This window comes from Chlorocebus sabaeus, chromosome 14 (genome assembly GCF_047675955.1).
Source record: "Chlorocebus sabaeus isolate Y175 chromosome 14, mChlSab1.0.hap1, whole genome shotgun sequence".
Classification (NCBI taxonomy): domain Eukaryota; kingdom Metazoa; phylum Chordata; class Mammalia; order Primates; family Cercopithecidae; genus Chlorocebus; species Chlorocebus sabaeus.
Window position 1 is genome coordinate 74,667,215 of NC_132917.1, and position 143,760 is coordinate 74,810,974.

General features: G+C 45.1%; 2 protein-coding genes and 1 long non-coding RNA gene across 4 annotated transcripts in view; 2 read left to right on the forward strand and 1 right to left on the reverse strand.

Annotated features, from left to right (window-relative positions):
* The first annotated feature begins 13,023 nt into the window (after nt 1-13,023).
* HK2 (hexokinase 2) lies at nt 13,024-70,448 on the forward strand. Its single transcript, XM_007970099.3, has 18 exons — nt 13,024-13,564; nt 32,517-32,679; nt 44,482-44,630; nt 49,099-49,218; nt 50,073-50,168; nt 50,661-50,760; nt 51,080-51,263; nt 54,062-54,217; nt 55,548-55,781; nt 57,129-57,433; nt 58,565-58,713; nt 58,974-59,093; nt 62,637-62,732; nt 63,396-63,495; nt 63,592-63,775; nt 64,993-65,148; nt 66,340-66,573; nt 67,899-70,448. Exons 1-18 carry the CDS (start codon nt 13,502-13,504, stop codon nt 68,041-68,043), a joined length of 2,754 nt encoding a protein of 917 aa, XP_007968290.1. The 5' UTR covers nt 13,024-13,501; the 3' UTR covers nt 68,044-70,448.
* Nucleotides 70,449-97,997: 27,549 nt separating this feature from the next.
* LOC140713352 (uncharacterized) lies at nt 97,998-137,873 on the reverse strand. Of its 2 annotated transcripts, XR_012095390.1 has the most exons (4): nt 137,726-137,873; nt 112,987-113,206; nt 110,143-110,596; nt 97,998-100,418 (listed from the first exon to the last, which is right to left on the reverse strand). It is a non-coding gene; the product is annotated as an uncharacterized lncRNA (long non-coding RNA). The 2 variants fall into 2 exon arrangements; XR_012095391.1 differs by lacking the exon at nt 112,987-113,206.
* POLE4 (DNA polymerase epsilon 4, accessory subunit) overlaps nt 137,571-143,760 on the forward strand; it is a 7,014-nt gene continuing 824 nt past the window's right edge. Inside the window, exons 1-3 of the mRNA XM_007970098.3 lie at nt 137,571-137,886; nt 138,343-138,427; nt 139,104-139,145. Coding sequence (XP_007968289.1) covers nt 137,674-137,886; nt 138,343-138,427; nt 139,104-139,145 — 340 coding nt within the window. The 5' untranslated portion in view covers nt 137,571-137,673. The remainder of the gene's footprint in view (nt 137,887-138,342; nt 138,428-139,103; nt 139,146-143,760) is intronic.

Below are 143,760 nucleotides of genomic sequence, written 5' to 3' on the forward strand. Positions count from 1 at the left end.
TTTTTTTTTTTTTGAGATGGAGTCTTCCTGTGTCACCCAGGCTGGAGTGCAATGGTGCGATCTTGGCTCACTGCAAGCTCCGCCTCCCTGGTTCACACCATTCTCCTGCCTCAGCCTCCTAAGTAGCTGGGACTACAGGCACCCACCACCACGCCCGGTTAATTTTTTTGTATTTTTAGTAGAGGCAGTGTTTCATCGTGTTAGCCAGGATGGTCTCGATCTCCTGACCTGGTGATCAGCCTGCCTCGGCCTCCAAAGTGCTGGGATTATAGGTGTGAGCCACTGCACCCAGCCTGAATAGATGTCATTTAAAGACCTACTTGAAACATATTAGAATTCTAGCCTATGATAAGGGCTGGGAAGAAAAAAGGTACAGGTATCAGGGTTGAAGGGTAAAAAGAAAAAAAAGAAATGAAATGAACTGCAAATAGAGGGGCCTTCCCTGGGCAGATGAAAATGTGCTATGCCTTAAAGAATAGTGAACCACTTACATCTGAGGTCTTTTAAAAAATTAAAAGTCAAAATGTAAAACTCCAAATGTTGGGGCATGAAAAGAGAAGCAGGAAATTAGATAGAGGAGAGCAAAAATGGGGCAATATAGGGAGGAGATGTAGGAGAAGGCAGATGACTGGAGGAGAACTAGCATTTCAGGTATTGTATCAGTCAGGATAGAATAGGTTGTACTGAGTTAACAAATGACCTCAAATCTCAGTGGCTTAAAATTAAAAGGATTTCTTGTTACTTGTCCATTGCAGGTGGATGGGGACTCTGTTCCATGTTGTCCTCACTTAGGGATCCAGGATGACAAAGGCTCTGTCTTTGTGCTTCCGTGATAGCCAAAGCTCAACTTTTTGCATGCCCTTGCTCAATTTTTCATTGGCCAAAGCAAGTCACATGCCTGTATCTAACTATAAAGGGATTTGATTATGCAATCCTACCATGAACTTAGAGAGAAAATTAGAAATATTTGGTGAATAGAACTAATGATTACGACAAGTAGTGACTATAGCTTTTAGGGATATGAGACATAGGGTGAATTAATCTGACTTTAAATGTTAGGACAGAACTCTGGGATGAAGTCATGTTGGCTCAGAATCAGCTGATGTCCACTGGGGAGTGGTTGAGTCTTGGTGACACCAGCTGTCTGCACCTGTTCTATAGGCATGAGTTAGTCCTCAAGGCCTTGCCAAAGGCTTAACAATCAGTAATATACACATGCATACATAATTCCTAGGATGGCATGTCAACCCTGATCTTTGCCCTAAAAAGCTGGTCTCTATAATTAATGATTTTGTTTTCAGTCTAAAGAGATAGTGGATAAGTAACTGCTGCAGGAAAAAAAAAAAAAAAAGAAAAAAAGGAAAAAAGAACAGGGACATATTGTTCTTTAGGGTGTTTCAGCTGATACTTTAATCTTAACTCCCTGAGCTCCCATGTCCCCGTGGGATACCAAACAATGTTGCAAATGGGAGCAGCCAACCCCACATTTTCCTTGCTGGCTAAATTCTACCAATAGTGATGTCATACTTTGCTCTCTGATAAGATTTAGAGAAGCAATTTTGTAATGTTCTCAGACTGACCAATAAGTAAGTGTCTCAAGGCCATTTTGAGTGCCAGCCTTCTCGTTCTGCAGAAGTATAAATATTAAATAAAGAATGTTAGCCTCACTGGGTTCTGGGATGATAGAGTCATATAATCTATTGTAATGAACCACCAATTTCTAAATTGTCTGTCTGGGTTACCCTGAAGGAGGCAGATGCTGAACCTTAGCACCTGTGAAGCACTGACATGGGGGACATTGCTGGCTGTCTACTACACCCCTTCTTCTCTCTAAAAATCCTAATACTGTTTGGGATCCATCAGTTCACTAAGGGGAAGGTGACCCCATCCTCAGCTCTCGCGGTAGGTCCTGATTAGTCTAAGCCAGGGTGTTTCAGTCTCAGCACCATTGACATTCTGAGCTGGATAATTGTTTGTTGTGGGGGCTAGAGTAGGTATTAGAGGATGTTTAACAGCATCCCTGCCAGGGGCATGCCCCAGCGCAGTTTAACAGCCCAAAATGCCTCCAGATATTGTCAAATGTTTCCTGGGAGTCAAACTCTCACCCAGTTGAGAGCCACTGGTATAAGCCCACCATGGTAATCCTAGTCCTCTTTCCAGGTAACTCGTTTAAGGATGAGCACATGACAATTTGGCTAATGAGGTTAAGGGGAAAGAAAGCTGCTGAGGAGTTTCAGGAAACTTTTTTTTTTTTTTTCTTTATATGAAAGAGACTCAGGAGGAGATAGTGTCCTTCTCTTTTTCTGGATCTTGTTGTTTACATTCGAAACCTGGTCACATTACAGTCGTCTTAGCATTGGTTTGAAGATGAAGCCAACTCAGAGGGAGGCAGAGCCAAGAGATTGTCTGAGAAGCAGGGCCAATGCCCCGATGCACCAGTCTGGAGCCCAGCCTGGAGCCTGGCCCACTGCTGGGCAGCTTTTTATTTGAAACAACAAATATCCTTATTGTTAGAGGCCAAGTGTCCTGTTACTTGCATCAGAAGTGACATTCTAACTGAAGTCATTGAAAAAAAGTGTCACAGAGAGAGGTCCTGCTGGAGCTGCCAGAAATAGGACCCTCGCTCATTCCTACTGGGACAAGTGCCCTCCTAATTAGAAGCAATACATTGCCCATCTCTAAAGTGACAGGAGGTTAGGAAATTAACTTGGGTTTTGGCAAGTTCATAAGAAGGAAACTGAGCTCCCACTGTCTGGAGGGGAGGGATGAGGCAGCTACGAAGATAAGAAGCAGATGCTACTTATGCTGGAAGAGATATGGGCTCAGAGAAATGCAAAGGGATCAAACTAGTGCTTAGTGGGTGGAGAACTCAGATTTAGATGCTAAGACTGACACTAACTCAACAGATCTCCCAAGCTCTGAAACCAAAGCACTCGCAGTCATGCGAGAGTCCTGGTTTTTACCACTGGCTGCACTTTGGAATTGCCTGGGGAGCTTTAAAAATATTGATGCCTGGGTCCCACCCACAGAGTTACTTTATTGGACAGGGGTGTGGCCTGGATATAATCCTTTTTAATTTTCAAATTATAATTTTTTATGGATTCAGATGTCTTTACTGCTCTTGTCCTTTCTACTCAATTGTGCTGCCTTCACACCAGTAGGTCCTTTTCTTAATTTACTTCAATTTTGTGTGTGTGTATGTGAAGAGATAATACTTGCAACTCGTACAAGACTATACAATAAGATCTCTCTCCCATGCCTGTCTCCCAGTCCCCTAATTCTTCCACCTAGAAGATGGTTGATGACTATACACAGGTATATGTTTGTTTTATTTTCAGTTACTTTGTGTATACCAATGGTGACTTCCTTTGCACATTGTTCTACATCCCACTTTTTAAACTTAACTGTACTTTATAGATCATTCCATATTAATATTTTGAGAGCTTCTTTTTCTTTAATATGGTGGCAAGTTAATTGTGTGAGTATGCTGTAAGTTACCTAACCAGTCCCCAAATGATAGCATTTAGCATGGCCTCAGTCTTTCTATGGCAAAGGATGTTGCAATGAATAACCTTACACAGCGTGTATGGGTGTACCTATAAGAAAAATGGGATTGCTGGGTCAAAGGGCAGGTGTTCTTATAATTGATAGAGTCAAACTGACCTCATGGAGGTTGTGTTCTCCCACCTACAATGTATTCTTCCATTATAATAGTGAACAAGACACAATGCTTGGGAACTTAAACTGTACAAGGAACTCAGAAGGCTAGAATAAGTAGAGAAGGTTTAACAGTGCTTCACGAATTTCATTTCCTCTTAGGGAAATCTGTTTACTTTAAAGAGTGCCTCTTTCCCTATGGTAAGGTATGTTGTCATTATTTGATTTTTGTTCAGCTGATGGGCAAAAAATGGTATATCAATATAGTTTAAATTTGCATTCATCATTATTCTGGGTGATGTTAATCATCTTTTCATATATCAAATAGCCATTTGTTCCTTTCCTGTTAACTCTAATGTGTCCCTTACTCAAAGATTGGATTTCTTTTTCTTACTAATTTGAAAAAGCTCTTTTATATAGCAGGAAAATGAGCCTTTTGTTTCTGATATGTATTTTTGTCTAGGTTGTTTTTTGGCTTTGCTTAATAGAGACTCTTTTGTGGGTCTTTTATGACACTTAGGTTTTTAGTCTCAGAAATGGCTTCACCAGTCTAATACTTATTTATTTATTTTTATCACCAGTCTAATATTTAAAAAGCAAATGAACAAGCTTCTTGCCATGGTTTGCAGAAATTCTGGGGGTAGTCCTACTTGTTTACTTTTCCATAGGAACATTATAATCAGCCTGGTTTCTTTTTAAGTTTATTATTTTTATGTGGATTGCATTTAACATTTACAGATTAACCTAAGGTGAAATCATGAAGTACTGTTGGGACTCCCTATTTGTCCTAGTTTTCTTCTGAGTTCCTTGCACAGTTGAAGTCCCCAGGAATTTAATCTTTTTCCCCCCCCTATTATAATAGAAGAAAAGATGCCATTAACATCTTAAAAAATTTTTTTTTTAAAGATAGGGTCTCACTCTATCACCCAGTCTGGTGTGCAGCGGTTCGATCATAGCTCACTGTAGCCTTGAACTCCTGGGCTCAAGCGATCCTCCCAGAGGACTCAGCCTCTAGAGTAGCTGGGACTACAGATGCACACCGCCATGCCTGGCTAAGTTTTAAATTTTGTGTAGAGACGGGAGTATTGCTATGTTGTCCAGGCTGGTCGTGAACAATTGGCCTCGAGTGGTCCTCCCACCTCGACCTTCCAAAATGCTGAGATTATAGGCATGAGCGACTGTACTCAGCCCTCATTAACATCTTTTGATTATTAATTTGGCATCAGGATTATTAAAAGCTCTTCAGGTGATTCTAATACAGTGAGTGGACAAGGAGCAGGAAGGGAGGGATACTCTGGGTCAGCTGGTTGTAATCCAGGAAGAAGTATTTTGTTACTGATATTGTTTAGAATTGCCAGCCTATGGTGATAATTAAAAAAACCAGACAGGGTAAAGCTTTTATTATTGTTTATAGATTCTCTGCAGCAAGGGACCCCTCACTGCCTGTACCCAGGGCCAACCACTCACTCCCCTTGGTACAGCCTGTTCCAAAGAGCAGTCAAGGTTGAAAAGCGTTGTCTTGGAGTCTTTCAACTCTCTCCCACCTCTCTCCACACTGAATCACTTCACATGTTCCGTTCAGGCTGCCAGTTACATTTTCTTCACTTCTTTCCCCTCTTCTCTGTCCTTCTGCCATGAGTCTAGTAGAGGCCTCCAGCATCTTTTCTCAGGACTCTGTTTTCACTCCCTACTAATCTATCTTCCACATTGCTTCCAGCTCAGATGCTGTGTCTTTAAGCACTGATGGGATTCTATTACCTCTCATCCTTTCAGCTGAGCCTTGTCTATTTGCCCAGCATCCTTCCTGCCATTCCCCCCTAAAATCATCTCTCTAGACCAGAGCACTGCATTTCCATTTGGAACAAACCAGTCTCTCCCATGTCCCTGAGACTCCACATTTGCTAGTCTTGACACCTGGACTTTTTTTCTTCTATTTTTTGAGACAGTCTCCCTCTGTTACCCAGGCTGGAATGCAGTGGCATGATCTCAGCTCACTGCAACTTCTGCCTCCTGGGCTCAAGCAATTCTCCTGCCTCAGCCTCCCGAGGAGCTGGGATTACAGGCACCCGCCACCATACCTGGCTAATTTTTGTATTTTTAGTAGAGACGGGGTTTCACCATGTTGGCCAGTCTTAAACTCCTGACCTTAAGTGATCCAGACACCTGGGCTTTTAATCACCGAGTTCTTAGAGAATAGGAGACTTGATATTATAAGCAGTGTGTTTAGAAAACTATATTCTGGATTTACTAGGTATCAGGCTCTGAACTAAAGATTCTGCCCATTCTACATCATGATATCCACTGTGCTGATGAGGAAACTAGGGCTCAGAAAGGCCCAAGATCACAGTGTTTCCAAGCCAGCCTCAGCATGCCACCATGCCCTTCTCATGCGGATTGTTGGAGGGGTATACCTATGGCTTTATGTCCATTAGGATGAGAGGATCAGGCATGACAGCCCTCACATTTGGGATGGCCTTGGATGGAACCCCCTGGCAATATTTCGTAGTGACCTTTTCCTTGTCTTCTGTGACACTGATGGCATCTGTGGACAGATGTGGGGTTATACCTTGTGTGTGGAGAGGATAAATCATCCAGTTCCATGTCAATTCATTTATAGTCAGATTTCCTGGTGCTAATTTGCCTCTTGACAACTTTTCCCCTGAATTTAACTCCAATCAAGAACAGATGTCTTATTTTTTAATCTTTCTGATATATTTTGGATGTCAGAAAGCCAGTTTGTCTAAGGGCATTTTAAACTTAGCACATTCAGTGACTGTTGCGAGTGGTGGAGGTTTGTCAGGCTTTGGGACTTGCCAGCCCCTTTGAACATCTTTCTGACGTTTTGGAACTTTTCTGCATTGTGGCTCCTCACCCTCTGAGCCCACTTTCCCAGATTCTCTTGCAGTGAGGGCATGGGAATGTGATCCAAGTTCTGCCAATCAGCTGTAAAGTGCCAATTTGGAAATAAATACCATAAAAAAGGAGGTACCATGCAGAATTCCTTTTATCGAGGGTGCTGAGAGACAGATATTCAGCTGTCAAAGGTGGCTGTGGCACCTCCAGGCTAAATAGCATCCCATGTTCAGTGTCAGGAATGTGGGCAGAGATGCCAGCCCAGTAGCCATAGCAATAGCATCTCCCCTGGCAGAGTTTAGTGGTATAACTCGAGCATCATTCTTGGCTGGGTTAGCCTCTGAGCCTAATCCTCTGCCCTCCTGAAGAGCCTGCAAGGGACTTAAATATTCTTCAATAAACTCCTTTTCTGTGTAAATTAGCTTGAATGGGTTTTGTTTCCAATTGTGACAGATAAAGTTGGGTGTTGTGTGTCCATGTGGCTTCCACTTTTCTATTTTAACTGCTTTCCAATGCCTTTCTTTCCCAATCCCTCAAATACATACATTATAGTTGAACTATGAAACACAGGGCACAGTATTTTTTTTTTTTTTTTTGAGATGGCATCTCACTCTGTTGCCCAGGCTGGAGTGCAGTGGCCGGATCTCAGCTTACTGCAAGCTCCACCTCCCAGGTTCACGCCCATTCTCCTGCCTCAGCCTCCCAAGTAGCTGGGACTACAGGCGCCTACCACCATGCCCAGCTAATTTTTTGTATTTTTAGTAGAGATTGGGTTTCACTGTGTTAGCCACGATGGTCTCTATCTCCTGACCTTGTGATTCACCTGCCTCGGGGTCCCAAAGTGCTGGGATTACAGGCGTGAGCTACTGCGATAGGGCACAGTATTATAGACTCATGAGTATTTACATGCAGGACAGGCCCACCCTCAGTCTTAAAATTTTCTACTTAATACCATCACTTGTGATATGCTGCAAACTTGATAAATCCTAATTAGAAAAAGGAATATTTGGAAGTTGGAGGTCATTTGGCAAAGTGGTCTCTTCCCAGGACATAGCTCCCTGAAGCCTGATGGCTAGGCTCAGGTCAGTCACATGTGGAACCGGCACCAGCAGTGTCCTTGTGTAAGATCAGGAAGCTGCATTTGCATCTGTCAGACCACCCTTGGACAAATCTAGCCTGTGGCTGTGTGTCTTCCTCCTTCAGAACTCCACTATGTATAAAGACAGACACATATTTGGCTCCTAACGATAGGCTTTTCTATTCTGTAATATTTGTTTCATGTGTTTGTTTATATCTCTGACTTAACAGTTAATCCCTCAGGTGCAAGACCCACATTTTGTGTTTCTTTTTGTATTTCACTTTGAGGAGAGGGTCCTGAACACTGTAAGGGTTTACTAATCTTTGCTGATAGATTTCCTTCCTAGGAAGGAGACCGTCTGTCTCTTCAATTTTCAGCATCTCTGTGTATGCGTGTGTGTACACGTGCATGAATGTATATGAGAGAGACAGAGGGGGAGACAGAGAGAGAGAGAGAGATCTGAGATTCAATAAATAATAAACTTGAGGAATGGAGTTTGGAGGCAGAAGAACCACAGAAACAAGTCAGCCTTATGTGGGTAGTCTCCCCTTAGTTTGTCATGTATCAACTGGAGTTTATAACAATACTTTTTTTTTTTTTTTTTTGGAGACAGAGTCTTGCTCTGTGCCCCAGGCTGGAGTGCAGTGGTGTGATCTCTGCTCACTGCAAGTTCCACCTCCCGGGTTCACACCATTCTCCTGCCTCAGCCTCCCAAGTAGCTGTGACTACAGGTGCCCACCACCATGCCCGGCTAATTTTTTTGAATTTTTAGTAGAGACGGGGTTTCACCGTGTTAGCCAGGGTGGTCCCGATCTCCTGAGCTCATAATCCGCCTTCCTTGGCCTCCCAAAGTGCTGGGATTACAGGTGTGAGCCACCGCACCAGGCCTATAACAGTACTTATTCCAACCACCTCCCAGGATTGAATTTTGTAAGATATAACATGTACTTAAAGTTTCTTATGATTATTATCTGGTTCACGTGAAATGGGACCACAGAGGGGAGTAGAGAAGAGGCATTAAAATTAGTGTGTGAAGAAAGGATCATAGCTGACCCAACCCCACTGGCTTTGGTTTTACCCACCTGGAGACAATGCATTTTGTAGCACCAGGCTATTGAATTTCCATCTGATTCTAGGCAGCAGGCATCCTCCTCTTAATTCCCCTTCACCCACCCCAGCCAAATCCATCAGTTCTACCTCTGACTTCACAGTACCTAAACCCATAACCTTCCTCCCTGCCCTACTCTCATCTTGGCTTAGGTCCTAGTTTTACCTTATAGCTTCTGCCTCTCCCTGCCTTTGGTCTCTGACCTCTTTCCCTCCCCATCCACATGGACGGCAGTTAAGGCCCTAAAAAAGCAAATGTGATTGTATAATTGTATAATTTCCTGCTTTAAGAATCTTTGGAGCCGGGCGTGGTGGCTCACGCCTGTAATCCCAGCACTTTGGGATGCGGGCAGATCACGAGGTCAGGAGATCGAGACCACCCTGGCTAACACGGTGAAACCCTGTCTCTACTAAAAATATAAAAAAAATTAGCTGGGCGTGGTGGCGGGTGCCTGTGGTCCCAGCTACTTGAGAGGCTGAGGCAGGAGATTGGCTTGAACCCGGGAGGCGGAGCTTGCAGTGAGCCGAGATCACACCACTGCACTCCAGCCTGGGCGACAGAGCGAGACTCCGTCTCAAAAAAAAAAAAAAAAAAAAAAATCTTTGGGTCGGGCTTGGTGGCTCACTTCTATAATCCCAGTATTTTGGGAGGCCGAGGCAGGTGAATCACCTGAGGTCAGGAGTTTGAGACCAGCCTGGCCAACATGGCAAAACCCTGTCTCTACAAGAAATATAAAAATTAACCAGGCATGGTGATGTGTGCGTGTAATTTCAGCTACTTGGGAGGCTGAGGCAGGAGAATTGCTTGAACCCAGGAGGTGGAGATTGCAGTGAGCCGAGATTGTGCCACTGTACCCCAGCCTGGGCGATAGAGCAAGATTCCATCTAAACAAACACACAAACAAACAAACAACGGACAAACAAACGAAGAATCTTTGTTAGATATCTAAGTCTATATATTTACGGTATGTCTATATCTGAAGACGAAAGCCCAGTTATGAGGCTGTTCCAGTCAGGTGAGAGATACTGGGTGTGTGATCTAGGGTAGACAGAGAAATGGGAAAAGATTTGGGAAATAATATATAAAACTATGAACTCTATGTGTGTGTGTGTGTTGTTACACAACATATGAACATTAGTCATCTCTAAGATTCTTCTATGAATCCATTCAATAAATGTTTATTGCATGTCTGCTGTACATCAGGCACCATTTTAGGCACTGCAAACATGAAAGAATGACATAGACACAGACCCTGCCCTCTTTTAGCTTATCATCTATTGAGGAGAGGAAGAACATAGTGAAAATAAACAGGAAATCAACCAGGGCCAAGTGATAGTGACTTGGGGAACTATTTGAGATAAACCGGTCAAGGAAAGCCCTCTGATGAGGTAGAAGGTGGGGACTTGACTCTGGAGGTGGGGGCCAAGACTCGGGACCAGACTCTAGATTAGAGTTCCAGATTTAACACCTGGAAGTCACTGCCCCTTTCCATGGCAATGACTCAACAACCTGTTACCAACCTTTTTCTAGAAACTTCTGCATAATCTGCACCTTAATTTGCATATAACTCAAAGTGGGTAGAAACATGAGTGCAGAACTGCCTCTGAGCTGCTACTCTAGGAACACGGCCTATGGGGTGGCTCTGCTCTGCAAAGACCAGTGCCTCTGCTCCTGATGTACACTGCCACTTCAATATAAGTTGCTGTTTAATGTCACCCCCTTGCCCTTGAATTCTTTACTGGATGAATCCAAGAATCCTCCCAGGCTAAGTCCAAATTTTGGGGCCTGCCTACCCTGCATCATGAGGAGGTATCTGAGTGGAACCTCAATGAGGAAGAATGAGCTGGAGACCAGCCTGGAGAAGAATATTCCAGATAGAAGGAAAAGGAAGAGCAAAGACCTTTGGGTGAGAAAGAGTTTGCATTTTTGAGGAAAGCATGCTAGTGTGAATGCCAAGCAGTGTTCTGGGGGAAGATCTCAGGAGGTGTCTAAGGGCATGGAGAGAAGTGGTCAGATGCAGGGTCTGTGTTATAGGTGGAATTAACTGCTTGCTGATGGATTGACTGGCTGTGAGGATGAGTGGCAAGAAGGAATCGAAGATGAGTTAGGGTGGATAGTGATGCCATTTGCTGAGACAACTGGGGAAGAAAAAGATTTGGGAAGAAAAGTTAAGTTCAGCTTTGTACATGTTACGTGTGATATGCTTGTCACTTCAGTGGAGATGACAAATGGCAGCTGGAGAAATAAGCCTGCAACTCCAGGAGAGGTCCTCGCTGCAGATTTACTATTGTGAGTCATCACCATGTAGATGATATAACAGTCATGGGGCTAGGAAGTTAGTTTCTCCTCAGGGAGTCTGAAACTGTAACTAGTTCAGAGAAGAGGGTGGAGGGCAGCCCCGAATGCCCCAGCATTTACTAATAGAGCAAGCAGGGACTGAGGAGCCTGGGGAGTGAGGTTAGCTGGATACCAGCAGAGTGGAGCACTGGTGCTCTTACTGAGTGAGGAAGGTGTGTCCAGGTGGAGGATGTGATTAACTGTCCTCAACATCCCTGAGAGGAGTAGTAAGACAAGGGCAGGGAAGAGAATGCAAGATTTGGCAAGAGGTAGGTCATTATGATGACTATGACAAAAGCAGTTTGAGCTCAATTCTGTCTGGAGTATAGGGAAGGAGGGCTGAGGACGTGCATTTAGAAGGGTATATAGTTCTCAAGAAATTTTTCTGAGCACATCTGTAATCCCAGCTATTTGGAACGCTGAAATGGGAGGACTGCTTGAGTCCAAGAGTTCAAGACCAGCCTGGGCAACATATTGAGGCCCTGCTTTAAAAAAAAAAAAAAAAGGAAGTTTTGTTGAGAGGCTAGATGGATCATGGATATGTTTTTCTTTTTTTTTTTTTCCTGTTTATCCATGTCTTCTTATTTTTCAACAATGAGCATTGATTACTTATATAATAATAATTTTAAGTCTATACACATTGCAGACAGCACCCCACTGTTTGAGAGAAAAACTCTTCCTCAGTAGAACATGGCAGACCTTCGTCTTCCTTCACTGAACCTTTTCCAACCTTAGGCTTGCCATTCTCCACCAGCGCTGATGTCATGTCTCTTGAAATCAGTATTGAAGTCAGTATTTCATTCTTGCCAGTTTCCACTGTGTGTTTAAATTTGGAGTCTGGTGTCTAGCATTAGCTGGGGCTGGGGCTTCCACTCCTCTCAGTATTGGTAAGCCCCCTCATCCACCTCATCCCATGTCCAAGATCATCCAGTTACAGACTTACCATCTACCCAGTTCATTCACGGCATCATTCCCAGAGCTGCAGAGATGCTTTTCTTCCATCTCCTACTTCTCTGGCTTTTAGCAGCATGGGATAATGGAGCAAGCGAATAGGACCTTAAAGTAGAGGGACAGGGGTTCTCTTCCCCATCTGCTACTTATTAGCTATGTGACCTCGTTCAAGTCTCTTTTCTTTTTGAGACAGGGTCTCCCTCTGTCATCTAGGCTGGAGTACAGTGGTATGATCATAGCTCACTGCAGCTTCACACTCCTGGGCTCAAGCGATCCTTCCACCTCAGCCTTCTGAGCAGCAGGGACTACAGGCACAGGCCACCATGTCCGGCTGATTTATTTATTTTTATTTGAGAAGATGGGGGTCTCACTATATCGCCCAGGCTGGTCATGAACTCCTGGTCTCAAGCAACCCTCCAACCTTGGACTCCCAAAGTGCCGGGATTACAGGTGTGAGCCCTAGCCTGGCCTCAGTTTCCTCATCTGTAAAATGGGGTTAGTGAAACTCACATCCTATCAGTGGTGTGAAGGATGGGTCGACTCTTGTATTGCCTGCTGTAGTGCAATCAGCCGCTAAGGCGGCTCACTTTCCAGCTGTGCTACAATAGGTAAGAATTAGGATGTTTTAGACGTGTGACTGGGCAATGGGAGCCCCTCACATGATCCCGAGATGCCAGACAGTGTCTCTCCGCACAGGGTGTGCGCTGGTCCAGTGACCCATTTTTCCAGTCGCCCCACACCCCGGGTCCGCGATCACGCTCCCCCCACCCATAACCGAGCCTGACGCGGCGGTGGCTCATGCGCCTTTCCGTCCCAGCCTTTAGCCACGGACCACACGTCCCATCTCAGGCGCCCCGCCCCGCCCCCGCCCCCCGCCCCCGGCGCGCCTCCCCAGGCAGCCGGCTCGGGTGTCTGAGCGGCCGCGCCCGCGAGCCGTGAGCGGTGATTGGCTGCGACGCTGCGGCGGGCGGCCCGCGGGCGCACACACCCTCCCCGCGCAGCCAATGGGCGTGCGCACGTCACTGACCCGGAGGCCCGCGGGCCGGCAGCCCCTCAATAAGCCACATTGTTGCATGAAACTCCGGCGCAGGAGTCCCGGGCCGCCGCTGGCAACATCGTGTCACCCAGCTAAGAAAATCCGCGGGCCGGAGCCACGCGCCTGTGAACCAGAGAAGTCCCACTGCCGGAGTGGATCCGGGCTGCGATTCTTCTCAAGTTGAGCCTCAGTGATCCTGTGGCCGAAGTTAGCGCCTTGACGTGGGAAAACCGGACACGCCGCCAGGAGAGAACTGAGGAGCCTGCTAGCAGTTGTGACACCAAAATCCCATCTCTGGAGACCCGCGCCCTCCGCCAGCCGGGCGCACCCTAGCCGTTAGCCCTCTTTGTGCGTCGTTCGGACTCCCAGCTCCCGGCCCGGCAGCCGAGCCCCAGCACAAAGCAGTCGGACCGAGCCACTCGCCTCCCCGCTCGCGCCCCCGTTTCGGTTTCCCAACTCTGCGCCGTCGGGCCGCGGCAGGATGATTGCCTCGCATCTGCTCGCCTACTTCTTCACGGAGCTCAACCATGACCAAGTGCAGAAGGTAAGTCAGCGCGGGCGGGGCGGCAGGCTGGGCTCCGGCAAAGTGGCGTGGCCTCCAGGAGTCTTTTCCTCGACCCTGCGGGGACCTGCTCCCTCCCTACTCGGGGCCCGGGGCGCGGAAAAAGTTTGGGCAGCCGGGACACTCCTGGGCGCCAGGAGCCACGTCCGCTAGGCACGGCCGGCGAGTGCGCGCGGGCCGGGAGCCGGGGTCGCGCTCCGCCTGGCGCTCTCCCTCCCTGAGCTCCCGCACGCGCTCACGCTCTCTCCCCCAACCCCTTTTTCCCTGTTACTGGAGGGGCGGGTAACCCCGCGGGTACTCAGGGATTGCTGCGCGCATGTGGGAGGGAGCCCCCTTCTGCAGCGCGAGTTCCGGCGAGAGCACGTGGAGAGAATCGTGGCTGCTGGAGGCTGCTCCGCTGCCGCGTGGGGCCGCCGGTGGCAGTCTGCGCTCGCGGAGCGCCTGTAGGAGACCAGCGGTTCCCTTCTCCTTCCCTGCGGTCCTGCGGGGGTGGGCTTGGGGAGAAGCTGACCCGGGAAGGAGTAGGAAAGGGACAGAGGAACTCCGCCCGCCGCGCCCCCTCCCCGGAACTGTGGCGCCCGGAACTGAGGCTCGGCGAGGGGCGTCCCCCATCAACCCCCGCCCCCCCAAATCAACCTCGGGACCGCCCAGCCTCGTGTCCTCAGGGCCTGCCTCCGAGTCTCAGTGGAGGACTTTGGTTGTTACTTTCTGGTTTGCCCCAGAAGTTACTCGGAGAGGGCCAACTCTACGCGTTCCTGGATTACTTGAGATTCTTGAGATTTGTGCCTTCCGAAAATGAGCTTTTTTTTCCCTTAGGCCTCGACCTGTCTGTGCCCACCTCACTCTCCGCAGCTCCCTAAGGCTGAGCGCTCGCCCCGGCCGGTTCATTTACATAAGAAAGAGCCTCAGGCCAAGCCGAGAATCTCTCATTCCCCGCCTCAGGGTATGGGGGTGGGGATGGGGCCGGACAGGGCCAGGGGCGCCCTCAGAATTGAGTTTCTGAAATGCCTGGGATTAGGGGATTGGCTCCTGGCCCGGGCCTGGGCTACGATTTGAGGTAGGGGACAAGTTGGGAAGGGATTAGCGGGAGGGAGGTTGTTTTAGAGCTGTGAGGCAACTGTGCGTTGCTCAGTTACATACTTGAAATTTCAATGTCTGACGGGAACACATTTTTGGGAAAATGTCTTGCCTTTATCGTTCTGTGCGACAACCTGCTCATATTCCCATTCTGGCGGTCCCGAGGGCATAGGAGGCATATTAATGTAGCGATGGCGCGTGAACCTCCGAGAAAAGCAGGAGTTACCCAGCCTCAAGTCTGGAGGAGCGAGCAGAGGCGGTTGGTTTACTTGGGTTTTACTGTTTGTAAATGGCTGTTATTCTCTAATTCCTGGGATGTGGCTCTGCACCTTGATTCAGTTTACTTAAAAACGTGCCTTTGAGCTGGCAGGATCTTGGTAACTTCTCAACTTCCAAGAACTCCTGGGGAAGGCTATCATCTCTTGGCAAGTCCTAAAATACACAGTGAAGCTTCCTTAATCCCAGGGAGTTCTTCTCCTTTGGGGATTACCCCAGGACATTATGAATCCTTGCATAAATGTACTCTTCCTCAAACCAGAGGAGGGCACTAGGACTGGAACCCCGTTGGAGTTATACCACTCTCAATCTTGGAATGGGGTTCATCTCTCTGCTCCCAGAGTGGAACGGGAATTAGCGAGGGTATCTGGAAATGAGTTTTAATCCCTGTCTTGTGGTTTATTAACCATAGCACCCTGAGCCTCTTTGGACAGCCCTTTCGTTTCTTTTTGTAAAATGCAATAATAACAGTAGACTTGTCCACTTACGGAGTTGCGATGATTAAGCACTGCAGTGTGCAACTGTCATTCCTGTAGGCTTCTTTTCTCTACCCTTGCAGCCACCTGTCAGTTTCAGAAGTGTCCCTGAGGACCCTTGGGTGTATTTCCTCTAAACTACCAATGGGGGCAGAATTGAATCAGGCCTTTAACTCAGTAGGTGTCAGAACCTGGGATTTGACTCCCAGCTTAGTAGTGGCAGTTACATAGAAAGCAGAGAAAAACTCAGAGAGTATCTTGGAACCATCTTTCTGAGCTGCTGTTGGAAAGAAGAATTAAGAGGGAAGACTGAAAATTTAGTATAACTTTAGAGTCTTTTGAAAAGACCTTTTGATTTGAACCCTTCTGAAATCTCCTTCTGATAAGATATTCTGGGTTGTAGTGTGAGGACAAGAAAGGCTTGGGTTCACCTGCCCAATGAGGTCACTCGTCGTATCCTGATGGACATGCCCAGTGTTTTGGGGCATGAGAGATGAGAATAAGGGTTATTTGCTCACTTTTGCCAGTTGACACTTTGGAACTCAGGATTGACTGCAGAGCACCTACTATGTACCTGGCACTGTTCTAAGCTCTTTAGGTATGTCAGCTTGTTAACATTCAAATCAATCCCAATCCCATGAGGTAAAGACATTGTTATTAGCATCCCTGTTTTACTGAGGCCAAGGGGTAACTTGCCCAAGGTCACCAGCTTTTCTGTACGACCTGGGAATTGAAGCCATGCATTTGGCTTTAGAGCACCGTGCTCTTGAGCACGTAATCGCCTGTCTCTGGGGAACGTGAGCGGGCTCCTGGCATGGGCCTGTGCCCACGCCCACTCCTGGCTGCTGGTAGCACCCCCACCCATCATGACCACAGGTGGAACTAGCTCTTCTGTTGGTTTAATAAGTGGTACCAGTACCCTCTGGCAATTCCAGCTGAGAGTCCTGGATTCATTTTCATCAACTCTCTAACTTTGTTAACTGGTCTCTGGGTTACCTTGGAGGCCTCCTAAGGGTGTCCCTAAAACTCTGGAGCCAGACTGGATCATTTCAGGAGCCCTCTACAGCTCTTCATTGCCTCTCACTTCTACCCCCCAGCTCAGCCTCATCTTCCTCTCCATGCTTTCATTCCTCTGTCTTGCCTGTTCACACTGGGTCCTTTTGCCCTTGCCATTTTTGTGGCCCTGAACTCTGCTTGGCTTCTTTCCACTTAACCCCTTCCAGCTCAAATGCGGTTTCCTCTCTTAATTTTCTTTCTGCCTCCTTCTCCCGCTCCTGGGTGCCAACATTAGTGTGTTTGAACCTTGCATGACATTTGTTTCATTCCACCATCTGTTAGAGTTGGTGGTTTTCGGTTCGGGTTCCTTCTTCAGGGCAGGGAGAATCTCGGCTGTTAGGTTTGTTGCTGCCGTTCCTGGCCACTGGTGAAGTGCTTAGTGAGTACAAGAGTAAAGGAGGAGAACTTTCTGGAGAAAGAAGCTAAACCAGGGCTGCAGGAAGTGGAGGAGCTGGGCGCGGGCAGCTAGTCTTAGGCTAAAGGGATGGTATATGGGTGGACACTTAGAGGGGGGGACAGTTCTCAGCTATCTCTTCATCCAAAGCATGACCTGAGTCCAGTTCTGAGGAGGGAGACAGAAAGGGTGGAGAGTTTCCTGTCCTTCAGCAATCAAGACAGTGTGTCCTCCCTGTGGACAGATAGAGGATTCTTTCTATTAATTGAGATAAGTTAGTATACAAGATGCAGGATTTTGTCTCTTAAGAATGGAGAATCAGGGTTAACCATAGAGAAAAATTGAAGTATGTACTCCTTCCTCTAGCCATTGACCAAATTGTTTTAATACACATAGACTGGTGACATTTGCACTGGAATCCTGTATAGACATAGTTCATGTAGACTCCTTGTTGTATGAGCAAGGGGTGATCTTCAATGCTGGGCTTAAGGAATATCTTGGAAGCGAAAAGATTTAACAGAGACCCCAAGAATCAAGAAAGCCAAGAATTTTTTTTTTTTTTTTTTTTTTTTGAGGCTGAGTCTCGCTCTGTCACCCAGGCTGGAGTGCAGTGGCCAGATCTCAGCCCACTGCAAGCTCCGCCTCCCGGGTTCACGCCATTCTCCTGCCTCAGCCTCCGGAGTAGCTGGGACTACAGGCGCTGCCACCTCTCCTGGCTAGTTTTTTGTATTTTTTAGTGGAGACGGGGTTTCACCGTGTTAGCCAGGATGGTCTCGATCTCCTGACCTCGTGATCCGCCCGTCTCGGCCTCCCAAAGTGCTGGGATTACAGGCTTGAGCCACCACACCCGGTCCGAAAGTCAAGAATTTTAATGCTTTTTTAATGCTTGTACAGTGAGTGCAAGGCCCTCTGAGTGCGATGTGGGAGACAGAAACCCAGACACTTTCAGTTGTCTAGAGAGATAAAGCTCCAGGAAGAGATAATTTATGGCTGCTAAGTCAAAAGAATGAATTACCATGAGTGGGGTGGGAGTTAAGAGGCCTCAAGAAACCTTGGCACATTTTGGACACCTACTGTGTGCCATGAGTCCGCACGTATGGGATTATACTATCAAGAGTAAATTACTGATTAAAACCTTAATATTATTTTTGTCTACGTTAATTTTGATTGGGCAAACTGACATTGACAGGTACAATTCACTCTATTTGTTCCATTTGTAACATCTTGGTAACCTAACTCTGTCCCTATCTCTGCTCAGAAGACAACTGATGATAGTAGGAATACTTTGTAGCTTTCGTTAACCATCCATTTGTTTATATTGCCAAACTTCTATGTCTGAGAGAGCTAAGAAGCACTTTTTGTGTGTGTGTGTGTGAGACAGAGTTTCACTCTGCCACCAGACTGGAGTGCAGTGGTGCAATCTCAAATCACTGCGACCACCACCTCCTGGGTTCAAGTGATTCTCCTGCCTCAGTTTCCTGAGTAGCTGGGACTACAGGCACGCACCACCACACTCAGCTAATTTTTGTATTTTTAGTAGAGACGGGGTTTCACCATGTTGACCAGGATGGTCTCGATCTCTTGACCTCATGATCTGCCCACCTTGGCCTCCCAAAGTGCTGGGATTACTGGCGTGAGCCACCGCGCCTGGCATTTTTTTTTCTTTTTTTTGAGATGGAGTCTTGCTCTGTTGCCCAGGCTGGAGTGCAGTGACGTGATCTCAGTTCACTGCAACCTCCACCTCCCAGGTTCACACCATTCTCCTGCCTCAGCCTCCTGAGTAGCTGGCGCCCACCACCACGCCCGGTTAATTTTTTTATATTTTTAGCAGAGACGGGGTTTTTCACTGTGTTAGCCAGGATGGTCCCAATCTCCTGACCTCGTGATCCGCCCACCTCAGCCTCCCAAAGTGCTGGGATTACAGGCGTGAGCCACCGTGCCCAGGCTTTTTTTAAACATCACTTTTCAAAGATGAACTTTTCCAGTACCCAGGGGAGTTTGGGGGGCAATTGGAGGTCTTTTTCCAGGGGGAATCAGAGCAACACAAACCACAGTTGGCAGTGGGAGTAAGGAGATCTGACAATTGAAAGACCTTGGAGCCCCAGAAAACTGGCTTCCTTTGTTCAGATACTTCCGGTTTAAAAAACCAAATCTTGATAAGAGGTTCCTCATTATCTATCGCGGTTGAGCTTTGAAGTCAGCAGGTTTGGTTTGTTTTCCAACACTGTATGTTGACTGTCTTTGCCTTTTCAAAGCTGTGGGGGTTGGGGTGTGGCAAATTAAATCCCACAGCTCACTGGACACGTCTTCATATCACACTCTGTGGATCACACATCATTCTTCCTTGCGCTGGAGTGGCTCTTTCTGCTTATCTTTAAAACAGTTTTCTCAGCCTTGGTGCTATTGACATTTTGGGACAGATACTTTTTTTTGTGAGGGGCTATCCCAGCCTATCATAAAGAGCAAGAATGTCCGCCTTACTCAGATTTCCAGAGACAAAGCCTATCTTTTTAAAATTCTTCATTTAGAGCAGTAGTTTTCAACTAGGAGTGATTTTGCCCCCCAGTGGACTTTGGCAGTGTCTGGAGACTTTTTTGGTTGTCAAAACGGTTTGGGTGAGTGTGTGTTACATCTAGTAAGCAGAGGCAGGTTTGGATGAGTGTGTGTTACTGATATCTAGTAAGAGAGGCTAGGAATGTTGCTGAATATCCCACCATGCACAAGATAGCTCCCCACAACAAAAAATTACCTGGCCCAAAATGTCTACAGTGTCAAGTTTGAGAAACTGCTTTAGAAGAACATGGTCCATACCCCCCACCCCCTTCAGTTTTCAGGTGTATTGCTGATGGTCATACAGCAAGTCAGTAGCCCTAGTTGGGACCAGAGCCCTGAGTTCTCAACAGTGTGCCATGTCATGGGATGATCGTAGTGGGAAATGGGCTTCTACAAAAGATGAACTTAAGATGAGGTCTACAGTTCACAGCAGTCTGCAGATGTCCACAGTCCCTTGCTGGGGGGCAGGTTTTCAGGGGACAGGAGCTAGTTGCTGTTTCTGTATTCTCAACCAGAGAAATGTGGGTAATACAAGTGCTCCAGAAAGCCAGCAAAGCCAGCAAGAGAAGTCTGCTCAATTGTCCTTGGGAGATGCTTACCCTGGTGCTGCTGGAGTTTCCATGGAGGCTGGGCATGAGCCAGGCTTCCCAACAAGGCAGACATGTGAGCTGGTAGTGGGAGCTCAGAAGGCACTTGAGCCAGGGAGCAGAGGAGAGACGTCAGTGACATCCACTGAGGGACAGCCTGACAGTTACTGGGAGAGGCTGTTTGATGAGCTGGAGTCAGGCTCCCTGGGGTTGAACTCTAGCTGTCTGCATAACATTCAGTGTGAGCTTGGGTCAGTTATTCAACCTCTCTAGGCCTCAGTTTCTTTTCCTGATAAAATGTAAAGATTGTTTGGATAACACTTTAATATAGTATTTGTAAGAATGAAAGAGAAAGAGGGTTAAAAAGTGTGAAGCTCTGAGAACTGTGCCTGACATATAGTCAATGCTTTGTGTATTAAGTATTGGTACTTTAACAGTGGTTCAACTTAATGATTTTTTTTTGACTTTACAGTAGTGCAAAAGTGATACGCATTCAGTAGAACTTGTACTTTCGTGTTCATATAACCATTGTTTTGCACTTTCAGTACAGTATTCAATAAATTACATGAGATACTCAGCACTTTATTGTAAAATAAGTTTTGTGTTTGATGGTAGGTTAGGTGTATGAAATGCATTTTTGACTTACTAATCGGGACATAACCTCATTGTAAGTCGGAGCGTCTGTACATAATGAGAGACACAGTCTTAGATGTCCCACTGCACTGTCCGCCTGGACAGGAGCAAAAAGAGGCCCTGCTTTACCCTGGATAATTCCCAATAGCTTCTTTTAGAGTAAGTGGTTTCAGGTCCATTTGAGTCTCTGTCTGACATTGGATTCAATCAGAGGACAGAGAAGTCAGAAGGATGGAAAGTTCCTGAAGCCAGGGAAGAAGGATGCGCCCACCCTGCTTCTTTGTAGAGGTTTCTAAAACCTTCTTTTTCCTGGGCTTAGGAGATCCATCCTTAAGCTCTTTCTCTAAATTGCTTTTCTTCTGGTCTTCTACGGAGGTGGCACCCCCATTCGAGGTCTCTGGGATGCCTGGGACATTGCGCCTCAGGTTGAAGCATCCTTGCGGCGATGCCGCAGGAGACACAGCTGTGCTGAATGATCAGTGTTAGTTCCAGCTCCTTTTCACTGGAGAAGCCTAACCTCTCTCTCCCCAGTAACTAACCCAGAGAAGAGCAGAGGCTTCAGAGGGCAGTTGTGGAGGCTGCTTACTTGGGATTTCGTATTCTTGTGCTGTGGAGTTTGTCATTAAGTACTTGTTCACTCATCCTCACATCTCTCCCAGACCCCAGCTTTTCACAGGGGAAATCATTTGCAGTGCCCTGTGCTGAAGAGTCACAGGACCCGCCATGATAGGTTTGGCCCCACCGACCCCTGGAATTTCACAGAAGGGAATGGCCATTCTCACATTCTTTCAACAGATTGGGTGAGGTTCCCTGGGCATCCTGGGCTTTGGCAGACAGCTCTTTGCCTCTCATACAGCTGTTGAGCTGAGCCCAGGGTGCCCTGGGTTCTTGATGAAGCCCAGGGGGATTCTGCATGTGGAACCCATGCCCTCCATCCCACCTCTTGAACAGCCGTTGCCTTATCCACTTCAGGAGTCAGGAGTCTTGAACAGAGAATCTCATTTCCCCTAAAATGCTGCCCTCTTTTAGGGGTGGTCACTCATTTTGTTTGCAGATGGATCTCTAAGCATTTCCCGGACATTCTTTCCCGCCTTGGTTAAACCTTATCTCAGCATTAACCAGGAGAGTGAGTCAGGCTCTCAGAACCTGGCTCTGGAAGCCCTTGGGGCCCGCCCACCTCCCACCCACCCAGCCTTCCTGCCTTTCCACCATTTCTGCCCTGGATGCTTGGAGGTGGTCCATGTTCTTAAAAGGCCTTTTCCCAATCCCTTCCTTCTGGCATCTCCATATTGTCTGAAGGAATAAAGCCAGATGAACCATCTGACAGCTTTAATTAGGGTTAAATGAGGGCATTCGAAGCTGCCACTTTTCCTTCTTTCCCATTTGAGGGACTTCCTCTTCCTGCTTCCTGTTTCCTCCCAAATTTTTCTGTCTCAGTCCCCTCCACGAAGTCCTGTAGCCTCTTCCCATCAGCTCTATGTATAGTAACACAGGCCACCCTCAAGCTGCCCTCCAGGTAGGTCCTGTTATTATCTATTATTCAGATGAGGAGACCAGGCACAGAATAGGATAGTACCTTGCCCCACGGCAAGTCAGAATCCAGACCCACACAGTCTGACTCCAGAGCCAGTGCCCTTAACCCCCAGCACAAAGCTGCAGGGACAACTAGAGACAGTCATTTATGTTTCCGTTTCATGGGATATGAGTCAGGTATCAGCTGGGAAGGGACCTTTGAGACCACATAGTCTAAACAAACCCTTCATTTTACAGTTAAGGAAACCAGATATTGTGTACTAAGGGACCAGCCCAAGCTCACATACGATAAGCCCCAGATCTGGAACCCAGTTTCTTGATCCCCATCATGTTTTTTTAAAAACACCATTTGTGCAGCATGAACGCTTATCATTTTAGGTGTCAGTTTCCCAAGTTCAAAGGCAGGATTTACTTAGCTGTATCTAGGGGGCTGCCCTAATTAATTGTCCAAACTGAGCCGCTTTTGAGAATGGAAGAAAGCACTGTCAGTAGTAGTTATGCCATGAGCACAGGTGTAAACTGAGATTGTCCTGGGTAAACAGGGAAGTGTGGGTACCTTGCCTGTGGTGGGTGCGATCTTGGGGTGGATGGGGCAGACTGGGACAGACCCAGAGGCATTTGGTCCAGCAAGTGGACCGCTGGCAGCAGACAGGAATGGGGAGTTCACATGCCACTGTGGGACAAGAGGCTCAGAGGCAGATTCTCGTCCCTGGCCTGGGGCTGTCGAGGGGTAGGCGGAGTCTGACTTCTAGGGGACCTAGCATCCTAGGCAGGGCAGACAGGTAGACTGGGAAGAAACCATGCTGCTGTGGGGATCCCATGCAGTGTGGCGCAGGCCTGAAGAGCAAGGTCCGACAGAGCACCTGGTCAGTCAGGAGCAGCCAGCTCTTCCCCTTCACCAAGTTACTTTTCCAACTTTTCTCTTTGGTGTTCCTATAGCCCCTTGTGTATAACTATAACAAAGGTTTCTTGAGCACCTATTATATCTCTAGTATTGAGATAGCTGCTGCTATGACTGGAGAGAGGCCATTTGTGCTGGGCTATGGAGGGTAAGTGGGAGTTTGTTGGACAAGGGGAGGGGACATTCTGGGCAGTGAGGCCAACACACACACATTTCTAACCAAGACAAACACTCCTCAGATTCACATTGATGTATGTGATTTAAGTGATTGTAAATCCATGTTTTATTACTGTAAAAGAAGCTGCCCATTGCTCTGCCCTTCCCGTCAGTTTGTAATTACTTAGTGATGTATCTGTCTCCTGCCAATAGACTGAGCCCCTTGCTGGCAGAGGCCGGTGTCTCCTTTATACCAGTATCCTCAGTGCCCAGCCCTGGCACACTCAACTTGGTGCTCAGTCAATATCTGTTGGCAGGTGAACTGTGCCAGGGTCACGTGCATCTGGGACATAAGCCCCCTGCTGCCCCGCAGTTGGAGCAGAATGTCTGAGGACAGGAGGACCCTGGGCTGGGTGTCCCAAATGTCCATCTCCTAGACCCTGGACAGGTGCTGCTGCTTAAGATCTGTCTGGCTGTAACTTGATGCAGCTGAGAGTGAGTGAGAACTGGAAGAACAGGAAGTCCTGTGACTCACAACACTGCAACAGGATCCTGGAGGAGTGGCCCGTATGCCTCCCTGGTCAGTTCTGCGCTTACCCGCCGCCCCGGGCTTGTGAGTCTGCAGTGTGTCAGAGCTGGCATTGGCCTGAGGTGGCATGGCTGCCCTGGCGAGGATAAGTTCCTTGTCCCATCTGAAGAAGTGGCATAGCAGATCTGTCAGTTTCGGTCAGTGGGCTTTCAGAGACTTACAGAATCCATGTTCTGCCGTGTGTCTTCCCCTGGCTCATCTTTTTTTTTCTTTTTATCAGAAACATCTTGCCCTGCTCTGGCAACTTTGTAGAATAAACTTGCTGCTCTTTGTACAGCCTCAGCCTTTCCAGGAGGAGTCTGTGAGGGCATTATTATTAATGAGGTCACTGACAGCAGTTGCCTGGCTTTCCCAGGATGGGCGCACCTGTGCCCTAGGTTAGGGCACTCAGCTGGTCACTGGATGCTATGGGCCTTACAGGGACTAGGCCTGTGATTTGGGGACGCTTCTCCAAGCCTTGGTTTCCTTGTCAGAGATTTGTGGTAAAACACTGGCAAAGGAATAATGCAAAAATATGAAATTCTTTTGAAATTAAGTTGCAAGCATGTGTCAGCACGGGGTCACTGGAAGTGTTTGCGTGGCCAGATTTAAATGATGGGTCTCTCTTTGTTTGGCCTCTTTTGACCTCTTTAATCTTCTTTGGCTCGTTGACCGTGTATAGTGGGTAAACTAGGGCCAAGTCAGTGCCACCTGTCTTTTTTTCTTCCAGCGTCTTTTGAATTGAAGTATAATGTACATGGGAAACTGAACGTAGCGGGTAACCACATCCAGATCCAGTAACAGATCATTACCTGAAGCAGCCCCACATTGTCCTACCCACCACCACCAAGTGTAATCACCATTCTGACTAACAGCATAGGTCTGTTTTTGTACTTAATATAAATAGACTCATGCAGGATATAAAAGATGCCTTTTGTGTCTGGCATTTTTCACCCAGCATTTTACTGTATTTTGAGGTTCACCTATGTGGTTGCATATGGTGGTAGGTGGTGCATTCTTGTTGCTGTATGCTATCTCTTGTACCACTCTGGCTTGTTTATTTGTTTTTAAGAGACAGGGTCTTGCACTGTTGCCCAGGCTGGAGTGCAGTGGTGTGATCATGACTCACTACAGCTTTGGCCTCCTGGCTTCAAATGATCCTCCCGCCTCAGCCTCCCAAAGTGTTAGGATTACTGGTGTGAGCCACTGTGCCCATCCCACCACCCTGTTTCAACTGTGGTTGGTTTAAAGCAGATGAAAGTAGTCATAATAAGGCCCCTGACTTCCAGACGGTATGGTCCTTTCTAAGTTTCTGTCAAAGGGGCCAAATAGGAGTGTTGACCTAATATATAGATGACCTGATTGTATCTTCAGGACAAGAACATGCATGTTAAGAAAGGTGAAGTTCAATCAATTGGTCTTCTAGGGTCTGGAAGCTAAAAGGTAGGATTTTTAGCTGTGGTCATCTAGGGCTGCCTGGAGAGAGGGTTCTAGATAATCAATTAGAAATATCCCAAGACCGAAGAGTTGAAGTTCAGCTGTGCCACAGGCATCCTGCATCCTTTGCTTTGATGCTTCTATGCTTGCGGAGTAACTTCCTTATCCTATTTGATCACTTGAATTCAGCCCTCTACCTGGAGGGTGTGCCCTGTAGACACAAGTGATGAACATTTGCTTATTCATGTATTATGTATTTTCTGCTTGCTTACTAAAAGGATTTGGTGATTTGGTTCAGCTTTCAGTAAAAAGATTTCTAGAACAAGAGTCATCAAACTGGCAGAGATGATTACTGAAAAACTTGACAGGCCTGGTGTGGTGGCTCATGCTTGTAATCCCAGCACTTTGGGAGGCCAAGGTGGAAAGATTGTTTAAGGCCAGGAGTTTGAGACCTGTCTGGACAACACAGTGAGACTCTGTCTCTACAGAAAAAATAAAATTAAAAAATCAGCTGGGTACGAGGGTGCATACCTACAGTCTTAGCTACTTGGGAAGCTGCAGTGGAAGGATCACGAGCCCAGGAGTTTGAGGCTGCAGCCTAGGAGTTTGAGGCTGCAGTGAACCATGATTGCATCACTGCACTCCAGCCTGGGCAACAGAGCAAGACTCTGTCTCTAAAGTTAAACAAACTTGACGGATCTCCAGGCTTCCTGACGGTCAAGGCAAAAAGGATAGCTCTCTTTGAGTCAGTCATTTTCATCCCATCGGCCTATAACAGGAAGCGCAGTGTGTCTGGGCAGCCAGACTTTTCTCCTGACACTAAACCCTACTGGGGACTGAATGGCTAGGGAAGCGTTAGTAAAAGACACAGCAGCTTTACACGGTGCAGTGGCCTGTATAGTCTTTCCTGTGAGCCCTTGATTAAAAGTGATAGAATTAAACCTGTGAAGCATTTCCTGGGGAGCTAATATAAGGTTGTAAAGTGAGGAGCTTTCTGTTCTTGGAATTGGTAATTTCCCAGGGTCTTGGGGGCTTGTCCATGCCTCCTGAGCCTTTTCACACTGCTGTCTCTAAGTCAGCATTTATCTGCTGAGATGGCTGAGCTCCAAAACTACCCGCTTTGATTGCCCATCTCTCAGGCCACTTCAATCTGTGACCCTTCCCATGGGCTGCCTTGTATTGTGCCTGACATTCTTATCTGACAAGATTTATCTCTCCACGCATTCTAGAGACACTCATTGGTCTATAATATGAGCCAACTTCTTTGGTATAAAGTCCTAGAGAGCAGGGCTATTGATTTCTTTAAATTTTTAAAAATTATAAAAAAAATTAATCACAAAATTTACCATTTTAACCATTTTAAGTGTACAATTTAGTGGCATTAAGTGTATCATTCACATTGCTGTGCAACTACCACCACTATTCATTTCCAGAATTAATTTCTTGTAAAATTATGTGTCTGTACACTGTAGTGCTTTGTATATAATAGCTGTTCCATAAATGCCATAACATGGAAGATGTTAGGTTTTCAACAGTAGTCAGATTCAGGGATTGAATGATATGGATCTTACAGACTCAGACATTGAAATTTAAGGTTTCGTTTCTTCTACACTTCCCTTTTAAACCCCTTAAGGCACTCAAGGTAGGATCTGTAGTACTTTATATGAAAACTGTCAAAATTGGAATATTGATGTCTTCTGGATGTAAATAATATGATCAAGGCCAGGTTTCCACAGGGACCAGATGGGGTGGGCTCAGGATCCAGGCAATGGCACCAATTTTTTGTTGCATTGGGCCTGCAGAATGAGATGGGTGCTTCTGGACCAGAAGGGTTGACATTCATCCGGGTGATCCATATTCTAGTTTCAACTGTGTGACCTGGGTTGAGGCTGCTCCCCGATGGGCCTTGGTTTCTCTGAGATCCCTTTCTTGCACTCACCTCCAGGCCATTCCTGAGCTCCTCCATACCTGGCCAGGACTGTTGTCTGGCCCACCCTGCCCACTGCATACTTCGAAGTGGAGCCTCCATGAGTGTCCTCTTTTGTTCTCTCCATTCCTTGCTTTCTGACAGTGACACAATTTCCTCTCCTTTTTTAAGTGCTGGTCTGGAAGAAAATGTAGGTACTTAAGGGGATGGTTGTTAATGGCTTCCCATTTTGGATATTATCTTAATTCCTAGAGAGTATGGGGTTAATTTCTCTTTAGGGCTTACCCTGACACCATCCCCAATTCTGTAGAGGAAGCGGGCATGTCAGACTGGTATGTTATGGGAAAAACTGAAACTGACCAAAATTACCCAATGAGGAAGCTCTAATCTAACCCTTGCTGAAGAGATATCAACTAACAGTGCTATCTCTTTCTGTCTAACACACGCCCTTTCTTCCTGGGCTGGCAGGTTGGCAGACGGGAAGGTAACCCGTTCCTCAGCCAGGCTTTGCTCTGGCCTGCCTCTGATTCCCCAGCCTGGAATGCCCCCTCCCCCTTTCCTCCTCTCTCCCAGATAGAGATTTAAAGAGAAACAGCCTTGTCCACACCTATCACAGAAAGAGAAGGAATAGTTTGGGGAAACAGCCTCTGCTTTGTGACTAAGGAGGGTTGAGAAATGTCTGATTGCCTGAAGGTGCCCCTGGGTGGAGAGAAGCCTTAGAAGAAAGAAGGGGTGGAAGGAAAGGGGAGGGTGATAGAGAACTCATTTGTCCCCACAGTTATGCTTATGACTATCGTGTGGGGCTTTGTGGAGAGGAAACTGAGGTTCAGATTAAGAGTGAGTCCTCTAATGTCGCACAACCTCTAATGAACGCCACCACTAGGATTTGCATACTGGTGTTTCTGATGCCAGAGCACTCCCATCACCACCACAAGCTACAAATCGAGGGTTGACCTGAATGAGTCTGCTTTGATAGTTTCCAGAAACTTACATCTCTTAACAACAAATGTAGGGTTTGTCTTCCCAACTCCCAGCAGTCTGGATCAACACAGGATTACTTCACAGGGACACAGCTGGCCTAATATCTTAACCACTGATTCTCAAAGATCCCAGGTAGAAAAGTGGTATGCAGAGTTGATCAGAATAGGGCCAACCACGAGCACATTATTGGCATATTGGAAACCCGCCAGAAGAGAGGGGAAAGTGTTTGAGCCCCAGCCCTAGAGGTGTCATTTGGTTAGTCTGGAATGGATCCTTGGAATTCTTACTGTTTTTTTTGGAAGCTCCTCATGTGATTCTGATGTGCAGCAAGTTTGGAAACTCTTATCACAAGTGACAGGATGGAGATTAGGCAGAAGTATCAGAAAGCAGATTTATCTTTGATTGAGGAAACTTTGAAACAAGTAGAGCTGTTCAATAATGGAATTTAGAGAACTAGTGTGCCTCTCAGGATTGGAAGTATTCAAACCCCGGCTGGATGACTAGGTGGAGAGAGACGAACTAGATAAACTCGAATACTATGTTTAGTGGGATTTTTGAACTAGTTACCCTAAGGGCCTTTCCTTTCTAAGGGTGAATACTTTTAAGCTGCATTCCCACTGCTGTGTGTACATCTGCTATCACCTGCTTGGCTTTCTCCCTTGACATTGGGCCTGGTGCTCCCTCCAATGATGGCACTGTGGGTGAAAGTTGGCAAGATTCTGAAAATTGCATTCATCTCCTTCCCAATCCAGGAAAATCATCTTTGTATGGTGGCTGCTTCTTGTTTCTGACTTCCGCTTCCCTTGGCTACCAACACAGCAGTGCCCACCAACACAGCAATGCCTACCAGGGCTGGGTGGGCTCCACTGGTGTGTTTAGGAAGCTGTGACATTAAGTGATTAATTATTAATTATCCCTTCCTGAGTGGCCCCAATAAGCTGAGTGAACACATCATCATGCCCTGGTGCCATCTATTCTCAAGTTTTGATAGTTAAAAGAGCTCCGATGTGAAAGAGGGAAAGTTTGAGCCAAGCTACTGGCCTGGACATTTTTCACTGTTTCGTATCCTCTCTCTTAGTCTCCTCATGCGATGGAGAGGAAACTAAGGTCCCAGGGTCATCCAAGAAACCACAGGGCAGGCAGGGAGTGCCCATCCACACTAAGGGGGCCCACAGGACAGGCGAGGGTGGCTGTCCTGAGGGCCTGGCATTGGGGCCAGAGAGACCTCTGTGAAATCCCAGTTCTGCCCCTCATCACCCAAGTGATCTATAAAATGGGGGTACAGAAGTTTTACAAAGATAATGGAGAACAGGTCAGTAAAGCCGGAGGATGGTGCCTGACAGGTGAGAAATACTTGAGGAATGTTTAGCCGCTGTAAGTATCACCACTACTGTTTTCATCTGTCATTGAACACGTGGAAGATGGTTATCTATGGGACAAAAGGCAAGGTGGATAAAGGGTGACCATTTAATTTGATTCTTCGAGGGTTAAGGATGAGAAGTGTCTGACTGGATTTCCAACAAGTCTGGAAGCAGTTTAAACATCGAAGATAAACTAAGATTGGCTGCTATAGAATTAATTCTTTTGTGTGCACAACCTCATGCTTCTGGACATGATGATGGGACCTTTTAATGAGGTGGTACAGGCTGAGCTTCTCAGTGCAGGAACTCCTGCGCCCTTTGCAAACATCTGAAGCCTTCTATAGAGGGTGGAGTTGGCGGGGAGGTGAGGAGCATCAGTGAGGCTTCTGGGCCTTTCTTCTCTTTGGGAAAGTAGTGAGGTGGGAGTGTCTTTGTCAGGTGTCTCCCTCATGACAATGTTCAGAGACATGTCTGCTGCCCTCAACCTGCTCGGTCACCCCTGTGGGCCTCACTCTCCACTGTCTGCCGTTCAGGCCTGCATTGGGAGATGACTGGAATAGAAGATGGCCTTTTAATGGATATGGCCAGCCTGTATTCACTGCAATGCTGTTTGACCTGCATAGACCCTGCTGTATCCAGGCAGGTAGGTGGCAGTCATCTAGCAGAGTGGACAAGAGCACAGGCCAGCCAGACTGCTCTATCAAGCCAAGCATGGCCCCTCGTGTCTGTGTGACTTCCCCTTTCTGTAGAATAGAGGTGCTGACACTTCCTACCTCAGAGGGCTGTTCTAAGGATGAAATGAATAATGGGAGCAAACGTGGAGAATAGGATCTGGCGCAAAGCAGGAGCCACATGAGGGCTTGCCATTATTACAGTTGCCCATGAGTGCATCTCAGGCTTTTCCTAGATGTGGCCTCCCACTGGCCTCTGGTCTGGGTAGCCCCAGACTTTGTACATTAGCCCTGAGATGTGAAAGTTGTGAAGTAGCATTCCTGGGCCAGTCAATGTGTCACTGGATCTGGAGTGGGAGGACTCTGGGGTGGTCAGAGTTGCCCTTACACTAGGGTCACTGGAGATGGCTAGAGACTTGTCTGACACTTCACCAAAAAGAAGGGGGCTTGTCTAGTGTCAGGCTGAAGCTGCACCCTTTATCTTCCTGGGGAGCCTCAAATGTCCTTGTGGGGGAGGTCCAGGCCTCCTCAGGAGCACCTTGGCTCCCAGATATTGTAGGAACTAGAGGTCAGGGACCCAGCTTGTGGGATGGAGGGTGGGGGGCTAGTGGCCCACAGCCCTGGAGGCTGAGGTAGATTCCAGGAGTTGGAAACAAGCTGGGCAATATAGCAAGACCCTGTCTCAATATAGCAAGACCCTGCCTCAATAAGAAATTAATAAATAAAAGATTAAACAAAACAAACAAACAAGTGAGAGTTATCTGATGCTTCTCATTCTCCTGGTTTAAATCTGGGAAAAGTTCATGGGAATTTATGTGGGAAACAGATTCAGTGAAAGAACTAGGGGGAGTTGCCTCCACCTGAGCACAGAGGCTGCATTCTCATTTACATAGAGCCTCTCCATTGTGCCAGGTACCGTGCCAGCCTCCAGGTATGCAAAGGTGAACAAGTAGACATTGTTCTTCTAGCCTTTGGTGCTTATGATTTGGACCCTAATAAATATTTAGTTCCAAATTGTGGATAGTCTTGTGAAGGGAAAAGCTCAAGTTCTTAGAATAACAGGGAGCCTGACTGTTGTGATCTGGAGGATGAGAAGAAGCCTCTATGGAGAGAGGCCTGAAGGACTGGTAGCAGATTGGCAGGGCATATACCTGGAGGGCCTGTGTGCATGAGCTCCAAGGCGCAGGGATGGGCAAGTTGGGGAAGTTGGGGAACTGAACCAGGGAGAGAATCTACACAAAGAGTGCAGCCTTACCATAAGGTTAGGAGGTGGGGCCGGGCGCGGTGGCTCACCCCTTTGATCCCAGCACTTTGGGAGGCCGAGGCGGGTGGATTGCTTGAGTCCAGGAGTTTGAGACCAGCCTAGACAACATGGTGAAACCTTGTTTCTGCTGAAAAAAAAAAAAAAAAAAAAAAAAAATTAGCTGGGTGTGGTGGCACACTGCTGTAATCCCAGCTACTTGGGAGGCTGAGGCACTAGAATTGCTTGAACTCGGGAGGTAGAGGTTGCAGTGAGCCGAGATTGCACCATTGCATTCCAGCCTGGGTAACAGGGTGAGACTCAGCCTCAAAAAAAAAAAAAAAAAAAAAAAAAATCACACACACACAACAACAACAAAATTAGCCAGACAAGGTGGCAGGTGCCTGAAAGTCCCAGCTACTCAGGAGGCTGAGGTGGGAGCATCACCTTAGGCTGGCTGAGATCTCATCACTGCACTCCAGCCTGGACAACTGGAGCGATACCCTGTTAAAAAAAAAAAAAAAAAAAAAGATTAGGAGGTGGCTAGAGGCCCGATTAGGAGGTGGGGCCCTGAAAGGATTTTGAGCTTTGTTCCAACGGAAAGCCCTGAAAGCCAGGGATCAGCTGGCTTTCAGGCTGAGTCTGGCTGGGCGTGGAAAGTGGATGGAAGAGGTAAAAGCCGAACTGGGGATTGTAGGAGTCCAGGAAAAAGGTGATGGCTACCCGGCCTAGGGTGAGGGGCAATGGGATTGATGTGATTGGCCATGTTAGGTGCTGGGGGAACAAGAGATGAGGGTAGTGAACCCTGGCTCCAGTGATGTTGTCACAGGTCTTCCGACTCAACCATTCTGAAAATAACTCTCCTCTGCCCTAATAGGCCTTTCCTCTGGTATGCACCAGTTCTTCAAAAATTAGGTCTATTTTTATAATTTTAATTTTTTTTTTTAAGACAAAGTCCTGTCAAATCGTTTGCTACTAATGGTCTTTAATAATAACTTTCTGTACATAACAAATTTTGTTCTTTTGAAGGGCTGAGTGGTGTTCCATGACATAGACCTATGCCATAATTTATTTAACCAGTGGTCTTTGCTCTTCCTCCCCTTTCAGGTTGACCAGTATCTCTACCACATGCGCCTCTCTGATGAGACCCTCTTGGAGATCTCTAAGCGGTTCCGCAAGGAGATGGAGAAAGGGCTTGGAGCCACCACCCACCCCACTGCAGCAGTGAAGATGCTGCCCACCTTTGTGAGGTCCACTCCAGATGGGACAGGTGCGGCACCTGGGGGATGGCTCTAGCTGCTGCGTTACTTGGGGGTGATTTAGTTGGCTTTATTCAGGACCCAAATAACTCAAAAGCCTCGGAAACCAACCGTGGCTAAGGGAAGCATCCAGGGAATTGAATGGAAGGCTGTGTGACGGATGGACAGGAAGCTTGGGAAAAGCTTTGTTTAATCACCTTATTTGGATACAGAATCCTTTTTTTTTGAGACGGAGTCTCACTCTGTCACCCAGGCTGGAGCTCAGTGGTTCGATCTCCATTAGCTAGGATGATCTTAATCTCCTGACCTCGTGATCCGCCCGCCTCGGCCTCCCAAAGTGCTGGGATTACAGGCGTGAGCCACTACACCCAGCCCAGAATCCTTATTTTATGGTGCACCACCCAGCAAGTGATTTAATCAGGTAGGGGAAAAAGGATCATGGTGGAGATTCAAGTTGGAAAGGTCCAGTGGATTAGGGCTAGATCACTGAAGGCCTTGAATGCAAGCCTAAAACGTTTAGTCTCTGCAGTAGCCTTGGGGAGTAAACGCAAGTTTTTCAGGAGTGTCTTGGTAACGTTACGTCTTTGGCAGTATAGGTAGAGTGGAGGGGGAGCGAGGCCCGACTGGTAGAACACAAGACATGGCCCTGGTGGGTGGTGGTGGGTGGGCAGAAAGAGGATTCAAGGGTGGGGCCTGGGTGTGGAGCCCAGCTGCCTGGGAATGGCAGCATCCCAGAGAAGGGGACCGAACAAAGTCGTGTCAGAGCTTTTATTTAATCCTCATAATAGGTGTCTCCATTTTAGAGATGAGGTGCTTGTGAGGCCCATGAGGGGTGGAGGGTGGCGGGTAGGTACTCACATCTGGAGGGCAGGAGAGGGAGCCCAAGGGGCAGCTGCCAGGGCAGAGGAAGAAGCAGGAAGCACAATGTCCGACAACCTAAGGGGGATGAGATCTCCAGGAAGCTGACAGGTCGCTGGTGAGGCAGCTGCAGGGGCGTTGTTGGGAGGGGAGTTAGGGGCAGGGTGTGGGTCAGGGCTTGTGAATGCCAAGTGCCTGTGCTATTTCTAGCACACGTGTGTCCTTGAGGCTCATCTCCCTAAGTGCCTCTAGGGACCTGGTTTGTCTAATGAGACTGTATGGTTCCCAAAATAAGTGTTTGCTGAAGCCTTGGGACCCAGCCTGGACCCAATGCTGAGGGTATGACCTTGTTTAGGATTGTTTCCTGAGTGTGTTTCTTGGCCCTTTAAAGAGACCCTCAAGGTGAGGGGCCTCTTATCTCTTCCATGTCCTCTAGATTGGCATGTTTACCTACCACTCCCTCTGACTGGAAACCACACCCATTTCTCAGATTGTTGTTTGACATTCAGATAAATGTACTCCTGAAGGCCAAGGCCTTGTCTTTATTTCACCCAGCACTAGCACTAAGTAAGTACCCTAAATCTTTTCTAAATACATATGGGCTAAGGACTCTTCTGGGCACCTCAATGTATTAACTCATTTACTTTTCAGAAACCTTTATGGTAAGTACAAATTTTATCCACAATTTATAGATGAGGAATTTGAGGCTCGAATGTCAAAAAGTCATCCAAAATCATACAGCCAGTGAGATGCCGAGTTAGGAATCAAGCTTGCGGAAGCCGAAGTTCAGGCATCGGTACTACACGTGATGCGTTCTATGTGTTCATGTATGTGTTAGCCTGTGCACTTGGTGCTGGAGCACACTGCAAATGCTCAACTAAAAATTTTTGGAATGGAGTTGGGACTGATTGTTTAGCCTGTATTATAGGCAGGTGAATTAAGTTTGTTGGGGAGAACTAATTATGGGGCAAGCTTTCAAAATTCTCATTGCTTTCCTGAAGCTGGAGGCACCAAGACCTCCCATGCACTTTGAAGCTTGCGCTGTTTGCAGCACATACTGAAATGTCTTACTCACTGAAACAAAGGAAGTGGCTCCTGGAATAATGGAGACCAGATTGCAGGAAACCCATACCTAATCCCTCCCTCCCCATCTGCAGGGAGTCCATAGGTTAGCTCCTCACCTCCATACTCTCTGGGACTCAGCCTTTGTTTTTGTAAAGTAAAGAGGTTGGACCCAGCAGTTCCAGTCTGTTCTGCACATCTACTAGAACTAGTATGCTAGTCTATTTACACAAACACATCTGAGATCCTGTAATGGGAGATAAACCCTTGGTGTTCATTGGATGGTGTCTTAGTTCATTTTTGTGTTTCTGTAAAGTGGAACATATGTATATATAACAACTCAGCAATTCCACTTCCAACTATATGCCTTGAACAGACTCCTGTATGAATCCAAGGAGACATGGCCCAATAATGTTCTTTACAGTGTTGCTTATAATGGCAATGTATTAGAATTTTTTGTTTGTTTGTTTTAGGTGGAGTTTTGCTGTCACTCAGTGGTACGATCTCAGCTCACTGCAGCCTCTGCCCAGGTTCAATCGATTCTCCTGTCTCAGCCTCCTGAGTAGCTGGGATTACAGGCACCCACCACCACACCCGGTTTCACATAGTGAAACACTGTCTCTACTATAATCCCACCTACTATAATCGCACCTATAATCCCAGCTACTTGGGAGGCTGAGGCAGACAGAATTGCCTGAACCCAGGAGGTGGAGGTTGCCGTGAGCTGAGTTTGCGTCACTGCACTCCAGCCTGGGTGACAGAATGAGACTGTGTCTCAAAAAACAAACAAAAATAGATAAATTAAAAAAAAATAAAGTGGTCAGCATCAGGGCTTTCAAGTTTTGTTTTGTCAGTTGGGGGTATGAGTTATGGATTATGGCAGTGAAAATAGGTGATTCCTAAGTTGATACAGACTATCAAAAATGAAAATTCTCTGTTGTCAGCACCCTAGTGAAGTGCTGAGAGGAAAGGCCGAGGTGAAGTTGTGTTAGCGATTCCCTCCCATGTGGTCGCACACAGCCTGGGTGCCTGCCATTGCTGCTGCGGGTGAAACTGCATCCCTCTTCCACAGAAGGCTCGAGGCATTTGCTCCAGGGACACCTGTTCAGCGCCACCTTTCTCAGAACCTTCGTTTCTCAGCCTGTTCATGACTAGTATTACTTTTCAAATCTGAAAAATCAAACCCCAGATCTAGAGGAAGCCAATCTTTAAATCCATAGCTTTCTAACGTTTCTGGACTATATCTTCACATCAAGAAACACATGCATATAAATATTTATATGAAAGGAAATACATTTGGGGACCAGAATTTATTCTGAAACATGATGAAGTTGGGTTTGTCTTCTAGGCTTTAAGAAGGTTGCTAGTCGGAACCTACTAAATGTTTTTTTACCTTGCAGTTTGAAAGCCACTGCCTTAAATGATCCTTGGCCCAGTTTGGTTCTAGATTAGCATTTCATTTCTCGCTGGCATGAAATGTGTAGTTTCAGGACAGTGTGGGGTGAGAGGTGAGAATCAGAATTATACGTTCAAATGGGTTTGAATTCAAGCTGTGTGCTCCAGAGCAATTTATGCTGTGATCCTCTATTTCCCCATTTGTGGAAAGGGGAAACTTCATGGGGATTGGTTTTCTGAGAATTAAGGGAGAATCAGATATGTGACTTTCTCACATCCGCTACAAACACTCCTGCAGCCACAAACCACTACTGCAAAAGGCACGCTCATTGCCAAATTTACTAAGAAAAGGTATGTGAGTTAACCATCCTGGCTAACACAGTGAAACCCCATCTCTACTAAAAATACAAAAAATTAGCCAGGCATGGTGGTGGGCGGCTGAAGCAGGAAGAATGGTGTGAACCCGGGAGGCAGAGCTTGCAGTGAGCCGAGATCATGCCACTGCATTCCAGCCTGGGCCACAGAGTGAGTCTCCGTCTCAAAAAAAAAAGAATTTATCTGATGAATTGACAAATACACCTGTTTAATACAACCTCCATCAGAAAAGGGAATGCTTATACACTGTTGGTGGGAATGTAGATAAGTACAGCCTCTATGGAAAACAGTATGGACGTTTCTCAAAGAACTGAGAATAGAACTACCATTCCATCCAGCAATCTCACTATTGAGTATCTACCCAAAGGAAAAGAAATCATACCAAAAAGACGCCTGCACTTGTATGTTTATTACAGCACCATTCACAATAGCAAAGATGTGGAGTCAATGCCCATCAATGGCCAGATGATGGGATAAAGAAAATGTGGTATATATACATAATAGAATACTGTTCAGTCTTAAAATAGAATGAAATAATGTGTTTTGCAGCATCATGGATGGAACTGGAGGCTGTTATTTTAAGTGAAACAGCTCCAAAGCAGACAAATACTGCATGTTTTCACTTATAAGTGGGAGCTAAAAATGTCTCCACATGGACATAGAAAGTGAAATGATAAACGGAGACTTGGAAGGGTGAGGGTAGGAGGGTGGGGGCATGAGGGTAGGAGGGTGGGGGCGGTGTGGATGATGAGAAATTACTTAACGGGTACAGTGGGTGTTGGATACACTGAAAGCCCTAACTTCACCATTGTGCAGTATATCCATGTAACAAAATTAGACTTGTATCTCATAAATGTATACAACTAAAAAAAAAACCTCCATCAAGATAGAGAACATTACCATCACCCCAGAAAGTTACCTTGAGCCCCTTCCCAGTCAGTCCCTGTTCCTGACCCCCCAGAGGCAATCACATTCTATTTTCCACATATATCAGTGTTGCCTGTTCCAGAACTTCACATAAATCGACTCATACAGTATTTGTTTTTTATGCAAGTCTTCTTTTACTTTTCATAATGTGGGATTTATCTGTGTTGTGTCTATCAGTGTCTCGTTCCTTTTGGTTGCTGATTTCATAGTATGATTAGAATCTATGATATGAATATTGATGGACACCTGGGCAGTTTCCACTTTTTGACTATTTGAGTAAAGCTGCTATGGACATTATTGCACGAGCCTTTTTGTGGACACGTTTTTAGTTTCTTGTATAATCAACTAGGAGTGGAATTACTGGATCATTCATAGAGTTTGGTATACGTTTAATTTTTAGAAAATTGCCAGACCTTTTCCCCAAATTGTTGAACCATTTATACTCCCACCAATAATGTATGAGAGCTCTGCCTGCTCCATATCCTCAACAGCATTTGTTGTCTGTATGCCCTTGTTTCTTTTTTTCAGTGGAGAGTTGATTAAAGAAAGCATTCATTTGTATTTGCCAGGAATCACACAATCTTGACCTCTCTGTAGGCAGCCCTAATCTGTGCCACGACCCTGCGTGGGACTGTGGTACCAGTCCTAACACAATTCTGTCAGGGGCCCCACCACACATAGGGGCCACAGATAAGGGCCTGGCTTTCAGAGGACATTTCCATCTTAAAAGGGAATGTAGGGGCTGGGCGCAGTGGCTTACACCTGTAATCCTAGCACTTTGGGAGGCCAAGGTGGGTAGATCACTTGAGGTCAGGACCAGCCTGGCCAACATGGTGAAACCCCCATCTCTACTGAAAATGCAAAAAATTAGCCAGTTGTGGTGGCGTGGGCCTGTAGTCCCAGCTACTTGGGGGCTGAGACAGGAGAATCTGGGAGGCAGAGGTTGCAGTGAGCTGAGATCATGCCGCTGCACTCCAGCCTGGGCGACAGTGAGACTCCGAAAAAAAAAAGGGAATGCAGAAAGAATTGATAGCATTTAATGAGCACCCATGGTGTCTGTACTAGGCTATTTACATAAATCTATTTTACTCTCTACAAAAACTTTACAAGAGAGTCATTCTCACTTTAAAAATGAGGCAACCAAGGCTAAAAAAGGATTGATGGTTGCCAAGGTCACCTGTGGTCAGACGGTGACAGTTGGGATGTAAGCATAGATAGTCCTGACTCCATGGCCATAAGATTCACAGTTTACATTGGCTTGTGCTGCTGAGCAAAAGTTTCTAGGGAAAATCAGATGATCATCTTTTTAAATGGATCCTAAATACGAGTTGGCTTTGTATCATTCAAATAAGAAGCTCAAGTACAACCCAACTGAAAATGTGCCAGCCGCATGGTCTAACTTAGAAATGAAGTATCTTTGTGGTGTCTTTATCACCCTTGTCTTGGCAAGATCGTTTGGATATAACTATGCCTCATGAGACAGAGCGAGGGTAAAGGCAGTGTCAAATCGATCATGTGACTCTTCTTCATCTCTGAATTGTGAATTATTTTCACAGGTAAGTATACCTCCATCCTCTAGCCAGACTTAACCCCTCTAGAGAGCAGGGAACCATGATGCCGATGGTAACGGTGATGATGGTGATGATAAAAATTGTAGACATCGTAAGTGCCAGGTACTGTGCTAAACGCTGTGTTTGAGCTATCTCATTTCTTACAGTCATCCAATGGCAGGTATGCTGAACTCTACTTCACAGAAAAAGAAAATAGATTTGGAGCAGTTAGGCAACTTGCCCAAAGTCACATAGTGAGCAAGTGGCAGCATTGGGATTGGAACTCAGCCAGCCAAATTGCTAATGCCTGGGCTTTTAAGCACGCCACCAGTGGCACATTTTATGTACCTTCCATGCTGCTAGCACAATGTATGGTTTCTTCTCTTACTAACCCAGGCCTAGCTGTTCAGTTCATTCAACAGTCCTCTCCAAGGCTTGGTCCTCTGTGCAGCAGCAGTGTACTAAGCTGCCTCGTGCCCTGCCTTTGAAGAGTGAAAGTTGTGCTGGGGAGATAAGGCCCATGTAGACAAAACAATTAGAGATATCGGGCCATATAATGCAAGCACATGATATGATAAAGGGAGACCGGGCTGGTGATACGTTGCATGGAAGCTGGTTAAACCCGAAAGAAGCCCTTATCTTGGTTGCTCTGCATTATATTAACTACTGTACAGCGGAGACATACATCCAGAGCTAGCACACAGCAAGTTAATTAGTGGACTTACGTAGTCCAGGCAATATAAATTGAAGATTGTACTGATAGATATCCTCAGTACAGCAGATGGCACTTAACATTGTCAGGCGTTGTGCCAAATGCCTTACACTTCCTTGCACTGAATCTTGACAAGGTGCGTGTGTGTATGTGTATGTGTATATGTATATGTGTGTGTTTTCCTGTGTTCTTGTTCTGGGTTGTGGAGGGAGGGGGCTGACTAGAAGGAGGTCATCATAACCCTTTTAAAACAGATGATGAAATCTGAGTGTCAGATTTCTAATAAATTGCCTAAAGTTACATGGCTAATACATGTTAGAGTGGGATTTGAACCCAGGTCTGCCTGCCTAAAAAGCTGAACATGCTCAAAGCCTACACAATATTGAAACGTAATCGTGTTTTAACCCTTTGAAGAGTGGTTTCACACCTGTGGGGCTAATTACACCTCTCTGTGACTGGCACCTATTTTGAACTTAAGAAACACTTCCTGGGTAAAAAGAGCACCAGAGTGATGCTTTCCAAGAGGTGTCCTAGGAGCTTTGGGGTGCTAGTCATGTGTTTTACGTGTTCCACGCCTCTCCCTTCAGTTGGAGCAGCTCTGTTTTTCTCTATTTTACGTTGTGGTATTTGGTCCACCGATTTTATTTGGAAATAAGCATTCTGTTGCATTTGAAAACAAATGATGTAGAAGATCAGCTCACTCCATTCCTAGTCTGTACCAGACACCAGCATTAACTGTGATTCAATGCCTTTAATGGCACGGAGTATTGAATACTTCTGTATGGCTGAGCTCTTGAATGGTGGCCGGCATTGCATTGTAATGGAGTAACTGGAATCCTGGGGGTTAAAAAGAGGCTGCCAGGTGTGGTAGTGATCATGGCGATTCTGGGTACATGGAAAATACGTGCCTTGAGACCTGTGTCTTGCCTCATTACCTGCTTAGGACTTGGAGATGTATCTTTTTGGTCCTCGTTTCATTTGGAGTATATGCCATACATTCTCAGAGCAGTCCACTGTTGTGTGCTAGCAGGTGCTTGAAAACTAAAGGAAGAAAACAAGATCCCCTCAACCCAGAGTCACCCCATAGAGAATGATTGGAATGTTCAGTGCAGTTACCTGGGGCCACTGGAAGTGCTATTGTAGGGCAGGAAGGGCAGGTCCCTTTAGGGGCATTAAGTTATAAATATAGGATTGGTTCAGGAACTGAATGTGAAAGTATGCGTGTGTGCCTTTGACCTGACTCCAAGTTTATGGCTGCGTGCCTCAGGCATTGAGTGACAAGGAAGAGCTGGAGGCTGTATGGTTGGATCAAATACAGTCCAGCATTCTGATTCCCAAGCCTCTCCCAGTTTTGGCATTGAAAGTCCTATGTCATAGGAAACCCCTCCATCCTGGGCAAACTGGGATGGTTGGCCACCCTCCATGGCCCTGGAGCCCATGCCCTCGCTGGCTGCTCAGCTCAACTATGGCAGCAGCCCCTGAGCTGCCTCCCTTGTGCTAGCCCTGCCCTCCACAGTGCCATTAGTCACTAGAGCCCTTTTGGAAACAGATCTGACCTTCTTAAGAATGAAAGAAAGTCCTTGGCAATGGTATTTGCTGTGCGCTTATAGCCAGCGCCATGTCATGTGAGCCCTATGTTGTAGACACTCTGGACATGCCATTTTTTTGGCACCCACAAATTAGTGCCAATCGTAGTTACACCAAACCTCTGTCCTGCCTTGCTGTACACCAGAGCATGCCACAAACCTCCACGGCCTTGACAGGGAGAAAGGGAACAAGTACCTTGATAAAATCTATTAACGGAGGAATAATTACTGTGTTTCTTCTTTGGGTTTTTTTTTTTGAGACAGAGTCTGGCTCTATCGCCCAGGCTGGGATACAGTGGTGAGATCTCAGTTCCCTGCAACCTCCACCTCCTGAGTTCAAGTGATTCTCTTGCCTCAGCCTCCTCAGTAGCTGGGATTACAGGGCCATGCCACGATGCCCGGCAAATTTTTGTATTAGTAGAGACAGGGTTTCACCATGTTGGCCAGGCTGGTCTCAAACTCCTGACCTCAACTAATCTGCCCGCCTTGGCCTCCCAAAGTGCTGGGATTACCAGCATGAGCCACCGCATCCGGCCTGTGTGTTTCTGTATGTTCACATGCAACGTAGTCCATGTTTCACGTAAGCGTCACAACCGCTGTAGAATCCTGTTCTATAGGTGAGGTGAGAGAGCCCTGTGATGTGCCCACACCACACAGGTAGTGAAACCGCTGAGCTGGAATTCAAAACGAGGCCTGCCCACCTGTCTGAGGTCCAGTACCTCACCACTCCTCTGTGGGAGCCTCTCATGCACGGGCATTAGGAGAGGGTCCATCTCAGGACTGCCGAGTCACAGTGCTAGGCCTGCCTCAGATTCCGGGCTTGGAAGGAATGCAGTCCTTGGCTATGGTGGTTGTGGCTTCCTGTGTGTGTGGAGGAGCGCCGCAGGGAGGAGGGGTGTCAGGGAATGTGTGTTCCAGAGGAGTCCTGTAAGCAAAGCAAGAGAGGACCTCCCTCCTGGGAACAGGGTTATCAGCAATACTTTATTATTTGTGTTTTTCCTTCAGTCCATCAGAAAATCCTGCACACCACCCGTTCTTGGTGGAGCGGTGGCCTCTGGTGAGTCCAGCTGGGCTGGCCTCGGATGACGACCCACCGGGGCAGCCTCGCCGCCTCAGTCCCCTGTGGTCACTGATTCAGCGGATCGCGTGTATCCTGGACTTGAGAGTGCTGATGAGGCAGTTCATCTTTGATATCCCTTTCATCCCTCATGACAGCCACCACATTGCGTTTCCTAGAATTTGGCTGAGTTCCCACTACTGGGGAAGGCTCAGAGCTGGAGTGTCTGGAAAAGTCAACCATGGCCATGAGGCAGGCAGGCTAACCCCAGATGAGGGCGATGTTGCTGTAGTTAGCCCGCAGCTGTAGCTAGGGGTGGGGCCACATCTAGTCAGGGCAGGAAATGGAAAAGTAGTGCCCCTAAGGAGGAATGCTGTAGTCACTGGAGCTGATTCCAGTGACTTTTCTTGGACAGGTTTCTGCAATCCCTTCTGCTGTCGTTGGCCTGGGACACTCAAGTGAGGCTGTGGGACAGGGCTTGCCGAGAGCCCGGAGAGAGAGTACCTAGTACTTAGTGAGTATGTCCTGAGTTCTTGGTCCCGCACCACACTTGTCTAATTTTTCCCCTCACAGCAACCCAATGAGATGCGATGTTCCCATTTTAGAGATGAGGCAGCTGAGGCTCAGAGGCTCAGGAACTTGCCTCTGCTGGAGAGTGGCCGGGGTTCTGGAGCAGGTGATTGGACTCCAGATCCAGAGCCAGTCTCAGTGTGTCACGCTGCCAACACACTTCTGCTTGTGTGGTCTCTGGTGGATAATATCTACCCTTTTTCCCCTTGGAACCCTGGGGACTGTGGGTGATGCTCTCAGGGAGCTGGGCAGATGTGGCTTTTCTCAGGGCCTAAGTGCTGGAGGTGCTGAGTGGACCTCGGTGTAAAACAAACATTCTTGGGTTACTGAGTCAGAGCCTCTCCCTGACCTCTGACCTGTTCCGCTTCACTTCAGTGCTGTTCTCCCACCGGGAAAGGGGTTGAGTGTTGACAAACATGCCAATAAGTGAATCCCTGGGGAAATTAATTGCCTTGCATCCTTTGAGAAGGTCGTGGCAGGGCAGCAGAAGACTGGCAGTGCTGCTCACGGTTGGCAGTCACCTGGGGATGCGCCTTGCCTGCCCCACCAGCCCCTGTCCCGCTGCAGGCTCCGCGCCTCTTCAGCACTTTCATTCTGTGCCACACAATGGGTCCCTTCCCCGTAGTCGGTGGTATTATCATCCAGGATCTGGATGTTTCCTGTCTACACTGCTGTTTCCTGGAGGGTAGGAACTGCACCTTCCCAGTGACACATGACAGTCTTCACCCATCTGTGTCTGTGGCTCCTTTCTGGAGTCTCACTTGGCCTCTCTCCTGCTCTCTCAGAGCTTTTCTGTGGCATGAGTGACCTGACTCTTGTCGTACATACATGCTCTGGGGTCAGCATTCTCTTGCATTCTAATAAGCCTGAGATCCTTTGAGGGGGGACTTGCTTGGCTTATTCACCAGGCCTCTTAGTTTTTAGTGAATTGGACCTCATTCCACTCCATTACTTGACCCCTTTGATCTTGCTGCAGGACATGGGCCTCATAATATGCAAACATTAGAAAGTAAATTTAGTACTGCAGTTGCAGTACGCAAACATTATATGCAAACATGATATACAAACATCAGAAAGTAAATTTAATACTGTGATCACAATTTGGTGTTCTGGGGGTAGGAGGAACAGGATGGAGCATGGACCCCTGGCATGGGGCTTGCTGAAAGCACTGAGGAGATAGTCAGCTCTCAGGAGGGCACATCGTTGGATGTAACTGTCTTATTGTTGATTGAATTATAAAAGTAATGTATATGTGATGGAATACTACTCAGCCATAAAAAGGAACAAATTAATGGCATTCGTAGCAACCTGGATAGGAGTGGAGACCGTTATTCTAAGTGAAGTAACTCAGAAATGGAAAACCAAACATCATATGTTCTCACTCATAATTGGGAACTAAGCTATGAGGATGCAAAGGCATAAGAATAATACAATGGACTTTGGAGACTCAGAGGAAAGGATGGGAAGGGGGTGAGGGGTTTAAAAAAAACTACCCCGTGAGTTTCTGGTTTTAATAAAGCTCTTGAGAATTAAAAAAATAACAATAATGTAAAGGTGTATGGCATGAAATTAGACTATATGTAATGTCTGTAGAGATAAGTGAATCCCACTGGCCACCCCTTACCCCACAGATATTCCTGGAGGGACTTGGAGTTTTAAGTCTTGGTGGTTCCTGGAAGAGTTTTGCCCAAAATTAATAGTGACCCTTCCTTTCTTTGCAGAACACGGAGAGTTCCTGGCTCTGGACCTTGGAGGGACTAACTTCCGTGTGCTTTGGGTGAAAGTAACGGACAATGGGCTTCAGAAGGTGGAGATGGAGAACCAGATCTATGCCATCCCCGAGGACATCATGCGAGGCAGTGGCACCCAGGTATGACCCTTCTCTCAGGGCGGCCCCTGGTGACAAAAACTTCCTTGGGATGTTCTTTCTGCACTTTCTCCAGCCGCTCCCAGTGTTTGGATAGGCAGTCATCCAAGACACTTGTGGATGCCAGCACAGCTGTAAGGGCTCCCTCTCGGCTGGAGCCCAGGCTGTTCTGGTTGTATTTTATACCCAACATGTACTCGTATTAAAAGGAGTGACTAGAGAAGAAGCATTAAATCCAAGTAAGGCGCTGTTCAGTGTTGTCACATCTTGGGCCTCAGGACCTGGAAGAGGTCAAGCCTTCTGACTCCTGGTCTGCTGTTCTCTCTCCCACACAAGGCTCCCTCCTGGGAAAGGAATTTCTGACCATGAGTAGAACACGCAGGGGAGATATTTTTAGACTCATTTTGTCTTTGGGGTGGCCTTGAGGTAAACCTGCTTTCCTCGTTATCATGCTGGGGTTGGAGAAGGGAGGCTACTTCCCTAGGGCTGTGGGCATTTGAGCTTTACCGAAGTTGTCACGTGTCTCCAGTATAACATCAGGAGGGACACAAAGGGTAGAGGCCTTTCCACTGCCTCTCCTATGCCTGCACCAAGCTGAGGTATTAAAGAGGTTGGGCCCTGTATTCAGGCACTCTAGCTATGTGATTCTGGGCAGATGATAGGGCTTGGCAGAGCCTCAGTTTATTCATCTGTAAAAAGGGATGATAGTATACAGATTGGGGTGTAGATTAGAGGAGATGATACCTGTTAAGTATTTGCTTAGTGCTGGTGCATAATCTAGTGCCCTGTTTTTTCACAGGGATTTTTGTCTGTTTATCTAATAGCTGCTTATGCTGTCACTCTCTGTGGCTAGTAATTGCATTGTTCCCTGTTGGGGGATATGGTTGCCTTTTCTTCCCATTGCCTCAATCTCCTGCCTTGGGCCACATCCCCCAGATGATAAATATTTAAGAAACAAGATAAGACAAAACCAACAAACAAAATAACATCTGAAGGTTGGCTGTGATTATGTAAAAGACTTGTAGCTTGACAGTGATGTGTTAGGTGGATTTTTTAACTTTTACAACAACACCCTCCCTGTTGCTTGTACCCTGACAACCTGCAGGCCCCAGGCACCTTGCAGTCCCTGCAGCATCATCCTTAGAGCCTGGCAAGGACAATGAAGTGCATCTCTGCCAATTGAGAAAAATAATTCATTTTAAACATTCAAGATGTGAGTGAAGTTTTTCTTGAAAAACTTAACCTTAAAATCGCTCAGACCACCTAGTTAGAGGGTATCAAGAAAATCTACTCTCCATGCAATATATAAGCAAAACATTTTAGTCCGGATTAAAAACAAAAAACAACTATGAGGCCCCCCTTGAAGAACATTAAAACTGCTGGGATATTAGAAAGATTTTGAGTAAGTGGAAAAAATGCTATCTAAAAATGAAACAGAAAGAAAACTAGAAGAAAAGATAGGTATCTTTGATCCTAAGGAATAGAAAGACTACTATGTACCTAAAAGCAGCAGAAAACACTTGGAAAAAAGGCTGAAAGGAAGTTCATTGTGGCTATTTTAGTGATGGAATTACTGGTGCTATATTTTCCCCATATTTCCCCCCCTTTTTTGGTATTCGGTATCAGTATTTTACTTAAAGGAAAACAAATGGATTGTAAGAATACAATTTAGTTGAAACTAAGAACAAATGTTGAAATCCCAAACTTGCAAAGGTTTTTGAAGAATTGTGAACCTGGGCAATGGGGGTCCCTGGGTAAAGTCTGTCGTCCGGCACGTTAACTTCTCCTGAAGACCAGTGGATTGCAAACCTGAATATCAGCCACTTAAGATTTTAAAAGTATATCTTGTGGAAAGGGAAGTGAGCAGGTTTTCAGACCAGTAAGGAAAAGGAAACCATTTGAACTTCATAAAATGATGCCCTTTGAGCCTTTTTATGACAGGAAGGTGTTAACTCTTTCTCTGCATCTTACCCTTAGATCCTCCTCAAAGAGGATGAGATAGTCTTTCAATTCAAGGAAGCAGAAGGTCTCCTCTTCTCACCTGAGAAAAGATGTAGGTTCTTTGAACCCAGCACTAGCCAGTGGAACTGCTTGCAGCAATGGAACTGTCTCCTGCCTTCCCTGTGCAATGTGATAGGCACTGACCCTGTGACATCGAGCCCTTGAAGTGTGGCTGGTGTGACTGAGGAACTGAATTTTCAAGGTCTTTTATTTTTTTGAGACAGTCTCACTCTGTCACCCAAGCTGGAGTGCAGTGGCACCATCCTGGCTCACTGCAGCTTCCACCCCCCAGGTTCAAGTGATTCTCCTTCCTCAGCCTCCTGAGTAGCTGGGACTACAGGTGTGCACCACCAGGCCCGGCTAATTTTTTGAATTTTTAGTAGAGACAGCTAATTTTTTGAATCACCATGTTGGCTTTGAACTTCTGACCTCAAGTGATCCACCCGCCTTGGCCTCCCAAAGTGCTGGGATTATAGGCAGGAGACACTGCACTGGCCTGTTTTAAAAATTCTAATTAATTGACATAGCCACAGAAGGCCAGTGGCTACTGTATTGGGCAGAGCAGTATTTAATGCTTCTTTGCGGCCTATTTTTCTCTACCTTCCTATGTTAGGAGCGCAATTGGAAAGAAAGCAGTGATCAGAGCTGGGGGAGGAGAAACCCTTTTGCTTTTCCCCCTTCTAACCCCCTCTCTTTGCACAACTTCTGCAACTCTCTCTCTCTCTCTCTTTTTTTTTTTTGGATAAAAACTATTTGTACTAAAGATCATTTTGACTAGAGTACCAGGAAGAAGGTGCTGGAAATTTGTTTAATATACGTATCATATAATTCAACTCCAGTCACCTTCCCGACAGAACAGAATTTGCTGAATATTTCCCTATTTTCATGTTAAAATACTTGAACTCTGTTCAAGGGAGTTGGCTTACCTGCACTGGTGATCCCCATGGCAAGAGAGCCTTGTCCTCCCCAGCCTTTGCTCTTGAAAATGTTTTGGTTTGGAGGTCGAAGGTTCAGCCTCAGCTGTTGTTAACTTTGCATGGGATCAGACAGAGGGACAAACAGAATGGATGCGGGAAGTTGAGTAGATCTGGCCATCTTCCAGATTGTGGTGGCCTTGTCTTCCTGGGTCCCTCCTGCTGACCATACACTAGGCATCAGGAGAGCCAACAGGTCTGTCAACTTCCCTCTCCCAACCTCTCAGTTCCTTTATAAATGTAAATACTTTCTGTGGTTTGGCATAGTGGTTCTCAAACTACTGTTCCAGGATCACCTGGAGGATGGAAGCCTTGCTAACAGATGAGTGGGTACCACCCCCAGAATTTCTGCTATAGCCAGTCTAGGATGGGCCTTAGACCCTAGAATGTGCATTTCTAACATGTTCCCAGGTGATGGGGCTGAGGTTGCTGCTCCAGGAGCACACTTTGAAAAGCCATGGTTTAGTCGAATCTTCTTACTCCTTCCTGGATAGGAAAAGGATAGCTGTCCTCTTACCCACCTTTGCCTTGGCTTTTAGATTTTGCCACGTAGTCAACCTGGCCCTTGGAATCTGCCCAGCCTCTTTGGCCTGTGCTTACTTTTTACACCAGAATGCCTCTGGTCTCAGCCCTCAAACACCTAGAGGGGTCAGCAGCTTCTCTTTGAGGGTGTAGGTGGGGGCAAGAAGGAAGTCAGGAGAGTGTGGGCTTTGGAGCTGATTGAAAGCCTGGTTTATTGTGAATACTGCTTTTCTAAGGCTTAGGAGCTCTGGGTCCTGCACAGTGAGTGTATGTGGTCATGGTTGTGAGGCTGCTCACCCACAAAACGCTATTTATTTCTCAGCGCTCTTCATGAACTTACTGGATGTTCTGTTTAGAAAGTTAGAAAACAAAGATAACTTCTTTGAATTGCCCTCAGATTAGTTTTCTAGAATGGAGAAGAAAATGTAAAAATTGCCTGTTTTTGTAGGTTGGTTCATAGAACGCCAACAGACAATGTTGTCCCCGCAAACCACCCCCCACCCCATCACCAGAGACAGGGATACTAAAATACTTCTTGGCAGCAAGATAGGCTGGCCTTTCTGGTAAGGTCGTCAACTGGGCATCCATGTCAATGGGTTTCTGACAGGGCCACCAAAGAATGTTCTGTTCCCCAGGCATGCAGTGACTTTCTGATTAATGTTGGCCATGATTTCCCCTACCTCACAGGGTTATCTTGACGGCAGTTTAGATAAATGGCTTAAGTAGAGGACAATATTTAGTGGGCAAAAACTAATGTTAAGCCTTTATATGTATTGACTTATGTACTCCTTTTCATAACTCCATGAGGACAGGTCCAGTTATAATTCCCTTTTTGTAGATGAGCAAATGAAGATATCAGAGGAGATAATGGGTTTTGCACACATTCAGCTAGTTACGTGCTGAGCCAGAAGTGCATGCCCTTAATCTCTATGCTGTTCGACCTCTCTGCTTACCACCCTGTCATGTGTCCTTAGCTGTTTGACCACATTGCCGAATGCCTGGCTAACTTCATGGATAAGCTACAAATCAAAGACAAGAAGCTCCCATTGGGTTTTACCTTCTCGTTCCCCTGCCACCAGACTAAACTAGACGAGGTAAGATGGGCTCTTCGGACACTTTTGTTGCTTCACTCTTGGGGCTGGGAGGGCCGAGAGGGACTTCTGAGTCACCTGCTGTGGTGTTGGTGGTAGCACTGGAGGATTGTGGAGATGAAGTTCTGCCTTTCTGGGTGACTGTGTATGTCAGTGTGGGGGCTGGTGAAGAAATATTTGGGTGGTTGGGAGTGCTCTTTATCACTCTGTCTCCCACACACATTGCACAGTATCCTTATCCCATCCACAGTGAGAACTCAGGAACTCCTCAGTTTAAAGTGTTGTGATAAAGACCCTTGGAAGAAAGATGCTTGGAGAGTTACTGATGTAAGGAAACTAGTACAGTCATGTATTGCTTAACAATGGGGATATGTGCTGAGAAATGCTTTATTAGGTGATTTCACTTATGTGTAAACATCATAGAGTGCACTTACACAAACCGAGATGGTACAGACTACTACTACACACCTAGGCCGTATGGGACAGCCTGTGACTCCTAGGCCACAAATCTGTATAGCATGCTACTGTACTGAATGCTATAGGCAATTGTGACACAGTAATATCTGTGTATCTAAACTAGGCAATAGTAACTATTGAGCTCTATTATAATCTTGTTACCACCACAGTATACACAACCGGTCATTGACTGAAACATTGTTATGGGGCACGTGACTGTGTCTTATAGTGACAGTTGTCCTGAGTTTCTTTTTCCTAGGCTAGCCAGGAAGTAATACAAATATTCAACCATGACTTTACCCCAGTGGCAGAGGTCTCTGCCAGTGACGGAGGTTTGAGGGGTATGGTGTGAGTTTCAGTTTTAGTGGGAAATCAGTATTCACTCCTTGGTCCTTTTCCAGAGTTTCCTGGTCTCATGGACCAAGGGATTCAAGTCCAGTGGAGTGGAAGGCAGAGACGTTGTGACTTTGATCCGGAAGGCCATCCAGCGGAGAGGGGTGAGTGGGGTGGTAGGAGCTTGGGATCTGTGGGCTTTTCTGGGTCCACCCTGAAGACTCCTTGAATGTCCTTGACTCATCATGATCTGCTTTTGTGGAGCTTAAGGAGAGGTTCCCATTTCCCTGACACAAGTACTCAATAATTTTGCATATGATCCGCTGCTTTGGGGGTTTTTAGATTATTGCAATGGATAAATAATCTTAGCCTTGGCACAAGAAAAATTCTTTAGTTCCTAACCTGAAGAAGACTTGAATATCATTTCTAAGTAAGGAAGTTGGAATGATGTTGACATGGGAGTGGAATGGTGCAGAGAGAGAAATCAGTTAAAAGTCTTATTACAGGAGGAGTTCTGGGGAGGGAAGGGGAAAGAGAGAGTGAGAAGGAGAGGGAGAGAAGGAGGAGGTGGAAGAGGAGGAGTGATGTACAGCTGGTGTTAGGAAAGTTGCCCTCTGTGATTATGAAGGTCAGAGCCCTCCCTTTTATCTCCACAGGACTTTGATATCGACATTGTGGCTGTGGTGAATGATACAGTAGGGACCATGATGACCTGTGGTTATGATGACCACAACTGTGAGATTGGTCTCATTGTGGGTGAGTGAATACTGGGCATGAGGGCCCGTGCTGGCCAAGAGATGGGGGTGTGGGCCGGAAAGGGAGAAGGGGCCCATGGGTTGGTTGTTCCTTTGGTTCATATTAGAAGATAATGGTCCAATCACTTTGGAGAGCTGAACAGAGACTCATGGAGTTGGGGGTGGCAGAAGATTAGACCATGTATTGTGATGCCCCCAGAGTCTGCAGTGAGAAATCCCAGCCACCCTGGCCGGGCAGTCTTGGGACAGTAGTGTAAGAGGGAAGAGGGATGGGAAGGGGCTGGAGCAGGTGTGTGCATAGCTATCCCTTGTTTTGACAGGCACGGGTAGCAACGCCTGCTACATGGAAGAGATGCGCCACATCGACATGGTGGAAGGTGACGAGGGGCGGATGTGTATCAATATGGAGTGGGGGGCCTTCGGGGACGATGGCTCGCTCAACGACATTCGCACTGAGTTTGACCAGGAGATTGACATGGGCTCGCTGAACCCGGGGAAGCAACTGTGAGTGGGCCTTTCCTGTGCCAGTGGGCTTGGAGGGGGCCTGGAGCTGAGTTTGGGGCTGGTCGGGGCCAGGGGGTTGTTTCTTTACAGTCTTACATCCCCAGAGGTTGCCAAGGCGGCCGCTGGTCATAGGAATGTCTGTGACTATAAATTGCTGAGAGGATCTAAAACAGAGAGCAAGCGGATACACCAGATTATAGCTAATAATGTGTGTCCTTCACAGGAGTCATTTTAGAAGGTTCTAGTCTGAGTGTAAGTGGGTGGCCCTGCTCTTTCTTTCCACCTTCTATTTGTAAATTGTCCATGGGAACTGTGAAACACCTAAGAAAAGTTGTATTGAGGTGGCCAAGATTGGGGTCTCTGAAAGCTCCTTTCATAGCTCCAACTCCATCACTCTCCAGAGGACAGGCTGACACCTGGCTGCTCATTGCTGGTCCCTGGGGTCCCAGGGCCTCCTGCCGCAGCTGCAGGCAGACCCATGGCCTCGGGAGATATTGGCTGAGGAGCTTCCTTGGCCTCTTTCCCTTGGACATTGGATGGACTGGAGGAGGGGCTTCTAGCATTTTGGATCCTGAATATTGTATTCTCCAGCCTGGCCTGCCTTTGTTTTTAGTCGCTTTTATCTCTTACAAAACCTTATTTCACTTTCACAAACATTTGCCAAATGTGTGTGTGAAAGGTCTTGAAACAGGAAGGTCTGAAGCAGTTGCAAAATATTTTGAGCAATACAGATCATCGTTTGTCTTGTGACTGTTGTAGAAAAGCTTTTCGTGTAGATCTCTACTTGGAGAGGAAAATTGAACCCTATAAACCAAGTCAGTGGTGGGTAACCTTTTTCTTTCCAGGAGAGTCCTTGCTTTCTCAAAGCATGGTTTATTTACCTAAGTCACAAGCTTCTTTCACATGTTGAAATGAGTCCTTTACTTGGACTTTCTGAGGAACATACTGGTTGTGTCTGCCACGGCTGATGAGAGGTTTATGAGCTGAAAAATCACTCGGTGTCTGCCTCTGCGAATGAGGCACACCCAAGTCATTCCGAGGAACTATAGGCCCTTTCAAGTGTCAACAGACAAATTTGCCAGCCAGACCATGACAACACACCCCCGGCTTATCCTCAGACACCCACCAAATTGTCATCCATGGCAGCCCTGAAGTCACCATAGACAATTTTTGTCCCCTGTAATGTATTTCCAAGTAAGTATCTTCCAAATGTTGACTGGAACAAAGTGTTTTTACAAACTAGAATAAAAACTTATAAAAAATCACCCATTTTAGCTGGGCGCAGTGGCTCAAGCCTGTAATCCCAGCACTTTGGGAGGCCGAGACGGGCGGATCACGAGGTCAGGAGATCGAGACCATCCTGGCTAACACAGTGAAACCCCGTCTCTACTAAAAAATACAAAAAACTAGCCGGGCGAGGTGGCGGGCGCCTGTAGTCCCAGCTACTCGGAGGCTGAGGCAGGAGAATGGTGTGAACCCGGGAGGCGGAGCTTGCAGTGAGCTGAGATCCGGCCACTGCACTCCAGCCCCGGCGATAGAGCAAGACTCCGTCTCAAAAAAAAAAAAAAAAAAAAAAAAAAAAATCACCCATTTTAAAAAACCACCCACACTTGGGAGCCCCACCGACCCCAGCGCACCCCCCACTTCACTCCCCCCAGCTCCCGTAGAACCAGCTGTGTGGGAGAAGATGTTGGGGCAGACACGGAGTTCCTTACTGTTGAAGCCAGGCTTGCATCCACGCTGGTTTCCTTCTCCTGAAGTTCTGCCTGTGTGGGTGCACTAACATTTAAAATGCGCGCTGTCATCTTCGCAATTTTGCCAGCTCTCAGCTAGCCGCGATGCTGCTGTACTTGGCCCTGGGTCTTGAGCAGGCTGCTTCCTGGAGGCCTGGGTTTCCTCTCCGAAAGGTAACCTTGGAATCCCTTTCACATCTCAGTCCTGGGTCCCCTCCTCGCTGGGGCTCATCCTAGTTAGTGGCAGCAGGCCCAGGTGCCTCCTCTAAGACAGGTCCTTTCTCAAACACCCAGAAATGGGCCTTTTGCCAAAAAGAATCACCAGGGCTTGGTTTTCCTCAGTTCTAGCCAGAAAGACCAATTACCAAAGAAAACGGTGCCACCTAGTGTTGAAAAATTAAATCACCTGACAGCGCTGCCGGTTTGGGGGCCAGCCCCTGCTTTTCTAAAACATGCCTTTATCTTGTCACCTGCCTGCTCAGAAGCGTGTTTCACTCCCAGACCCCTGAGACCTGTCATTTAGAGCTCTTAGCCCAGTGCGGATTTCTCTGTCCCAACCTGCCTTTATAATGTTGCCCCATCATCCCCTGGCCCAGGTGGTTTTCACACCATTTTCCCTGGAGCCCATGAACATCTTGCAGGGGTGGACAGTATGAGTTGATGAATTTCTAGGCCTGTGCCACATATTTAATCAGATTGCCATTTTCTCTTGTGAATAAATATTGGGCTATGTAAGATTTTAATTTTAAAAATTATTTCCTCGCTAGAGAAGATTTTTAAAGATTACCACCCTATGCATAACTTTACTTAAATACAGGCTGTTCCAGAATGTTCCATACTCCCTGGGTGTTTCATTTGGCTGTTTAAGGCTCATTTATTCTTCTCCATAGGTGAAGGCCCACCAGCCTGCAGGGACAGCCCAAGTCAGCCACCCTGAGCTGTCACCTCTCCACGTACCTTACTCCTGGGCCATGCAGCACACATTAACCCTTAGTTGTAAAGTTTCACATGTGCACATCTTGCTTCAACAGGGACTTTATGTTTTTGGTTTGTATCTTCTGGCAGGTTTGAGAAGATGATCAGTGGGATGTACATGGGGGAGCTGGTGAGGCTTATCCTGGTGAAGATGGCCAAGGAGGAGCTGCTCTTTGGGGGGAAGCTCAGCCCAGAGCTCCTCAACACCGGTCGCTTTGAGACCAAAGACATCTCAGATATCGAAGGGTGAGCGTCTGGCCAGCCCCCTCTATTCGCTGGGTCACCACAAGAGTGGACGGGTAGTTGGGGAATGAGGAGGGGGCACTACCTTTTGACTCTTCAAGTGTAGACTGCAAGAGGGTCTCACACGACATGGACCATGGCGGGCCTGTGGCTTCACTTCACTTACCAGTCTCCACTCTTGTCGATTTCGAGTGTGATTGCTACCAGTGACGCGTGGTGCTGGGAACGGTGGTTGGCCTCCATATGCAGGGACTTGGGCTGTTGCACTGGATTTAAAGCTGTAAGATCCCAGAGGGCCCCTGAACGACTTCCCTGCATCTGCCTCTTTTTCTTTCTCCTGAAGCTCTGACATCTGATTCCCTATTGGCAATTCTCAAAAAGGACTCTATCATGACCCCTGCTTCATAATAGAAAGCTAGGTCTTTGGATGGGCCAGAGATATAGCTACCCAATTCATTCTAATAAGCAGAGCTGGGGCCTACATTTTCACAGCCCAGCAGGAGCGAGAGTGAGGATGACTTGATTTTTGTTTTTTTTTGTTAACAATATCCCAAGAGTTGGGCGGTCCTCGTTTGCTGTTCTTGAGATTTCCACTTGTAGATTGAGGAAGTCCTGGTGTTTCAGGGACCAGATGGTGGAGAGGAGGTGTCTTTGGAGCCAAATGGAGCAGTGGAACAGTTCGAGTGACTTTGTTTTAAGGGGAAACTCTTGAAGGAATGGGGCCTACTTTTTGCTATACCCCAAGGTGATGCAAGTACCCCCAGGTGATACAAGATTTAGTTCCCTTGAGAAGGGTGCTAAGGTTATAGCACTAGCCCCTTACCAACTGTCTTTAGACACAAGCTAAAACAGTGCCAAGTCCATGGTGAAATGCAACAGACTCCGACTGCTTTAGAGAGAGAAACCAGGTGGGCATCACAGCAGGGTTCACATGTAGAGAGTGGCTGACAACAGAGACACTGTCTCCCCTAACACAAGCAAATGTAACACAAACTCTCACACAACTCGGTGGTAAAAGCACCAAGAACAGGGCCTTGTTTTTACACAGCACATGCATAAGAAATACTTGTTTTTCTCAACTGCTTGTGTCTCTCTGTGTGTGTTTGTGTGTGTGGGGCCTCTGGGAGAGGAGCCTCAGGGTGGCTGTACTGTATTTTGCACCCTCTTCCTCCTCCTACTGCCCCGCACAGGTGGACTGAGCAATGCAGAGTGATTCTGTCCCCACTGGGCAGTGAATTTGCTGGAGCTAAAGGGCTTCCTTACCACCCCCCAACACACACGCTGGCCACAGTGGGTTAGACATGGGCCCACATACTGTCTTTCTGTTTCCCAGGGAGAAGGATGGCATCCGGAAGGCCCGTGAGGTCCTGATGCGGTTGGGCCTGGACCCGACTCAGGAGGACTGCGTGGCCACTCACCGGATCTGCCAGATTGTGTCCACACGCTCCGCCAGCCTGTGCGCAGCCACCCTGGCCGCCGTGCTGCAGCGCATCAAGGAGAACAAAGGCGAGGAGCGGCTGCGCTCTACTATTGGGGTCGACGGCTCCGTCTACAAGAAACACCCCCAGTGAGTCAGTGTGCAGGGCCTGGAGATGCAGAGTTCCTGGAGCACCTGGGGCTGAGTGACTCCTCATGCCAGCTCCATTTTGCATTTCAGGGGTGGTGTGGTGGGACCATGGAGCTGAGGGTCTTGGAATAAAAGTTCCCACCTGGGCAAGGGGGAATGGGAGGGAGTCATATCTGGCGTGGGTGGAGGTGATTTCTGAAGGCTACCAATGACTCGGACTCTCCGCAGAGCTCCTCTGGCTGCTGGGCACTCTCTTTGCCGTCCTCTTTTTTATGCGTTATTGTTCCTGTTTTTACTCTTAGAATTCTTGGTGATTCCTGCAGGTGCTATGTCCTCTGCCAGGGGCCACCCCAGCCCAGTGGGGGTTACCGGCTTCTCTGGCTGACCTTAGTATTAAATTGATCCTGCCCTGTCCACATTTTGATCCCTCAGGTCATAGGTACCAGAATGTTCACATTTCAGCTGAGACCTAGAAGATGTCTCTCTTTTGTGCCCTACTTATTTCCCCATCATTTCCACCTAATAAGAATGCCAGCTCAATGCGCCTTCGTTTTCTTAACTGGTTGGTGCAGGAGGACTCAGCCCTGAGATTCCCTGTTCCTACTCAGTGATGCAAAAACTTGAGTGTGCACATGAGTCACGTGGGGACCTTGTTAGGAGGCAGATTCTGATCGGAAGGTCTGGGGTGAGCCTGAGATCCCGCATCTCTCACAGCCCCCAGTGAGGCTGCAGCCCACAGATCACACTTGGAGTAGGAAGGCCCTGGAGACCATGACTCCAAGTGGCCACTACCCATAGAGTTCCTGGCTGAACACACCCATTGTCTTTAGCTGTGCAGACACCTTTGGGATCATTGGCAGAAACTGGCGAAAGAGAAGCTAAAGTCCAGAAGAGCATCTCTAGCTTTTAATTTTGGGTCTTTCCCAGATAGCAGCTAGTGAAATAGTGATGGAACAAGATAAGTAGGTGGCATCAGAACCACCTCATACCATAGGGCTGCTCCAGCAAAGAGGCTGATGGTACCATGTTGGGCAGAGGAGCAGTGGGCAGGGGGCCTTCTTCAGTGAGGAAGAGGAGGTCTTGTGTGACTGCATGTAGGGGACAGTGGCTTATTAGAAGGTCTTTTCCTTTCAGTGGTGGGGGTGAACCAATCCCAGTGGTCATAGTTGATATGTTCTTCTAGTGGTTCCTAACTTGGGAGAGTGGAGAGAGGATATTTAGGGCGGCACCCACTCCTGCAGGTGCTTTTCGGCATTTGGGCTAAGGCGGTGGGCAACTGTCTCACCATTTGCACCATTGACCCTAACCATGGACACCTGTCTCTTTATCCGCCCTGGGGAACTGCAGTTTTGCTAAGTGTCTACATAAGACCGTGCGGCGGCTGGTGCCCGACTGCGATGTCCGCTTCCTCCGCTCCGAGGATGGCAGTGGCAAAGGTGCAGCCATGGTGACAGCAGTGGCTTACCGGCTGGCCGATCAACACCGTGCCCGTCAGAAGACACTGGAGCCTCTGCAGCTGAGCCATGACCAGCTGTTGGAGGTCAAGAGGAGGATGAAGGTGGAAATGGAGCGAGGTCTAAGCAAGGAGACTCACGCCATTGCCCCTGTCAAGATGCTGCCCACCTACGTGTGTGCCACCCCTGATGGCACAGGTACACGGCAGGGTTGCCACCTGGCTCACATGGTGGGCCTTTGTCCTAGTGTTGATGCCCTGGGAGGACTCCCTTAGCATTAGCATTGGACATTTGAACCAGAACACATTTCTTCAGCTATATTACTAGGGAGTTCTGATCTTTGATAAAGTCAGATAAGGTGCTCCTCTGCAAACAGTAATAATGGTCAACACTTATTCAATACTTACTGTGTGTCGAAGCACTTTATGTGTATGAATTCATGTAATCTTTGTTAACTTAAAAAATATTAGCAGTTAATTTTATGTATTGACCTGTATTTGACAGAAAACTGAGGCGCAGAGAAGTTAAGACACCTGCCTAAATTCACACAACTAGAAAATGTCAGAGCTGGGATTCAAACCCAGGAATTCAGGTTCTAGAATCTACTCCTGCAATCACCACGTTGGTCTGAGTCAGGGTTGGCAAACTATGGCCCATGGTCTGAATGTGGCCCACCACCTGTTTTTGTACATAAGGTTTTATTATTACACAGCCATGCCCATCTTACTGTCGTTTTACACTGTCTTGGCAAAGTTGAGTGGCGGCAGCAAAGACTGAATGACCCACAGAGCCTGAACTGTTTGCCGTCCAGGCCTTTACAGAAGAAGATTTCCGACCCCTGCTGTAACTCTTGTAACCTCAGAAATGGTGGTCTTATTCCAATTCAGAGAAGTTAGTCAGTGAGCAGGCCAGCATAGCACAGTTGGTAGAGGTTCCAGAGACAGAGACTGGGATTTGGTCCCTGCTCTACCCTGTCCTGGTTATATGGCCCTGGGCAAGTGATTTAACCTATCCGCCGGATCCCAATCATCCTTAAGAGAGGAATGCAGTGTCTTCCTCTCAGGGCTTCCTAAGGATTGAATCAGGACTGTGTGTGAGGCACGTGGCACATTGTAATTGTCGAACAAGGGAGGGTTTTCTCATTTTAAAAGATTTCCCTTCAGCTTCCTTCAGGGAGCTGGACTCTTCTGTTCCTTCTGTATTCTAGAATGTAATCTAAACTGGCATTTAATGGAATAGGAATGGTGTATTTGGATAGTTTTAAGTGTACTGTCTCAGCATTCCCCATGTTCTGTCCCAACTTATCACCTCCCTGGGCTTACTTTCCAGAGAAAGGGGACTTCTTGGCCTTGGACCTTGGAGGAACAAATTTCCGGGTCCTGCTGGTGCGTGTTCGGAACGGGAAGTGGGGTGGAGTGGAGATGCACAACAAGATCTACGCCATCCCGCAGGAGGTCATGCACGGTACCGGGGACGAGGTGAGCAGGGCGGCGCCTCCAGGAGGGGGCCCCTGGTGGATGTCACCTCTTGCCTTTGAGGACAGTGCTTTCTCTGCTTGTCTGTGACCCTGGGGAGGGCTAGTTGGACCCAGGGCTCCAGCCTGGTCTTGACTCAGGTTTGTGCCTGAGCTTGCATTTCTTCTGGGTGGAAAGAAACATTGAGGTCTCGGGCGGGCCCTGCTTGGGGGAGCCTGCCCTGCCCAGGGCCCCTCCCTCAGTGTCCTAACTTCTCCCTGCAGCTCTTTGACCACATTGTCCAGTGCATCGCGGACTTCCTTGAGTACATGGGCATGAAGGGCGTGTCCCTGCCTCTGGGTTTTACCTTCTCCTTCCCCTGCCAGCAGAACAGCCTGGACGAGGTAATAACACCTTCCTGGAGGGCTCCCCTGAGGGCTTTATTGACTCTAAACCAGCCAGGTATGGAGCAGGGGAGAAAGTTGAGCTAAGACTAAGGAAAGAAGGACGTGAGTGACTAGTAGCGGGGAGGGACCCCTCGATGGGAATGAGTAGGTTGAGGCTGGTGGAGGTTAAGTAGGTGAGCTCAGCTGTGACAGCCTTTGGGGCAATGATGATGATGTTACTCAATGTTAACAACTGCCCGGCATGGTGACTCACACCTGTAATCTCAGCACTTTGGGAGGCTGAGACAGGAGGATTGCTTGAGGCCAGGATTTCAAGACCGGCCTAGGCAATATAGGAAGACCCCATCTCTACTGAATATATCATTTTTTTTTTTTTTTTTTTTTTGAGACGGAGTCTCGCTCTGTCACCCAGGCTGGAGTGCAGTGGCCGGATCTCAGCTCACTGCAAGCTCCGCCTCCCGGGTTCCGGTCATTCTCCTGCCTCAGCCTCCCGAGTAGCTGGGACTACAGGCGCCCGCCACCTCGCCCGGCTAGTTTTTTGTATTTTTTAGTAGAGACGGGGTTTCACCCTGTTAGCCAGGATGGTCTCGATCTCCTGACCTCGTGATCCGCCCGCCTCGGCCTCCCAAAGTGCTGGGATTACAGGCTTGAGCCACCGCGCCCGGCCTGAATATATCATTTTTAAGCACTTACTTTATGCCAGGTACTGTTAGACTTCTTATGTGCATTATCTCATTTAACCCTCACAGCAACCATGTAAGAGACGTGTTTGAATACCCATTCTACAGAAAGGAAAATAAGCCATACAGAGGTGCTGGGTATCTTGCTCCAGGTCATAATAGCTTGGGACTGGCCAAGTCAAGATTTGGATTCTGGGTTCCTGATACCTGAGGCTGTGCTTTCAGTTATGCTGTGGGGCTCCTGAGGCCCTTGTTATGGGATCAGGGCATTTTCATGCCATCTCCTGCTGTTTGGATACCCCGGCTCTTCTCTGGTCTCATCTTTGCTTCTCACTCCTCTTCAACTTACCTTGGGTGTGAAGTAGGTGCGTGAGGATCTGGCACTCCCGGATGTTCTGGACATGAGTGCCCCGAGAAGTGGAGAACTGAGTAGGCAGTGCTAGATCTGCTGCTGATGACTGGTAGCCCTGAGCGTTAGGTATCAGGAGACTGTTTTTAAGCCATTATGTCTCCGTCTCAGTCATGAAGAAGCGCATGTGCACGCTGCCGGTGTGTGGTATGTTGCACATACCACTGCTAGGCATAAAAGGCATGGCTCCTACCTTTAGATGCTTACAAACAGGCTGGACTGACGAAGCAAGCTCAGAAAAGGAAGAGCTGCTGTTTGGAATGTGGCCCTAATGGGATGGATACTGAAGCCCCCAGGACAGGTAGTGAGACAGATGTTGTTAATCTGAGTGCATACCTGGGGGACATCAGGACTTGGAACAAGTCAGAAGAATGAGTTGGTGGGAAAGAAAAGCGAGCAGGCTGCCCAGTGTGGAGAGGGGCATGTAGGTGGGAGCAAGTGACAGAAAGAGCTGGGCCAGCACAGAAAAGCCTACCCCAGTGACAAGGAAAGACCAGCATTTCCCATAGGGTCCCTGCAACAGTGGCCCTCTACTTGCTTCACTGAGTTCTGTAAATGCCTCCTTCTCCTCCTTATCTGAGAGAATTCCCCATGTGCACTAGTGTAATTAAGGTTTTAAGAAGTTCTGCAATAAAAACTCTGCTTAGTCTGGTATTTCTCAACACCTATTAATATTCATCTAGTGTTAACCAGACCAGCATTGTTTTATGCCTCATGTGGACAAATACTTCTGTACTATTTAATGGACCATTACTTATGATAACAAATATTAGAAACAAACTTGTTCAATAGTGAGATAATAGTTAAATAAATTCTGACCCACTTATTGTCTAGTATCAGCCACTAGTTATTTGTAAGAAATTTCAGTCACATGAAAAAATACTGGTGGTATGACTAAAAAGTTTTAAAACTATTTTTCTTTAGAAATGGTAATCTCTTTATGATATAGAAAAATATAAAATACAATTAACGGGATGATAAAAGCATAACACTCCAGTGTATACCCTCTTCTAGACTTCCTACCAAAATATTTTCTAGTAGATACTATCTTAACTTTTCATGCCAACAGGGTATATATTTATTTACATATTTGCCAGGGAAACCGGAAGGTGTGTTAACTGTTTCTGAACTGTGAGATTCCAGGCCATTGGATTAGGTTTTATGCTGTGTTCCAGGTTGCTGTGAGGAGCACTTGTTAGGTCTAGAGCCGTAAAAATTAAGAGAAAATAAAGCAGAAATCATTTCTCCCTGTGGGCTCTGGCAAGATCCTCCTATGACTGAGAAATCCTGCCAGTGCAGAGGCCCCCGGGCTTAGAGGCCATACGGCTCAGTGGCCCCCCAGCTGTGTTTCCCAGCTGCTGGCCTGGGGTGAGCCTCCCCAGCTGTTGGGCCTCCACTTGCCTTATCAGTAAGGATCACCTGAAATAATGTTATTTGAACATTCCTTAAATACAAACTTTCATCAGAGATATGAAGCTAACTTGTGGAGAGCTGGGTAGAGATAAGCACACACTTGTCTGGTCGTGGGTGTGCCAGCCAGTTCTCTGAGGGTATGCGCTTTGTTTTCTGAATCTCCTGGGATCTAAACACAGTGTGACACCTCCAGGTTAATGTGAATGAAATGCCAAGCTGATGGGCTGAATCCCTGAGCAGGGCCTGAAGAAATCATGCAAGTGGGTGGGTTATGACCACACAGCTCATTTATGGAAGCCGAGCTCTTGGGTAAGGGGTCTGAAGCCCTGAGGCTTGTTTCCTGGTGGGCTATGGCAGCAGAGAGGGCATCAGGGAATAAAACCCAAAGCATTTTCCCCAGATTCAAAGCTATCATGCATCTGCTCCCAGAGGACCCTATTGAAGGCAAGGGGCCACTGAGGATGCTGAGGAGGAGCCCGGAGTTTTTTCCTCAGTGAAGGACACGGGGTGGTGGTGAAGCCTAGCTGTCACCCAGCTGTGGGCGAAGCACTTGTTTGCCAGATGGTGGAGTTTGAAATTAGGAGACGTACACCGACCCTTCTGATGTAAAGGATAGGGACAGAGCAAACTGCTTTGCCCAGTGAGTGAAGCAAGCACACAGGAAGAAGTTGCACAGCGGGGGCAGCTGCATGGTGCTTATGAGCCCATTCACTGGGGTCGGAGGGCCTCGGGGTGCATCCTGCTTCTCTCTTCCAAGCTGTAGGCCTTGAGCAAGTCACTCCAGAGCCTCAGGTTCTTATAAAGTGGCCATAAACATGACAGATGTTCCACAAGGGTGCTGTGAAGATTAAATGATGTAATACATGATCTGTGCTTAGCCCAGTACCTGCTACACAGTAGGTGCTCAATAAATCCAAGTAAGTACCTTAGGAACAGTTTAGACTAATTTGTGGGTGAGATGATTGGTGACACTGGAGAATCCGTCTGACCTGGGAGCCCTTCCCTGATGTCCTCTCCATGCTCATGTGTGACTTTTAGAGCATCCTCCTCAAGTGGACAAAAGGCTTCAAGGCATCTGGCTGTGAGGGCGAGGACGTGGTGACCCTGCTGAAGGAAGCGATCCACCGGCGAGAGGTAGGAGACACATGACACGAGGCCTGATGTGTCAGCTCCTCGATGATTGACCTGGTCTGTGTGTTCAGAAAGTGAGGGCAGCGTTAAGTGTGGCTGCATCGGTTGTTGAGTGTGCACTGTGTGTCAAGCCATGCTCTCAGCACTGGCGGTTCAGGAGTGACCACAGCAAAGCTTTGTTCTATAAACAAATAAGCCCATGACCTAGTGGCAGGTGCTGTTAAGAGCTGTGAAACACACACACACACACACACACACAAGTAAAGGAGTAAAAGAATGGCTACTCCATAAGCAGAGCAGCCATAAGGGCTGCTGGTTGCCCATTTTTATGGTTATTTCTTGACTATATGCTAAACAAGGGTGTATTATTTATGCCTTCCCTTTTTAGACCATATAGAGTTAAAAAAAAAAAAAAAAAGAAAAAGGAGTGAAGTGGAGTGAGGAGAGCAGTTGGAGCAAGTGTGCTGGCAAGGGGCACTGTTAAATAGCACGAGCGGGGAGGGTCTCTCCAAAGCGGTGACATTTAAGCACAGACCTGAATGGAATGAGAGAGCCAGCCATGGTGTATGAGATATATTTTATATACCTATAAATCTCCCATGCAAATGTCTGAAAGGAGAATATTGGGTTCACCTGTGAACTGGGCATCTGCTTCTGCCCTCTCAGGAGTTTGACCTGGATGTGGTTGCCGTGGTGAATGACACAGTTGGAACTATGATGACCTGTGGCTTTGAAGACCCTCACTGTGAAGTTGGCCTCATCGTTGGTAAGGACCCAGACTGTCCTTTCCACATGGGGCCGCACGGCCTCGGGTGTGGGAGGGATGGTGCTGAGCAAGGCCCTGGTATCCTGTGATTGGCAGGCACGGGCAGCAATGCCTGCTACATGGAGGAGATGCGCAATGTGGAACTGGTGGAAGGAGAAGAGGGGCGGATGTGCGTGAACATGGAATGGGGGGCCTTCGGGGACAATGGATGCCTAGATGACTTCTGCACGGAATTTGATGTGGCTGTGGATGAGCTTTCACTCAACCCCGGCAAGCAGAGGTAGGCACCCAACTGGGGCCCTGTTAAGTGTATCCCAGGACTGGATGGCAACAAGTGATCGGAGCTTCCACAATAGCATCTCCCAGGATGCTCGTTATCATGAGATGTTAATAAAGGAGGTTTCCTTGGAAAGGGTTTCTTGTCAAATGCACCTGGAAAGTTCTGAGTTAGTAAACATAAGAAGCATCTCCCGCTCCAAAACCTAGGAGAACAGGGAACAGGTGGGAGAATACTGGAGCCTAGGTCTGGCACTCTAGGGAGAAACAAATAGAAAGTTGAAGCACCTGCTGCTGCCAGACTGCAGAGCATCTCTGGGGTGATGCAGACAGGAGCAAATCCTCTCCCTCCTCCATCTTCCAGTGCCGAGCACTGGGTCAGCCCCAGTGTCACAAGACCCTGTGCATGGTAGGGGAGCAGGGTCTGAGCTGAGAGACAATAGTGTAAGATCTAACACACTTCTCATTAAGCTGTTGTCTGTAGTGTTTCCTAACTAGATTAATCAAACACCCTCGTTCTGCAGAATACACTTTGCAAAACGTGTCTAGAATAGAAGTTACAGACTAAAATGCCTCTAGGGGCCAGGTAGGCAGCATTAATGAAGGAGGCAGGCTGGGCCAAGCCAAGATGGGGTGGCGATGGGGTATTGGTTGAAACTGGGGACGTCGATTTTTTTTTTTCAAGGCAGGGTTCAGTACCAAAAGACCCTCAAGTCACTGCATAATCATGTTTAGTTCCAGTGGCCAGGACGGGGGGCCCTACAGCTGGCAGTAGTTACTTGAGTAATGATGATTAGGTCCAAGAGAATGCACGCTGAATGCCTGGTGAGGTTAAAGATTAAGACTCAGCATTCTCCCCTGCTCTGAGAAGTCTGGTAGGGTTATGGTGTGTGTTCCTTCTTGAGTTGCTTCATGAAGTTTCGAAATAAGCCTTGGAAAGGAAATGAGTTCCTTTCCCTGTAGGTTCCTTTCCGAGGCTTATTTCCCCAGGAGCCCCACCGGCCTCGGGCACTGTGGTCAGTGTTGCTGAAGGTTGTGAATTAGCATGCAGAGACACCAGGGATCCTGCCCAGGTGAATCAAGTAGCAATTCCTTTTCCATCAGGGGAGTCTGCCTGTCTGCCACTTCTGATGCACTGGGGGTGACTAAGCTGGCCTGTCCTGTCTCAACACATCCCTCCTCCTTCGTACTTAACCTCCATGAATGTTACTCGCATTGCAGGTTCGAGAAAATGATCAGTGGAATGTACCTGGGTGAGATTGTCCGTAACATTCTCATCGATTTCACCAAGCGTGGGCTGCTCTTCCGAGGTCGCATCTCAGAGCGGCTCAAGACAAGGGGCATCTTCGAAACCAAGTTCTTGTCTCAGATTGAGAGGTGAGAGCTTAGGGCTCAGGGTAGCAGGGGGCCATGTCCTTGTTTTTTCTCACTGGCAGACAAACTGAAGGATTTCTACAGCTCAGGGCATGACTCATACAAAAGTCAGTTTAGTGGCAAACACATTCGTGTCTATAGTGTTTACTAAAAGCACATTATGGACAGTTGTCATTTTAAGGGCAACCATAGAGCATTCTCATGAAAGTTTGTGCTAAGCCTGACCTGAGGTCATGTAAAGTGGTATTGTTGGGTTTTAGACCATATATCAAAGGTAGAAAGATACCTGCTCATAGCATGTAAATTGAAATGCACAGAGAAAGATAACCTATTAAAACATCCATACTCAGCTTGAAAGCCCTTCCTAACTGCTGGCTGCAGTAATCAGGCAGCCAGGATTGAGTAAATGTTGCAACGTCAGGCAGTGCAAACATATGCCACACAGTGGCTCGTTAGAGCAAAGCCGTCTTCCTACAGTCAAATGGTGGAAAATCTGCTCCAAATTAGAACAGTGAATTTCAGAGCCCTTTAAAAATTAATGCTATGCCATTACTCTCAGGGCTGAGAAGAGCAGGAACTAGATTACTGACGTGAGTAGACCCCTCGGGCATCTGCACCAGTGAATAGAAAGATATGTTCTAGCTTACAGGTCTGTTATGTTCAAGGTGATTCCAGGCTTTTAAAATAGCTTTCTTTATGTAGGAGGGTTTATTTTCTTTCTATAACTTTATTTACACTTCCTTTGTAAATAGCATACAAATACAGTTCAGGCCACCCAGAGCAGCAGAGCAGAAATAAAGCATGAGTCTAATGCTGCTTGGTTAATTCCAGCCTTGCAGACCCATGACCAGCAGCGAGAGAATGGACATGAAAGAGCTTTGTAACTGACAACTGTGATCAACAGTGAATTTGCTTTGTTTTGAGTATCCACTTTGTAGTAGTAATGCTCTACCTCAAGAATGGAGAGTGGAATGAGGAGCTCTTTGTATTCCTGTCACCCTCAAGAAGAGTCAGTGTAGTCCAGTAGGATGAGCAGTGCTCTGAATTTAGAAATGGGAACCACATCGAGGGGCCAGCTCCTGGAGAGCCAGACCCCCACAGAGCCTCCCCTATCAAGGACTCAGGCCCTGGTGTGGTAGGCTACCAGCCCTCTTGGTGCATAACTGAACATTTGCTGTCTCCCTCTCACCCCAGTGACTGCCTGGCCCTGCTGCAAGTCCGCGCCATCCTGCAACACTTAGGGCTTGAGAGCACCTGTGATGACAGCATCATTGTTAAGGAGGTGTGCACTGTGGTGGCCCGACGCGCAGCCCAGCTCTGTGGCGCAGGCATGGCCGCTGTGGTGGACAAGATACGAGAAAACCGTGGGCTGGACGCTCTCAAAGTGACAGTGGGTGTGGATGGGACTCTCTACAAGCTACATCCTCAGTGAGTGCCTGAGCCCAGCCCTCCCTGCCCACCTTCTTTCTGTCTCTTTGTTCTTTCCCCTTTTTCTCTCTTTCCTTTGTTACTTGAGAGTGAATTATCAGCCATTCCAAACAGTGTATATAATACATGTATTATAGTTTAAAGATTCACAACCAGAAATAGGCCTGTGTTTCACCCCCCATTGTGGGAAGCCCCCCTGAGCCCTTCCACAATTGTGTCCTCACACTCCCGTGCCAGGGGTAAGCATTGTGCTGAATCAGTCCCTTGCTTTTCTTTTCCGCCCCCATATATCTAGGTGTGCATCCATATTGTTTAGTTTTACTTATTTTTGAACCTGCCACAAATGGAATCATATGGTATCTCTTCTGTGGCTGGCTTTTCTCACACAGTGTTTGTTTAGAGGTGCATCCGCATTGAAGTATACAGTTGTAGTTCATTAATTTTCAGAGCTGTATAGCATACCTTTGAGTATATTGTGGTTTTTTCTATCATTGATGTGATATTTAGGTTACTTCTAGATTTTGACCGTTACAAACAGTGCTACTGTGAACATTCTGGCAAATGTAATGCTAGAACTCTGAAGCAAGATTTTTTTCAACATTCTAGAGCAGGGATTGACAGGCAACAGTCACAGACTGTTATTATACATAAAGTTTCCTGAGGATTGGGAGGGAGACAGAAGCCCAGCCACCAACCCTGGGACATGGCATCTTTAGCTTTGTAGATGGGGAGGGTGTCCTGACCCTGTTGTATTGGGACAGATCACAGCTCTTTCTTTCTCTGGTCCATATAGGAAGGATCTGTGATCACTGTGATACCCTAGCAGTGACTCTGTAAGTCTGCTTCTTTTGCCTTCAATGGCATTTTGGAGCAGATGTGGCTCTGATACGAGGCTATGTGCCTGGAAGATAGAAAATCACATTCATGAGTCCTGGTCTCCCCCTCCAGAGTTTGTGAACAGATTGTGCTCCTCTGTTAGGCACACTTGTGGCTTCCATGGCTGTCGAACTTCTCTTTTACTGATTATTAGTTTTAAGAACACAATTTGCGGGGATCTCAGACATTTGTCCCAGAGTTGAATCCTAGCTCTCCAATGGCTGATGTGATGTGGAAATTGGGCATAGTACTAGTATCTCCAAGCCACAGTTTTCTGGTACTTAATAATATATAGTAAATGTTTAATACATTATAGCTGTCATCCTTCTCCTCTTCTTAATTATTTCTGGGTTTCCAGCATCGCTTCTTAGCTTTCCATTTCTAAGTGCAAATATAAACCAATCATGACTAAGATGGTTTTTCTTGTGTCTTCCTCCCACCTTTTCCAGCTTTGCCAAAGTCATGCATGAGACAGTGAAGGACCTGGCTCCAAAATGTGATGTGTCTTTCCTGCAGTCAGAGGATGGCAGCGGAAAGGGGGCAGCGCTCATCACTGCTGTGGCCTGCCGCATCCGTGAGGCTGGACAGCGATAGAACCCCTGATATCGGAAGGAACTTCCTCTTTCTCTCTCTCTTCCCTGTTTTAAATTATGTCATCCCCTTGTGTCAGAGACAGACCCCTTGGCTTTTCCTTGGCAGAGAGGACCCCACTGGACTGGGTTTTGACTCTGCATCTCATCATAGAGCTTGGTGGCCGAACTTGGCCCTATTAAGATAAATACAGTTCCAAATAAGGATTTGTTCACATGCGTCACAACCATTCCCATTGGTTCTCTTAAAACACGAAAATTGTCACCCTTAGTAATCCCCCTTGCCAAATTCCATGTCCCTGTATAATTCTACAGGATGGGGACACTAATGAAGATATGGTTGCTTCACCTTGAAGCCTGAACATGACATTTCTAGGTGGGGTGTATCCCCCAGCTCTGATGTTGTTACTGATTCTCCTGTCAGAGATCTGGGAGGTCTCTACTGAGGATGTGAGCCTGATTGTCCTACAGGCAGATGTGGGGAGGGTGGAGGGGCGACAGTGGAGGGAAATCCATGGATATCCATGCAGCAGCCCCTCTTTAACTTCATCTACAAGCATTTGTCCTGTGGATTCCAGCATTTGCTATTCCTGGAATCAAGGAATCCTGAGTCTGGGCAGTGAAACCAAAGCCAGAAGTTGACGCATCCTGCAGTTGGGCCAGCCGTCGCATCTCAGCGGGGTGCACACATTATCCACGAGTGATGGACTTTTGGGGAAGGGGGAGTTTTTGGTTTGTTTTACAAATTTTTCCTGCAAAAGTGGAAACACTGTATTTTCATTTTAATTTATATTTGAAATTTTATTTAGTTCTTGAAGTAGATCTGCTCCTTCATCTTGACATGTAATGGTCAGTTGTACGTAATGTATTTATATGTTAATTTGTTGTGTATATAGATATGCAAGTCTTGTCAGAATTGGCCTCAGTGTAGTTAAAGGGCGGAAGGGGAAGATACTGACTAGTCATAGAAATACCTCATTCACCTGTGGGAAGAGAAGGGAAGCCTCTTCAGGGTGAGTGAGTGGCAAAGCAATTGCTTCTGGCTCCTCCTTCCCCTGTGGTCTTGGAAGTGTGGAAGGCAGGGACAGAGATGGAGGCCGAGCCAATGGACTGAAGAGACCACAGCAATTGGTTCCTCCATCTAGAGATTTTCTTGGGGCAATATTCCATGGGATGTTAAGCAAAGGAAACCAAAGGAATCATTTCAAATGGACTCATGGCTTAGAAATCTTTATTCTTAGGGCAGTCAGTAGTATTCTAAAGCTTTCTGACAAGATAAAGGAAGTCACCAAAAAAAATGTTTTTAAAATTGTATCTAATCCTCAACAACAAACCAAAACAGAACAATTAAACAACCAAATAAAACCTCAGGGACAACATTTTTGGTGTTTTTGTGCCCTCCCAGCAAGTTTCACCTTGGGTTTGTATTTTAAATGTTTTACAAGAATTGTTGTCCATGTGCTTCCCTAGGCTGAGCTGGCATTGGTCTGCTGACCTGTTTTTGTGGGGGTTTTTTAATACACATTATTTATTTCAAACTATTGGGAGGGATGAGAGTGGCTTAAAAACTTCCGTCCCTACTTTTCAAGAGTGCAGTTGATTCTGAATCTGAAAGCCCACCTCTGCTCTAAAATACACACAAGCACAGACGTTAAACCTGGATACTATATAATAAAGAGGGATGTAACTCCATTGAATTGGATACAAGGATCAGAATGGAAAGATGGAAAGAAACTCATGATGAAATTGCACCCGGTTTTTGTATATTTATCAAACTTGTGCTGAGAATAGTGTCTGATTGCACGACTTTTAAGCAAAGTTGGGTGTTATTAGGTGAAAATGGCCCAGCTCCTCCTGGGAGCACAGAGCGGCAAAGGGCTGGTCCTTTTTTGCTCCAGTCTCTTTGCTGTCTGGTGTAGCTCTTCTGCTCCCATCTGCACTAATTGACCCAAAATGTGGGTGTTTCCTGCTACACAAAAGCCAAAAGCTTTCACGTAGATTTTAGGTTCACTAAAGGGTGCCCACAAAATAGAGATGAATTTTAACTTAAATTTTAAGCTTGAAGATTAGGTACTATCTATGAAGTTACACTTTTTTTTTTTTTTTAAGGTAGAGATGTGTGTGTGTGTGTGTAGGTATTAAAAATGTGTTGTTGGTTTCCAAAAAGGAACACTGGAAAATAAATTTTGAATGTTTGTGTTCTCAGAATTAGGTTGACAGTCCTTTGCTGACATGGCTTTGCTTTGTGTAATATACATGGGATCTCAATCTTCGGGGTGTGATGAATAGCGAATCATCTCAAATCCTTGAGCACTCAGTCTAGTGAAGATGTTGTCATTATGTACAATAAATAGTTTAATTAACTATGTGATGTTAACTATTAATAAATTTTAACATTTTCCAAAATAATCAAATGTGTGATTCATGAGTGTTTAAGAGTGTAGTCATCTTCCGGTCATATCAGTACTTACTGGCCAGCCTGATGAGTAATTTATGGGTGTCTTGATTTTGAGTGTGTGTATTTGAGAGGCATGTGGCCTTTCTGGAAACTCAGTCCCAGTGGAACTAGAAGGCAGCTTTTCCTGGGTTGCCTTTGACCCTTTAGATTTCAAGCCACTGAAGAGCTATGGCTAGTCCTGCGGTCTACTGTTTAAATAGCTTGGCTGAAATTAGCGCCACCCTCAGCAAAGGTGATTCATATTCAGGATATATAGCTCTCATGTGAACATCCAAAAAGCACTTGCCTCTGTCCCCTCCCTACCAAGCTTTCCCCTCTCCCCAATAAGCAGAACACAGGTCTGGAGAGTAAATTCATCAGAAGTCCCCAGTGATATCCACTGACATTCACATGGCCCTGTTTGACAATAACCGAGGGAAGAGGATGACCACGGCTAAGAGGATAATGGAAATAGCCAATGGGTGAGGGAAAGATGAAAATTAGACCCTATTTTTTTCTGATATCAAATTGGTGAGATTATGGGAGCATTCTCATACACTGTTGGTGGAAGTATGATTGGTATAGCCCTTCTGTGGGGAAAATAGGCAATATGCCTCACAGCAGGCTTTGTATAATTTTCTAGAAATTTGTGCTAAGGAAATACATATAGTTGAAGACTAAGATTTAACTTTAAGGATATTGACTGTCATATGGCTTATAATAGCTAAAAAGAGAAACTGTCTCTATATAATGGATCCACTCACCCTTTATCAGGGTACAGTCAGGAAAACAATCCATTCCAGTCATTGCAAACATTTTAATACTGTGACTTGGTTACACAGGGGATGGGAATGCTGAGAAGCCAAGCAGTAGAGAAGCAACCCAGGGATTCGCAACATCAAGAAAAGTAGCTTCAATCCCACTGGCTGGATCGGAGTCACAAAGCAAGGACTGGGACCCTGGAATGGAGTGGGAGATGAAGAAATTCTCTGCCTTCTCTCCCACCCACTCATTTTCTGCAGTGTTTCCATTGGCTGAACCTAGCAGGAAGTGTGTTGGCATAGGGAGCCTGGGAAATGGAGCCTCCTGTGATATGGGGCAATTAGGAAAGTAACTGGCATGCAACTTACAAAACCACTGTGGTTTTGTAGAATATTATTGAGCAGGGTTATAGGATAATATTTAGTAACATAGAAAACATTACCAGTATGCTGCTTCATGCCAAAGAATATTTCAAAACAGTGTATTATGATCCTGTTTTTGTTTAAAAAATACTTTTTGTTAAAAATTACGATATATGATGTAAGAGTAGTAATGGGTTTCCCTGAGGGCCTCCTCTGCCTAGCTGAACTCTGGTAGAGGCCTCAACCCCCTTCCTCAGCAGCTCTCCCTCAAATGACTCACCCCTCTGGGGTCTGTGTGCTGCAGTTCAGCTTGGTGGTGTCCACCAGCCTTAGCCAGGCTGCTGCTCAGTGCAGTTTTGGTGCCACCTACCCTCCCTAGGCCACTGCTGCCCCCACTTCACAGCCCCAGGGAAGAGCTGCACTCCCATTTCCCACTGGGGGCTCGAAGTGGACACAGACACTTATTCTCCACAGACCATAATACTGGACAAAACATTCAGAAGATACTTTTTGAGATGGTTTGGCTCTCTCTCCCTACCCACATCTCATGTCAAATCGTAATTCCCAGTGTTGGAGGAGGGGTCTGGTGGGGGGATGATTGAATCATGGGGGCAGACTTCCCCCTTGCTGTTCTCATGATACAGTTCTTAGGAGACCTGGTTGTTTGAAGCTGTATAGCACCTCCCCCTTCTCTCTCTTCCTCCTGTTGGCCATGTGAAGATGTGTTTGCTTCCCCTTACCTTCTGCTGTGATTGCAAGTTTCCTGAGGCCTCCCCAGCCATGCTTCCTGTGCATCTTGCAGAACCGTTAGTCAATTAAACCTCTTTTCTTATAAATTACCCAATCTCAGGTAGTTCTTTGTAGCAATGGAAGGATGGATGAACACACTTTTTTAATTGTATAATTTAACACAAGTATTTGCACTAGAATGCCCTCCAAGCCCTGGATTCCCCATGCTCATGGCTTCCCTTGGGCTGCCTCCCTGCCCAACTCCCACTTGCTCTGTGGGGTTCCTCACCACAGGAGAAAGCCAGCCGTGCCATTTACTGGGACTCAGAAAACGATATTCCAAAATAATGGTGCTTTGACATGCTGAATAAAGAAGCAACCTCAAGGTCTTTCCTCCTGCCCCACCTTCAACTCTCTGTTTCTCCCAAAGCACAGGATAAGGCTTTTATCTGATATTCCCTGATCTGCATAAAGACTGAACCCCCTCCTCACAAGGAGAACACAAGTGCCTTCTGTCCTTTCCCTGAAATCTCTTAAGGACTGGACCCACCTAGGAGAACACAATTGTCCTCTATCCTCTCTCTGAAATTTTATTATCTGTTGCAGAAAGGAAGACTGAGGAATGCAACCACACTTGAATGGATTTTTTCACAAGATAATGTTCGTGGATTCCAGCATTTCATTCAAATTCCAAAGAGAATCATTTACAAGTTAATTTCTGTCTACCTGGCACATTCATTCTCTCTAATAAACATTTACCGCCCCTTGAAAAAGTTATCACATTTCCCCTATCTCTCCTTCCCCTATGAAGAAGGGTATATAAGCATCTAGACTTCACTGCGTTATTGGGTAATCATTCTGTGATTCTCCCGTGTTATGTATGTTAAAATAAATTTGTACACAAAATAAAATTGCAATAGGAGAACAATCCTATTCATCTGCCTTTTGTCAGTTCATCTTCAGAAAACCTTGAGAGGGTAGGGGGGAAGCTTTCTCTCTTTGCTTCTACAGATTTGAGGCTGTGAACAGGATAAACCAAATCTACTCTGCTCTCCTGGGAACCACAGTCAAGGGAATCTAGGACCTGACAAACTGGCAAAAAGGGTAAGAATTTCTCACCAGTCAGATTCCTAGGTGTCTGTCTGTGGAATCCAATAGAACAGATGGTAAAAATCACTGTCTCTGTTTCCTTTCCAAATTCAGGTTAGTGGGGAGAAAAGCATTTGTATAGACTCGCCTTAGGTTTAGTGACCGTGGTATATTTTTATCATGGGGGCTGCATTTTTTGCACCCATTTAAAAAATGTCCCATGTTATTGTAAATCTAGAAAGTTACCTTTGGGACTTTCCATAAAGAGGGCTTATTGGTTTGAGTCACTTATGGGATAAATAAATCAGCCATATTTAAACAACTGTTTTGCCAGTTTGTCAAGTCCTAGGTTCCCTTGACTGTCTTCTTAGTACCCATGAAAAGACACAAAAGAAATATAGCCTTAAAGACTTATTTGACAAGAATAAAAGAAAAACAGATATTAGGTTTAAAACAAAGTTAAAAATACTTCAAATGCTCAAACTGTCTGCTTTGGATTTTATAAGCAAGGCACTCTAACCTGTGGTCTAGTGCTTAGAATTCAGTGTTTTCGGTGCTCCAGTCCAGGTTCAATTCCTGGTTAGGGGAACCAGTTCCTAGGAAACAAAAGTCCTTTGACTCAGGAGAGAGGGAAAAAAGCATTTATGAGAGTTTAAATTATTTGTCTTGAATTTACATTTATATGACTCCTGACTTTTGGAGGTATCCAGTCATTTGTAATCCTTTCTTCCCTCACGAACAGCAGTAGATTTCCTGTTTCTATTTTCCATCCATTGGGTCACATGTGTTGTTGGGTCTTTGATGCAGATGACCAGCTGAGAGGTTGGGACCTTGGAGAATATGTCCAGATGGAGGTGTGAGTTGCATCCCATTTGCAGCTAGTGAAACTTTCCTTTTTTCAAGCTGTTGTTGGGAGTAGTCTGGATCTTGGAAATGTTGCAGCTTTTCTCTCCCCTTTTGGAGACCTTGGTTAAAGCCATAAAGGGCTTCATGGTTTTAGTCTCATATGTGTTAATTTGTTTCAATATTGAGTCATTTGAAGTTACGCCTTTGGTTTAAAACTTTGGTTTGTATTTAGAGCGTGATGGCAACTCCCCCCACAACCTGCCACGCCCCATTTATTTTACTTTCTGGGCAGGAGAGCCAGAGCCATGAGCAATTATGGTGCCTCTCCCAGGCAGAAGGGGGAGATACTGCTCTCACAGCCACTGCTGCCACAACTACCACCATTCCTCAGCTCCAGGGAAGGTCGGTTGCTCACAGGGCAGAAAGTTTACCGCTTGTATATTTAAAAGGATTTTTGTTAAGACCTATATGGTCAGAAGTCAGCTTAATTAAAAACTGATATTCAGGTATTTTTGTAAAAGTTATCTTTTAGGTCCTATTTCTCCTATGGGAACTTCTTAGTCAACGAGGCCTCTTTTTCTGGGACCCCTGATAACTACAACTTCATTGGCCTTCTGGGAAACTTAAAAACTCCCCAAACTGGCTCTTCTAAGACCTGTTCTTACACTTACTTAAGTCCAAATGCTTTTCAAGTTCATGTCACTTCAATAAATCTTTGGTAAATAAAGTTAGTTCAAAAATTGTTGGTAAAATAAGCCTGTCTATCCCAGGCAAATATGTCAGAATGAATGTTGACAATTTTGAAATGTTATTTCAACATTCATTCTGACATATTTGCCTGGGTCTACTGGTTAGACAGGTTTATGCTGTCTCTGTAGATGTGTTAAGGACATACAACTTGCTTCTGTGATATTTTTGATACTTGCTTGATTTGTTGGTTAGCTAAAGCTGTAAGGGCTGGCATCTGGACTCCCCCAAAACCCTACACACATCTTGCTGCAAGCTTATATCTTTGGTTTTGAGCCCCTGAATTCTGGGGTCTGGATAGGTGGCCATAGTGAGTACTTGAGATACGTGTGTGCACAACACAGGGGAGAGCCAAGCCCAAGATGACCACATCTTCCTTGGCTCAGCTCTACCGCCTGGCCATGCATTGTCTTCACAGCTCCATCCTCTGTCCCAGGCTCTGCACTTGCTATGTAAATCCAGGTCACAAATAGGCCCTACCCTTCATAACTGGTCTGGGTACCACATTGGTATTTGGGACCTAGGATGACTGGGGCTGAGGGGTACATTGAGGAGGGTACCTGTGTCCAGTATCTTAAAGACCTTGGTTAAGATGAGATTGGCTAATACAGGGTTTGCTTTTTCAGAAGAAAAAATAACATAAATGGCTAACTTTTACATTCAAATATAATTTGAGTAATTCAAATATAATTGTTAAGAATGAGTAAATTGGCCGGGCGCGGTGGCTCACGCCTGTAATCCCAGCACTTTGGGAGGCCGAGGCGGGTGGATCACAAGGTCAGGAGGTCGAGACCACAGTGAAACCCCGTCTCTACTAAAAATACAAAAAATTAGCCGGGCGCGGTTGTGGGCGCCTGTAGTCCCAGCTACTCGGGAGGCTGAGCCAGGAGAATGCCCGGAACCCGGGAGGCAGAGCTTGTAGTGAGCCGAAATCGCGCCACTGCACTCCAGCCTGGGCGACAGCGCGAGACTCCGTCTCAAAAAAAAAAAAAAAAAAAAAAAAGTAAATTAAATGGTAAGTGTAAATGGGATAAATGCTTTTATAAGCTTGCCATCATTTCAAAAATCTTTTTGGTAACTTAAAATCTTAAAGTCATGTTCAATTAAGTAATAGATAATCATAAAATGTCTCACTCATTTCTCAGTAAGTTAAAATACAGAAATATTAATTATTAAACATAAATTTCTGTTTACATATTTTGACATATTATTGTACATGGTATAGAAAAGCTAAACATATCTGAATCTGTTAATAAACAACAGGAAAAATAATGGAGGGAACATATATTTCTCAAGCCCCTGGCCTCAAGCACTCCTGTCTCAGCCTCCTAAAATGATGGGATTACAGGTGTGAGCCACTATGTCTGGCCAGGAACGTATATTTCTAAAAAATATCAAAAGGTTTTCATCCACAAATACTTATATAAAACAATTCAAAATAACTTACTTCCTAAGTTTTTAATAGAAATTATGGCTACTAAGAGGTAAAATTATAATTAATATGTGTAATTAAAACTATTATCTATAAGAAATAATTCTGTATACAGAGTATATGAGGAAAGTAAGATGTCATAAGCTATGAAGATAGGTTTTTTGTTGTGGAAAGAAATGTTTTTGTCTAGGGAGAAGTTATTTAAAGTTCATTTTATAATAAATGAATAAAGGAAGAAATGATAATAGATAAAACTAAATGAATATAAAAAGTTGGGGGAAGAGAATAAAAAAGTTGTAAGAGATTATAAAAGGTTTATGAAAATGTTATTTTGTGTGGTCAAAACTGAGATTGAATGGATTTATTAGGCTTCATTAAAATTAGCTTTAATACTGATTATACAAAAGTAAAATTTGTTTTTCCCTCTTAAATAAGATTTTCTTGCATTGATATGCGATAATAAAAGACTTTGTTCACTTTTATCACAAAGTACAAAAGAAATTTTAAAATGGAAGAGAGAGAGAAACAGATTCTGTATGCCTCATGCTGTCTTTCTTAGTTCTTTTGATTACTTGAAAAACTAAGTCTCTATTAAAGAGTAAAGATTTTTGCCTATCGAAATTTTTTTTTTTTTTTTTTTTGAGACAGAGTCTTGCTCTGTCGCACAGGCTGGAGTGCAATGGTTCAATCTCGGCTCACTGCAACCTCCGCCTCCCGGGTTCAAGCAATTCTCCTGCCTCAGCCTCCTGAGTAGCTGGGATTACAGGCACCTGCCACTATACCCAGCTTATTTTTGTATTTTTAGTACAGATGGGGTTTCACTATGTTGGTCAGGCTGGTCTCAAATTCCTGACTTCAGGTGATCCAGCCGCCTTGGCCTCCCAAAGTGCTGGTATTACAGGCGTGAGCCACCATGCCTGGCTCTATTTCTTGATTATATACTGAACAAAGGGGTGGATTATTCATGAGTTTTCTAGAAAAGGGGTAAGCAATTCCTGGAACTGAGGATTCCTCTTCCTTTTAGACCATATAGGGTAACTTCCTGATGTTGCCATGGCATTTTTAAACTGTCACGGCACTGGCAGGAGTGTCTGTTAGCATGCGAATACATTATTATTAGCGTATAATGAGCAATGAGGATGACCAGAAGTCATTTTCATCGCCATCTTGGTTTGCGTGGGTTTTGGCCAGCTTCTTTACCACTTGCTGTTTTATCAGCAAGGTCTTTGTGACCTGTATCTTGTGCTGACCTCTATCTCATCCTGTCTCTAAGAATGCCTCGCCTTCTGGGAATGCAGTCCAGTAGGTCTCAGCCTTATTTCACCCAGCCTGTATTCAAGATGAAGTTGCTCTGGTTCAAATGTCTCTGACACTTACATTTGGACAAACTTTGTGCATGGAAACTACAAACCAAAAAAAATCTGTCAGATTGCCACTAATCTTCTCAACTGACTGCCTTCTAGACTCTAAAGAAACCAGTTTATAGACTACTCTAGACACTTGTTTTTCTTATTTCCATAGAAATGCCTCTTATTAAGGATCTTTTTGCTAAATCATATATGGAGGCCTACCTTTGAGATCCCATCTGCAATGCCAACCATTTATTGAACTGGTCTATTCCCAAGAGTGCAAGGCTGGTTGAATGGGACCCGTTGCCATTCAGCTACTAACTTGATTTTTCTCTCCACAGCTACTCACTAAACTTTTATTTATATTTATATTTATTTATTTATTTTTTTGAGATGGAGTCTTGCTCTGTCCCCCAGGCTGGAGTGCAGTGGCACAATCTCGGCTCACTGCAACTTCTGCCTCCCGGGTTCAGGTGATTCTCCTGCTTCAGCCTCCTGAGTAGCTGGGATTACAGGCGCACACCACTACGCCCTGCTAATTTTTTTTTTTGTATTTGTAGTGGCGATAGGGTTTCACCATGTTGGCCAGGCTGGTCTTGAACTCCTGACCTTGTGATCGCCCACCTCGGCCTCCCAAAGTGCTACGATTACAGGCATGAGCCACTGCGCCTGGCCTAAATTTTTAATATATAAACCTTCTAGGAAAGTTTCAGACAGGGAATGTTGGGTCTCAGAAAATAATCCCCCAAAATAAGGTGCGTGGACATGCCAAATAAAGCAGCAGCTTCAGGAGCTCTCTATAATCCCATCCCACCTTAAGCCTCTGTCTGTCCAAAGCATAGGATGAGGCTTTTCTCTAATACCCCTTTATCTGCATAAGGACTGGACCCACCTGGGAGAGCACAACTGTCCTCTAACCTCTCCCTGATATTTCATTATCTATTTCAGAAAAGAAGCCTGAGGAATGCAACTACACCTAGACAGACTTTTTAACAAAATAATGTCTGCCTCTTAGGCTCATTCAATTTCAAAGAGAATTATTTACAAGTTAATTTCTGTCTTTTGAGTCCACTCATTCTCCCTAATACCCATTTACTATCCCTCAAAAAAAATTGCCACATTTTCCCCATCTCTTCTTCCTTTATGAAGAAGGGTATATACGCATCTGGACCTCACTGGGTTATTGGGTAATACTCTTGTGATTATCCTGTGCTTATGCATGTTAAAATAAATTTGTATGCATTTTATCTCCAATTAATCTGCCTTTTGTCAGTTCATCTTCGCAAACCTTCAGAGAGTGAAGGGGAAAGCTTTTTCTCTTTATCCTAAACCTTCAAAGAAATGGGTGGTCTGCGCCCAAGTTGTTTGTGGCTTGGAAATTGCTTTTCCATCTTGTTCCAAGCCTGTTGGGTCCTTTTCTTTCTTTCTTTCCTTTCCACTTTGTTTTCTTTAGTTTGGGCCTCAGATGCAGACGGCTAAATTACTTATATTTCTGCTTTATTCAGGGCATTTTCTAGTCTTTGCATAAATCTTTCTGGCTTTTTCATTTTCTTATTCCCTTTTATCCTCATTTTCCATTCTCTACTTACAATCAATAACTATGTTACTGTGTTTGATGTGCAACTTATTTTTGTATGTGTTTTTATAAAGCATATATTGTTTTGTGTGCATGAAATTTTACATGCACACAAAATTTACAAAATTCTATTGGCTAAAATCTCTTTTTTCCATCCACTAAGCACCATACTTTTAAAGATCCACAGATGCTTCTATGTGTATGTCTCACGCGTCTGTGTGAAGAGACCACCAAACAGGCTTTGTGTGAGCAACAAGGCTGTTTATTTCACCTGGGTGCAGGCGGGCTGAGTCTGAAAAGAGAGTCAGCAAAGCGTGGTGGGATTATCATTAGTTCTTATAGGTTTGGGGATAGGCGATGGAGTTTGGAGCAATGTTTTGCGGGCAGGGGGTGGATCTCACAAGGTACATTCTCAAGGGTGGGGAGAAGTACAAAGAACACACTTAAGGGTGGGGGAAATTATAAAGAACCTTCTTAAGGGTGCGGAGATTACAAAGTATATTGATCAGTTAGGGTGGGGCAGAAACAAATCACAATGGTGGAATGTCATCAGTTAAGGCTATTTTCACTTCTTTTGTGGAACTTCAGTTGCTTCAGGCCATCTGGATGTATACGTGCAGGTCACAGGGGATATGATGGCTTAGCTTGGGCTCAGAGGCCTGACAGTGTACATCTAACTCATTACTTCCAGTTGCTGCACAAAGTCCCATTGTGTGGATGCACTGTGTGTTCCTATTCACTCCCTCAGTGCTAAATATGTGCATTGGCTCAACTCCAGTTATACAAACATCATTGTAAAAAGCATCTTTGCACATGTTCTCTTAATTGTCTTTGTGATAATCTCGCTGGGCATCTACACAGGAGTACGATAAGGGGGATCACAGTGTGTACATTTGTTTCTTTTGACCCTGAACTACCAGATTATTCTTCTGAAAGTCTGCCCTCCCCAGCCCCTAATCCCACTAGCAGCAAATCTCCACTAACACTGGCATTATCCACTTTCTAATTGTTGTTAATCTGTTGAGTGGAAAGTGAGATCTTTTAGTTGTTTTAATTTACGTTTCTCTAATTACTATGAACTTGAGCATCTCTTCATATGTTTCTTAGGCTTTTGGATTTTCCTTAATTGTCTTTTCATATTTACTGCTAATTTTTCAATCAGGGTTCTTTCTTTTTCCTTCCTGATTTTCTGGAATTTTTTGTTTAATCCAGATTAGTCCCTTGTTGGCTTTAGATACTGCGTGTATCTTCTCCTAACCTCTTGTCCATGGTGTCATTTAATGACCAGGAATCCTTTCTTCTGGTGTAATTAATTCCACCAGTCTTTTTTTGCTTTATGGCTTGTACTTTGGACCTTTCTCAGTCTTAGACCACTAACATGGTCTTCTATTAATTGTATTTGTAGGTTTACTTTTTACCTTAAAGGTCCTGTTTCCAATCAATTAAATGATTAATAAAACCCCCAGAGAATCCATCTTTTTATGTAACATTAAGTAGCTTCTTGTTTTATTTTTTTTTCACATGATTAGCGAGTTATTATATCTTTTATTACTGATTTTGGACATCTTTTCTTAAATAGTCTAAGTTTGCAAGGGTCTGTTTCTGAGTGTTTTATTCTGTCTCATTGATCTGTTTTGCTTGTTCTTGGGCCAGTAAGATACTGTTTCTGTTACCAGGGCTTGATAGCGTGCCCTAATATCTAGCAGGGCTAGATTCCCCTCTTCTTTTTCAAAGTTGACTTTTGCTATTCATGGCTCTTTATTCTTCCATGCAAATTTTAGAATAAATTTATCTAGTCTCTGAAAAAATTCAGTTCAAGTTTTGATTAGAGGTGTAATGGATGTACTGATCTGGGGATAGAATTGACTTTTACAATATTTGCAAGAGCATAGAATATCTCTCCGTATATTTACAAAATCTTTTCTGACTTTTTAGCAGAGTTTCAAAGTTTTCTCTATAGTTTTGTGAATTATTTAAGTTATTACACAGACAGTTCATAGTTGCTGTGCATGGTCCTTGATTTTTATTGTTTTTTTCTGGTTGATTATTGCAGATTACAATACAGTTTTTCAACCTCAGCATTATTAACATTTCAGGCCAGGTAATTCTCTGTCGGGGTGGGAAGGAGGATCTGTCCTGTGCACGGCAGGATGTTTAGTAGCATCCTTAGCTTATATCCATCAGATGCCAGTAGTTGTGGCAACTCTAACCCTAGTTGTGACAAAATGTCTTCAGATGCCAAACGTTCCATAGGATTGATAGATAAAATACAGGATACCCAGTGTTTTGTCTCAAATATTGCATGGGACAAAAATTATACTAAATAATTACTCATGGTTTATCTGAAATTAAAATTTAACCAGGTATCCTATATTTTTATTTACTAAATATATCAACTGTACCTGAGGAGTAAAATCATGCCTAGTTGAGAACAACTGGTGTAGAGAAATGTCAGACTTTTTTTTTTTTTTTTATGTTAGACATTTCTATAAGTTGATCTTATTCCTGAGAACCTTGCTGAATTTTACTATTAATTATAATGGATTCTTTGCTCTGTCGGTTTTTCTATGTAGATAATCCTACAATAATAGCAGTTTCATCTCTTCTTTTCCCTTCAAGTAGCTAAATCTACTTTTTTTTTCTTTAAATATTTTCTTTTCTTACAGTAATGGTTCCAGTTCCAAGTCAAACAATAGAAGTCACAGGGCATTTTGGTCCCATTTCCAATCTTAAAGGGAATGTGCCTAAATTTTCTCTATAAGAAAAATGTTTGCTATAGGGTTTTTTTGGTAGCAATTTAAGGGTTGTTTTCCATTTTTAGTATCTTAGCCTGTTCAGGTTGCTCCCACAAAATGCCACAAATCTGTAACTTGTAAATAGCAGAAATTTATTTCTCAAAGCTCTGGAGGCTGGGAAATCCAAGATCAAGACACTGGCAGATTTGGTGCTTGTTCATAGAAGGCATCTTCTCCCTTCATCCTTACATGTTAGATGAAGAAACTGTGGTCTTTTTAGCCTCTTATAAGGGCACTAATCCCATGTATGAGGGTTTCACCTCATAACTTAATCACCTCCAAAAGAACCTACTTCCTAAAACCATCACATTGGAAATTAGGTTTCAATCTATGAATTTTGGGGGTCACAAACATTCATTTTATAGAACTCGGTTTGCTAAGATTTTTAATTATAAAAAATAGCTGTTGAACTTTATTAAATGGTTTTTCTGCATCTATTGAAATAAATGTACATTTTTCCTTGTTTACTCTTTACTGTGATGAATAATATGAATGCATTCTCTGATAAGTCTTCCTTATTTATTTATTTTATTTTTTATTTTTTTGAGACAGAGTTTCACTTATTGCCCAGGCTGGAGTGCAATGGTGTGATCTCAGCTCACTGCAACCTCTGCCTCCCAGGTTCAATTAATTCTCCTGCCTCAGCCTCCCTAGTAGCTGGGATTACAGGCATGTGCCACCACGCCCAGCTAATTTTGTATTTTTAGTAGAGACAGGGTTTCTCCATGTTGGTCAGGCTGGTCTCGAACTCCAACCTCAGGTAATCCGCCTGCCTTGGCCTTCCAAAATGCTGGGATTACAGGCATGAGCCATTGCACCCGGCCCATAAGTCTTCCTTATATTGCTGGGATAAACCATATCTATTGTTTACTACATTGTTGGATTAGTTCAGTTAATATTTTATTTGTTATTTTTGCAGACTTATTAGTCTGTTTTCATGCTGCTGATAAAGACATACCCAAGACTGGGAAGACAAAGAGGTTTAATTGGACTTACAGTTTCACGTGGCTGGGGAGACCTCAGAATCATGGCGGGAGGCAAAAAGCACTTATTACATGGTGGCAGCAAGAGAAAATGAAGAAGAAGCAAAAGCGGAAACCCCTGATAAACCCATCAGATCTGGTGAGACTTATTCACTAGCACAAGAATAGCATGGGAAAGACTGGCCCCATGATTCAATTACCTCCCCTGAGTCCCTCCCACAACATGTGGGAATTCTAGGAGATACAATTCAAGTTGAGATTTGGGTGGGGACGCAGCCAAACCATATCATTTTGTCCCTGGCCCCTCCAAATCCCATGTCCTAACTTTTCAAAACCAATCATGCCTTCCCAACAGTCCCCCAAAGTCTTAACTCAAAAGTCCACAGTCCAAAGTCTCATCTGAGACAAGACAAGTCCCTTCTGTCTATAAGCTGTAAAATCAAAAGCAAGTGAGTTACTTCCTAGATACAATAGGGGTACAGGTATTGGGTAAATACAGCCTTTCTAAATGTGAGAAATTGTCCAAAACAAAGGGGCTACAGGGCCCATGCAAGTCCAAAATCCAGCGGGGCAGTCAAATTTTAAAGCTCCAAAATGATCTTCTTTGACGCCAGGTCTCACATCCAGGTTATGGTGATGCAAGAGATGGGCTCCTATGGTCTTGGGTAGCTCCACCCCTGTGGCTTTTCAGGGCACAGTCTCCCTCCTGGCTGCTTTCATGGGCTGGCGTTGAGTGTCTGTGGCTTTTCCAGGTGCATAGTGCAAGCTGTTTGTGCATCTACTATTCTGGGGTCTGGAGGACAGTGGCCCTCTTCTCACAGCTCCACTAGGCAGTGCCCCAACAGGGACTCTGTGTGGGGGCTCTGACCCCACATTTCCTTTCTATACTGCCCTAGCAGAGGTTCTCTATGAGGGCACTGCCTCTGCAGCAAACTTTTGCCTGGGCATCCAGGCACTTCCATACATCTTCTGAAATCTAGGCAGAGGTTCCTAAACCTCAATTCTTGACTTCTGTGCACCCACAGGCTCAACACCACATGGAAGCTGCCAAGGCTTGGGGCTTCCACCCTCTGAAGCCACAGCCCAAGCTGTATGTTGGCCACTTTCAGCCACGGCTGGAGCGACTGGGACACAGGGCACCAAGTACTAGGCTGTACACAGTATGGAGACACTTGGCCCAGTCTCTGAAACCACTTTTTCCTCCAGGGCCTCCGGGCCTATGGGAGGGGCTGCCATGAAGTTCTCTGACATGGCCTGGAAACATTTTTCTCCATGGTCTTGGGGATTAACATTAGGTTCCTTGCTACTTATGCAAATTTCTGCAGCTGGTTTGAATTTCTCCCCAGAAAAAATGGGTTTTTCTTTTCTATCGCATAGTCAGGTTGCAAATTTTCCAAACTCTTATGCTCTGTTTCCCTTATAAAACTGAATGCCTTTAACATTACCCAAGTCACATCTAGAATTCTGCTTAGAAATTTCTCCCACCAGGTACCCTAAATCATCTTTCTCAAGTTCAAAGTTTCACAAATCTCTAGGGCAGGGGCAAAATGCCACCAGTCTCTTTGCTAAAACATAACAAAAGTCACCTTTACTCCAGTTCCCAACAAGTTCCTCATCTCCATCTGAGACCACCTCAGCTTGGACCTTACTATCCATATTGCTATCAGCATTTTGGGCAATGCCATTCAACAAGTCTCTAGGAAGTCCCAAACTTTTCCACTTTTCCTTGTCTTCTTCTGAGCCCTCCAAACTGTTCTAATCTCTGCCTGTTACCCAGTTCCAAAGTGACTTCCACATTTTCAGGTATCTTTTCAGCAATACCCCACTCCTGGTATTTCTTCTCCACTGGAAAGAAAAAGTGGTTTAATCGGACTTACAGTTTCACATGGCTGGGGAGGCCTCAGAATCATGGCAGGAGGCAAAAGGCACTTCTTACATGGCAAGAAAAAATGAGGAAGAAGTGCCTGGGTGCAGTGGCTCATGCCTGTAATCCCAACACTTCAACACTTTGGGAGGCCGAGGTGACTGGATCATGAGGTCAGGAGTTTGAGACCAGCCTGGCCAATATGGTGAAACCCTGTCTCTACTAAAAACACAAAAATCAGCTGGGCATGGTGGCGGGTGCCTGTAATCCTAGCTACTCAGGAGGCTGAGGCAGGAGAATTGCTTGAACCTGGGAGGCAGAGGTTGCAGTGAGCCGAGATTGAGCCACTGTACTTCAGCCTGTGTGACAAACAAGACTCTTTCTCAAAAAAAAAAAAAAAAAAAAGGAAGAAGCAAAAGCAGAAATTCCTGATAAGCCCATCAGATCTTGTGAGACTTATTCACCATCATAAGAATAGCACAGGAAAGACTGACCCCCGTGATTTAATTTCCTCTCCCTGGGGCCCTCCCACAACACGTGGGAATTCCAGGAGATACAATTCAATTTGAGATTTGGGTGGGGACACAGTCAAACCATATCACTTATTCAGAAATACAATGAGCCTGTAATTTTTGTGTGTGTATGTATTGGCCCAATCCAGTTTTGAATCAAGATTACATTAGCTTCATTAAAAAGGCTGGACAATTTTCTCTTTTTTCACTTGTTGGAACAATTTGTGAGATAAAAAAAATCTGTCTCTTGAAAGTTGGGTAGAGCACATTTGTAAAGCTATCTGGGCTTTAGGGAGAGGAGCTATGATTAGCATTTCAGTTTCTTTAATGCTTGTTAGTCTATTCAAGTATACTATCTCTTGGCATTTCATATTTCCCCACAAAGTTGTCTATAATATCTCAAGTTTCACATTGTTCAGTATACAGTTTTCCATAATACTCTAAAAACTTTTTTTTTCCTAGAAAATTTCAAATACATTCAAAAGTGGATTAATACACCTCTAGTGCTTCAGCAGTTACCAATTCACAGCCAATCATGTTTCATCTAGAGCCCCACCTGCATCCCCTCATAATTCTTTCAAGCAAATCTCTGACATTATATAATGACACCTGAAAATGCTCCGGTAAAAATCTTCAAAAGACAAAGACTCTTTTTCAACCTGTTCACAATGTCATTACCTCCTCCCCAGATAATAATTTATCAACATCAAGAAACTCCCAATTAGTGTTTAAACTTCCAATTTTCTCACGAATGTCTTTTTTCTTTTTTTTTGGCGGGGGAGACAACTTTGTCATTTGAATCAGAATCCAAAGTTTACACATTGCACTTGGCAGACCTGCCCTTTAATTTCTCATAACTTCTGTTTCTCTTCAGCTTTCCGTTTTCCTCCCAGTTTCCCATGATTGCATCTCTAGTTTGACACGTTCCCTTGTCGTCTGTATTCCTGGAAGTTGGTAGTTAAATCTCAATCTAATACAGAAGGACTGGGCTCCCAGCTAAACCTCACCCCTAAGCCAGGAACCACGGCCCTAAGTGAAAACAGGTGATCCTGTTTTTCCATGCAAATGTTGCCTTTTTGGCCTGCCCCGCCCCTATCCTGTGCCTGTAAAAGACTTCAGCTGGCAGAGCAACGCAAGCGGCTGAGCGGCAGGCAGAGAAGCAACTGAGTGTCAGAGACAATGGATAGATGCGGCTAACCAGACCGTGCAGCCTTGGAGAGGGACCTGGCCGGAGACGGCCGGGCTTCAGGGAAAGATCACCTTCCCATCTCCTTTCCAGCCTTCCTTTCCGCTGAGAGCCACCCACCGCTCAATACAGTCTTCCGCATTCATCACCTTTCAAACAGTTCGTGTGAGCTGATTCTTCCCGGACGCCAGACGAGAACCCAGGTGCCAAGAGGGCAGGGGCTACTACCCTGACTCTCCACTGAGCTGGTTGGCACTTGGCCTCCCTGGACGGCAGAGCTGAAAGAGAGCTGGTTGTAACATGCTTGCACACTGCTGTGTAGCATGCATAGAGCCTGATCCCTCCAGAGTGGAGCGACCGGCCGGTTCTAGGGTTCCTTTGCTCAGGTTTCTGCACCCGCTTGCTCTTACGCTCCCTCATGCGAGGAGTGGCCAGTGACTGGCTGAGTGAAACGAGTCACTTCAGTTTCTGCCCATGAAGGGGTCAAAGGAACTGTCCCATCTGAAATCTATGATCAGGTTTAGGTTTGATAATTTGACAACACCACTTCAGAAGGGTTACTGCAATTACATTATTCTTGCATCTTTGTTGTGCCTGTAATTGTTTTCCTCCCTTTTTCATTGTAGGTTCTATCTGTTTGCAATTTCATTTTCTCTTTTTCTTTTTCTTTTCTTTTCTTTTCTTTTTTTTTGAGACAGTCTCACTCTATTGCCCAGGCTGGAGTACAATGGTGCGATCTCGGCTCACTCTAACCTCCGCCTCCCAGGTTCAAGCGATTCTCCTGCCGCAGCCTCTGGAGTAGCTGGGATTACAGGTGCGCACAACCAGGCCCAGCTGGTTTCACCATATTGGACAGGCTGGTCTTGAACTTCTGACCTTGTGATCCGCCTGCCTTGGCCTCCCAAAGCTGGGATTACAGGCGTGAGCCACCGTGCCTGGCCTTTCTCAGTTTTTCTTGATCAGCCTTGCCAGAATTTTATTTCATTAATCTTTTCAAATAATTAGCTTTTGATTTGGTCATTTTTTTTCTGTTTTTTTCCTTCTCCACTTTGCTTTTTGTCTTTCTTTACTTATTTTTCCTTCTTTTTTCTTGGATCTGTTGCTCTTATTCCAACTTCTTGAATTTACAGTTTTACTTGTGTTTGAAGTTGTGTTTTCCCTTTATCTACTGCTGTAAGTCCTACACATTTTGATACATTGCCATTTCATTGACACTCTAAGTAACTAGCAATTTGCTATACTATTTTTTTTTTACCTTTTAAAATATATTCTCTTAGTTTCCAGTAATATGTTTTTATAAACTATCCCTCTGTTATTTCTAATTTTTTGGCATTATGGTCTGAGAACATGATCTGTATGACGTTGATTCTTTGGAATTTATCAAGTAATCCTCTGTGACCTGTATGTGGACAATGTCATAATCCTTATATATGTGCTTGAAAACTGTGCTTTCTGTGGTGTTGAGCATAGAATTAGACAGAAGGTGAGGGGGAGAGACAAGCACAGAAGCAGATATATTCCACAGCATTCACAGATGTTATTTCTGGGATGGGAAAATTGCAGGTGATTTTTATTTTCTTCTTGGACAGCAGTAGTCTTTACTTGCCTATGATTCCAAACATGCTTGAAAACAATGTCAGATTTCACAGGCCTCCCACTGCCCTGGGTGGGTAAGAGCAATGGTGTGGGCAAGAGGGAACATTTGCCATTGCCCATCATCTGGGTGGTTCACCTGACCTTCTGGGCCTGCCATCCTGCTCTATGAAATAAGGATATTTGGCTGGGTGCGGTGGCTCACACCTGTAATCCCAGCACTTTGGGAGGCTGAGGTGGGTGGATCACTTAGGGCCAGGAGTTTGAGACCAGCCTGGCCAACATGGTGAAACCCTGTCTCTATTAAAAGTACAAAAAATAGCTGGACATGGTGTCACACGCCTGTAATCCCAGCTACTCAGGAGGCTGAGGCAGGAGAATCGCTTAAACCCAGGAGATAGAGGTTGCGGTGGGCCGAGATCGTGCCACTGCACTCCAGCCTGGGCGACTGAGCAAGACTCCATCTCAAAAATAAAAATAATAATAAAAAAAGGATATTTAAGTGCCCACTCAACTTGAACATTTGTATTCTATTATTTATAAGCTCCATCTGCTGCTGGCATGAATACCTGAAAATCCTGGGACTGTGGGATGTGGTCCAGGCTCTCAGGTCCCAGCATTGCAGGGAATCCCACACACATCCCTGGAGGGAGTGCAGAATCTCATGCATGAAGGGGCTGGGGTGAGGCCTTTGTCATAGTATTATCTAGAGAGGGTGTGGCCTTTCCCCTTCTTTCATTTTGGGATAAGCGTGTTTTTTTCTCCCGCTGCACTCTGTTTTCCAGGCTGCAAGCCCATTTCCAGGGAAAGCAGACAAGAAGTGCCAATCAGAGCACTGATGTAAATGGGAATCCGTATCCTTGGCAGTGTCTGGACTTCGAGCCTGCTGAGCGACAAGTGTGTGTTTTGTTTTATTAAATGTTTTCCTTTTTAATAAGCAGTGGGAAATGTCAGGAACACCTGCAGCTGCCTGCTGACCCTGGGACTGGGGCAGGGGATGCAGCACTCGGCCTCCAATTGTGTTTTTCTTCTCTGATAGCTCAGTTGTGCCAGGAATGTACTTGCTTTGCCGCTCCAGAATCAACCTAGGGAACCAGCTCCGCCTTCTATACAAGCAGAATTCTACCTCTAATAGGACCAGGCGACCCCTTCTTTGGCAACTTTCTATACATTTTTAAGCCCCTGAAGTTGCCCTAAGGCCATTTACCTATGCTCCACAGGATGAAAATATCAGGAAAATGGTTTTTGCATGTTTATTATTCAGTTTATATACATTATGCATGAAGCAAGTATGAAATTGCTGCACAGACACTGGGATGCAAGAAATGTCATACTACTGAAATCAGATTAGATCTAGTTCTGAGCCCTCTCTCACCAGGGGATCAGATGTTCCAAATCAGGTATTCCCCAGGATGCAGCAAGAGTCCCTGGGGGATGACACAGGCCAGAGCCACCTGAGAAAGAGCCTCCAGTCTTCAGCCTATTGTGGTCCCCTGGTTTCTGAGCCCAAGTGGCCTCTTGGAGGGCTCCCGGTGACTACCAGTCAGCTGCGACCCCTGTGCTAGGGTATCTACTCTACTTCGCACCAGACTTTGACCCAGACCCTGATAAGAGCTAGCACCCCTAGAGGCCGCACTGGGCACTACACGTGGCAAATGACCATCTCTGAGCCATCAGCAGCTCCGCCTCAGAGGCGCCCTGGTGTGGAACCATCCCTGCGTTTACATCCTGATTATCCTCTCCTAAAACTCCAATGTAGGCACCCCTCAAAGACAGGAGGCTGCTCCAGGCTTAGACACTGGCTGGATCTCTTTCATTTAGATCCCTCCAAACAAGCAGATTAGTTTAAAGTCCTGTGTGTTTTCTCTGTTTCCCAAGGTGTAGACAACATAGCAAGGGTGGAGGAGTTGGAGGAGGGGAAGGGGAAGTTGCGAGGAAGGCTTGTCCATCCCAGAGGGTGGGCACAGGAAGCAGAGGTGAGGGTGGCGAGGTGTGGGGGGAGCAGGCAGGGTTGGTCAGGGCACTGTCCACACCCACTGACTCCTGTCACCTCCAGTGCCTTTGGGTCCCCTTCTGCATAGATCACCCTCAAACGCCTGAATCTTCAGCCAGAGAGAGCTGATTATCTTAAAAAGATGGGCAGACTTCTCAAGGTAAGCAGTCCACACTGGACAGTCTAAAAGAAAAGCTGCAATTGCTTAGGTTTATTGTAAAGCAGTCATTTAAAAGCTTTCACTGAATGCTGTGGTGGCAGCGGAGATTGGGCTGGTTGTGAAGGTAGATGTTCTGAAATATGCACCTAGGCATCCCCTGGCCTTTTGCTGGGATGCTTCCAAGGCCTTGCTCAGCTTTGCTTGGCATCTAGCCAAATACAGAGACTTCTGGGTTCTCTTGTCTTCTATTTATGGAAGCCCCTGGGTGCTTATCCCTCTCCTTCACATTGTTCATCTTTATATCTTTGTCCCTTCCTGCTCTCTGGAATAAATACTCTTGCTTATGATTTAATGACGAATCCTGGCTTGTCTGCAGATTGGACGAGGTATACTTTTGTAGATGACTAGGAAGGAACATTTTAATTGGAGAGTCTGGGACAGGGGAGGGCTCCATAATATTTCCCGTTGGTAATGCCTCACCAGGCAGAGTGAACTCAGGGGTCAACACCACCTCCTCCAAAGGCTAAATAAGAGGTCTGTAGGCCCCTCACCATCCTAAACCAGCTGCCTAAAGTCCACTGTTTCTGGGCAGAGGCCACCTTAAACAGGAAGCGCCCAGTCCCTTGTCTTTTAGCTCTGGTATCTGCCCTATTTAAGGCCAATGGGAAGCTCACCTCACATGACACGTGACTTCATTAGTCAGTGCTGCAAGCACCCCTCCCTGGAGGACCTAACTTTTTACTCCTCTCTTCCTCTCAACCCTTCCCTCATGCCTCCTGGAACTCCACCATCAGCAAATTACCCCAGATGTTCAACCTTCTCTCCACCTGTACCCTTTTCTCTCTTGCCTGAATTCACTCATTCATTCAGTTATTTAACACACATTGGATGAACCATTACTGGACCACTGTTTTAGATGCTGGGGATACAGCAGTGAACAAAACACACAAGCCTGTGCCCTGCATCCTAGTAGTGAGAGAATGAACATGTAACGTGTGTTACGTCACGTGTGCTTAGTGCTATAGAGAACAATATGGCAGGGTAAGCGGCTAGAGAATGATGGTGTAGGCCGGGCGTGGTGGCTCAAGCCTGTAATCCCAGCACTTTGGGAGGCCGAGATGGGCGGATCACGAGGTCAGGAGATCGAGACCATCCTGGCTAACACAGTGAAACCCCGTCTCTACTAAAAAATACAAAAAACTAGCCGGGCGAGGTGGCGGGCGCCTGTAGTCCCAGCTACTCGGGAGGCTGAGGCAGGAGAATGGCGTAAACCCGGGAGGCGGAGCTTGCAGTGAGCTGAGATCCGGCCACAGCACTCCAGTCTGGGTGACAGAGCGAGACTCCGGCTCAAAAAAAAAAAAAAAAAAAGAACGATGGTGTGGGGCAGTGTGGCTATCCCATACAGAGTGAAGAAAGATCTTTCTGAAAAAGTGAAAATGGAACTGAAACCTTAGGAGGTGAGGGAGAGCCACGTGGCTATGTGGGGGAGGAGAACTTTTGCGGCAGAGGGAGTGGCAAGGCCTGTTGAGGAACAGAAAGGGCCAGCGTGGCGGGGCACAGTGAGCACATGGGAGAGTGAGGAAAATGGGCAGGAAGAGAGAGAAAGGCCTTACAAACCGCTGGGACATGTTTGGAGTTTTTTTTTTTTCTTTTTTTTGAGACAGGGTCTCACTCTGTTCCTTAGGCTGCAGTGCAGTGATGTAAACATGGCTCACTACAGCTTTGACCTCCCAGGCTGAGGCAATCCTCCCGCCCCAGCCTCCCATGTAGCTGGGACTACAAGCGTGCAAAACCATACCCAACGGATCTTTTGCTACTTTGTGGAGATGGGATTTTGCACGTTGCCTAAGCTGGTCTCGAACTTCTGGGCTCAAGTGTTCTGCTTCCCTCGCCCTCCCAAAGTGCTGGGATTATGGGGGTGAGCCACTATGCCTGGTCAACTTCTGGATGTTAAGTGAAATGAGTAGTCACTGGAAATGGTTTTGAGCAAAAGAGTGCCAAGGTCTGAGTTAAATTTTAAAAAGTGCACATTAGTTGCCATGGAGACAACAGGGAGACACAGAAAAACCAGTCATGAGGCAACTGTGAAGGCCAGGTGAGAGGTGATAGACCAGCGAGTGGTGGCGTCAGCCGTAAGAAGTGGTCAGGGTCTGGGTGTGTTTTGAAGATGAAACCAATAGATTTGCTGATAGAATGGATATATGTGTGAAGGAAAGAGAGACTCAAGACTGACTCTGAGGTTTTTGTCTCCATTCCATGACAGAATGGAGCTGTCATCTACAGACATGGGGAAAACTGAAGGAAGTGTAAGTTCTGAGAGGAAAATCAAGAGACTTCTTTTGAACCAACCCGGGAGCAGCAGTGACCCGAGCACCCAATTGTGGGCTTGAACACCGTTTGCCAGGTTTGCGGATCCACAGTCTGGGGCAGAACATGGACCGGATGTCCTGGAGCTTCTTGAAGTACCAGAGAGCAAGGAAACCATCAAAGGTGATTAGGGTCCTGTCAACAGGACTAAGTAGCCAACTAGGAGGGGCTCCCGCTTGCTGAAAATGGGATAATGCGAGCATCCAAAGGATAAAACCACAGTGGATGGAAACATCATCGAATGTGTTTGGTCTGTGAATTTATGGTGATACTAACATTGGTCTCGTAATTGATATCTTTTGGAGAATGACAGGGAATCAATTCATTATTTTAAAAACTAGTTAAAAATGGAAAGAATAACCATTTTGTACTGCCTTTCCTGTACAAACTTTACCTCAGGGTAACCAAATAGTAGATGAGGGGACATTTCTTTGCATGAAAGGATCCCAGTTAATGAATGAAGAAGAATGATGGGTTTTGAATGTCACCATCTGGCAATCTTCATGAGGTAATAGGCCCAGGCGGTGAATGTAAACTGCTCTAAATATGGCAAAAAGAGAGAAAAGCAGACAATATATGCCTCTTGATGGGAGACCACGCCACCACCTCTAGATACTAGAGCAGGGGGTGGGACATGTTAGACTACAGCATGGCGTGCATTCAGCAAAATCCGAGGTAAGGAAAAGTCTCTAGATCCTTGTTTCAACAAACAAATTGAAAAGAAAAAAGAGATGGAGAGAGAATCTATAGATTAAAAGAGATGGAAAAGATATAACATGCATTACACTGGGTGGGCCTTATTTGGATTGTCAATCAAGCTTACAAAAAATTATGAGACAATGAGAAATTTGAACACTGACTGTGGATATCAGAGATGTTAAGATTTTTTAAATGAATGTAATAATGGTATGATAATTATGTTTCGAAACGAGGCGTTATCTTTTTGAGATGCAAACTGAAATATATATAGATAAAATGATGCAACATCTATAGGACTGGCTTCAAAATAATTCAGGCCAAAGGGAAAAGAGACAAGATTGACCATGAGTTAGCAGTTGCTGAACCTGTGTGATGAGTATGTGGGGATTCACTATACCAGTCTGGCTTTCTATTTTTGTGGATGATAGACATTCCCTATCATAAGAAGCAAAAAAAAAAAAAAAAAAAAAAAAAACAAAAAAAACAGAGAAAGGATAAAAAAGGAAAAGAAAGAAAAAAAGGAGGAAGGAAGAAAGGAAAGCAAGGAGAAACTTTTGTGTGTGTTAAGTTTGTGCTGCTAATTTCATGTTCACACAGAGGTGTTGCATAGGTAGTTGAGTCATGGAGGGACTAAAGTTCAGCAGAATATTAAGGTAGAGTTGAAAATTACGGAATCTTAAATTGATAAATGTATTAAAATCACAGAACTGTGTGAGAGCGCCTTAAAAATGAATATGAGTAAGAGAAAGAGATTTAGTATGGCTAAATCTTGGAGATTTTGGGGATTTCCAAAATTAAGAGGTACGAAAGAAGAGGCAGAAAAGGCGCCATGCAGATGCAGCTAGAATGAGAGGAGAGAAGAAAGGGGTTTTTTGGGGACAGATATGTCAGACACCACGTCATCAAGGAGAGGGGCACGCGTCACCATCTGTGTCAAATGTGGGCAGGGTGGAGTGGATGTGGCTGAGGGCTGACCAGGGCATTAGGCAGAGAGGAGGTAAGTGTTGACCTGGACCAGGGGAGTTTTGGGGAATTGCGGGGAGAAACCCTGGTGTGGATTCCTGAAGGCAGAGATGGAGATGAGAGCCACAAGCATTGTTGGGTCTTTAGGGGTGTTTGGAATAAAGATCGGCAGAGAAATGAGATAGAGGTGTGGGTGGGATGTGAGGTCAATGGGTTTTTTTTTTTTTTCTTTAAAGAGAGGAGGGAAATTACAGCATGTTTGATTCTGATGGAAGTGATGAAGGTAGAGGGAGAGAAGAAGAGAGAGACAGCGCGCGAGAGAGGGAGCGAGAGAGAGACTGAGAACAGTGATCAGTGATGATGTGAGAGGTGGACAATTGCTAGCCAGATATCCTGGATTACCCAGTGGGCCTGAAACAAGTTTGCAATCAGGTCAACTCTGATGCATTTGGTGTTAGGACACATGTATTTCACGGTCAGAGGCCTGAATACCATGCCCAGGGTCCCCCTAGGGACTTCGTGGACGTGCTGATGCAGCCTTGATGCTCACGTGGCTCTTCTGAATCCGTGTCCACAGTGAGGGGATGGGTTGGGCCCCAGGTGTGTGGCTCACAAGCCGGCACAGGCGGTGTCAGCCCAGCTGAGCTCGCTTGGAGCCATTGTCTTGAGCAACTTGTACATGTTCTTTTTTTTTTTTTTTTTGAGACGGAGTTTCGCTCTGTCGCCCAGGCTGGAGTGCAGTGGCCGGATCTCAGCTCACTGCAAGCTCCGCCTCCCGGGTTCCCGCCATTCTCCTGCCTCAGCCTCCCGAGTAGCTGGGACCACAGGCACCCGCCACCTTGCCCGGCTAGTTTTTTTTTTTGTATTTTTTAGTAGAGACGGGGTTTCACCGTGTTAGCCAGGATGGTCTCGATCTCCTGACCTCGTGATCCGCCCGTCTCGGCCTCCCAAAGTGCTGGGATTACAGGCTTGAGCCACCGCGCCCGGCCACATGTTCTTAGTAAATCCCTCACCTTTCACTCACTGGGTGGCACTGAGAAGCAGCTGATGCCGTCCCGTTCCAATGGGAGCATGTGCCTGCTGTTTCCAGCAGGATCCTGACAGCTCTGGCTGTGCTCTTGCTCTTCTACTCCTTGTGGCTGCCCATGGCTGAGGACAAAATGGTGAGGTGAGGCCAGACCACACAGACCACACACTGGGGAAGGGCCAGCTTTTGGTGCTGGGGCCTGTGCTGAGGCCAGGCTCTGCAGGGGCAGGAGGGCGAGATGCTGCTTCTGGGTCTGAGGATGAGACCAGAGGCCAGGCTGAGGTGGAGCTGGGAGCAGAGCACGTGCTGGATGGAACAGCTGGAGTGTGCTGGTTGCTTGACCAACACAATGTCTCTCCCCACAAACATTTCCCTGCAGTAAGTCTCATTTTATTTCCACCATGTTAATAATAAGAAGAAGCCTGGTGGCCTCTTGGGTACCAATCACAAGGATCACCACCAGACTGAGACATACTTCCCAGGTGTCTGCATGTGGTTTCTTCAGCACACAGAACAGAGCTCTGAGGGCTTCCCCCAGCTGCTGCCCACAGCCACATCCCACAGGGAGGGCCTTCAGTGCAAAGTGTGGAGCAGTCACTCCAGTTTCCCACACTCTGGTATTAGCTCTGGCTTAGGCCACCCGCCAGCTCTTCATTCCCCAAGCGATCTGTGTCCTACTACATCCTTTCAAAATGCCTCATGGCACACTGAGAGGTGCCCTGGACAGAGGGTCCAGAGAGCTACAGTTTACTTCAAGCTCTGCACTGACCAGCCTTGGGCCTCACTTCTTCACGTTTGACACATTTTTGTTCTAAGCATTGGAGATGCCGTAGTGACAAAAGAAAATCCTGCCTGCATAAAATGTATATTCTAGTGGGGAAACAGATATTAAGCGAATTAAATCAAATATAGAATGTGCCAGACAGTGACAAGGTCTATGAAGAGAAGTAAAACAGGATAGGGGGCAGGGACATGTGAGTGGAGTGTGTGTGTATGTGTGTGATTTTACATACAGTGATCAGGGAAGGCTTCCAGGAGGAGATATTTGAGCAGAGGCCTGAAGGAGAAAGGCATATGGTTACCTGGGGAGAGCATTCCAGGGAGAAGAAACAGTGGGTGAAAAGGCCTTGAGGCTGAGCACGCTCGATGTCCCAGGAAGAACTGGGGCCCTGTGTGGCTGGACAAGAGGGAATGAAGAGGAAGCTGGCAGGAGATTAGTTTCCAGAACGGGACAAAGTGGGCAGGTTGTGTAGCATCATGGGTCACTGGAAGGTCTCTGGCTTTCACACTCAGTCACGTGAGAAATATTAAGGGGGTTTGAGCAGTGGAGTTACATGTTTAAAAGAATTGCTCTGGTGCTGTGTGGAGAACAGGCTGTAGGGGGGAGTCAAGGGCAGGAGCCGGGGGTCCAGTAAAAGCTATTGTAATCACCCAGGTGAAAGATGTTGGTGCTTTGGAGGAGTTATAGAAGAGGTCAGATTTCTGGATAATTTTGGAGAGTCAGACAAGGTTTGCTGGTGGATTGCAAGTGCAAATGGAGGGGCAAAAAAGGAGTTGAGCATGATGTGGTCATCATTAGAATTGTTCACAAATATTTTGGTTGTTTTCTTTTTTTTTTTTTTTTTTGAGATGGAGTCTTGCTCTGTTGTCCAGGCTGGAGTGTGGTGGCACAATCTTGGCTCACTGCAACCTCCGCCTCCGGGGTTCAAGCAATTCTCTGCCTCAGCCTCTTGAGTAGCCGGTATTACAGGTGCCCACCACCAAGCCCAGCTCATTTTTGTATTTTTATTAGAGATGGGGTTTCACCATGTTGGCCAGGCTGGTCTCGAATTCCTGACCTCGTGATCTGCCCGCCTCGGCCTCCCAAAGCGCTGGGACTATAGGCATGAGCCACCGTGCCCAGCCGGTTTTTTTCTTTTTTGGGCACTTGGTAAGTTTGTGCTTTCAACCCTCCTTTAAGTTAGGTGTGGCCATATGACTTGTTTTGGACAATAAAATGTAAGCAGAAGAAGTGCATGGGGCTTCTGGGCAGAAGCATTTCACTGCAAGTGCAAGACCCTGCAACATGCCCCTTCTTCTGTCTCAAAAAACATGAAAATATTTTGTCAAGATACAGCCTCCATCAGCCTTAGTCCCTCAGTGAAATTGATGAGTGGAGTCTCCTGTCAACTCAGCCTGGACATCAGCAAAAACATGAACATTTGTAGTGTTAAGACCCTGAGATTTTTGGGGTTCTTTGCTACGGAAGCATCACCTAATTTATATTGATAAATACAGATAACATGATGAAAGCATTTATTCTGAACAACTGGAAGATTAGAGTTTTCATTTCTTGAGATGGAAAAGGCTGTGGCAGCAAACGGGAGCAATAGGTTTGAAGGGGGAGGATTAGGAATTTGCGTTTGGACATGCTACGTTTGAATGCATTACGCATCCACGTGCAGATGTTGAGTCGGCTTTTGGGGATGTATGGGTCTGAAGTTCAGAGGAGAGTTCAGGCTGGAAAGAATGCATTCGGAGTTGTAAACGTGAGGCCAGTCAGGATCACGAGGAAGTGAGTGTCAGTAAAGAAGAATGTGCATGGCCTTAGACACTCGAGTGAAGAGGCTCAAATGTGTGGAAGGCTGCTGTAGGGTCATCTAAGATGAGGACTCTCAACTGCCCTTTGGATTTGCAATGTGGACCTGAAGAGTAATTGTGGCGAAGTTGTGAGAATGAAACTGATTGAAGTGGGTTCAAGAAAGCATGAGAGGAGAGAAAGGGGAGTTTGAGTATAAATAACTTTTGGAGAGGATTGGTGTAATTGAATGGCGGGGGTATGAGATTTGAGGTCAAGGAAATATTTTTATTTTTATTATTTTTTAAGATGAGATAAATTGTAGTACACATGCATCTTTATGGGAATGACTCAGTAGAAAGACCAAAAATTTCATATGTGAGAGAAGGACCAATGGATGAAGTGATGTTCTTGAGTGGGTACGAGGACGGGATCCAGTGCACAGTGGAAGGCGGCACTTAAGAACATGCAGCACTTGTCCATGCCAGCAGGAGGCAAGGCAGAATGGTGAGTACAGACACACGTGCGCTGATGTGGTGTTGGGAGTGTAGGTAGAATAGCAGTTGTTCTGGATGATGGATAAGGTTCTTCTCAGCTCTTAAAAATATATTATTTCAAAATCAAACTTTTCATTGTAATCTTGTCTTCAGCTCTTTCCTATTCTTCATCTTGCAGATCTAGATAGTCATTAGACTTTGTTGATTTCACCTACTGAGTGGGTTTTCTCTGTAATGCCCATCTGGCTCCTTCAGCTCAGTGCGATGGAAGGGCTCTGCTCTGTAGCGACTAGAATTTAAAGCTAGCTCGAATTTATCAGGCATTTGATGGCTACCTGTTTAGGGGCCCTAGCAGGGAAGTATTCCAATAAAATTGGGATAATAATATGCTTACCCCATAGGCCCATTTAGAGAATTAAGATAAATATCAGGTGCCGAGAGCTCAGCGTTTCCCTGGCACATAGGAGGTTGAGCTGTTGGTATCTTCATCCACCATCACTGCTGTACTTTATGGTGAGCTTTCTATAGAGCAGGTCTCTGCTTTAGAACCTCGGACTTTGCCAGCTACCTGGGTCAGATTTGAACTTTTTCACCTGTTAAACCAAGGCCTTCATGATCTGGCCCCAAACTCCTTTTGTTGCCCCATGTCCCAGCACTTCTCTTTCATGTTCCTTGTATTTCAGACGCAGAACTAACCCTTCTTCAACCTATATCCTTTCTTTTCAGTTCCACGATTTTACAGAAGATATCTTGTCACCAAGCCTGGCAAAATCCTGTCCATTCTTTAAGATTTAATATATCACATTTTCCTGCAATACTTCCTCGACTTCGCTTCGGACACCTCTGGTCTCCAGGCTGGCTCCTTCTTAGGCCTGTCGCGTACTTCTAAGCTTGTCTGACTGTCCTTCCACTATGAGCTCTTTGGGATCAGGAGCTCTGTTTAGTTCCATTCTTTTTGGTGCCTTGAACAGTACCTGGCACCAATGAACATCTTAAGGAATGACTGCATTCCTTATTCCTTCCTTTATATCCACCTCTTTCCTAGCCCTTAGTGTTGCACATTGTTGATGGCCTGTCTTCCCCATCATGCTATTAATGCCGTGGGAAACAAGACATTATCTTTATTTCTCCCCAGGTCACCAGAGCCTAACACACAGTGGCTCCATCTCGGTTCACTGCAACTTCTGCCTCCCGGGTTCAAGCGATTCTTGTGCCTCAGCCTCATCATGAGTAACTGGAATTACAGGTGTGTGGCACCATGCTCGGCTAATTTTTGTACTTTTAGTAGAGATGGGGTTTCGCCATGTTGGCCAGGCTGGTCTCAAACTCCTGAACTCAAGTGATCCGCCCGCCTCGGTCTCCCGAAGTGCTGGGATTACAGGCGTGAACTATCGCGCCAGGCCTGGATAAACGTTTAATGAATAAAACGATGAAACGACCTGTCACCTCCTAAATGCAGATCTCGAGGGAGCCTCCAGGTGGCGCTCACCGCTCGGAGAAGCAGGGAGTGGGCGCGCGGCAGCTCGGGCAGGCGTCTGGGAGGTGGTCGCCTCTGCACCTGCCCAGCGCACAGCCCCAGGCGGCCGTCCCCCGGGAGCAGGTGGCGGGGACCTCAGGACTGACACGCTGCCTCCTCCGGGCGGGTGCGCAGCCTGCGCCGGGGGTGCTGTTCTCCCTGTGCTCTTGGACCCCGCAGATGTTTTAGGAATGTTCACTGGGGAGAGAGAAGGGGGCCGCCTTCCCGTACCCGGTGGGCAACACCTAAGTCAAGCCGCGGTGCTTACTGGGGAGGGAGTCGGCTGTCTGCTGGCAGCTGTGACAGCTGCAACACGCCACACACAAAATGTTATTTACCTGTCATATTAATGATAGTGTTAGCAAGTGTGTAGCATGTCCAGCTCTTTTTTTTTTTTTTTTGAGGCGGAGTCTCGTTCTGTTATCCAGGCTGGAGTGCAGTGGTGCCATCTGGGTTCACTGCAACCCCCGCCTCCCGGGTTCAAGCGATTCTCCTGCCTCAGCCTCCGGAGTAGCTGGGATTACAGGCGCCTGTAACCACACCCGGCTAATTTTTTGTGTTTTTAGTAGAGACGGGGTTTCACCATGTTGGCCAGGATGGTCTCGATCTCCTGACCTAGTGATCTGCCCGCCTCTGCCTTCTAAAGTGCTGTCTAGCACTATTCTAAGTGCTATGTACACATTTACTCAAAGGTACATAATACAAAATAAACATTTCCATTTTATAATGAGGAAACACAGAGGCAGAGGTTGGATAACTTGGCCGAGATGGTCCATTTAGCAGTAGCAGAGGCAGGGTTAGAACCCAGGTGGTCTATACCAGAGCTGGCAGATGCCCCTTTTATGCATCCCTGCCTCCCTCTCACTGTCCAACAGGGCTACCATCTGTGTTCCAGCTGGCCGGCGCTCAGCCAGTCAGACACCATTTATTAAGCATCTACTATGTGCCAAACACCTTGCTTAGTGTTGGGGATGAGCAGGTAAAGGGGAGAAAGTGTCTCCCTTTCAGGAGCCTCCAGCCTATCCAGGGAGACCAAAGTGTTGTGTGTGTGGGGGTTGTGCCAAATGGTAATGATGGACAGAGTAATGGGCACCCATGGGAGGAGCCATGGCAAAGGAGATGCTGACCTTCCCAGGCAGCCCACCTGGCCATTTTCTTGTGTGCCATTCTTGTTATGGGCTTTTCTGGGGGAGGCATGGGGACACGGGTGCCTTGGTTCTGAGAACCTGTCTAGGCCCGAGTCCCTCTAGGGCTCGGGCACCCCCTACTCCAGTCTTGTCCTTGAATCCCTGCACAGTGGCTGGGACCCTTGTCCTTGGTGACCCACTTCTCTGGTGCTGCCTGCCTGCCTAAATGTCTTAATATCAGGGCCTGTGCTCCACTTGCTTCTTAGACACTGCTCCCATCCTTCCACCCGTTCCCATCCCCAGCCTGGTCCCATCATCAACAGCCACAGCTTGCCTTATCTTCCCCTAAACTCTGATTTTTGTGGCCCCAGACTAGCCAGCTCCCTGTCCTTCTGGTGCAATCACACTTCTACCTCTACTCCAACTAGTGGGTGTCTGTAAGACCCCCAGATCCCAGACTCTTTCCTTTTCTTCTGATACATTAGTTCTCTGCTGACTCCACCCATCCTAGATGCCTTCTCGGTTGATCACTGGCCCCTCAGCTTTTCTGTCTCCTTGTAAACACTTGCTCTAGAAACCCCCTCCTTTCTCCACTTCTTCACCTGGGGTGCTCAGGGATGCTGCAGGAATTAACAGAGCTGGCAGGTTGGTGCTGGGCGGTTTTGGGAACATGATTTTCAGGCCCCAGTGTAAAAACATGTGGGGCCAGGCACAGTGACTCACATCTATAATCCCAGCACTTTGAGAGGCAACTCGGGAGGATCACTTGAGGCTATGAATTTAAGACCACCACCAGCCTGGGCAACATAGTGAGACCCTGTCTCTGCCAAAAATTAAAAAATTAGCCAGGCATGGTGGTGCGTGCCTGTAGCCACAGCTACTCGGGAGGCTGGGATGGGAGGATGGCTTGAGTCCAGGAGGTTGAGGTTACAGTGAGCTATGATTGCACCACTGCACTCTAGCCTGGGTGACAGAGTGAGACCCTGTCTGTAAACAATATATTTTTTATTGTCTGTAAAAAGTAAATAAATAAACAAACAGACAAATAAATAAAATGAACACATGGGGCCCTTGTTCAAAAATTTTAAGAATTTCAAAATGACAACAGTAGACAGCAGTTAAACCAAGTTCAGGGCCCGTCTACGCATGGAGCTTGTGTGACTGCATGGGCCATAGCCCCCTGAAGCGCTGGGCCAAGGCCCCCACCTTCTCAGATCTTCCAGGGCTATCTGATTACCCTGAAGTCTCAGACTTGTGGTCTCCCCTGTCTTCCCAAGTGGCCTGCCACCACAGTCGTCCTCAGCTCTCCCACCCCATCCCATCCCAGTCCCAGACAACATTCCCTGTGGCCTCACTTGCATTCACACAGGCTTTCTAGAGTGGAGGAGAAAGCCTGGAGTTCCCAACAGTGGAAAAGCCACCTGGACCAGGTGGTGTGGTTGACAATGACTGAGAATCTGTCTTCAGGGATCCCCGCAGAGGCTGGTGTCCTCAACTGTACAGGGATCGGATCTAGATGTCAAGGGAGAAGATGGGGGGTAGAGAAGGAACAAATGAGCAGGCTCCTTCCCTTTCTGACTAACTGGGCACTTTCCACACCTGCCTGAATCTAATTCTCTAGGGGCCTTTTATTTTTCCTGTTTCATAATTGTGGAGATGAGGAAACAGGTTCAAAAAGGTTACGCAGCTTGCAAGCCCACACAGCTAGTAACTGGTGGCAGCAGGCTTTAAGGCTAGGTTGGTGTGAGGGCAAAATCCCACCCTTTCCCCCTTGAATCCCGCTTTCCTAAGGGGCAGAGCTAGGCCTTGACAGTTATCCTCTAATCAAATCCAACTTCCTTTCCTGCCCTCTCCTCCCCTGCTACCATCACAATGATTGCCTCCTGAGGAAATTTAATCTCATCCTCAGAACCTGCCAAGCTGAACATTTCTGCTCGCTGATGATAAAAAAAATACCCAGCTTTCAGGAAGAAAAAGTCACTTGGCTGTTCTCTGACAGTCCCTCCTCATCTGAACCTTACCCTTCCAGAGTGGGAGGGAATTTCGTCCCTCTCTGCTCCCCACTTGCCCCTGGCCCCGGTTCTCTCTGGGCATCTCCCTTTTCCCTTCCTTCCTTCCTTCCTTCCTTCCTTCCTTCCTTCCTTCCTTCCTTCCTTCCTTCCTTCCTTCCTTCCTGTCTCTTTTTCTTTCGTTCTTTTGCTCTTTCTCTCTCTCTCTCTCCTTCTTTCTTTTCCTTCCTTCCTTCCTTCCTTCCTTCCTTCCTTCCTTCCTTCCTTCCTTCCTTCCTTCCTTTCTCTCTCTCTCTCTCTCTCTCTCTCTCTCTCTCTCTCTCTCTTTCTTTTCTTTTTGGAGATGGAGTCTCACCCTGTTCCCCAGGCTGGAGTGCAATGGCATGATCTCCGCTCACTGCAAACTCCTCCTGGGTTCAAACGATTCTCCTGCCTCAGCATCTCAAGTAGCTGGGATTACAGGCACCTGACAGCTAATTTTTATATTTTTAGTAGAGACGGGGTTTCACCATGTTGGCCAGGCTGGTCTTGACCTCCTGACTTTGTGATCCGCCTGCCTTGGCCTCCCAAAGTGCTGGGATTACAGGTATGAGCTGCCGCGCCCGGCCATCTCTCACCCTTTTGTCCCCCATTTGAAACTTTACCACCAGTCTGGTCCTGGCCACAAGCAGGGCGACCTGTTTTCCTGTCTTACTTCATGCCCCTTTCTTTTTTTGTTGAGATGGAGTCTCGCTCTGTTACCCAGACTGGAGTGCAGTGTTGTGATCTCGGCTCACTGCAACCTCCACCTCCTGGGTTCAAGTGATTCTCCTGCCTCAGCCTCCCGAGTAGCTGGGACTACAGGCGCCCACCACCACACCCAGCTAATTTCCATATTTTTAGTAGAGACGAGGTGTCACCATGTTGCCCAAGCTGGTCTTGAACTACTGACCTCAAGCAATCTGCCCTCTTCAGCCTCCCAAAGTGCTGGGATTAGAGGTGTCAGCCACCATGCCTGACCACCCCTTGCTTTTTGATTGTGCTGCAGCCAGAGCCCCTCCCGAGGCAGGTAAAAGTGGTATTTAGGAGACTCTTGAAAATGATATCACTGACCGGATACTTGATCATGTTAGGAATTTGTGTTATCTAGGTGTGGTGAAGGCATTGAGGTTATATAGATATTTAAAGGAATCAGTTTTTGAGATATAGTTCAAAATATTAATTCATGAAACCAAAATATTAATTGATGAAACCAATCCCAAACCATATATTTGGGATTTGCCTCAAAATAATATCAGAAGTGAGAAATAAGTAGGATTTTTGGGTAAAACAAGATTGACTATAAATTGATGGTTGCTGAATCTTGGTGCTGGGTACATGAGGGTTCCTTGTGCTATTTAACCTACTTTTGGATTTGTCTGAATTTCTCCATGATTAAAAACTTATTTTAAATGTTAGGCATTAAAATGAAAGACAGTAAACTCAAGAGCTCTGTGTATGTAAGAGTGGGAATGGGGTGGCAGAGCTGGGAAAGTGCCTAAAGTAGGTGAGTGCAACAAGGCAAAGTACTGCACATTTCTGCTTTCCTGGAATAAGTCTGTAAGCAGCCACAGCTCTCCCGACCCTGCCCCAGCCCCGCTGTCCTCAGCTATGACTAGCAGGAGCCCAGTGTCCACCTCTGGGAGCCCACCTCCTCCACCATGTCTTGCTGGAATCCCGGGGGCTTATGCAGGCCTGAATGGGGCTCCCCCAGACTTCTATCTAAGGAAGCCATGCCCTGGCCAGCTTCATGGCTGTGGCTGCTCTTTCTCTCTCTGGCACAGGAGGCTTTTGCTGGGTGATGGCCCCTTACCTTGGCTTCTGCTGATTCCTTTTCCAGCAAAGCGTGCTTCTCTGGGTGGGGCTTCAGAAAGAGGCTGGACCTATAGTGCCTCTCACTTCTAGGATCCGCTCTGCCCCGGTAGTCTCTTTTGTTCTCTCAGATGCAACTCTGGGCTGTGGTTTTAGGAGCTCTGCTCTGGTCTTCATGGGGCTGGCCCTGCTCCATAGGACAAGAAGTTCGTAGGCTGTGTCTGTGTGCCACCCAGGGCCAGTCCTCCGTTTGGTCCGTGGTTCATAACCCAGGACCCAGAATTCCCTGCTCAAATGTCCCAGCCTCTTCCAGGGCTGCGTGAACCTTTTCCCATCTGCCCCGTCTGCGGTGAGCTCACCGAGGTCTCAGGGATAGCTAAGGGGTGGCTCTTGTTAGCGGCCTTTGCACAGAGTTTTTGGGTGTGTGGGCTGAGGTGTTTGTTCAGTGCCTGCTAGTGGACCTGAGGGTGGGAAGAGAAGGTGGGGTGCCGACCAACTGCCTTCATTTATACTCTTGCCAATGTTAGAGGCAGATGTGGGTTTGGGGTCCATTTAGGAAAGGGAAAAATGTGGTTCTTTTTCCCAACTGTGTCCCCACTTTCCCTACCCTTCCTTTCTTGTAGGGTGGATTAACAGGTTTTTCGCAGAAAAACACACCAACCAACAAATGAACAAAAATCAACACCCCAAACTATACATACAAAACAACAGGCCCAACCCACACACTGGATACTCAGCAGGCCACTCTGCCAACATGCTTTGAAAGGATACTCTTCAGAGGTTTTGGAGGTAGGGTTAACCTTGGAAGGGGACAATAGGGACTGATATTTGCCTCAGGCTGGTAGGGACAAAGGGCATAACAGAGATGACAATGGAAGTGAGCCTTGGGGGTTTATGTGGTGGCTGGCAGCTTGAAGGTTTCTCCTTCTAGGGCAAATGTTTCCAAGCTATTGTTCACTGCAGAACTTCCTCTTCAAATGTAAGCTTACCTGGAGACCCAGTATGAGAAACAAATGTTCGTAGAGATATTCTCGCTAAAACAGGGTTGGGGGCAGGGTTACTGTCCTGCTTGGTGACCTGCCTACTTATGCCCAAGATACAAAACATCCACATCTCAGGAAATGCTCAGGTCAGGCTGCATCAGGCTGTTCCTCAGGCACTCAGGGACAAAGTAAAAGCAAAGGACACCAATGCTGGGCACTTGGGATGGTGTCTTGTTCTCATGTGATGGTCAGTGCCAGCACACATAGGCGGTTTTCTGCCTTTAAATAAGATAACATAAGAAGCTCTTTGTAAAGTGTAAAGAACTGAGCACACATTAGGTGATTTCTTTTCTTTTCTTTCTTTCTTTTTATTTTCCTTTTTTTTTTTTTTTTTGAGACAGAATTTCGCTCTTGTTGCCCAGGCTGGAGTGCAATGGTGCAATCTCAGCACACTGCAACCTCCACCTCCCAGGTTCAAATGATTCCCCTGCCTCAGCGTCCCCAGTTGCTAGGATTATAGGCATGTGTCAGCACGCCTAGCTAATTTTGTATTTTTTTTTTTTTTTTTTTGAGATGGAGTCTAGCTCTATTGCCCAGGCTAGAGTGCAGTGGCACGATCTTGGCTCGCTGCAACCTCTGCCTCCCGGGTTCAAGCGATTCTCCTGCTTCAGTCTTCCGAGTAGCTGGGACTACAGGTGCCAGCCACCACACCTGGCTAATTTTTTGTATTTTTAGTAGAGATGGGGTTTCACCGTGTTGACCAAGATGGTCTGAATCTCCTGACCTCATGAGATTGAGGCCTCAGCCTCCCAAAGTGCTGGAATTACAGGTTCGAGCCACCGCGCCTGGCCCTGTATTTTTTTTTTTTGGTAGAGATGGGGTTTCTCCATGTTGGTCAGGCTAGTCTTGACCTCCCAACCTCAGGTGATCCGCCTGCCTTGGTCTCCCAAAGTGCTAGGATTATAGGCGTGAGCCACCACTCCTGGCCGCATTAGGAGATTTCTACCAGTGGAGGGTAGGTGTGGGTATTTTGGGCCTGGCTGTTCTATCTCAGGGCCTACCATTGTCATCTTGTTCACACTCCCTGTGCTGGTTATGAAGCTGATGTCTCTAAGGTCAGACCCACCTGTCTGTACTCTACCCTGTGATTCTGGGGCTGGGACTTGGCGAACCACACTGCTCTGTGGCCAGCTGGCTCCATGTGGGGCTCTGTCAGTAAGGAGGGATGGTAAATTGGCAGGAGGGAGCAAGGACTTGCCTCTTCCTCACTGCTTGTCCCTGTGAGCATCACCCCAACAATGACTTTTCACCTTGCAGTTTACCTCAATAGCAATGGGTTCCAGTCTCCAACATTTTCTGGACTCTCAACTCCAGCCTCAGAGATACTGTGCAGTCACCCCTCCTTGGAAGCCTAGGTCCCAGCTCCACAGGTCTCCTCTTCCAAGCTTCTAAATTATTGCAACCCCAGTATCTTCCCTGTGTTCTTCAGCCCCAGAGGTAGAGCTGCCTCTGGCAGTTACCATCCCTGTGTTTATCTTGATGCTTCCTTTTTGCCTTTCAGTCTCTAAAACCTGCTTACTCAATTGCCTAGATTAAATTCTTTCTGTTAAAATACAGGTCTGTTTCCTGTTTTCTTTCCTAATTAGACCTGACTGTTAACATGCCCCTTGGAGGCATTGCCTGAGAAGCACATCAGGGTGTAGGCTTACCTTGCTGCGCTGTTCTGAGGAGCCTGATCTCAGAAACCCTGCCAGTGGCCCCGACAAGTCAACCATCATGGTAAAAGAACTCCCTCATCACAGGAAAGTCCCCTAATCTAAGACAATGTTGATAAACAAACTAACTCCAGAAGAGAGGGTTTAATTTAAGAAAGCCACAGGGACCCTAAATCTTTTCATTCCAATCAAAGCTGTCAAAGCCAGTTATTGTCAGAGCCAGGCAGGTGGCCCCAAAGCTGCCATCTACCCGGCAGCTGTCCTGTCACTACGGAAATCACAAGTTGGTGAACAGGGCCCCAAGGAACCCTGCTGCTAAAACTCAGTTGCTTGACATATTTGTCATTATCAAGTCTGCCAGAGTGCAGCATCTCTTGCAAGAGTGATTCCCTGAAAATTCTCCTGCTTCAATCCCTCTACCCATTGTTTCCCAAAGAGACAATATGCCCACCTCTGAGAAAGACATGGGCTGGCAGGCATCACAGGCACAAGAGGAGGCACTGGTTTACTCAACAACAGACAAGGCGACTGTCTGCATGGCTTTGCCACAGCATGGTGGCTGGGTTCCAAGGGTGAGCCTCACAAGACAGAGAACCAGGTGGAGGCTGTGCCATCATTGGTTACCTAGTCTAAGAAGTTACACAGTCACTTCTGTACCATTTAATTCATTAGTAGCAAGCCACTGAGGCTAGTGCATGTTCAAGGGGAGGGGAATTGGATTCCCCCTTTTCATAGGATAGAAAAGAGTTTGTGGACATATTTTCAAATGACCACAAACTACGACCTAAAGAAATTAGTGGAAGAGCACTCTAGGAAGAACTGTAAAGTCTCTGAGGCTGGAAAGGCTTGGTGTGTTTAAGGAAATGAAAGGCCAGAGAGGCTTGAGCACAGGAAGGGCAGAAGGTAAGATTTGAGGTTAGAGGTGGACAGAAGCCATATTAGGCAGTTATAGGAGCTTGGATTTTATTCTGGATGCAGTGAGGACTGTTGAAAGATTTAAGGTTTGTATTCACTTCTTGAAAGGATCACTCAAGCTAATATGCAGAGAATGGATTGAGGTGAGATAAGAATAGGGAAAACCAGTTAGGATGCTATTGGATGGTTCGGGGAGAGACAGTGATGGCTTGGACAAGAACGTTGGCACTGGAGATGAAGAGAAGTAGATAGAAATGGTGGAAGTAAATGAACACGTCTACCAAGAGACCGAATGTGAGAGAAGGAAAGGGAGGCAGGAAACAAGAAGAATTCTTGGGTTTTAGGCTCGTGTCTGTCTTGACGGTGGAGCCCTTTCCTGTGATAGGAAGACTAAGAGAGGAACTCACTGATACGCACAAAAGGTAAAATCCAGAGTCCTGTTTTAGGCACATCAAACTTTAGAGGTTTGTAAGATATACTGATGGCAAGAAGTAGACATTTGGATATATGAGCCTGAAACTCAGTGGAGAGCTTGGGACTGGAAATATAAATTTGGGAATTATCAACATATGGATGGTATTTAAAGCCATAGACCTGGGTGAGGTCACCTGGGGAAAATCTAGAGAGAACAAAAGAGTGTGGAGACTGAGCCCTGTAAAGGGTAGCCTGCAAAGGAGGCTGGAAAGGAGCGACCAAAAAAGACAGCAGGGAAACTAGGGCATTGGATGGTATAGGTACCTGAGAAAGCGTTGGTCTGAATGACCATTAAGGCTCCTCTGGATATGAATTTCTATAACTTTACGGATGTTTCAAATCCCTTCAAGCTGGGAAACTCTGTCTCTGCTGCATCTTTGGGATAACAAGCTTCCTGAAGAATCACTGGGTCTTTTCAAAGGCTGAAAATGGATTCCCAGCAATGTGAAATCTTGTGCCTGGTCCTAAAGTGATCAAAGGTAAGGCTGAGCCCAGGACAAAATGAAGACCCCCTGGAGGGAAGCTAGGGCAACACAGTAAGTGGCAAAAGAATACAATCCTCTTCCAGTAAGGCTGGCTCAGCTGTGGCAGATCCAGGGTGGTTAGGACAAATGGCAGCCCCATACAGGGACATACATGGACCCTGATCCTTTTTTATTTCCTTTCTGGGGCCTTTCTGAATCACCACTCCATGTACAGGGTTGACCTGTTACCTTGAGAAACTCTAAGATTTGCATCAATGGAGTTGTCTGAGGGCTCTGTGGCTTCAGCCGAGTTGTCTGAGGGCTCTGTGGCTTCAGCCCTGTCCAGGAGGGCAGCCTGGCAATTGGATTGTTCCTGCTGGCTGGTGCCGTTGTGTGACATTGAGCCACCAGAATGGTGCTGATACACTGCTTTTGGGTGATCCTCACATTAGGCACAGGATGAATTCAGGGCACTGGGCTACTGATGGTCAACTGTTAGCACATGGGCTTGGGCTATGTGTGGGGGCCCATGCCTCAGCTCTCACCTGTCCATGTTCCTCCATGATACCATCTCTGATTTGCAGCGTTCAAAGGCATAGGATGGCAGCAAGCCTCCTTCACCCTGTATATCCATCCCCTTGCTGCTGGCACCTAAGGTTTTCACCCCATGCCCTCATCAGTCTCTGTACCACACATCAGGAAGTCCTCCAGTGGTGGCTGTGCCTGCATTCTCTGAGGACTTTAAAGACCTTGGCTTTGCCACACCAACAGGCTCTTCCAACCAGTGCCTTGCCTCCAAATGATATGGCGATGTTTTGCTTTCTCAGGTCGATCTTAAGCCATTCCCAACAAGGAATGGACATCCTTGTATGAAAAACACCGTTTTTCTTGCTCCAGTCACGTCTCCTTGCCTTTCCTCTCTTTTGGTGGTGGTGTGCAGAAGCGGAGGTGCAGGAAATGTTGAAAGGGATCACATTCTAACAATGTAGTTATAATGGCCTGAAGAATTCAAGAGAATACATGGTTGGAAGATGTGTCACTTTATGTTAACACTATAAAACTCCAAATGAAAAATAAATTATCATTCATACTTTCCTGAATATTCTGGACAAGGCTTGCATTTTGGTCATTATTAATGAAGTACAGAAACAACCTCTGAGAGAGTGGTTGGATGCCAGTATTTGCAGGTGCCATGATGAATGATGCAGCATCATCAGTAAAGATGCAACCAACATTACACGAATGGTATCAGAGAACCACAGAGGCAAAAAACCAAAACCCAAACCCAAAACTATATTGTTTCAATACAAACAGGTTCCAAAAGCCATGATATTGTGAGTGACAACAATGTTGCTGCCTCTTTCTCACAATAGGAAATAAAACATTAATCAAAAAAGCATGGGCAGATATTTCCTGGATCTGAACAGGAATATTTGTTGTCCGAACTCTATGAAGAATCTTCACGTGCAGTGATAGAACAATAAACACATTTGTAAGTACCTCTTCTCTATGGATTATTCTAAATCTTCATTGACAAATGTCAACACCTCACATAGGCCTGTACATTTTGAAATACCTTTTTAAATTAAATTGTTTAGATGGACAAGGGTCCTATAAAATATTTTTTTCAGGGCTTTGTATACTAGGGGTGGCCCTGGTTACTGGTGACCTTGAAAATACTGTCTCTGTGGTCTGGTGGTGATAAATACCTCACTGGAGTAAGTGCAAGGGGAGTTAGAAGAGAAAAATTGCAGACAATGAATATAGACAAATTAATAAAAAAGACTTTTTCTATAAATAAGAGCAAAGAAATGAGGCAGAAGTTGGAGGGGTGGGGGGTAAAGAGTGTGTGTATTTTTTAGATGTATTTTATGTATTCTGTTAGGAAGGGTCCAGTGGAGGGGAGAAATTGATGCTGTCGGGAAAGGAGAGAGAGAGAGAGACAGAGAGAGAGAGAGAGAAAGAGAAAGAGAGAGAAGCGGAGTGATTTTCTTGAGCAGGCAAGAGGGGATGGGAGTCTGATGGGAGAAGCAGAGGGGATGTCCTTAGAGAGGAGCCCTGATATCTGTCACTCAGCTGGTGGGAAGGAAAAGGATGTGGGTGCAGATATTGGTAGGTGTGCAGGTGTGGTGGTGCGAGCTTGCAAAAGTTCCCAATGCTTCTATTTTCTTTGTGAAATAGGAACCAAGTTCATCACGGAGAGAGTGAGTGGGTTGGGGAAAAGGTATTTTATGTTTGAGGAGTGAGGAGAAGGTGTCAAATAATCATCCAGGTCAGCAGGTTAGTAAGCAGCATGAAAATGTGTAGGATTGCTGGCCACACTAATGACCATTTGAGACCTAATGACAAGACCAGTTGGACCAATCAGTTGGGTGGTTGTTGTTGATATTGTTGTTGTTTTCTCTACCTGCATATAACTGCACAGGGGCCAGTGTGGAATAGGCATAGAATTTGATTTCACCAGGATTGGGGCACTGGTTATGACCTCTTGCCTCTCAGCTCCAAATCCACCTTCGTTGCATGCTTGTGATATTGGAACTTTCCCCTTGGTTAGCTAGTATGATGTTATATGCTTCATCAGTAGGGGACACCGGAGGATGAACAGTATTTCCTAGTTTAGTGTTTTTTTTTTTTTTTTTTTTTTTTTTTTTTTTATCTAGGCAGGCTTTTGTAGTGCCCAGTGGCCAGTGACCAGCAGCATGTGTTTCCATAGGCATCTTCTCCCAGGACCCCAGAAGGTGAATTGCCAGTGAGTCCTGCCAGCAGGCCCCTCAGTGACTGCACTGCCCAGTAAGTCATGGCTGTGTACTTCCCATCGAGGTCTGGCTCTAAGCTCGGGTAGCGGGGGCTGCTCTTCCATAGTCATTCCATCCTTGTGTGCTCTGCTTCAGCCCTGGGGATAGTGGCCACTTTCTGTACATGTCAGTCCTCTATTCTTTAGACTTCTTGTTGCCATATTAGCAGCCAATTCTCTTTTGTTGCTGCTTAGCAGCCAATTTTTTTACATAGAACTTTCCCCAACCAAATTATAGTATGTTCTGTGTCTTAATTGGACCCTGGTTGATACAGTTGGGGTTTTGAAAGTGAAGAATTGTCCAAGTGATGTTCATCACTTCTTTCTTTTCATTTCTGTATTTTTATTGCTCCTACTTTCTGTCTCCTTCCACAGTAATATGTAAACTTATTTAAATGTCTCCTACCTGAAAAATAAAACAAAATGGAAGCCATAGTTGGCTTCTTATCTTCCTTTAGTTACTGCTCTGTTTACTTTTACAATCCAGTTCCTCAAAAGAGTACACTCTAAATCTGTGGTAGAGAGAACTGTTGTTCCCAACTCCTAGTTTCCCCCTGTAATAGGGTGACACAGCCCTGCCCATGGTGTGACTTGCCCATGCACCCTGAAGGGACCATGTGCACCCCTGCTCCACTTATGTGGGGCTTGGCTTTAATTGTTGCTTTGATCCATGGAACATGGTGGAAGCAACAAAGCGCCAGTTCTAAGCACAAGGTTATGAGACAAGGCATATTTTGGTTTGCTCCTCTTGAGCTTCTGCTCTCTGCCATGAGAAGGGCATGTCCCACAGTATGGCTGCTCCTTAGGCCTGGGACCTGGAATGAAAGACAGGCAAAGGCCAGCTGAGGGCCTGCTCTGTGGATAGGGCTGTGACCACTCTCCCACTCTTTTCCCTGGCACCACCTCAGGTCCAGGAATAAAGAAAAGCAACAAAAGTTTTCATTAGACTTTCAAAACTTTGAATCTTACTCATATTTAATCCTTAGTTGCTGAAGAAGTGACTTTCATATATAGGAGACACTAAGGGGGTACATTCTCAGTGAAGTGACAGCCATGGGGGAGGGAAAGACTGATCTATATGAGGACTTCAAGGTCCTGGCATATCAGGGCAGGTCTTTAGGAGTCTTGTTGACATAAATAAAATAGGTAGAGAGGACATTAAGACTGAGGCCGGGCCCTAAACACTAGTGTATTAATTTGCTAGAGCCGCCATAACAAAACACCACAACTGGGAGATTAAACAATGACATTTGTTATCTCAGCTCTGGAGCCTAGACTTCTGAAATCACGGTGTTGGCAGGGTTGGTTTCTTCTGAGGGCAGTGAGGGAAGGATCCGTTCCAGGCTTCTCTCCTTGGCTTATCGGTGGTTATCTCCTTGTTTATATCATATTCCTGCTATATGTGTATCTGTCTCCATATTTCTCCTTTCTGTAAGGACACCGGTCATACTGGATTAAGGCTCACTCCTTAATGACTTCGTTTTAACTTAATGATCTCTAAAGACCATGTATCTAAATAAGCTCACATTCTGAGGTACTGACAGAACTATAGCATGAATTTTTGCGGAGACAACATTCAACTCATAAAAACTAGAATTAATATTCCTGAGAACAAGGGGTGAGCCAAGCCTCTCCTTCATCTGGGGTGAGGGGCGTCTTCTGAGTAGATAAAGAACTCCTTTTAGGGTAGAAAAGAGCTGAAGTTCATCCAGGGCAAGTACTGAGTGAATTTATTCTAAGGTCCCAAGATAAGAGAAAGATAAAAACAAAAACGGACGTATCACTGAAGGAGATGTGCTCTGCCAGCTTCCAGCAGCAGCAAGAACAGTGGGTATATAAGCTCCAGTGGCCAAGGTTGCCCAGGTTACCCTTTTCAGGGGGCAGTGGGGGCAGCAGTAGAGGCATAGTGGGTTCTGGAGTCAGAAAGACCCAGCATCTTCTGCTGATGCTCATGCTGCATGTTTTTTCCAATCCTCGCAGCTACAAATTTTTATACCAAGGGGGAGCACTGTTTATAGGTTGGGGGATTAGATTCCATAGCAAAGAAAGAAAATGAGGAGAGACACGTTGGACAAGTTGGTGAGGGACTGTGCCATTTGCCCTCTAGTCTTTGACCATAGACAAAGATTAAATAAGGTTATATAGATAGGAAGAAAGAAATAGAGGGGGCAAAGAATCAGGTAGGTGACTCATTTAATCCTCCCAAAAGGGTTTTTCTTTTTCTTTTTTTTTTTTTTTTTGACTCATTTAATCCTCCCAAAAGATTTTTTCTTTTTCTTTCTTTCTTTTTTTTTTTTTTTTTTTTTTTTTGAGACGGAGTCTTGCTCTGTTGCCCAGGCTGGAGTGCAGTGGCCCGATCTCAGCTCACTGCAAGCTCCGCCTTCCAGGTTCACGCCATTCTCCTGCCTCAGCCTCCCGAGTAGCTGGGCTTACAGGCGCCCGCCACCTCGCCCAGCTAATTTTTTTTTTGTATTTTTAGTAGAGATGGGGTTTCACCATGTTAGCCAGGATGGTCTCAATCTCCTGACCTTGTGATCCACTCCTCTCGGCCCCCCAAAGTGCTGGGATTACAGGCTTGAGCCACCGCACCCAGCCAAAAGGGTTTTTCTTATCGCAGCTTCTTTGCAACTCTGACCATATTGTAATATTAATCAATCAATCAATCACTTGCCTTTGTTGATATTTGTGTACCCTCCCCCTGCCCTAAATTTATATGTGGAAGCCTTAACCCCCGATATGACTGTATTTGGAGATAGGGTCATTACAGAAGTAATTAAGGTTAAATGAGGGTGTATAGGTAGGGCATTAATCCCACAGGATTAGTGTTCTTATAAGAAAAGACAACAGAGAACTCCTGCTCTCTCTCTCCTCTCTTCCTTTTTGCACATGCACAAAGAAGAGGTCATGTGAGCATGGAGCCAGAAGGTGGCCATCTACAAGCCTGGAAAACAACCCTCATCAAATTGGCTGACACCTCGATCTCGGACTTCCCCCTCCAGAACTGTGAGGAATTAATTTCTGTTTAAGCCACCCAGTCTCTAGTATTTTGTTATAGCAGCCCAACTGGACTAATGAAATTTATTTAAATTATATTTCCCCCATTAGAATGCAGAAACCAAGCATCTCTATTTCCCAAATACCACCAGTACCTGGCATGGTAGCTTTCACATGGCAGGCACTCAATAAATATTTGTTGAATGAAGGATTAGTAATCAATAACATAATAGATATTATTATCCTCATTTTAAAGTGGAGAAAATTGACAGGTATGAAAGGATGCTTAATACTCACAACCTAGGGACACAAATGGCATTTCCTTAACTGAAGTTAGCTGAAAGTGGGCCAGGATCAAATAACATCTTCAGACACAAACTACACTAAAGATTGCTTTAGCTGATCCATGAGAAGGGTCATATTTGTTCCAATTTCACTCTAGTGTCCTCTCTGTAAACGGGATTAGAGATTTGCCAGTCCACATCTGGTTCACTCCCTGTAAATCAATGCCCTCAGAGTCAGTAGACAGATGCAAAGCTTAGAGGAATTTAATTGCAAAGGCAATATGGGGATATGAGAGGATGAGCATTTGCTGTCTCCTGAGAGACCTCACAGGGTGGCATTGCCTTGGACCAGGGTCTAGTCTATGCCCTGCAGGTTTAGAAACTGGATCTGTCAGCACACTGAGTGTGGATCCATTTCTCAGCTTCAACTCTAATTAATTAAGCTCAGAGAGCTGATGCATGAAACCAGCATGTCAATTTATTGATTCACAAGAGGATTAAAACCGCCACTGTGTCTGGAACACTCGTCTCCATACAGCTTGCACATTCTTTCAATGAAGTCAGACCTCCAAGGAGGGCAAGTTATCAGAAGGTTGCTTAGTGAGCGTGGAATTCAAAAGAGCGAGTCAGTTAGATGATTCAAAGGTTTAATGGCATTAAGCTGGGAGAGCCGATACTGCCACGTTTACTGTAGGAACAGCCTTTCCAAAGATGTTGGATTATTCAAAGCCGTTGGCTGAGGCACTGTCTCCAGTGGGCATTTCTTACATGGGCTCTGCTGATGTTCACCATCCTCATGCTCCTGTTTTTATGTTTTCATGGCTGACTAACCCTGCTTTGACTGACTCTTTTAGCCTTTTTACTTGCTAAACTGTCAGAAACACTCTGTCTGTTTCAGATGACTTTGTCCATTGGTTTTGATCCCCCCCATGCAGTTGAAAACCCATGTATAATTTTTGACTCCGCCAAAACTTAACTACCAGTAGTCTACTGTTGACCCGGAGCCTTGCTGACAACAGAGTTCATTAACACATAATTTTGTAGGCTATATGTACTATATACGGTACTCTTACAGTAAAATAAGCTAGAGAAAAGAAACTTATTAAGAAAATCATAAGGAAGATAAAATATGTTTACTATTCATTAAGTGGAAGTAGATAATCACAAAGATCTTCATCCTCATTGTCTTCACATTGAGTAGACTGAGGAGGAGGAGGAAGAGGAGAGGTTGTTCTTGCTGTCTCAGGGCCAGCAGAGGAAGAAGAAAATCCATGTATAAACGAACCCATGCAGTTCAAACCCATGTTGTTCAAGAGTAAATGGCAATGTGATCCATAACCTGGGACATTCTACAAGATAACTCAGTTGGATATTTCAAAATGTTAATATCAAGGAAGAATGGCTGGACCGTTCTGTTAAAAGAGTCATCATAATGAAGTATAACGTATGAAATGTGATTGGGTTCAGGTTAAAAATATAAATGCAACTATAAGAGATATTGTTGGGAAAAAGGTGGAAATTCAAATATGAACTTGTTATTCAGTGGTATTATAAACAATTGCTAATTTTATTTGGTGTAATAATGGTAATGTAGGGGACTGTCTGTGCTCCAGAGATGTAGGCAGGGTGTTTAGCGCTGAAGAGTTACAATGTCTGAAACTCAGTGTCAGATGATTCAGCCCAAAACTAACAAACAATGTCTACTTATCTACACAGAGAGAAGCAAACATGGCAAAATGTTAGCAATGTCAAATCTAGATGGAGAGTAAATGAATATTTATTTTACTTTTTTTAAAAAAAATTTTACTTTAAGTTCTGTGATACATGTGCAGACCATGCAGGTTTGTTACATAGGTATACATGTGCCATGGTGGTTTGCTGCACCTATTAACCTGTCATCTAGGTTTTAAGCCTCGCATGTGTTAGGTATTTGCCCTAATGCTCTCCCTCCCCTTATTTTACTATTCTTTCAACTTTTCTCTATGTTTGAAATTTTTCATATTACAAAGTTAAATGAAAGAATATAATGAATTATAATAAGTGGTTTGTAAATGTAGTGAAGAATAAAAATTAAGCAATATTTACTAAAAAGTAAAATTTGAGAACCTAGGAGATAATTCTCTCTTGGGAAATTGGGTAATTCCTTCACCTTCCTAGGTTTCTGCTTTCTCACTTCCAATCAGGGAGGTAGAGTTGGGTTAGGAAAATCTTTAGTGTCTATTGAGCTGTAATATCCTAGAGTTTGATGTAAAGTATGAATGTACTCAATTTTGTTTGCTCTCTCTTCTTAGGTAAAAAGACATCCCTCAACTATGGTAAACAACAACAACAGCAACAACAAAACAAAACAAATTTAAAAAACCCTGCATCACAGCTGGAAACCATCATTCATAGCAAACTATCACAAGAACAGAAAACCGAACACCGCATGTTCTCACTCAGGTGGGAACTGAACAATGAGATCACTTGGACTCGGGAAGGGGAACATCACACACAGGGGCGTATCATGGGGAGGGGGGAGGGGGGAGGGATTGCATTGGGAGTTATACCTGATGTAAATGACGAGTTGATGGGTGCTGACGAGTTGATGGGTGCAGCACACCAACATGGCACAAGTATATATATGTAACAAACCTGCACGTTATGCACATGTACCCTAGAACTTAAAGTATAATAATAAAAAAAAAAACCCTGCATCAATTTGATAAATAATCCTCCCCGTTGATATCACTGTTTATTTTTTTTTTCTGCACATCTTACTGGTATTTAAATGCTGAGCTTACACTTTCCATGGGCATGCTTAAAGACTCAACAATAGTTGAATTCTAAATTAATCAACTGACCAACCAGTAAGCATTTATTAAGCAACTCCTTTGGAGCCATCTATCTGTTAGGTGCTGTGGGAGCACAAAAGAAGTAGGACATCATCTCTGCCTCAGGGAATTTAGTGTTTTGGGGAAAACCTGAGTAGTATACACAAAGCAACTGAGGAACAAACTAGGACTTTGCAGTCCATTAGGAATTCCAAAAATAGAAAGAGAATGGAAAGTCACCTGGCTAGGAGAAGCCAGTGGAAATATGACACGAAGGAAAAAGAGCAGCTAATTTCATTCCTGTCCACCAGTTATTTATGTGTTTATCCTTAATTACATTTGTTTGATTTCCCTTATTAAAGTCTGATGACTTAAAAAAGCAGAGAAGTGAGGCAGGTCAGCAGGGGATGTAAGTTGGGAGGAAAGACAGGTGAGGGCAAGAGTTTCGGCAGAAGCCGCAGTGTTGGCTGGGCAGGTGAAGGTCAGGCGATGGTCAGGCGATGGAGGGTAACCAGCCATGGATGACCCAGGCAGGAGCGGTAACCAAAATGTTAGAAAGAGTTGTTAAGAAATTGTTCCAGGCGGGCGCAGTGGCTCATGCCTGTAATTCCAGCACTTTGGGAGGCCAAGGTGGGTGAATCACTTGAGGTCAGGAGTTTGAAACCAGCCTGGTCAACATGGAGATACCGTGTCTCTACTAAAAACACAAGAAACTATCTGGGCGTGGTGGCATGCGCCTGTTACTCAGCTACTCAGGAGGCTGAGGCAGGAGAATCGCTTCAATCCAGGAGGCAGAGGTTGCAGTGAGCCAAGATCGCGCCACTGCACTCCAGCCTGGGTGACAGAGGGAGACTCTGTCTCAAAAAAATAGCCTTTTCAGCACTGTCTTAATGGTCTTGAGAACATATTACCCTGAAAATGTAAAAATAGAGTCAAAGAGGTGAAAGCTCCTCCCACCGCTTCCAACCAGGGACGGCTGCTTCCGCGGGCTTTGGCTCTGCCAGTTCTCCCTAGACTGGGGCAGGCAGGCAGTGAGGATTTCGGCATATATTAAGTGCCAAATAGAAACAAATGTTTGTTTCTATTACTAGAGTAAAACAACAGAAGCCTGTATTTTGACCAGAGGCCTGGAATCCACTACTTTGTGAATTAGCTAAGCAGCCACAATCGAATGTGAACCAGCCCGGAACAGGGTGGGCTGCAGAGGCAATAAACAAGGATGTCGTGAAGACCCTGTTTCTTTCTAGCGTGGCCTCCCAGGATAAAATATACAATTAATAGATACTAGAAGGCACACTTTCTGATTATGGAGAAACCATCCAATTAGGCCATGGTTTTGCAGAGGGGCTAGGTTGGAAATTCAACCAGAACAATTTAATGTCTATTGCAAAGCTTCTTAATTATGGAATGAAAGCTACCTCAAAGTGCCTGGAGGTTTGAGTTGAATGGTGAGATCTTCATTGCCCTGACCTTCTCTGTGCTGAAGTTTGCTGACTTGAAGAGACCTCCCCTAAGAACAGACCCTCCCCTCAGGACTGCCTTCAGCCATGATGCTTGACCCTGGCAAGTCAGTCAAGTGGGAAGTTTGCAGCACACACAGCTCAAAGGACTCACCCAGTTTGCCCTATCGGAGGATGTTAACCTTTGCACACTGTTTTTGACATTTAATTTTTCCTTCCATTTAGTGCATGACTCTTTTTTTGTCTTTCTAGTAAATTCATTTAGTTAGTATTATTCTTTGCCTATTTTGTCTTTTAAACTTCTGGTTTTTGATTTTTCATATTTTATATTATTTATTCTTGGTGTTCATGCTTCTTATGCTCTTTTCTGCTGTTTTATCTTATTGTTGTGATAATGGTACAATTTTATTTTCAGCAAGCTCCTTTTACTAACTTCATTTATTTCCACATAATATTTTATCTGGCTTTGACCACGACTATGTAAGGGGACAGCAAAGTGGAGCCACAAATGGGAAGATTGTGAAGAGGGCCCTTGGCCAAATAAAGAGGAAACCTTTTCCCTGAAGAGGCCTTTTTGGCAACCCAACTAATTGACCTATTTTTCTCAAAGTTGAATTTTCTTCCACAAAAACCCCTTGACTTTGTTATTCAGTAGATCCTCAGGCCTAGGAAAATAATATCTACATTGACCAAGGAGATATCTGAACTACCAGTACTTCCTGCAGCATCTTTGTTTTGGTTGGCCTGGGCAGGTGGTGGGGCGTGGGGATGAAGGGAGGAGTCTGAGGAGGGTAGAAAACAAGGGTATCCCCAGGGCTGTGGGAGGAAGGTCTAGTGGACTGGAACCATTGTATCTGTCAATTAGTGGAGGCAATCATATTTGTGATCCTTGAGCTAATGGTCTAGGAAGGCTATAAACTTGCTCATAATTAAAGCTGGCAAGAGGGTTCTTACCCCAGGTAATGAGACAAGAGTGAATCATGGGAGGAAGCCAGCACAGGGACCGTATGTAATGAGTCCCCTCATGGGAAAAGGGATGGAAAACAGTCCTCAGGCTAGCAGCAGAGGGAGCGCTGTCTGTTCTGGGTCTTGACTTGCCTAAGAGGTCTGACTTGAGGTGAGGCTGAAAGACAGCCCCATTGAGGGCTTCAGGATAAAGATGGACCAATAGGGTTCTCTCACCACTTAATGTCTCCTAAGGCATTAGTAAAATACAATTTAAATATTTCCTCTGTAACTCATTTTGTGCTATTACAGTTCTGTTTCTCAAAGTAGGTTTGTAGGTGTGTTCTTGAGGGAGTGAGTGTTTCATGAGAATTTTCAAATTTTCTGCTTTTATTTTGAAGATAATCGTAAAGAAATAAAATCAAAATGTTCTACTACATTATTTTTAGTGCTGAAGGCTGAGTTTGGTGCCAAACGAAGAACAAATAACATCATGGCATGCTACGGAAATGTCAATTTTGTATTAAGTTTGAATAGAGAAAGATGTGGGAAAATTGATCAATTTTGTGGCCCAAGGGTAGTACAGACATCCTTAGTTCAAAAGACCTGTCATAGAAGTGGCATATCACATTGAGAACAGAGTTATTGTGAGACATACCAACTTGAACTGTCATTCAATAGCAGGAAAGAATACAGTTATTTTTATTCCATATATATATATTTTTATTTTTATTTTTATTTTTTTTTTGAGATAGAGTCTCGCTCTGTCAACCAGGCTGGAGTGCAGTGGCGCAATCTTGGCTCACTGCAACATCTGCCTCCTGGGTTCACGCCATTCTTCTGCCTCAGCCTCCCGAGTAGCTGGGACTACAGGCGCCCGCCACCACGTCTGGCAAATTTTTATTTTTGTATTTTTAGTAGAGATGGGGTTTCATCGTGTTAGCCAGATGGTCTCGATCTCCTGACCTCGTGATCCACCCTCCTTGGCCTCCCAAAATGCTGGGATTACAGGCATGAGCCACTGTGCCCGGTTTATTCAGTAGTATTTTTAATGTTAATCTTCAGTATTTTTTATTATTATGTACTTACTGTGGTGCACTATTAAATTTATCAGCCCCTCTAATGGATTAGTAGTTAAAACAAGCTTATTTACCAAAAATGATTAATCCTACAATAACTTGAAGAAAGACTTAAGATATCCAGTATTGCTCAAAGTCAAAAGAATCAAGTGGACAGAAAGTGAATCATAAAACATACAAATAATAAGCCTATTAAACCCAATGCCAGCAATTTAGTTCCAGCAAAACATCATTTATCACGCTGATGTTTTCTATATGAACTCTAGTGACCTTTGTATGTTTGTTTGTATTTAATTTGCAGCTTTGCTTGAGTTTTAAAGTAATTTAAGAGCCATGTGTGGGAAATTTATATCTAGTTTTATATCTGTTCATTTTAAAGTAACACAATAAAAATAATGTACAGCAACAGTAGGATTTTATGGGAGCTTTTTCTCTTTTAAACATTATTCAAGCTTAAGAAATCTGTGACAGAAAATTAATGGGAAGCTTTTATGTCTACTCTTTCTGTCTCAGGCTAACTGGGCCATAACACCTCTTCAGGCTGGGGTTGGGGTAATGGAAGCAGTTAATGAAAGACAGGGAAAGAAATTAGGGATGAGTTAGATTTTATGGGCCAGTTCATCCTCTGAATGTGGATAACTACTACTCAGTCACAATCTTGGTGAATTTTGTTTTATTTTGAAAGCTGATTGTTTCTTTAGGAATATCTGATATTAGGATATCTGCGTTCCAAGAAAACCAGGAGAGAGTTCTAAGTGTTGACAAAACTTAATAGAGTAAAAGTAAATATTGGTGTAGGTGTAGAAAACTGGAAATTTAGAACTGAGGTGAAATGTATGTGTGACTGGAACAAATCTCTCTGTGTGTGTGTGTGTGTGTGTATGTGCCTGTGTGTTTGTGGTGAAGGTCCCAGTAAATTTGCCTACAATTGTGTGTGGCTGGTGGATGGGCTGTCTCAATGAATGACATCACCCATGCACCAGACCTCTTTTCCTAAAAGAGTTTGTTCTGGGGGCTTCCCTGGTTGTCTCAGGTGTAAGGTTAGATGTACTCTAGGGTTTTCCTGAGGTAGAAAACAAGATTCCATGACTGCTTTTCAGGACTGTGACTTTCCATTGCAACCAAATGTTGGAGTGCCAGTGGGAGGCCAGCACTTTTTCTACTGTCTCTCTCATTGCTTATTTCAGTTCTTTCTTGGTTGTTGTAAACACATGTATGGCATGGAGAGCCAGGTCTTGGTCAGGGTTAATCTAGGAAGGGTGAAAGGCAAAGTGAATCCAAATAGACAAATGTCATTAGAGTGAGAATGCCAGGGATTAATGGCATTTGTGACTTCATGGGGCCTCAGATAGCCACTTTCCAATTTTATGAATGGGTATTACATTCACATAGAAAAAGAGCATCTGCTCTCCCCAGTGCTTAGTGGTGATCAGTGTAAGTCTTGGAATGCCAGAGGGTGATCACCTGATGCTTTTAGCTACCTGTAGTTCCTCCGTGTACTGGTCAGCTACAGGGTGGGAGTTCTCTGATGAACAGAAACATGCCACAGATGCTGTGGAATGGACTCCTCTGGATGCAACAATAGGGTGATAGTGCAAGTGCATTATCTGTTCAATGAGCAGCAGCAGTACTACAGGTTTAGGACCCGTTCAATACATTCTCCCTGACTCTATCGGCAAGGGATGGGGGGAAAAAAGGTTAACTGGAAAATGGAGAGGCTTTGAATAATACCTTCCAAAATAAGAATACAAGTTGAGATCTGAGGTTTTCCTAGTCTATGTTCTTATAATAACCCATAGTTTTCTTTTGTTACCTATAATAATTTATAATGACATATTTATGCATTTATTTGGTTAATGTCTGTCATATATCCTATATTTTAAGCTATATAAGGCCAGGAGTTGTAAGTACTTTTATTTTCTAGGGATCCCAGTGGCTAATACAGTGCCTGAATGTGTGGGGTTTCCACAAATTCTTTAAGAGTGACCGACTGCTATTTCTGATTATAAGTGTTAGTTATCTTCTTGCTGCATAACAAATTACCCCAAAATTTGGCAGCTTAAAACAGCATACATTTATTACCTTACAGTTTCTGTGGGTCAGGAATTTGGGAGTGGCTTAGCTAGTCTTTCTGTCTCAATGGGTTTGTCTAATCTAGACACTTCATATAAATGGAATCATACCATATGTAACCTTTTTTGTCTCACTTCTTTCACTTAGTATACATGCCACATGGCAGCGTGTATCAGCACTTTATTCCTTTTTATGGGCAAATAATATTGTATCATATGAATAGATCACATTTTGTTTATCCATTCATTAGTCAATGGATATTTTGGTTGTCTTGGCTTTTTGGAGACCATGACTTTTGCTACTACGAACATGTGTGTACAAGTTTTTATGCGGACATATATTTTCAATTCTTTTGGATATGTACCTATGGGTAGAATTTCTGGGTCAATGGTAACTGTATGTTTAAATTTTTTTGAGGAACTGCCAAACTGTTTTCCAAAGTGGCTGCATCATTTACATTCTGACCAGCAGTGTATAAAGTTTCCAGTTTCTCCACATCTTGCCCACATTTGTTTTGCTGTTTTGATTTTTGCCATCCTAATGGGAAGTGGTATTTCATTGTTATTTTGTTTTGTATTTCTATTTTCCTAACAGATATTGATGTGCAACTTTTCATATGCTTATTTTTCAATTGCATATCTTCTTTGGAGAAATGTATATTCAAATTCTTTGCTCATTATTAAATTGGATCATTTGTCTTTCTATTACTGAGTTGCGAAAGTTCTTTATATATTCTAGGTACAATTCTGGTTATCAGGTGTATGATTTGCAAATACTTTGTCTTTTCACTTTCTTGATAGTGTGTCCTTTGACACAATTCATTTAAATATTTTGATAAAGTTTGGCTGAGTGTGGTGGCTCACGCCTGTAATCCCAGCACTTTGGGAGGCCAAAGTAGAAGGATTGCTTGAGGCCAGGAGTTCAAGACCAGCTTGTGCAACATAGTGAGACCTTATCTCTATTAACAAAATTTTTTAAATGACGTTCAATTTATCTGTTTTTTTTCTTTTGTTGCTCATGTTTTTGATGTCATATCTAAAGATTCTTTGCCAATCCAAGGTCATGAAGATTTAACTCTGTGTTTTCTTCTGAGTTTTATAATTGTTGCCCTTAGTTGTAGGTTTTTGATCCACTTTGAGTTAATTTTTATATGTGGTGTGAGATAGGGAGTTCAACTTTATTCTTTTGCATGTGGCTATTAAGTTGCCCTAGCACAATTTGTTGAAAGGACTCTTCTTTTCCCATTGAATTGTTTTGGTGCCCTTGTTGAAAGTCAATTGACCATAAGTGTATTTCTTTTTTTGGATGTGATTATAAGTGGAATTATTTTATTAATGTGATTTTTGGCTTGTTCATTGCCACTGTATAGGAATAAAATTGATTTTTGCATATTGATTTTTGTTATAGTTTAGATATTTGCCCTACCCAAATCTCATGTTGAAATGTAATCCCCCTGGGGGTGGGGCCAGGATGGCCAACTAGAAACAGCAGTGTTCGAGGCTCCCTTGAAAAAAAACATAATAAGCATGTGAATGCTTCACTGGCAACCAAGGTATCCAAGTTCTCTCATCAAAATTGACTAGAAGGCTGGCGTGACCCACAGAGAGAGGGAAGAACAGTGCGGTGTGGTGGCCTTTTAAACTGTACAATTCTCCCTGGTCATCTAGTGTTTATGAAATATAACCAAAATAAATGAAGTGTACAATTCAGTGGTTTTAATACATTCACAAGGTTGTGCAACCATCACCACTATCTAATTCTAGCGTATTTCCATTACTCCAAAAAGAAATTCCATTATGTATTTTTGGCAGTCACTTCCTACCCTCTCCCCAGGCCCTGAGAACAACAAAAACCCCATCCAAGGGTCAGTGGGCTCAAAGACTGAAACTAGACAAACTCATGAAGATGAGAAAGAATCAACAAAAATACTGAAAACCCAAAAGGTCAGAGTGCCTCTTCTCCTCCAAATGATCACAATGTCTCTCTATCAAGGGCACAGAACTGGACGGAGCATCAGATGGATGAATTGACAGAAGTGGGCTTCAGAAGATGGGTAATAAAAAACTATGCTGAGCTAAAGGGGCATGTTCTAACTCAATGCAAAGAAGCTAAGAACCTTGGTAAAAGGTTAGAGGAATTGGTAACTAGAATAACCAGTTTAGAGAGGAACATGAAAGACCTGATGGAGCTGATAAAAACAGCACGAGAACTTCATGAAGCATACACAAGTATCTATAGCTGAATTGACCAAGCAGAAGAAAGGATATCAGAGTTTGAAGACTGCCTTGCAGAAATCAGGCATGCAGACAAGAATAGAGAAAAAAGAATGAAAAGGAATGAACTAAGCCTCCAAGAAATATGGGACTTCCTAAAAAGACTGAATCTGCAAGTGATTGATCGGAGTACCAGAAGGAGATGGGGAGAATGGAAATGAGCGGGAAACCACACTTCAAGATATTATCCAGGAGAACACCCCCAACCTAGCAAGACATGCCAACATGCAAATTCAGGAAATACGGAGAACACTATTAAGATACTCCATGAGAAGATCAACCCCAAGACACATAATCATCAGATTCTCCAAGGTCAAAATGAGGGAAAAACTGTTAAAGGCAGTCAGAGAGACAGGTAAGGTCACCTACAAAGGAAGCCCATCAGACTAACAGCAGACCTCTCAGCAGAAACCCGTAAGGCAGAAGAGACTGGGGGTCAATATTCAACATTCTTAAAGAAAAGAATTTTCAACCCAGAATTTCATATCCAGCCAAACTAAGCTTCATAAGTGAAGGAGAAATAAAATCCTTTCCAGACAAGCAAATGCTGAGAGATTTCATTACCACCAGGCCTGCCCTGCAAGAGCTCCTGAAAGAAGCACTAAATATGTTAAGGAAAAACCAGTACCAGGCACTGCAAAAACACACTGAAATATAAAGAGCAATGACACTATGAAGAAACTGCATCAACTAGTGTGCAAAATAACCAAATAGCATCATGATGATGGGATCAGATTCACACATAACAATAGCAACCTTAAATGTAAATGGGGTAAATGCCCCAATTAAAAGACACAGACTGGCAAATTGGATAAAGACTAAAGACCCATTGGTGTGCTGTATTCAGGAGACCCATCTTATGTGCAAAGACACACATAGGCTCAAAATAAAAAGATGGAAGAAAATTTACCAAGCAAATGGAAAGCAAAAAAACAAAAATAAAAACAAAAACCAAAAACAAGCAGGGTTGCAATCCTAGTCTCAGACAAAACAGACTTAAACCAACAAAGACAAAAAAAGACAAAAAAGGGCACTACATAACAGTAAAGGGAACAATTCAACGAGAAGAGATAACTATTCTAAATATGTATACACCTGATATAGGAGCTTCCAGATTCATAAAACAAGTTCTTAGAGACCTTCAAGGAGACTTAGACTCCCACACAATAATAGTGGGAGACTTTTTTTTTTTTTAATTTATTTATTATTATTAAACTTCAAGTTGTAGGGTACACGTGCACAACGTGCAGGTTTGCTACATATGTATACTTGTGCCATGTTGGTGTGCTGCACCCATCAACTCGTCATTTACATCAGGTATAACTCCCAATGCAATCCCTCCCCCCTCCCCCCTCCCCATGATAGGCCCCGGTGTGTGATGTTCCCCTTCCCGAGTCCAAGTGATCTCATTGTTCAGTTCCCGCCTATGAGTGAGAACATGCGGTGTTTGGTTTTCTGTTCTTGTGATAGTTTGCTGAGAATGATGGTTTCCAGCTGCATCCATGTCCCTACAAAGGACACAAACTCATCCTTTTTTATGGCTGCATAGTATTCCATGGTGTATATGTGCCACATTTTCTTAATCCAATCTGTCACTGATGGACATTTGGGTTGATTCCAAGTCTTTGCTATTGTGAATAGTGCTGCAATAAACATACGTGTGCATGTGTCTTTATAGCAGCATAATTTATAATCCTTTGGGTATATACCCAGTAATGGGATGGCTGGGTCATATGGTACATCTAGTTCTAGATCCTTGAGGAATCGCCATACTGTTTTCCATAATGGTTGAACTAGTTTACACTCCCACCAACAGTGTAAAAGTGTTCCTATTTCTCCACATCCTCTCCAGCACCTGTTGTTTCCTGACTTTTGAATGATCGCCATTCTAACTGGTGTGAGATGGTATCTCATTGTGGTTTTGATTTGCATTTCTCTGATGGCCAGTGATGATGAGCATTCTTTCATGTGTCTGTTGGCTGTATGAATATCTTCTTTTGAGAAATGTCTGTTCATATCCTTTGCCCACTTTTTGATGGGGTTGTTTGTTTTTTTCTTGTAAATTTGTTGGAGTTCTTTGTAGGTTCTGGATATTAGCCCTTTGTCAGATGAGTAGATTGCAAAAATTTTCTCCCATTCTGTAGGTTGCCTGTTCACTCTGATGGTAGTTTCTTTTGCTGTGCAGAAGCTCTTTAGTTTAATGAGATCCCATTTGTCAATTTTGGCTTTTGCTGCCGTTGCTTTTGGTGTTTTAGACATGAAGTCTTTGCCCATGCCTATGTCCTGAATGGTACTACCTAGGTTTTCCTCTAGGATTTTTATGGTATTAGGTCTAACATTTAAGTCTCTAATCCATCTTGAATTAATTTTCGTATAAGGAGTAAGGAAAGGATCCAGTTTCAGCTTTCTACTTATGGCTAGCCAATTTTCCCAGCACCATTTATTAAATAGGGAATCCTTTCCCCATTTCTTGTTTCTCTCAGGTTTGTCAAAGATCAGATGGCTGTAGATGTGTGGTATTATTTCTGAGGACTCTGTTCTGTTCCATTGGTCTATATCTCTGTTTTGGTACCAGTACCATGCTGTTTTGGTTACTGTAGCCTTGTAGTATAGTTTGAAGTCAGGTAGCGTGATGCCTCCAGCTTTGTTCTTTTGACTTAGGATTGTCTTGGAGATGCGGGCTCTTTTTTGGTTCCATATGAACTTTAAAGCAGTTTTTTCCAATTCTATGAAGAAGCTCATTGGTAGCTTGATGGGGATGGCATTGAATCTATAAATTACCTTGGGCAGTATGGCCATTTTCACGATATTGATTCTTCCTATCCATGAGCATGGTATGTTCTTCCATTTGTTTGTGTCCTCTTTGATTTCACTGAGCAGTGGTTTGTAGTTCTCCTTGAAGAGGTCCTTTACATCAATAGTGGGAGACTTTAACACCCCACTGTCAGTATTAGATCAATGAGACAGAAAATTAGGAAGGATATTCAGGACTTGAACTCAGCTCTGGATCAAGTGGACCTAGTAGACGTCTACAGAACTCTCCACCCCAAATCAACAGAATATACATTCTCTCAGTGCCATATGGCACTTATTCCAAAATCGACCACATAATTGGAAGTGAAACATTCCTCAGCAAATGCAAAAGAACTGAAATTATAACAGTCTTTCAGACCACAGAGCAATCAAATTAGAACTCAGGATTAAGAAACTCACTCAAAACCACACAATTGTATGGAAATTGAATAACCTGATCCTGAAGGACTTGGGTAAATAAGGTAATTAAGGCAGAAATCAAGAAGTTCTTTGAAACCAATGAGAAAGAGACAGTGTACCAGAATCATATACAAAAATCAACTCAAGACGGATTAAAGACTTAAATGTAAAATCTAAATCTATAAAAACTCTGGGAGACAACCTAGGGAATATCATTCTGGACATAGGACCAGGCAAAGATTTCATGATGAAGATGCCAGAAGCAGTTGCAATAAAGCCAAAAATTGACCAATGGTCAATTAAACTGAAGAACTTCTGCACAGCAAAATAAACTACTGGCCAGGCGTGGTGGCTCGTGGTTGTAATCCCAGCACTTTGGGAGGCCGAGGCAGGTGGATCACTTGGGGCCAGGAGTTCGAGACCGGCCTGAACCCCATCTGTACTAAAAAAAAAATAACTGGTGTGTGGTGGCATGCACCTATAATCCCAGCTACTCAGGTGGCTGGGGCATGAGAATTACTTGAACCCAGGAGGTAGAGGTTGCAATGAGCCAAGATCATGTCATTGCACTCCAGCCTGGGTGACAGAGCAAGTCTTTTATCTCAAAAAAAAAAAAAAAAAAAAAAAAAAAAAAAAAAAAAAAAGAGAGAGAAAGAAAGAAACTAAGAAACTATCAACAAACCAAACAGACAACCTACAGCATGGGAGAAAATATCTGCAAAATATGCAGCTGACAAAGGTCTAATATCCAGAATCTATAAGGAACTTAAACCCAAAATCAAACCACCTTATTAAAAAGTGGGCAAAGAACATGAACAGTCACTTTGAAAAGAAACATACACACAGCCAACAAGCATATGAAAAAGATGTCCAACATCACTAATCATTAATGAAATGCAAATCAAACTACAAGGAGATGCCATCTCATACCACTCATAAAAGCTATTATTAAAAAGTTAAAAAATAACAGATGTTTGTAAGGTTGCAGAGAAAAAGGAACACTTATATACTGCTGGTGGGAATGCAAATTAGTTCAGCCACTGTGGAAAGCAGTGTAGTGATTTCTCAAAGGACTTTAAACAGAATTACAATTCTACCCAGTAATCCCATTATTGGGTATATACCCAAAGGAATCTAAATTGTTCCATCATAAAGACACATGCATGCACCATTCACAATAGCAAAGACATGGAATCAACCCAGATGTCCATCACAGGTGGACTGGGTTAAAAAAATGTGGTACATATGCACCATGGAATACTAATGCAGCCATAAAAAGACCAAGATCATATCTTTTGTAATAACATGGATGGAGCTGAAGGCCATTATCCTAAATGAACTAACATAGGAACAGAAAACCAAATACTGCATATTCTCACTTATAAGTGGGAGCTAAACATTGAATATACATGGACACGAAGAAGGGAACAACAGATACTGCGGCCTGCTTGAGGGTGGAGGGTGGGAGGGGCATGAGGATCAAAAAATTACCTCTTGGGTACTATGCTTATTACCTGGGTGATGAAATAATCTGCACACCAAACCCCCATGACATGCAATTTACCTATATAATAAACCTGAAAAAAAAAGTCGAGACCAAGTTTGAGAACTGCTGCCTAAACAATTTATTTAAACACTGAATTGATTAAGAGCAACCTTTTCCTTTGTATCTTTTGTTTCTCCCTTTTCTTTTTCTCAACATGCTTTCCCCTTGTAATTAGTTTTTAAGTGCTTAAGCAATTCCTGCATCCCAAGATTTCCATGGACAAACTTATGTACTTTATTTTTGTTCTCTTTATTTTTTCCTTTTAAACAGTCTGGTGATTTTTTTTTCTTTTTTGTTACCCTAGTATGCCCTCTATTTTCCCTATGATTTATTTAATCACTAACCTTCCAAATATGTGTCTGTATATGTATACACTTATGTACACATATATATTCATGCACAAATATACATACAATGATGCCCTGTTAAAATAAATAATTGGGAGGCCATTAGGCTGAGATGGCTCCACTGTCTTGGGTTTCTATATCGCCAAACTGAAACCTAACTCAGCGTGAACAGTCATATTGCAGGAAAACAAAGCTTAAGCATAACCAGTCAGAAACGGTTGAGATGGAATTTTTTCCTTGACCTTGACCTTCTTCGTGGGAGGGAACTGGAGTAGCACATTTCATTCAGTCTTCCACTGGCCACTCCTCATGTGAGGGAGCATGTGAGCAAGAAGAGTGTGGGAACCAGAGTGAACTAATGCTGGAACTGGCCGGTTGCTTCTCTCTGGCGGGAGCAGGCTCTGTGCAGGGCCCTGTAGGAGTGTCCCAGCCCTTGTCCTCTTGGCACTTGGGTTCTTGTCCAGTGTCCAGGAAGAATTAGGTCACACCAATGAACTGAAGGGTAGTGTATGCAGAGGATTTTACTGGGTGATGGAAGTGGAAGTGGCTGTCAGCAGAATGGGGACTTGGAAAGGGGGTGGTGCGAGAAGAAGGAGATCTTTGCCTGAAGCTGCACTGTCTGAAGTTAGCCGCATCTATCTGTAGTTTCAGATGCTCAGTTGCTTCTCTGCTCACTGCTCAGCCATTTGTATCCCTGATGCTCAGCCTCTTATATCCTCAGTGCTCAGCTGCTTGTGTCCCTGATGCTCAGCCACTTGTATTGCTCTGCCAGTTAAAGTCTTTTTATGAGCACAGGATAGGGGTGTGGCAGGCCAAAAAGGCAACATTCAGGTAGAAAAATGGGTCAGCTGTTTTCATGTAGGGCTGTAGTTCCAGGCTTAATGGTGGGGTTTAACTGAGAGCGCAGCCATTCTGTATCACTGCCAACTCACCTCTAACTGGGAACTTTATGGCTGCTGCTCTACTTTAACCAATCAAATATTTTCTTTGTCTTGCTTCCACAAATACTTTATAAAACATTTCCCCTCCCACTGCCTCAGTGGAGCCCAGACCCACATGTGGTTTGGCACTACCTGATTCATGAATCACTATCTGCTCAAATAAACTCTTTAAAGTTTTAATGTCCCTAGGTTTATGTTTTAACAATACACACATGTACATACAACACATATATGATTGTTTTTAAAAAATAATTCAGAAATGAAGTGTTACTGGTTCCTCCACATACTTATCTCCTGGATAGGACACTTACTCCAGTATGGTAGATGGCAAGCTGTGTTTCATCTCTAGTTTATTAGATAAAATACTTCACAGGTTAAAAGTAAAACTTTAGACAAGTTAAGTTTTACGGTTTAATTGAGCAAAAAATGATTCTCGAATCAGACAGCCCCCAGAACCAGAATAGATTCAGAGTGACTCTAGGCCTGCTGCATGGTAGGATAACAAGGAAAATGATGTCCAGAAAATGGAAGTGAGGTACAGAAATAGTTGGACTGGTTATAGTTTGATGTTTGCCTTATTTGAACTTGGTTTGAACAGTTGGTTGCCTGTAATTGGCTGAAACTTGGCTATTTCTTACAAGAGTAGGTGACCATTTTCACATCAAGTTAACCTTGCATTTCTCTACATATGAAGAAGCCTTTAGGCCAAACTTAAACTATGTACAGAGACAGCTTTAGGCCAAACTTCATTTAACACACATCTTTTTTTTTTTTTTGCACTAATTTTCATCACGTAGCCTTTTAAAGATATTGTTTGGCCTTCACTCTATTTGGACTGGAATGTAAACTCTGTGTGTGTGTGTGTGTGTGTGTGTGTGTGTGTGTGTATCTTTTTTGAGCTTTCAACCTTTGCCTTCCTGTTTCCTCTGCCTTTTTTCCACTGAAACTCAAAAACTGTGAAACGTGATTTCCCTTTCTAACACATCTTAGTGCTGTTCAACACTCATAGTCAGAAGTCCTGTCTGGTCTCCATAAACTCTTGGTTAGTCATAGTCAAACCTAGTCAAACCAGGGAGAGAAGGAGGGACTGAGCCAGGTGTGAGACATTCAAGAGATGACGGGGGGGGAAAGAAAAAAAAAAAAGAACATGAAGGGGAACAAAAAAGGAGAAAAGGAGGAAAGGCAGGGAACATATGAATGAGACAAAATTGGGAAGAAAAGGGAGTTGAAATGAGAATCCTCTGAAAGCCAAGTTGACTCAGCCCTTTCAAGAAATCTTAACTCCTCCTGCCCCTGTTAAAGGCGTGTGAACCAGAGCAACTCCATCTTGAATAGGAGCTGGGCAAAATGAGGCTGAGACCTACTGGGCTGCATTCCCAGATGGTTAGGGCATTCTAAGTCAGAGGAGGAGATAGGAGGTTGGCACAAAATACAGGTCATAAAGACCTTGCTGATAAAACAGTTTGCAGTAAAGAAGCCAACTAAAACCCACCAAAACCAAGATGGCCAGGAGAGTGACGTCTGGTCGTCCTCACTGCTATACTCCCACAAGCGCCATGACAGTTTACAAATGCCATGGCAATGTCAGGAAGTTATCCTGTATGGTCTTAAAAGGGGAGGTGTGATTAATCCACCCATTGTTTAGCATATGATCAAGGAATAACCACAAAAATGGGCAACCAGCAGCCCTCAGGGCTGCCCGGCCTATGGAGTAGCCATTCTTTCATTCCTTTACTTTCCTAATAAACTTGCTTTCACTTTACTTTATGGATTTGCCCTGAACTCTTTCTTGTGTGAGATTCAAGAACCCTCTCTTGGGGTCTGAATCAGGACCCCTTTCCTGTAACATTTTTCTGGTGACCACGAAAGGGACTCTAGCAAGGAAACTCCTGACCCAAAGGCTAACTTTGGGTAAGTGCTGGGGTCTGATAACACCCCCATCATTGTCAACTGTCTTACATTAATTCAGAATTTAGGTCAATTTAGTACTTAACTACTTTGCGATTGCTGGAATACAGCTCTTGTGAAGTGTCCTTGTGCACTGTGACACAAGAATCTGGCCACGCTTTTATGAATTTTGTGTGGAGCTTTCCATAAGCAAGAGTGTCCACAAATGTAATCTGAAGAGAACTCAGGACTGAGGCCCTAACGGTGGCTCTGGTTCAATTTTCAGCAACTCATATCCTCTTCTGCAGATTTTAATTCTGGGCCAAGACTTATTCTGCTATAGTAGAGTGTCTCTGTGCTAATTTAGGGTTGGGGCTCATTACATGATACCCCAAAGTATGGTACCTTGGAATGCTGAGTACTTTGAACTGAAGAAAATTGGAAAGTCCTCAGAAGTAAGGTCTTTCTGAACTTCTCCTGTCCTGTTTTCCACTGTAAGCAGTGGAAGTTACTACAGCTACTGGTGGCGAATTGCAGCAACTTCGATTCTTGTCTCCTCAGAAGACGTCGACTGAAGGGCATAAGGCAGAAGAAGAGACTGAGGCAAGTTTTAAAGCAGGAGTGAAAATTTATTAAAAAGCTTTAGAGCAAGAATGAAAGGAAGGAAAGTACACTGGGAAGAGACCCAAGTGGATGACTTGAAGAACAAGTGCAAGGTTTGACCTTTTGACTTGGGTTTTTATCTATTGGCATACTTCTGGGGTCTTGCAACCCTTCTACCCTGATTCTTCCCTTGGGGTGGGTTGTCCAAATGCACAATAGCCTGCTAGTGCTGGGGAGGGGAGCGTGTGTAGTGTATTTATTGAAGTTGTAAGCTTGCTCACCTGAGACATTCTTCCCTTTTTTGGTGGAATGCTCCCAGAAGGTCATATACCAGTTAAATTCCACCATTTTGCCTCTTAGTGTGCATGTGTGAGCCCACTCGCCCAACTCCTGAGATCTCATCAGGAAGCTCCTGATCATAAGTTTCAGGATTTTTCTATCTATAGGGAAACTGCCTTTCCTTGGTGCTGGCTGTGAGCTATTGCTATTTTAGAGAGGCGGTGTGACCACTGTCTGACCATCACCTGATGATCATCTGACATTCCCGGTGGAGTGTGGGGGACCTATCCTGCCCTGTTTGTGTCTGACCAGCTACCCACTGTAATACCACCACTCTTCACAGTGAGTCATGGAAACCAGAATTCCTGTTTCCCAAGGCAGGTCATAGAAACTAGAACTTCCCTTCCTCCAAGCAAGTCGTAAAACCTAGAAAGGTTATTTTCTGCCTTCTCCCTTGAAGACCCTCATTTCAGAAGGGTCCTGCCCTAATACCAGAAGGAATGCTACACAGAGAGGCCAAGAAGAATATGAACAGACAGGCCTTGCTGGGTTTCCCCATTCAGTCTATTACATTAGCTCATTATCATTCTGTTTTTGTCCAGTCACATTTCTTTTTCTTTTTAAGACACAGTGTCTCTGTCGCCCAGGCTGGAGTGCAGTGGTGAAATCATTGCTTACTGTAACCTTGAACTCCTGGGCTCAAGCAACCCTCCCACCTCAGCCTCCCAAATAGCTAGGACTATAGGATCACAGTACCCAGCTAATTAATATGTGTATGGCCTGTGTGTGTGTGTGTGTGTGTGTGTGTGTGTGTGTGTAGAAATGGAGTCTCCATCTGTTGCCCAGGCTGGTCCACACTCCTGGGCTCAGGCGGTCCTCCTGCCTTGGCCTCCCAAAGTGCTGGGATTACAGGTGTCACCCATTGTACCAGGCCTCTAATCACATTTCTACACAGCTATCGCCTCTTCATATAACCTAAGCATAAAAATAGACAGTTTCCTCTAGGTCTTGTGGTTTGCATTTTTGGACTCTCATGTCATGTAAAACTTTGATTGAATAGATTTGTTATGCTTTTTTGTGTGTGTTATAGGAGTGTCAGTTGTGACCCTTAAAATGGGTAAAGAAAGTTTTCACACCTTTCCACCTGTACACCAGTCAGAGTTTACTACATAATTTTGGAATTGAGTGATTTCAGATGTCAATTAATTCAGCTTCATCTTGGCTTTACCACATTCTGTCGTGTGTGTGTGACTCAGTAACCACTCTGCGCCTCAATGTTTTCAAGTAAGGTTTCAATAATAAGGTTAAGCTTATTTTGTAAAATAAGGTTAAAATATATAGGGTATTGTGAAAATGACAGAAGTTATGTTTTACATAAATGTAAAACACTTTGAATCATGCACATAGTAAATGCTCAAAAGTGTTCACTATTATTATGATTGACTTAGATTAAAGCTATTGTAAATATTAACTGTTCTTCTATGCTATCAGACCTCAAAGTGTGGTGTGGGGATTCATGGGGGTGGGAATTTTCTGGAGACCCTTTTCAGGAGTCCATGAGGTCAAAATTATTTTCTTAATACTACTAAGAGGTTATTTGTCTTTTTCATTCACATTCTCTCAAGGAGATGCAGTAGTTTTTCAGAGTTACCTGAGAAGTGCTAACGTTATCAACAGAAGCAGCTAGAGAATCCAGTTCTCACATGAAATCAGACATTAGAGACTTTTCTTACTAGATTCATTTTTTAAAAAAGTTACTTGTCATAAAAATGTTGTTTGTTAGTTCGTAATGCATTAGTAATTTTAAATCAGTATTTTAAAACTTTGTTTTAATTCTAATACAGTAAGTACTGATATAACTGACAGAAACAAAAGCTACTTGGGCTCTTTAATAATCTTTAAGACCGTAAAGGTATCTTGAGGTCAAATTTGAGAACCAAAGCTGTGATGCAACCTGTTTTTGAACAAACGTGGATGCCTTACAACCAAAATTTCATCGTTTCCAGCCTCCATGACTTTTTCTTGTTTCCTCTGGCTGGGCTGAATTTCTTCGTATCTGCCTGCAAAAGCCCTACTCCTCCTTCAAGAGCATCCATAACTGAATTTGGTCCAGACTTCGCTGCCTCCCTGGCATCCTCTTCCACGATGCTGGGACTTCCAGGGCCGGGCCTCCCTCGGACACGTGCCCTCCCTAGCCTTGGGGTATTAACATTGTTTTGACGGAGGCTCTCTTGAGAGCCCAGTCTAGGTTTCTCCCCTTACCAGCCTGGCACAGGCACCAAGGGGAGGTGCCTGGGCTCCACAGGCCCAACGGGCCAGAGGGTCGCCGGTAGCGTCAACCAAGGGCACGACAGCCCAAGGGTGGCCAGGCGCGACGGAAGAGCCGGAGCCCAGTCCCAGCCCACTCGGTTTCCGGCACCGCCCTGTCGCGTAGGGGCGGAGTCGCGCGCCTACACAGGGTGTGGCCTCCAGCCCGCGCGGGAAAGGGCCTGCGCCGCATGCGCGCGCACAGTCGGCGGCCGCGCGCAGCAGGCTCAGGGCCGGGATGGCAGCGGCGGCGGCGGCAGGAAGCGGGACACCCCGAGAGGAGGAGGGACCTGCTGGGGAGGCAGCGGCCTTACAGCCCCAAGCCCCAACGAATGTGCCTGGGGCTCGTCTCTCGAGGTTGCCTCTGGCGCGAGTGAAGGCTTTGGTGAAGGCGGACCCCGACGTGACGCTAGCCGGACAGGAAGCCATCTTCATTCTGGCACGAGCCGCGGTGCGGCAGCAGCGCGAGGGCACGCGGGGGTGGGGGAGGTGGAGCGCGGGGCGGAGCCGCGGGGCCTTCCGCGGGCGGGGCTTAGGGCGGCGTGGGCCGGGTTTTGAGATGTGGGTGTGGACCCGGAAGGCGGAGGAAAGGGGCCGGGGACCTATGCGAGTTGTATGTTTTGTTAACACTCCTCCCTCTTGTTGAGGACCTGGTTAGTGAGTGGCCTTAATTTGTATCTCCAGGGCCTCATACAGAACTTGTAGGAGTCTTTAGTGAATGAAGGAGAATACTGGGAAGAGGGTAGCGGAATGGATCTTCATGAAGTCCAGGACAATCTTAGCTTCCAGAACGTTTTCTTGCCCCTGAGCCTTTCTTCTCCCTTTCTGCCCCCACCCACAAACCAGAGCCCTCACCTCCTCAGTGTGCTAGAACCCATTACTAAAACTTTGCTTTTTTACTTCACAGGAACTGTTTGTGGAGACCATTGCAAAAGATGCCTACTGTTGTGCTCAGCAGGGAAAAAGGAAAACTCTTCAGAGGAGAGACTTGGGTAGAGTGGCACTGCCAGTGTCTGGGGACAGAGAAGGGAGGGCTGGGCTGGTTTTACCTTGCGCAGGTTGAGAAAACGTCACTCTGATCTGAGAGGTGCCACAGCGTCTCTCCCCAGGATGGTTTCTGTTGGCCACAGTGCCAGGAAGCCCTACCTGTAGAGGCTTTCTGCTTGGGGTGGTGGAGCAGTGTGTGGTGTCTGGGGTTGCCAAAGCGGACTGGATCCCTTCATACCTTCTGCCAAATTGCACCAGAAAAAGATAATTCTTTTTCACCTAGCAACTGGGGATTTGATTTCTGACTCTTGTCTGGCTGGTAACCCTCACCTGTGTAAGCTTTCATATACCGTGTTCTCATGCGCCCTGCGTCTGTTGCCACATTCTTCTCTGATAACTTTAAGAGCAAAGCGAATAAATAATTTAGATGTATTTTAGGAGCCCCCTCCCCCCTGCATTGAATGGTATTTGCCTACACTTTTCTTACTCTTCTAGGGAGACAACTAATATATATGAGAGTTGCTGGTAGTGTAGATACGGATCTCAAGGCAGCAAGGGACGCATGTTATAATTGCCCTCATTTGCCCAAAGTCTCATGCCCTTCACTGTAGATTGTACTGTTTTCTGACTGACGTCAGCATGGCTGGAGTTAGTCAGGTGTCTCTTTGCCTTGTGTTTCAGATAATGCAATAGAAGCTGTGGATGAATTTGCTTTTCTGGAAGGTGAGTTCTCTCTCAGTGGGCAGTCATTTCCGCTTGTCTTTTGCATGTTGATGTGAAATTCAAAACCTCATAAAACGGATGCCTGCTTCTTGTTTGTGTAGGGATAATTCTTTCTCCGTACTTGCTGTTAGAAAAAAGTAACTTGCTAAATGAGGTTCAGTTTTCTCCCTTGGGGAATTAAAACTTCTACCTGAAAATTGCTAGCCATAAAGAAATAGAAGGCAATATAAAGATCCCAGTGTAGTTAGATGAATTCAGAAGTTTGATTCCTATCTTGTTCGCCATACCTAGATATCAGCCTTGCCCCCCTTATCATGTTAGAGATCAGAAACAATTGTCAACATTTAAAGGGTGACCGCTTGTTCTTTGTTCTTCAGCAATCTGTGTGAAGTGATTATTTTGCGGCAATAAGACTTGTACTTGTCTGTATTTATTTTTAGGAGTCATGGATTAACTTGTGTACTAACTAAATTTTTTCATTAAAAAAGCAAATATTTGAAGTACCTAATTTTAGCTACCTTGCCTCAGAGCTATTTCTGCTACTTGATTTTTTTTTTTTTTTTTTTTTTTTTGAGACGGGGTCTCGCTCTGTCGCCCAAGCTGTAGTGTGGTGGCACGATCTCTGCTCACTGCAAGCTCCGCCTCCCGGGTTCACACCATTCTCCTGCCTCAGCCTCCCCAAGTAGCTGGGACTACAGGTGCCTGCCGCCACGCCCGGCTAATTTTTTTTTTTGCATTTTTAGTAGAGATGGGGTTTCACTGTGTTAGCCAGGATGGTCTCGATCTCCTGACCTCGTGATCCGCCTGCCTCGGCCTCCCAAAGTGTTAGGATTACAGGCGTGAGCCACTGCACCAGGCCGCTACTTAATTCTTAAATCTGATCAGCTTACTCTTCACTACACATATGTAGTCATGTGCTGCATAATAACATTTTGGTCAACCATGGACTGCTCACATGAGGGTGGTCCCATCAGATTATAATGGAGCTGAAAAATTCCTGTTGCCCAGTGAGGTAGTGGTCATAACATCCTAATGAAATACATTACCTTTTCTATGTTTAGATATGTTTAAATACGCTTATCACCATGTTACATTTGCCTACAGTATTCAGTACAGTAACATACTGTTCAAGTCTGTAGCCTGAGAGCAATAGGTATACCCTGTAGACTAAGTGTATAGTAGGCTATACCATCTAACTTTGTGTAAGTACACTCTATGGTGTTGACACAGTGGTGAAATCGCCTGAAGATGTAATGCATTTCTCAGGATGTATCCTTGTTGTTGAGCGACACATGACTATTTTGATTGAATAGCTTAGCCAAAGCCATGTATCCTCATTTCATTCTCCCAGGGTGTTCTCATTACCTCCTCTAAGCCTTATTACCTTTAGAAATCTCTTGATTTATTCCACTCTTTTTACTCCTTTGTTCTGCATCTCCATGTCAACCTAGGCCCCTGGTCCTTTTGATAGATATTTTTTAAATGTCTTATTAGATACATTACCATGGCTAGCTTCATGCCTAGACTATTGAGCATTCTTTTAATTTGCAGATTTTTCTTCAGCCTCTCTTTCCACCTACTCATTTTTCTTAAAATTAACTTTTTTTTAGTCCTACCTAAGGCAGGCACTCCTTGTGACAGACTTTCTGTAAGTTCTCCAGTCAAAAATGTTTGGAGCCTACTTTACCTCTTCATTTTTAATTACCAGCTTTTCAAAGACATGAGTGATATGATCAGATTTGTATTTTAAGTACACAACATTGCTGTCCTGGGGAAAATAAACTGGAGGGTACTAGGAGTAGAAGTGGGGAGGTTTTATGTAGTTTTCCACTCTAGTCTCTATCACAGCATAGTGCTTAGCTTGGATTTTTAATAAATGGCCATTTATTGAATGATTGCTGTGTTTATTTTCATCCTCTGCTTTCATCCTCATTTATCTCTGTAATTGAATCCCTCTGCTCTAACCTACTTTGGTAGATCTGAATGTTAGCCACCATAGCCCCTGTGGATTCAGTCTGCATTATATTATTTTTTACTTGGTAAAATAAATGTTCTTATGTCCTTAGATGTGTATGGTCTAAGTAAATACATTTTTTTTTTTCCTTTTTATGAGCAATACATATCCATGGTTGAAAATCAAATAGTTACCTAATGGCTTATAATGAAGTATAGCTGCTGTCTACCCACTGTTTTGTTAGTGTTTTGAGCTTTTCTGGTGGTTACGTTTATTTCTAATTAATATGCTTACCCATTGATGTGTCAGCTGTAGACAGTGTGTATTGACTTCCTGCTGTGATAAATGAAGATTTGGCTAACCTGTAAGACCCCATAAATCCCCTCTTGTCTTTCTTATTTTTGGTAATTGTATCACTAGTTTTAGTTTCTTTATCTCTACAGTTTATATAACATACTGGAATGTCTTCGGTTGTTGTTGTGTCCAACTTTTAATGCATTTCTTGACTCCCCAGTTTGTAAAGTATGACTATTAGTGCACGTATCCCTTTTCCCTTTTTAGTTCACATCTAGCTATCAATTTGTGTTATCTAGTAATTTGACATTGTCAAAGCTAATAACATTTAAATCTTATCACAATTAAATCTTCCATGCTTTATCCCTCATTGATTGTAGAAGTTGAAAACTAGGACTGTGAACAGTCTTTCTCTACCCTTTCTCTGTCCCTTAATTCCTCATTCAGGTTCCCTCCCTGCAAACAACTGTTACTAGTTTTCTTGTATAATCTGAATATTTTATGCAAATATGTTTATATGTGTATATGTATATTCTTTTTCTAAGTCTTATGAAATACAACATATGTGAAGTGTGTGTGCTGTAAATGTAAAGTCAATAAATGATAAAATGAATACCCTCGTAACCACCATCTTGGCCAAGAGATAGGGTATTGTCAGTCCCCAAAAGTCCCACATATATTCATTCTTCATCATATCTCTTCTCATCCCTTTTCCCGACATTACTGTATCCTAACTTTTTTGGTAATTGCTTCCTTTTCTTTATAGTTTACTATATTAGCATGCATCCCTGAGCACTAAAGTTTAGTTTTGTTTTTTCAAACTCTCTGCAAATGGAACCAAACCATATGCATTCATGGGTCAACATCTGTCACACAACTGTTTTCTTTAAGTTAACGCATTTATGAGATTCATCTGTGTGATTGCACATAACTCGTTTGTTCATGTTCCTTGCTATATGACAGTACCACAATTGAGCTATTTTAATGTTGATATTTGGGAAACCTTATTTTTCCTATTATAAACAACTTGCTGTGAACAGTCTTGTACATGTTTCTCTAGGGTAGATGTGTATGTGTGTATAAAATATATAATACTGCTGGAATCTAGGATATATAGGGTATTCATATCTCCATCTTTGGCAGGTACTGCTGAATTTCATGTATTCCAGTTCACATTCCTACCAGCAGTGCATGATAATTCCCATTGCTTCTCATTCTTACCCACACTTGGTATTACCAGAGTTTTTGATTTTTGACATGCTGTTATTGAATGTAAGTGATAGTTGCATTGTGGTGTTAATTCGTATTGCCCTGATTGTGGGTGATATTGAACATCTTTTCATATGCATGCCTGTTTTTTTTTTGAGGGGTGTCTCCTATTTTTCTTTTTTTTTTTTTTTTTTGAGACGGAGACTCGCTCTGTCGCCCCGGCTGGAGTGTAGTGGCCAGATCTCAGCTCACTGCAAGCTCTGCCTCCCGGGTTTACGCTGCCTCAGCCTCCCGAGTAGCTGGGACTACAGGCGCCCGCCTAATTTTTTGTATTTTTTTAGTAGAGACGGGGTTTCACCGTGTTAGCCAGGATGGTCTCGATCTCCTGACCTCGTGATCCGCCCGTCTCGGCCTCCCAAAGTGCTGGAATTACAGGCTTGAGCCACCGCGCCCGGCCTCTCCTATTTTTCTGTTATGCATTTTTGTCCCTTTTAAAATCGATTTATAACAATGCTTGGTATATTTTATTTCATTTTTATTTATTATTTGTTTTTGAGATGGAGTCTTGTTTTGTCATCCAGGCTGAAAGGCAGTGGTGTGATCTCTGCTCACTGCAACCCCCGCTCCCAAGTTCAAGAGATTCTCAAGTAGCTGGGACTATCGGCGTGCACCACCACGCCTGGCTAATTTTGGCATTTTTTGGTAGAGATGGGGTTTCACTGTGTTGGCCAGGCTGGACTCGAACTCCTGACCTCAAGTGATCTGCCCGCCTCCCTCTCCCAAAGTGCTGGGATTACAGGCATGAGCCACTGCGCCCAGCCTTTTTTTTTTTTTTTTAAAAACATAGTTCTTTAGAAGAGAGCCCTGTGATCTTTTTTTTTCTTTTCTTCCAAGTTAGGTTTAAATGCCTGTCTTCTGGTTGTGCTGTCTGTGGGGAGGGTTGTGGGGAGACAGGGGCAACTGTTTCTCATACAGACCCTCTGGCCACTAACCAAATTTTCATCTCACATCGCCATTCCTGATGACTTGAGCCTGGAGCTTCCTCATGGTTCTTTTAGGCATATGGGCCTCCTCTTCTGCTGCAGCCCCTCTGTGTTCATTCTAGGCTCCTTTTCCCTCTGCTCTATTTATAAGCCTACTTTGATCAGGTTTCTGTTA

Bases quoted from the DNA above. Each gene is read 5' to 3' on its own strand.
- HK2 (XM_007970099.3), top strand. From the start codon at position 13,502: ATGATTGCCTCGCATCTGCTCGCCTACTTCTTCACGGAGCTCAACCAT. The intron at 63,776-64,992 runs GTAGGCACCCAA...CTCGCATTGCAG, and splicing joins CTCAACCCCGGCAAGCAGAG to GTTCGAGAAAATGATCAGTG. The intron at 66,574-67,898 runs GTGAGTGCCTGA...CACCTTTTCCAG, and splicing joins CTCTACAAGCTACATCCTCA to CTTTGCCAAAGTCATGCATG.